Source organism: Phyllobates terribilis, unplaced genomic scaffold (genome assembly GCF_046119375.1).
Source record: "Phyllobates terribilis strain yellow unplaced genomic scaffold, ASM4611937v1 Scaffold_2__4_contigs__length_985480577, whole genome shotgun sequence".
NCBI lineage: Eukaryota > Metazoa > Chordata > Amphibia > Anura > Dendrobatidae > Phyllobates > Phyllobates terribilis.
The window spans coordinates 441991701-442135879 of record NW_027362762.1 but is presented as its reverse complement, the minus strand read 5'-3'; the positions used below and the strand labels follow the sequence as shown (position 1 = coordinate 442135879).

The following is a 144179-nucleotide window of genomic DNA, read 5'->3' as shown; positions in this document are numbered from 1 at the left end:
CAAGCTTCTTCGGGGGCCTGTCTGGGCTGGGGGCATGTAAGTTTAAATACCTAGATGACCAATGCGGGGAGGTTGAAAAGATGATGTCATCCTGTATGGGACTAATGACGCATGGGTTGGAGTGCCAGGCATTCATCATAAAAGGGAATTCCGGAGCCGAGGTCACATGCTCGGTGACGATCTCATCCCACTCAACCGGGTAGTGGAGAGGTGTGACCGGCAATCAAAGCCGTGGCTGCTGGATCGCGATGTGCCCACAACCTGCGAATGCGCACACCACATGTCAGAACTAGTGTTGAGCGAGCACTAAAATGCTCGGGCGCTCGAAGCTCAGGTCGAGCTCGCCGTGATACTCGGGTGCTCGACCCGAGCAACGAGCCCAATGTTAGTCTATGGGAGACTCGAGAATTTTTGCGGTGGCACCCCCGGCAGTCTTTTAAAAGCCTAACAAGTGCCCAAAACGATAGTGACAGTGCTCAAATGACATGGGGACAGCATGGGGATCGCCCCAGGAAGCATTTCTGACCCCCAGGTCACTGCTGTCAACAACGTGGTCAGAGGTATTAAGCCACTTTTACGGGCTCACAATAAAACGTTCAAAAACGAAAGTGAAACTTTTTTCCTGTGAAATATGTTACGGAACATCCTTTCCAGGGAAAAGACTTGTGTATAAGTTAAAATAAATGACCAAAAGCAAAAATACTCCTCCACACCTTCGGCTATGTTCACAAGTAGCATTTTTTATGCGTTTTTGCACTTTTGTATTGCTTTCAACTATGACAAATGCATTCACCGGGAAATGTCATTTTAACATTTTACAACCTTATCTGGCCATGTGCTGTGTGACACATGCATAAAGTGCTGAAAAGACATGGGAACAGCATGGGGAAGACCCCTGGAAGCATCTCTGACTCCCAGGTCACTGTCGAAAAGTGTGCCCATCATAAGTGATCCTTGCCGCATCAAAAGATGCAGACTTGCAACTATCCCCATGCAAGTTCTAGTCCCAGGGCAGTGTTCAATTGTACCTCCCCCATTCCTTGCAATGCAAGCGCAAGTATGCAGCCTGCTACCCACCCACCCCCAGGCTGCAATACCATACTGCTTGCTTGCTTGAACTTGAAATTGGACCTTTTAGGCATGTGGAGGAGGAATCTGGCCACCACGTCATGGCTGTGTTGGCGGCCTGGAATCCATACTCAGTCCCCAGCCGCCCGGCGGCCGGGTGTCCACACACGGTCCCCAGCCGCCTGGGGGCAGCCGGGTGTCCATAAACGGTCCCCAGCCGCCCCTATTTCTCCTTGGAACATCCCCCCACACACTTTTCTTAGCCCGGCCTGCTTTAGGCAGCATTGGACGAGCCCACCAGAGAACCAGACTCCTCTGGTGGGCCCTGACTTCTCCATCGGTGGAGTTGAGAGTGCCAAGGTGAGGAGCATGATGATGATGACAGAAGTTAGTATCTGCTATGTTTTCTTTTAATGCAAGTGTAAGTGTGCAGCCTGCCACCCACCCACCCCCAGACTGCATTTCCATACTGCTAGCTTGCACTTGAAATGGGGCCTTTTAGTTTGGAGGAGGCCGAAGCTGGCCACTACCTCATGGCTGCTTCGGCAGCGAGGTATCCGTACTCAGTACCCAGCCGCCCCTATTTGTCCTGGTGTGCCTTATACATAAGATTAAGCGCGTATACCAAAACATTACCTGTGCCCTCCCCAGTGCATTTAGTGGGAAGGCGAGCCTATTCCGCTGTAGTGTGTGCATGCCAAACCCCTGTTCATGGTACATGCGAAGATGCCTCCCACCTTGCACCTGTCGTTGCAGACTTGCAACTATCCCCATTCAAGTCCTTGTCCCAGGGCAGTGTTCAATTGTACCTCTCCCATTCCTTGCAATGCAAGCGCAAGTATGCAGCCTGCCACCCGCCCACCCCCAGGCTGCAATACCATACTGCTTGCTTGCTTGCACTTTAAATTGGGCCTTTTAGGCATATGGAGGCGGAATCTGACCACCACGCCATGGCTGTGTCGGCGGCCTGGTATCCATACTCAGTCCCCAGCCGCATGGTGGCCGGGTGTCCCCGCTTGCTCCCCAGCCTCCAGGGGGAGGCCGGGTGTCCATACTCGGTCCCCAGCCACCCCTATTTGTCCCGGTAACCTTTCCCACACTTTTCTTAGCCTGGCCTGCTTTAGGGCAGCATTGGCCAAGCCCACCGGACTATCAGACTCCTCTGGTGGGCCCTGGCTTCTCCATCAGGGGAGTTGAGAGTGCCAAGGTGAGGAGCATGATGAGGATGATAGAAGTTAGCATCTGCTTTGTTTTGTTGTAATGCAAGCGCATGTATGTAGTAGTGGCTAGGCCTGAGGTGGTCAGCGTTTTGGCGCATATCCTACCTCCTCCGAGGATTGCTGGATGTTTTCCTGCTACTATCCAAGTTCTATGACTCCCGTTAAAACAAAGCTTCAGGTGATAAATGATGGATGAGGTAGTGGCAAAGGAGAAAGAGCAGGAGGAACAGGGACCATTCACATCAATATCAGGCCAGTCAACCAGATATGTCTTGTAGGATATGTTTCTGTAACAAAAGGAGCGGTTCGGCTACACAGTTATAGGGCATACAGTGAGTGCAATGCATACCAAAAATTTCGAGGCACTCCAATGCCCCTTGGAAATGACATGGAGGTCAGAGGGCGTTAACTAAACCTTTTTTTCCATTTATAGCAACTGGGTCTCCTGTGTACTGTTGGCCTAAGCAGTGAATGGAAGGCTTTCTAAAAATTATGAGGAACTGCAATGCCCCTTACAAGAGCCATGTGTGGCACCCCAGGGGTCTGGTCACCACAGTAATAGAGATATTACGTCGTAGAGCAAGTGGGAGGTTTCCTGGTCAGGATCCCTTAAAAATGCAACATCCTCCTGCCCCAGTCCTGGGAGGGGAGAATTCTGCCCTTATAAACTGGATCTGGGGCGGGGTTGAGTGAGTCAGAGAACAGAGAACAGTCAGAGTCAGAGTGAGAGCAAGGGAAAGTAACAGCAAGGAGCTCTGTAGGAGCTAGGAGCTAAAGACCAGGGGCTGGAAGCTGAGCAGAGCTCGCCCTGGCAGAAGACAATAGGAACCGGACACAGGAGTCCGAGGCTGTGAGGACTTATATATCCAGCAGCAGAAACCAGCCGGCAGGGGATTTCAGGTCCTCTGGCCATAGAAGCCCGGAGGCTCAGTCACAAGCAAGGGACCAGCACCGCCGTCGTGGAGCGGAGGCTAACAGAAGGCCCCAAGTCACCAGCCATATGGGTGAGCACTACACGGTACACTCAGGGACTTAGGCTACTTCTACCCGCTTACAGCAAGGTAGCCAGGAAGAGTGCAGACAGACGGGGAGGCCTACAACTCCACCTGGCCAGGGGAACTCCTGCTTGCTCACAGACTGACCAGGCCTCTTATGCTAGCCATACTCCCGGGAGGGTCTACCTTATAATCATCAGTAAAGACCCTGAACTGCACTGCAAAGACTCTGAGTCGTTCCTGCTGCGCTCGTGCACCATCACCCCCATCATCCACACTCATTGCCCTGAGGCTATACTCCTCCCGTGGGGAGTTATCCCATTCTCTGCTGCGCACACAACACCAGCCTCAGCGGTCTGCCTCGCAGCGGTGGTACTCCCTGACCGCAATCCACGGGTGGCGCAGTCGGACAATTAACCTCAAAACCTAAGAAAGACTGCCACTGGTTTGACCAGCCTCAGCCACGGGACCGGGTCACCGCCACGGAGACTACAGACCCCAGAGACCCGGCACCGGGTATCCCACACACGTGTACACACGGCCCAGGGGGCGCGTCACATGCAGTACAGGATATTACAAACATAAGTCCCATTATTGGGGAGTGGGTGTCCCATAGTATTTGCTTATGCCTTGCAAGCAAAAGCTGCCAAAAATTAGGACGGAGCAACTTGCAATGCCCCTTACAAGAGCCATGCAGTACAGCGTATTACAAACATAAGTCCCATTATTGGGGAGTGGGTCTCCCATAGTATTTGCTTATGCCTTGCAAGCAAAAGCTGCCAAAAATTAGGACGGAGCAACTTGCAATGCCCCTTACAAGAGCCATGCAGTACAGCATATTACAAACATAAGTCCCATTATTGGGGAGTCGGTCTCACATAGTATTTGCTTATGCTTTCCAAGCAAAAGCTGCCAAAAATTAGGACGGAGCAACTTGCAATGCCCCTTACAAGAGCCATGCAGTACAGCATATTACAAACATAAGTCCCATTATTGGGGAGTGGGTGTCCCATAGTATTTGCTTATGCCTTGCAAGCAAAAGCTGCCAAAAATAAGGACGGAGGAACTTGCAATGCTGGCACCCTGGTGGTATAGTGGTGGTGGAGGCTGAGGATAAGGAGAAGAAGATAAAACAGCCGAAACGAGGAAGCGTATACCCATGTGTGGGTGTGAAGCGGTGCATGTGAATACACCTCCCGAAATAACACACTGGATTTGACTTTATGTTACTCTGCTGTCATTTGGTGGTGATGAGAAGTCTGGCCCAATCCAGCCCTTGTTCATTTTGATAAGGGTCAGCTTGTCAGCATTGTCAGTTGACAGGCGAGTGCGCTTATCAGTTATAATTCCCCCAGCGGCACTAAAAACAGGTGTACAGAGCGAGTTCATTCCAAGTGTCCAGCTTGGATACCCAATAATTAAAAGGCACAGAGGAATCACGGAGGACGCTGGTACGGTCAGCAAGGTACTCCCTCACCATCTTTTGAAACTTTCCACTCCTTGTGAGAGTACCCCGCGCCTCAGGGCCTGTAAGCTGGGCGGGTGTCAGAAAACTGTCCCAGAACGTTGACAGTGTTCCCCTGCCTCTGCTGGATTGGAGTTGCATCTCTCTCGCCTGTACGCCTTGGTTGGGCAACGAACTGTGACCTCTGCCGCTAGCGAGTCCAGATGGGAATTTTTTTAAGAGTTCTGCAGCAAAGGCCTTCTGGTACTGCCCCATTTTTGTAGACCTCTCCACCTCAGGAATAAGAGAGTGAAAGTTCTCCTTGTAGTGGGGGTCTACAAGTGTCACCAACCAGTAATGACTGTCACCCAACATTTTGACAACGCGAGGGTCACGGTTAAGGCAGCGTAACATAAAGTCAGCCATGCGTGCCAGACTGGTAACGGGCAAGATTTCCGTGTCCTCACCAAGATGACGACTGACCATGCTCTCCTCCTCCTCCTCCTCCTCTTCCTCCTCCCCCCTGTCCTCAGGCCACCCACGCTGAACCGACGGTATAACACTTGTACAGGTACTACCTTCTACAACGCATGATAGCAGCTCCTGTTCTTCCTCCTCCTCCTCACCCTCATTGTCCCCCAATGCACGTTGGGATCAGATGAGGCTGGGCTGTGTGTAATCGCCCGCTACGGCTTCTTGATCCATCTCATCATACTCTGGCTGCAATGCCTCCTCTTTAATTCTCTGCAGAGAGCGTTGCAAAAGACAGACAAGTGGGATGCTGACACTAATGATGGCGTCATCGCCACTCACCATCTTGGTGGCTTCCTCAAAGTTTGTCAGGATGATACATATGTCAGACATCCAGGTCCACTACTGAGGTCTTATGTGTGGAGTCTGACCTGAATATCGACGGCCTTGTTGCAGCTGGTACTCCACAACTGCTCTCTTCTGCTCACAAATCCTTTGCAACATGTGGAGGGTAGAGTTCCAACGTGTGGGGACATCACACACCAGTCGGTGTGCCGGAAGCTGCAAACGCTGCTGCAACACAGCAGAAGCTGTAGCCGACTTGCGAAAATGAGCTGACAGGCGGCGTTCTTTCACGAGCAGATCTGGCAACTCGGGGTACGATTTAAGAAACCGCTGAACCACGAGGTTAAGCACATGAGCCAGGCATGGTACGTGTGTGATCTCACCTCGCCTCAGAGCCGCCACCAGGTTACGGCCATTGTCACACACAACCATGCCAGGATGTAGGTTCAGCGATCTCAACCACAGATCTGCCTGCTCTTTCACAGCTGTCCACAACTTACAAGCAGTGTGAGGTTTATCACCTAAGCTTATGAGTTTCAGCACAGCCTGTTGCCGCTTGGCGGAGGCAGTACTGCAATGCTTCCAGCTTGTGACTGATGTGGTGATATCTGAGATGGAGGCTGAACATGAGGAGGAGGAGGAGGAGGAGGATGCGCAGGAGCTGTACACTGTGGGGGCAACTCTGACTGACATAGGGCCCACAATCCTCGGTGTGGGGAGGATGTGTTCCGTCCCAAGGTCCGACTGGGTCCCGGCTTTCACTATGTTTACCCAGTGTGCCAGTGTGCCGTCAGAGAGATGTACCGTCCCTGGCCACAAGCACTTGTCCACATGTCCGTTGTCAGGTGGACTCTCCCAGTAACTGCGTTGTTGAGGACACGGCAGATGCTTTGGGACACGTGCTTGTGTAGTGCGGGGATGGCACACCGGGCAAAATAGTGTCGGCTGGGGACCGAGTACCGAGGGACGGCCACCGCCATAAGATTGCGGAAGGATTCCGTCTCCACCAGCCTAAAAGGCAGCATTTCCAACGCAAGCAGTCGTGAAATGTGCGAATTTAGGACTGTGGCCTGTGGGGCGTTAGCTGCGAATTTCCGCTTTCGTTCAAAGGTCTGGGATATGGACAATTGAACGCTGCGGTGGGACGTGGACGTGGAAGTTGATGCTGTTTCTTGAGAAACTGCCATAACAAGTGAAGACTGAGAGGAGGGGGCATCTTTACATGCAGTATGGACAGGGGATTGCCTTGCACACACAACAGGGGGTTCTATTGCACGCACAACAGTGGAAGAAGCAGTGGTGACACCCGCTGACACTGGTCGTGGACCCTGGGTTTCGCCCCACAAAGTCGGGTGCTTTGCTGCCATGTGCCTGATCATGCTGGTGGTGGTCAGGCTGGTAGTTTTGTCACCCCTGCTGATGCTGGCATGGCAGATGGAACATATAGCCTTTTTGGGGTTTTCAGCAGAGTCTTTAAAAAAATTCCAGACTCTGGAAGACCTACCGCTTGTTCTGGCAACGTCCCTCGTGTTGGTGTTACGGGGAACGGTTGCCTGCCTTCTGTCTGCGGCCACCACACTGCTTCTTCCTGCCTGTTGGGGTACTCTGCCTCCCTCCCCCAGTGTGCTGCTGGCCTCACTCTGCATGTCCTCCTTCCACGTTGGGTCAGTTACTAGATCATCCACCACCTCCTCCTCTTCCACTTGTGCACCACGATCCTCCTCCTCACTTCCTGGCAATTGTGTCTCGTCATCGTCCACCCCTTGTGACAGATTGCCAACGTCGACTTCCTGTGGCCGTGGCTGTTCAAATATTTGGGCATCGCAACATGGGATCTCCTCTTCCACCACTTCAAGCGTATCAGGCGAGGGGCCCAAATATGGAAATGGACCAGTGAACAGCTCTTCAGAGTGTCCAAGTGTGGGATCACTTGCTGTCTTACGACACTCGGCATGGTGGGAGGAAGGAGCATCAGGGTGAGGAGGAGTATGCGGTCGAGACTCACGGCTACTAAGAGTTGACCGTGTGGAAGACAGACCGGAGGTGGTGGTGCCCAGGTAACTGGAAGTATTATCTGCTATCCAATTAATAACCTGTTCACACTGATCAGTTCTCAATACTGGTGTTGTTCTGTGCTTCCCTAGTAATTCGGTCAAGAAGTGGGAGCGAGAAGATGTGGCTGTTGGTTGTGGCACATTTTCACCTTGGCCACGGCCCCGTCCTCTGCACGAACCATCACCAGAAAGTTCACTTCCACGTCCCTTGCCACGCGCCTTGCCCATTGTAAATGAAGTAAAATAGCTTACACTTGCACTATCAATGGTAAAAGGGTAATAAAGAGTAGATTAGAACCGTGGAAGAGGAAAACCACAGTTATTGTTTACTGGGGTATACCACACTTTTTTAAATAGAGATATTTGCGGCTGAACAGTGAGCGACACACTCAAACTGCTTTTTTTTTAGATACCAAAGGCCCAAAACTGGATAGTACAGCGATTTGACCCGTGGAACTGCGAAACCACACTGGGATGTCGGGCCTACACAAGACTATTTTCAACAGATATATTTTTGTGTCACAACAGTCAGGAGACACTACTGTTTTTCTTTACGGAAAAAACTACCAAAAGCTGAATAATAGAGATTTTTTACCGTGGGATGGCAAAACCACAGTTATTGTTTACTGGGGTATACCACATTTTTTTTAAATAGAGATATTTGCGGCTGAACAGTGAGCGACACTCTCAAACTTCTTTCTTTTTAGATACCAAAGGCCCAAAACTGGATAGTACAGCGATTTGACCCGTGGAACTGCGAAACCACACTGGGATGTCGGGCCTACACAAGATTATTTTCAACAGATATATTTTTGAGTCACAACACTCAGGAAACACTACTGTTTTTCTTTACGGAAAAAACTACCAAAAGCTGAATAATAGAGATTTTTTACTGAGCGATGGCAAAACCACAGTTATTGTTTACTGGGGTATACCACACTTTTTTAAATAGAGATATTTGCGGCTGAACAGTGAGCGACACACTCAAAGTGCTTTTGTTTTAGATACCAAAGCCCCCAAAACTGGATAGTACAGCGATTTGACCCGTGGAACTGCGAAACCACACTGGGATGTTGGGCCTACACAAGACTATTTTCAACAGATATATTTTTGTGTCACAACAGTCAGGAGACACTACTGTTTTTCTTTACGGAAAAAACTACCAAAAGCTGAATAATAGAGATTTTTTACCGTGGGATGGCAAAACCACACTTATTGTTTACTGGGGTATACCACATTTTTTTAAATAGAGATATTTGCGGCTGAACAGTGAGCGACACTCTCAAACTGCTTTCTTTTTAGATACCAAAGGCCCAAAACTGGATAGTACAGCGATTTGACCCGTGAAACTGCGAAACCACACTGGGATGTCGGGCCTACACAAGACTATTTTCAACAGATATATTTTTGTGTCACAACAGTCAGGAGACACTACTGTTTTTCTTTACGGAAAATATACCAAAACCTGAAAAATAGAGATTTTTTACCGTGGGATGGCAAAACCACAGTTATTGTTTACTGGGGTATACCACATTATTTTAAATAGAGATATTTGCGGCTGAACAGTGAGCGACACTCTCAAACTGCTTTCTTTTTAGATACCAAAGGCCCAAAACTGGATAGTACAGCGATTTGACCCGTGGAACTGCGAAACCACACTGGGATGTCGGGCCTACACAAGATTATTTTCAACAGATATATTTTTGAGTCACAACACTCAGGAAACACTACTGTTTTTCTTTACGGAAAAAACTACCAAAAGCTGAATAATAGAGATTTTCTACTGAGCGATGGCAAAACCACAGTTATTGTTTACTGGGGTATACCACACTTTTTTAAATAGAGATATTTGCGGCTGAACAGTGAGCGACACACTCAAAGTGCTTTTGTTTTAGATACCAAAGGCCCAAAACTGGATAGTACAGCGATTTGACCCGTGGAACTGCGGAACCACACTGGGATGTCGGGCCTACACAAGACTATTTTCAACAGATATATTTTTGTGTCACAACAGTCAGGAGACACTACTGTTTTTCTTTACGGAAAAAACTACCAAAAGCTGAATAATAGAGATTTTTTACCGTGGGATGGCAAAACCACACTTATTGTTTACTGGGGTATACCACATTTTTTTAAATAGAGATATTTGCGGCTGAACAGTGAGCGACACTCTCAAACTGCTTTCTTTTTAGATACCAAAGGCCCAAAACTGGATAGTACAGCGATTTGACCCGTGAAACTGTGAAACCACACTGGGATGTCGGGCCTACACAAGACTATTTTCAACAGATATATTTTTGTGTCACAACAGTCAGGAGACACTACTGTTTTTCTTTACGGAAAATATACCAAAACCTGAAAAATAGAGATTTTTTACCGTGGGATGGCAAAACCACAGTTATTGTTTACTGGGGTATACCACATTATTTTAAATAGAGATATTTGCGGCTGAACAGTGAGCGACACTCTCAAACTGCTTTCTTTTTAGATACCAAAGGCCCAAAACTGGATAGTACAGCGATTTGACCCGTGGAACTGCGAAACCACACTGGGATGTCGGGCCTACACAAGATTATTTTCAACAGATATATTTTTGAGTCACAACACTCAGGAAACACTACTGTTTTTCTTTACGGAAAAAACTACCAAAAGCTGAATAATAGAGATTTTCCACTGAGCGATGGCAAAACCACAGTTATTGCTTACTGGGGTATACCACACTTTTTTAAATAGAGATATTTGCGGCTGAACAGTGAGCGACACACTCAAAGTGCTTTTGTTTTAGATACCAAAGGCCCAAAACTGGATAGTACAGCGATTTGACCCGTGGAACTGCGGAACCACACTGGGATGTCGGGCCTACACAAGACTATTTTCAACAGATATATTTTTGTGTCACAACAGTCAGGAGACACTACTGTTTTTCTTTACGGAAAAAACTACCAAAAGCTGAATAATAGAGATTTTTTACCGTGGGATGGCAAAACCACACTTATTGTTTACTGGGGTATACCACATTTTTTTAAATAGAGATATTTGCGGCTGAACAGTGAGCGACACTCTCAAACTGCTTTCTTTTTAGATACCAAAGGCCCAAAACTGGATAGTACAGCGATTTGACCCGTGAAACTGCGAAACCACACTGGGATGTCGGGCCTACACAAGACTATTTTCAACAGATATATTTTTGTGTCACAACAGTCAGGAGACACTACTGTTTTTCTTTACGGAAAATATACCAAAACCTGAAAAATAGAGATTTTTTACCGTGGGATGGCAAAACCACAGTTATTGTTTACTGGGGTATACCACATTATTTTAAATAGAGATATTTGCGGCTGAACAGTGAGCGACACTCTCAAACTGCTTTCTTTTTAGATACCAAAGGCCCAAAACTGGATAGTACAGCGATTTGACCCGTGGAACTGCGAAACCACACTGGGATGTCGGGCCTACACAAGATTATTTTCAACAGATATATTTTTGAGTCACAACACTCAGGAAACACTACTGTTTTTCTTTACGGAAAAAACTACCAAAAGCTGAATAATAGAGATTTTCTACTGAGCGATGGCAAAACCACAGTTATTGCTTACTGGGGTATACCACACTTTTTTAAATAGAGATATTTGCGGCTGAACAGTGAGCGACACACTCAAAGTGCTTTTGTTTTAGATACCAAAGGCCCAAAACTGGATAGTACAGCGATTTGACCCGTGGAACTGCGGAACCACACTGGGATGTCGGGCCTACACAAGACTATTTTCAACAGATATATTTTTGTGTCACAACAGTCAGGAGACACTACTGTTTTTCTTTACGGAAAAAACTACCAAAAGCTGAATAATAGAGATTTTTTACCGTGGGATGGCAAAACCACACTTATTGTTTACTGGGGTATACCACATTTTTTTTAAATAGAGATATTTGCGGCTGAACAGTGAGCGACACTCTCAAACTGCTTTCTTTTTAGATACCAAAGGTCCAAAACTGGATAGTACAGCGATTTGACCCGTGGAACTGCGAAACCACACTGGGATGTCGGGCCTACACAAGACTATTTTCAACAGATATATTTTTGTGTCACAACATTCAGGAGACACTACTGTTTTTCTTTACGGAAAATATACCAAAACCTGAATAATAGAGATTTTTTACCGTGGGATGGCAAAACCACAGTTATTGTTTACTGGGGTATACCACACTTTTTTAAATAGAGACATTTGCGGCTGAACAGTGAGCGACACACTCAAACTGCTTTTTTTTAGATACCAAAGGCCCAAAACTGGATAGTACAGCAATTTGACCCGTGGAACTGCGAAACCACACTGGGATGTCGGGCCTACACAAGACTATTTTCAACAGATATATTTTTGTGTCACAACAGTCAGGAGACACTACTGTTTTTCTTTACGGAAAAAACTACCAAAAGCTGAATAATAGAGATTTTTTACCGTGGGATGCAAAACCACTGTTATTGTTTACTGGGGTATACCACATTTTTTTAAATAGAGATATTTGCGGCTGAACAGTGAGCGACACACTCAAACTGCTTTCTTTTTAGATACCAAAGGCCCAAAACTGGATAGTACAGCGTTTTGACCCGTGGAACTGCGAAACCACACTGGGATGTCGGGCCTACACAAGACTATTTTCAACAGATATATTTTTGTGTCACAACAGTCAGGAGACACTACTGTTTTTCTTTACGGAAAATATACCAAAACCTGAATAATAGAGATTTTTTACCGTGGGATGGCAAAACCACAGTTATTGTTTACTGGGGTATACCACACTTTTTTAAATAGAGATATTTGCAGCTGAACAGTGAGCGACACACTCAAACTGCTTTTTTTTTAGATACCAAAGGCCCAAAACTGGATAGTACAGCGATTTGACCCGTGGAACTGCGAAACCACACTGGGATGTCGGGCCTACACAAGACTATTTTCAACAGATATATTTTTGTGTCCCAACAATCAGGAGACACTACTGTTTTTCTTTACGGAAAAAACTACCAAAAGCTGAATAATAGAGATTTTTTACCGTGGGATGGCAAAACCACAGTTATTGTTTACTGGGGTATACCATATTTTTTTAAATAGAGATATTTGCGGCTGAACAGTGAGCGACACTCTCAAACTGCTTTCTTTTTAGATACCAAAGGCCCAAAACTGGATAGTACAGCGATTTGACCCGTGGAACTGCGAAACCACACTGGGATGTCGGGCCATCACAAGATTATTTTCAACAGATATATTTTTGAGTCACAACACTCAGGAAACACTACTGTTTTTCTTTACGGAAAAAACTACCAAAAGCTGAATAATAGAGATTTTTTACTGAGCGATGGCAAAACCACAGTTATTGTTTACTGGGGTATACCACACTTTTTTAAATAGAGATATTTGCGGCTGAACAGTGAGCGACACACTCAAAGTGCTTTTGTTTTAGATACCAAAGGCCCAAAACTGGATAGTACAGCGATTTGACCCGTGGAACTGCGAAACCACACTGGGATGTCGGGCCTACACAAGACTATTTTCAACAGATATATTTTTGTGTCACAACAGTCAGGAGACACTACTGTTTTTCTTTACGGAAAAAACTACCAAAAGCTGAATAATAGAGATTTTTTACCGTGGGATGGCAAAACCACACTTATTGTTTACTGGGGTATACCACATTTTTTTAAATAGAGATATTTGCGGCTGAACAGTGAGCGACACTCTCAAACTGCTTTCTTTTTAGATACCAAAGGCCCAAAACTGGATAGAACAGCGATTTGACCCGTGGAACTGCGAAACCACACTGGGATGTCGGGCCTACACAAGACTATTTTCAACAGATATATTTTTGTGTCACAACAGTCAGGAGACACTACTGTTTTTCTTTATGGAAAATATACCAAAACCTGAATAATAGAGATTTTTTACCGTGGGATGGCAAAACCACAATTATTGTTTACTGGGGTATACCACACTTTTTTAAATAGAGATATTTGCGGCTGAACAGTGAGCGACACACTCAAACTGCTTTTTTTTAGATACCAAAGGCCCAAAACTGGATAGTACAGCAATTTGACCCGTGGAACTGCGAAACCACACTGGGATGTCGGGCCTACACAAGACTATTTTCAACAGATATATTTTTGTGTCACAACAGTCAGGAGACACTACTGTTTTTCTTTACGGAAAAAACTACCAAAAGCTGAATAATAGAGATTTTTTACCGTGGGATGGCAAAACCACAGTTATTGTTTACTGGGGTATACCACATTTTTTAAATAGAGATATTTGCAGCTGAACAGTGAGCGACACACTCAAACTGCTTTCTTTTTAGATACCAAAGGCCCAAAACTGGATAGTACAGCGATTTGACCCGTGGAACTGCGAAACCACACTGGGATGTCGGGCCTACACAAGACTATTTTCAACAGATATATTTTTGTGTCACAACAGTCAGGAGACACTACTGTTTTTCTTTACGGAAAATATACCAAAACCTGAATAATAGAGATTTTTTACCGTGGGATGGCAAAACCACAGTTATTGTTTACTGGGGTATACCACACTTTTTTAAATAGAGATATTTGCGGCTGAACAGTGAGCGACACACTCAAACTGCTTTTTTTTAGATACCAAAGGCCCAAAACTGGATAGTACAGCGATTTGACCCGTGGAACTGCGAAACCACACTGGGATGTCTGGCCTACACAAGACTATTTTCAACAGATATATTTTTGTGTCCCAACAATCAGGAGACACTACTGTTTTTCTTTACGGAAAAAACTACCAAAAGCTGAATAATAGAGATTTTTTACCGTGGGATGGCAAAACCACAGTTATTGTTTACTGGGGTATACCACATTTTTTTAAATAGAGATATTTGCGGCTGAACAGTGAGCGACACACTCAAACTGCTTTCTTTTTAGATACCGAAGGCCCAAAACTGGATAGTACAGCGATTTGACCCGTGGAACTGCGAAACCACACTGGGATGTCGGGCCTACACAAGACTATTTTCAACAGATGTATTTTTGTGTCACAACAGTCAGGAGACACTACTGTTTTTCTTTACGGAAAAAACTACCAAAAGCTGAATAATAGAGATTTTTTACCGTGGGATGGCAAAACCACAGTTATTGTTTACTGGGGTATACCACACTTTTTTAAATAGAGATATTTGCGGATGAACAGTGAGCGACACACTCAAACTGCTTTTTTTTTAGATACCAAAGGCCCAAAACTGGATAGTACAACGATTTGACCAGTGGAACTGCGAAACCACACTGGGATGTCGGGCCTACACAAGACTATTTTCAACAGATATATTTGTGTGTCACAACAGTCAGGAGACACTACTGTTTTTCTTTACGGAAAATATACCAAAACCTGAATAATAGAGATTTTTTACCGTGGGATGGCAAAACCACAGTTATTGTTTACTGGGGTATACCACACTTTTTTAAATAGAGATATTTGCGGCTGAACAGTGAGCGACACACTCAAGCTGCTTTTTTTTTAGATACCAAAGGCCCAAAACTGGATAGTACAGCGATTTGACCCGTGGAACTGCGAAACCACACTGGGATGTCGGGCCTACACAAGACTATTTTCAACAGATATATTTTTGCGTCACAACAGTCAGGAGACACTACTGTTTTTCTTTACGGAAAATATACCAAAACCTGAATAATAGAGATTTTTTACCGTGGGATGGCAAAACCACAGTTATTGTTTACTGGGGTATACCACATTTTTTAAATAGAGATATTTGCGGCTGAACAGTGAGCGACACACTCAAACTGCTTTTTTTTAGATACCAAAGGCCCAAAACTGGATAGTACAGTGATTTGACCCGTGGAACTGCGAAACCACACTGGGATGTCGGGCCTACACAAGGCTATTTTCAACAGATATATTTTTGTGTCACAACAGTCAGGAGACACTACTGTTTTTCTTTACGGAAAATATACCAAAACCTGAATAATAGAGATTTTTTACCTTGGGATGGCAAAACCACAGTTATTGTTTACTGGGGTATACCACACTTTTTTAAATAGAGATATTTGCGGATGAACAGTGAGCGACACACTCAAACTGCTTTTTTTTTAGATACCAAAGGCCCAAAACTGGATAGTACAGCGATTTGACCAGTGGAACTGCGAAACCACACTGGGATGTCGGGCCTACACAAGACTATTTTCAACAGATATATTTGTGTGTCACAACAGTCAGGAGACACTACTGTTTTTCTTTACGGAAAATATACCAAAACCTGAATAATAGAGATTTTTTACCGTGGGATGGCAAAACCACAGTTATTGTTTACTGGGGTATACCACACTTTTTTAAATAGAGATATTTGCGGCTGAACAGTGAGCGACACACTCAAGCTGCTTTTTTTTTAGATACCAAAGGCCCAAAACTGGATAGTACAGCGATTTGACCCGTGGAACTGCGAAACCACACTGAGATGTCGGGCCTACACAAGACTATTTTCAACAGATATATTTTTGCGTCACAACAGTCAGGAGACACTACTGTTTTTCTTTACGGAAAATATACCAAAACCTGAATAATAGAGATTTTTTACCGTGGGATGGCAAAACCACAGTTATTGTTTACTGGGGTATACCACATTTTTTAAATAGAGATATTTGCGGCTGAACAGTGAGCGACACACTCAAACTGCTTTTTTTTAGATACCAAAGGCCCAAAACTGGATAGTACAGCGATTTGACCCGTGGAACTGCGAAACCACACTGGGATGTCGGGCCTACACAAGGCTATTTTCAACAGATATATTTTTGTGTCACAACAGTCAGGAGACACTACTGTTTTTCTTTACGGAAAATATACCAAAACCTGAATAATAGAGATTTTTTACCTTGGGATGGCAAAACCACAGTTATTGTTTACTGGGGTATACCACACTTTTTTAAATATATAGATTTGCAGCTGAACAGTGAGCGACACACTCAAACTGTTTTTTTTTTTTAGATCCAAATGGCCCAAAATGGATAATACAGAGGTTTGAACCGTGGAAGTGCAAAACAACACTTCTGTTTCTCTAGCCTACACCAGACTATTTTCAACAGTTATATTTGTTTCTGAAAAATCAGAGACACGCTTTTTTTTTGGGGGGGGAACACACCAAAAGGTTAATAAGACGGGTATTTGTACAGTGTGAAGGAGGAAAAAAAAGGAGGATTTAGATGAAAAAAAAAGGATTTTTCCTGGCCCCCGACACCTGGTGCTAAGTCCAGCAATTTCAGCAACAGGAGCACACAGGACTGTAATGCAGCGCTTGCTGGTATAACCACTGTGTCTCCTATACAGCCTGCCTGCCTGGTATCTGGGATGGATTTTAGACCTGAAAAGGACTATTTGTTTGTTCTGGCAGCCTTTACAGACCCTACACTAACTATTTTGCAGTTTATATCTCTTCCTAAATCAGCAGCGCTGTCCCTACACTGTCTAATCCGGAGCGACTGTGTCCAAGATGGCGGCGCCCGGTTTTAAATACTCGAGGTGACGCTGTGCGGACAGCCAATCACTGTAATGCCCAGAACCAACATGGCTGCAGCATTACAGTGACTGGCTGGCAATCCCTGCATGTTCATTGACTCTGTAAAGAGCGCCAAACATGCAGGGCGGAGACCCGAGCTCCCGCCCGAGTAACCCGGAAATGCTCGATGCTCGCCGAACATCCCGAGTAGCGTGATGCTCGGGCGAGTACCGAGCAGTGTCGAGCATGTTCGCTCAACACTAGTCAGAACAAGTTAATAAAGTGTCTAAGCTGTATTGCCTAAATGTCTGCTCCCAGGGCTGAATGATCGTGACCATATACCGCTTCATAACTACTGTGCTAGCATATTACGGATGTGGGGGGAGTATAAATGGGATATAATAGGAAGCTAGTGTACAATGTGATGGCAGATATCCCATAGATGTCAAGGGAAGCTTGATGATTATGAAATATGGGTGCGAGGTGTAAAGTGACTGTATTGGGATAAAGGTTAGATGTAGGGAAGTGAATATGGTACGGAGGGTATGAATGCAATGCGAAAGGGAACACCGCTGCAAGGTGACAGGAAGTATCCTAAGGACTGTAAAAGAAACCAGATGCATGATAATAATACGTAGGTGTGGGGTGTAATGTGACTATATGAAAGTGGTAGATTGAGGTGATAGTGGGATTGTGAAGAGGGTAATGTGAAAAATAATCATGTATAATATGGTAGTAGATATCCAGTCTATAGCAAGGGAAATCTGATACATGGAAATAATACCTGAATATAAAGTGTGGAACGGCTGTATTGGGATAGATAATATCATAATAGAAAATAAAAATAGACGGTGCATTAATTGGCAGCAACAAACCAAATATGAAATACAAAGCAAACGAATCTGATTAACAAAGTTATTGCTATTAATAGAGTCCTCAGAAGGGGACCATCCGGTCTAACCTCATCCCTTAACCACCTGCCATAAAGTCCACGGTCAGCAGCCCAATGTTCGCAACAATAAGTCCACGTCTGACCATCCGAAGGCTGCTGGAGAAGCGACCCTCCTACAGATCCACGACCAGCAACATCCAGGTAAGTAAAAGTTTATAGTTCAAAAAATAGCTTTATCTAGAAAACCTCGTTGATATTAAAATATTAGCAATATTCATCTGTGGTCATAACAGAGGAGGATAATGTATGGAAGTATTCTTCCCAATGCATTATGGATCCTGATGGAAATAGGAGAGTTGACTTCATCTGTGGCTTGCTTGATGAATGTTCACACAAAGCGTTTTGCTGAGGTGGCAGCCGCTCAGTCCAAGATCCACACAACAAAGCAAAAAGGAACTGGCTCCAATCCGCAATAGGTCAGATAGATATAAATACTAGTGATAAAAATAAAAACAATTAAAGTCAGAGAATAAAAACAAATAATAACGTTGATGCTGGGCCCCCTGTGACTGGCATGCTTCAGGACCAATCTACTCTACATGACTTGTAAACTACAAGAAGGCCCCGAACCCAAAACTGTCATTTAAGCCTTGTGGTACTAATGATCCCAGTCTGTATATCCATTGACATTCTCGTTTGGTGAGATTTTTCCCCAGATCTCCTCCTCTGAAACCTACTGGGACGATATCTATTCCCTCAATTTTTAACAAGTGTGGGTTACATCTGTGAAATTTCTTCAAATGTTTTGGAATTGTTTTAAGGGTAGAATCATCAGTTGTAGATTTGGCTTTTTCAATATCGACACAATGTTCTCTGGTTCTGATCTTCAACTCTCTGCTTTTGAGGCCCACGTAAATTTTATTGCAGTGACACTTTGCCTGATAGATCACCCCTTAAGTGGAACAAGTGATATGGTGGCGAATATCATAAGATTCTGACCCGTCAACATTTTTGAAACTTTTTGTTATAATCAAATTTGCACAAGCCTTACAGAGGCCATAAGGGAAGAAAACATTTTTTTGATTGGCCTCTCTTTGAAATGCCCACTTGGGATCATAATGGCTATGTGTTAGGATTTCACTTAGATTACAGGCACGTTTCCCTACTATTGAAGGGGTTGATGGTAGAATCTGCTTTAAAATAGGGTCTTTGAATAAGATGTTCCAATGTCTCTTGATTAAGTCCCTAATATCATCCCAGTGACTATGAAAGTTGGTAATTAAACGTACCTGGTCATTGGTGGAACTTTGATTCTGGGGCAAATGACTACTCCTAAATAAAAGCTAATTCCTCTGTGTTGTTTTGGCATGTTGTAAACCTCGTTTGATACTTCTGTGACTGTATCCCCTTTATTTGAAACATTCTGATAATCCTCTGGACTATTGTTCAAATTTTCTGAGCATAATCTCTTGACTCGTAAAAATTGACCCACTTGTATGCCATTGATGGTGGTACGAGGATGTGCCGAGGTTGCATGCAGCAACGCATTTGTGGCTGTGGGTTTACGAAACACAGATGTTGATATATGTCCATCAGGGGAATTCTGCTGTCCTGCCATATTTGTAGGTTAACTTAATGTTGTAGTTGTTATTATTCAATTGGTCCATTAGCATCTTTAATTCATCAACTGGTGCCTCCCATATAAACAGAATATCATCTATATAGCGGATCCAGTTGTGAATTTTGTTGATACCAATGATGGACTCCTCTTGAAAAATCTTGTGTTGTTCCCAGAAACCTAACAAAAGGTTGGCATACGAGGGGGCACACGATGCCCCCATAGCAGTTCCTTGTAATTGCAAAAAAATGTTTTGATTTAATGTAAATACATTATGAGTTAATGCGAACCCCAACAAGACAAGGATCAATTCAGCCATTGGTTTCTTCTTTTTGCTGAATTAAAGGAACCACCTAACTGATCTAGGGCCGTCAAAATGTCTGATGGACGTGTATAACGCCTCAACGTCAGCCATTATGATAAATATGTTTGTGGTTAAATGGAGTTTATCAAGGCAAGCTAGAGCAGTGGTAGTATCCTTGATATAAGAGGGCAATTCTGTAACCAGTGGCTTTAGAAAATAATCCACTATTTTACGGATAGTTTCACATAGTCTCTCATTGCCAGAAACTACACTGCTCAAATAAAGGGAACACTTAAACAACAGAATATAACTCCAAGTAAATCAAACTTCTGTGAAATCAAACTGTCCACTTAGGAAGCAACACTGATTGACAATCAATTTCACATGCTGCCGTGCAAATGGAATAGACAATAGATGGAAATTATTGGCAATTATCAAGACACACTCAATAAATGAGTGGTTCTGCAGGTGGGGACCACAGACCTCATCTCAGTACCAATGCTTTCTGGCTGATGTTTTGGTCACTTTTGAATGCTGGTTGTGCTTTCATACTCGTGGTAGCATGAGACAGACTCTACAACCCACAGAAGTTGCTCAGGTAGTGCAGCTCATCCAGGATGGCACATCAATGTGAGCTGTGGCAAGAAGGTTTGCTGTGTCTGTCAGCGTAGCGTCCAGAGGCTGGAGCTGCTACCAGGAGACAGGCCAGTACACCAGAAGATTTAGAGGGGGCCGTAGGAGGGCAACAACCCAGCAGCAGGACCGCTACCTCCGCCTTTGTGCAAGGAGGAACAGGAGGAGCACTGCCAGAGCCCTGCAAAATGACCTCTAGCAGGCCACAAATGTGCATGTGTCTGCACAAACGGTTAAAAACAGACTCCATGAGGGTGGTATGAGGGCCTGACGTTCACAGATGGGGGTTGTGCTCACAGCCCAACACCGTGCCGGACGCTTGGCATTTTCCACAGAACACCAGGATTGGCAAAGTCGCCACTGGCGCCCTGTGCTCTTCACAGATGAAAACAGGCTCACACTGAGCACATGTGACAGACGTGACATTGTCTGGAGACGCCGTGGAGAGCGATCTGCTGCCTGCAACATCCTTCAGCATGACCGGTTTGGCAGTGGCTCAGTAATGGTGTGGGGTGGCATTTCTTTGGAGGGACGCACAGTCCTCCATGTGCTCGCCAGAGGTAGCCTGACTGCCATTAGGTACCGAGATGAGATCCTCAGACCTCTTGTGAGACCATATGCTGGTGCGGTTGGCCCTGGGTTCCTCCTAATGCAGGACAATGCCAGACCTCATGTGGCAGGAGTGTGTCAGCAGTTCCTGCAAGATGAAGGCATCGAAGCTATGGACTGGCCCGCCCGTTCCCCAGACCTGAATCCGATTGAGCACATCTGGGACATCATGTCTCGCTCCATCCACCGACGTCACATTGCATCACAGACTGCCCAGGAGTTGGCGGATGATTTAGTCCAGGTCTGGGAGGAGATCCCACAGGAGACCATCCGCAACCTCATCAGGAGCATGCCCAGGCGTTGTAGGGAGGTCATACAGGCACATGGAGGCCACACACAATACTGAGCCTCATTTTGACTTGTTTTAAGGACATTACATCAAAGTTGGATCAGCCTGTAGTGTGTTTCTCCTCTTTAATTTTGGGGGTGACTCCAAATCCAGGCCTCCATTGGTTAATAAATTTGATTTCCATTGATGATTTTTGTGTGATTTTGTTGTCAGCACATTCAACTTTGTACAGAACAAAGTGTTCAATGAGAATATTTCGTTCATTCAGATCTAGGATGTGTTATTTGAGTGTTCCCTTTATTTTTTTGAGCAGTATATTGGTCTCCCAGGTGGATCCAATGCATTCTTGTGGATTTTTGGAATGAGGTAAAATGTGGCCAACCTGAGTTGCATGTTTTTGTAAAGATCAAGAAGTCTTTTGAGTATGACGTGGTTTTCAAAGGCCTTGGAGAGTATGTCCAGAAGTTCAGTGTGGAATTTTGATGTTGGATTATAATAATAATAATCTTTATTTTTATATAGCGCTAACATATTCCGCAGTGCTTTACATACATTATCGTCTCTGTCCCCATCGGGGCTCACAATCTAGATTCCCTATCAGTATGTCTTTTTGGAGTGTGGGAGGAAACCGGAGAAACCAGAGGAAACCCACACAAACACGGGGAGAACATACAAACTCCTTGCAGATGTTGTCCTTGGTGGGATTTGAACCCAGTACTGCAAGGCTGCAGTGCTAACCACTGCGCCACTGTGCCGCCCATATTGAACTCTAATTGTTTGTAACAAGTGGTGTCATTTAGCTATTTATTGGCTTGATTCTCATACATGGAATTTGGCCCCACCACAATGTTACTGATATTCTTTTCCCATTTTTCAAAGTCTTTTTCAAGGCCCTACAAAGTCTCTTGAAATGTTTTTTGTAAATATTCAATTTCATCTTCAATATTTTTTAATGTCATCACATTTTTTCCAATGATAATTTGAATGAATTCAAATGAACACGTGTTAGCTGCTTTAATCCATCTTTGTATGAGGACCTCATCCTCCAGATTAAATGTAGGGAAGGTTTGGATCCTTAGGCCCCCTGGTTCAATTTTTTGTTCTAAGTAGTTTTGCAATGAAATTTTCGTCCACCACACTTTCGTTTTTTTGTAGAGTAGGTTTTTATATTTTTTTTAAATCTCATGGCTTGAGACAGAAGCATGACTGTATTAACACCTTTCCTGAAAATGTCAGTGGCTTTAGCCAACCAAGAATTCTCTCTGGCTTTAAAATACATGAAGGAGGACTATTGTTTAAACAACAGTGAGAATTATAATATCAAAAAAATTCATCCTTTGAAAAGTTGTATACGTAATTTTAGCACTTCAAGATAAGCATATACATACAGAAACGTACCAGGTGACAGGTTTCGCCTGATAAAACTCGAAGTGACACAAGATGAAATATAAAAGCATATATTTTATTGACAAAATAGTAAAAAACATTAAAAAACAGGAATAAGGTGTTAATAATGTAATGAAACAATGGAGCTCACAAATAATAGTAACTGCACTGGAGGTAAATGTCATATGGAGGGTTATGCTCGTCTGTTTTGTTAAAACTCAAATAGCAGATGAATACAGTGCTTTATTCTATCTCAGGGAGCCATTTTTTTGAGCTATATTGCAAAATGCTGAGGCAGTATAAATCTGCCTAACAGTTGGCAACCTAGAAATTAGACCCCAAGTTAATATGGATATATAATGTCTGTTCTCAGGGCTGAATGATCGTGACCATATACCGCTTCATAACTATTGTGCTAGCATACTACGGATGTGGTGGGGGTATAAATGCCATCACATTGTACACTAGCTTCCTATTATATCCCATTTATACCCCCACCACATCCGTAGTATGGTATATGGTCATGATCATTCAGCCCTGGGAACAGACAATTTGAACAACAGTCCAGAGAATTATCGGAACGTTTGAAAGAAAGGGGATACAGTCACAGAAGTATCAAACGAGAGTACCAACGTGCCAAAACAACTCAGAGGAACTCACTTTTATTTAGGAGTCATTTACCCCAGAATCAAAGTTCCACCAATGACCAGGTACGTTTAATTACCAGCTTTCATAGTCACTGGGATGATTTTTAGGGACATAATCAAGAGACATTGGAACATCTTATTCACTTATCCTATTTTAAAGCAGAGTCTACCATCAACCCCTTCAACAGTAGCGAAACGTGCCCGTAATCGATGTGAAATCCTAACACATAGCCATTATGATCCCAAGTAAGCATTTCAAAGAGAGGCCAATCAAAAAATGGTTTCTTCCCTTATGGCCTCTGTAAGGCTTGTGCAAATTTGATTATAACAAAAAGTTTCAAAAATTTTGACGGGTCACAATCTTATGATATTCACCACCATATCACTTGTTCCACAACGGGGTGATCTATCAGGCAAAGTGTCCCTGCAATAAAATTTACGTGGGCCTCACTAGCAGAGAGTTGAAGATCAGAACCAGAGAACATTGTCTCAATATTGAAAAAGCCAAATCTACAACTAATGATTCTACCCTTAAAACAATTCCAAAACATTTCAAGAAATTTCACAAATGTAACCCGCACTTGTTAAAAATTGAGGGAATACATATCGTCCCAGTAGGTTTCAAAGGAGGAGATCTGGGGAAAAATCTCGCCAAACGAGAAAGTCAATGGATATACAGACTGGAATCATTAGTACCACAAGGCTTAAATGACAGTTTTGGGTTCGGGGCCTTCTTGTAGTTTACAAGTCATGTAGAGTAGATCGGTCCTGAAGCATGCAAGTCGAAGGGGGTCCTGCATCAACGTTATTATTTGTTTTTATTCTCTGATTTTAATTGTTTTTATTTTTATCACTAGTATTTATATCTATCTGACCTATTGCGGATTGGAGCCCGTTCCTTTTTGCTTTGTTGTGTGGATCTTGGACTGAGCGGCTGCCACCTCAGCAAAACGCTTCATGTGAACATTCATCAAGCAAGCCATAGATGAAGTCAACTCTCCTATTTCCATCAGGATCCATAATGCATTGGGAAGAATACTTCCATACATTATCCTCCTCTGTTATGACCACAGATGAAGATTGCTAATATTTTTATATCAACGAGGTTTTCTAGATAAAGCTATTTTTTGAACTATAAACTTTTACTTACCTGGATGTTGCTGGTCGTGGATTTGTTGGAGGGTCGCTTCTCCAGCAGCCTTCGGATGGTCGGACGTGGACTTATTGTTGCGGCCATTGGGCTGCTGACCGTGGACTTTATGGCAGGTGGTAAGGGATGAGGTTAGACCGGATGGTCCCCTTCTGAGGACTCTATTAATAGCAATAACTTTGTTAATCAGATTCATTTGCTTTGTATTTCACATTCGGTTTGTTGCTGCCAATTAATGCACCTTCTATTTTTATTTTCTATTATGATATTATCTATCCCAATACAGCCGTTCCACACTTTATATTCACGTATTATTTCCATGTATCAGATTGCCCTTGCTATAGACTGGATATCTACTACCATATTATACATGATTATTTTTCACATTACCCTCTTCACAATCCCACTATCACCTCAATCTACCACTTTCATATAGTCACATTACACCCCACACCTACGTATTATTATCATGCATCTGGTTTCTTTTACAGTCCTTAGGATACTTCCTGTCACCTTGCAGCGGTGTTCCCTTTCACATTGCATTCATACCCTCTGTACCATATTCACATCCCTCCATCTAACCTTTATCCCAATATAGTCACTTTACACCTCGCACACATATCTCATTATCATCAGGCTCCCCTTTACATCTATGGGATATATGCCATCACATTGTACACTAGCTTCCTATTATATCTCATTTATACCCCCCCCCCCCCCACATCCATAGTATGCTACCACAGTAGTTATGAAGCGGTATATGGTCACGATTATTCAGCCCTGGGAACAGACATTTAGGTAGTACAGCTTAGACACTTTATTGACATGTTCTGGCATGTGGCGTGGGCATGTGCGGGTTGCGGACACATCGCGATCCGGCAGCCACGGCTTTGATTGCCGGTCACACCTCTCCACTACCCAGTTGGGTGGGATGAGAGCGTCACCGAGCATGTGACTGTGGCTCCGGAATCCCCTTTCATAATGAATGCCTGACACTCCATCCCATGCGCCATTAATGCCATACAGGATGACATCATCTTTTCAACCTCCCCCCATGATTTTATATTTCATCTTGTGTCACTTCTAGTTTTATTAGGCGAAACCTGTCACCTGGTAAGTTTCTGTATGTATGTGTAGCTAACATGCATATTCCCTGTATAGAAAGGGTGATGGCCTGACAGCAACAATAATTTAATGGTCCGTGTCAGGGAATTACTATGCCAAATATCACAGAGACCACCCACTGTGATCTTTGGAGCAAACAGTTCTCTGCTGCCCCCTATCGTCTGGACAATTACACGATTGGCCGACGATCAACCGAGGGGACCGCAGGCTGTTCTCACTAATTAGTTATTGGAAATATAACGGTGAGTGTATGGCACATACACATCCGAATTCCAACGCATGGAGCATGTGTATATACCGCCATACGATCACTGCTAACTCCACGATAACCCAAGAAAAACTATTAGCTGCTACCACCAATACTTTTTTTTTTAAACACAGACCAATTGGACGGCTTCTTTCTGGTAGCGTATATGGCTTCGGGGCGAGGCACGAATACAGAACAGAAGAAACAGAACTATTAAATTTTATATTTAATCCAAAGGGAGGCAGTGTTTATGAAAAAATATACAAAAGATTTTACAAAGGGGACAAAACAATACAGCATATACAGTTGTGGCACCCCAGGGGTCTGGTTTCCACAGTAACAGCAATGTTATGTCTGAGAGCAGGTGGGAGGTCTCTTGGTCAGGAATCCTATGCATGCCACACCTCCTGCCCAGTCCTGGGAGGGGAAGGATTTTCCCCTATATAAACCTGGGGCTGAGGCAGGGTTAGGGAGTTCAGAGGGAGAGTTCAGCCAGGAGGGCTGACAGGGAGCTGTGGCTCCGGCTGGGCCCAGCTCCTGGGCCATGCCAGAAGTAGAGACAGAGAAGAGAAGCAGCTATGGGAAGAAACAACAGGAGCTCTGTGGGAGCAGTGTTACAAGGAGTCAGGGGCTGGCAGCTGCAGAGCTCGCCCTGACTGAGAAGATTTCTTACCGGACCCGGAGTCCGAGGCTGTGGGGACTAACTCCTACCCAGCAGCAGAATCCGTCAGGCAGGGGATTTCAGGTCCTCTGGCCAAGAAACCCGAAGGCACGGTCACACACATGGGACCAGCACCGCCGTCGTGGAGCGGAAGCTACTAGAAGGCCCCGAGTCACCGGCCATACGGGTGAGCACCACACGGTACACTCAGGGACGTGGGCTACTTATACTCGCTTCTAGCAAGGTAGCCAGAAGAGTATCGTTAGTTTGGGAGGCCTACAACTCCGCCTGGCCAGGGGAGATCCCATCTGCTCAAGGACTGACCAGGCCCCAACCGCTAGCCAGTACTCCGGGAGGGTCTATCTTTGTCACCAGTAAAGACCCTGAACTACACCGCATCGTCTCTGAGTGGTTCCTGCTACCCCCCATCATCCACGTCGGCTGCCCTGAGGCCATACCCCTCCCGTTGGGGGTTATACCATCCACGCTGCACCATCCTTCCACCGGCCTCAGCGGTCTGCCCTGCAGCGGCAGCTCCATAGCTGCATTCAACGGGTGGCGTAGTCGTCCATCATCTACCGCTGATACAGCGCCACTTAGTCTGACTCCCTGGGCACGGACCGGATCACCGCCACGAGACTACAACCCTCAAGAGATCCGGCTCCGGGTAAGCTCCCGCGTGCGCAACGCAGCGCGACACAGGCCCAGGGGCGCATCAACTTTTGGCGTAGTCGGCAGGATCTCGTGCCTGCAACCACCGGGTACTGCGTACCTGAAAAAGACTGTTCAAACTTACCAGTGGTGAAGATTCCCGCCATCCGGCGCCATCTTCTGTCTTCTTCCCGCCATCCGCGAAGTTTTCCCGCCATCCGGCGCCATCTTCTGCCTTCTTCCCGCCATCCGTGGAGTTTTCCCGCCGTTGGACGCCATCTTGAAGACGCCGCGCAGGAAGAAGAGAGGCGTGGACTCCGAAAGCGCGCGAGAACTGAAGCCCCGCCTCACGTCCGGACGTTGCGTAAGGTCCTGGAAGGAGCCCAGCAGACGCCGACGTCACAGGAGCGCGACGGAAGGTCCTCAACCCTGACGATCCACTGCGGAGCCGCGGCCTACGGAAGAGGATCATCGCAAGGTAGGCCACGGTCCACTAGGGGGGAGGAAGATGTCGGATACGGAGGAGAGCTTCACTGCCTCAACCCCCGCCAGCGCCACCGCTGTTGCGGTCATGCCTTTCACCATGCCCTATATCCCGGGGGCAGCCTGGCTACCCCAGTACTCAGGGGAGTCACATACCCTGCATGACTTTAGAGAAAAGCTGGATAGCCTCTTCCAGGTGTACCCCCTCACAGAGGAGCAAAAAGTGAGCATCCTGGTGGCCCAATTAACCGGGGCAGCCCAAAGGGGGGTAAAGTCCTGGCCACCTGGGAGGAGGACTGTCGCAGAGATACTAACCCAGCTAACCGAGGAGGAGCTGCAGTACTACCAATACGAGGAAAGCCAAGAGGACCCGGACGGGTCTGAGGACTACCCTCAGGAGGGAGCACAAAGAGGACATAGCTACTGAAGGGAAGTAGCGTGAATAAAGAGCTGTAAATAGTTACCCGTAAGGGTACAAGGACTGCTGCTAATTAAAATATGGTCCCCGTTGGGATTAGTGAATTGTTCCCCATGTGCCCCTATCTTAAACCAGGCTGAGGACTGTGAGCAGCCATTCCTTATCCCCACTGGCCGAGGACTGAGAGCGGCCATATCCTGTAAATAATTATGTGTTTCTAGTAATTTATGGGAGTCCTTGGTGGATTTACCGGGAATCCTTTGTACAGTTAGTGGAGCGTAACCCAGGATGGACTAAAAGACTGTTAAGGACTCGGGGCAGGACAGACCCCTACCTGGTTACGTCTCCCTGTTTTGGTGAAATGGACACCTTTGTTTTCTTCAAAACTGCACCCGGTTGCGGACACGCCGTAACCATCTTTATGTGTTTTTCTTATTGTATTATTATTGTTTATACCTTGTTATGTTTTTCTAAAAATATGTTTAGTCCCGGAGTACTAAATTTCACTAGGGGGGAATGTGGCACCCCAGGGGTCTGGTTTCCACAGTAACAGCAATGTTATGTCTGAGAGCAGGTGGGAGGTCTCTTGGTCAGGAATCCTATGCATGCCACACCTCCTGCCCAGTCCTGGGAGGGGAAGGATTTTCCCCTATATAAACCTGGGGCTGAGGCAGGGTTAGGGAGTTCAGAGGGAGAGTTCAGCCAGGAGGGCTGACAGGGAGCTGTGGCTCCGGCTGGGCCCAGCTCCTGGGCCATGCCAGAAGTAGAGACAGAGAAGAGAAGCAGCTATGGGAAGAAACAACAGGAGCTCTGTGGGAGCAGTGTTACAAGGAGTCAGGGGCTGGCAGCTGCAGAGCTCGCCCTGACTGAGAAGATTTCTTACCGGACCCGGAGTCCGAGGCTGTGGGGACTAACTCCTACCCAGCAGCAGAATCCGTCAGGCAGGGGATTTCAGGTCCTCTGGCCAAGAAACCCGAAGGCATGGTCACACGCATGGGACCAGCACCGCCGTCGTGGAGCGGAAGCTACTAGAAGGCCCCGAGTCACCGGCCATACGGGTGAGCACCACACAGTACACTCAGGGACGTGGGCTACTTATACTCGCTTCTAGCAAGGTAGCCAGAAGAGTATCGTTAGTTTGGGAGGCCTACAACTCCGCCTGGCCAGGGGAGATCCCATCTGCTCAAGGACTGACCAGGCCCCAACCGCTAGCCAGTACTCCGGGAGGGTCTATCTTTGTCACCAGTAAAGACCCTGAACTACACCGCATCGTCTCTGAGTGGTTCCTGCTACCCCCCATCATCCACGTCGGCTGCCCTGAGGCCATACCCCTCCCGTTGGGGGTTATACCATCCACGCTGCACCATCCTTCCACCGGCCTCAGCGGTCTGCCCTGCAGCGGCAGCTCCATAGCTGCATTCAACGGGTGGCGTAGTCGTCCATCATCTACCGCTGATACAGCGCCACTTAGTCTGACTCCCTGGGCACGGACCGGATCACCGCCACGAGACTACAACCCTCAAGAGATCCGGCTCCGGGTAAGCTCTCGCGTGCGCAACGCAGCGCGACACAGGCCCAGGGGCGCGTCACAGTCACAGAAAATAAAAGGAATTAACACAAGAACTTACTATACCGATCGCAGAGACGATTCAGTTTAGCTGATGGAGAGCACTTCGATTGGCTATTACGTGGCCTGCTTACACGAAAAATGTATCTCTCAGCATGAACCCAGATCATAATTCAGCTTGATCTTTTATCAGCCCCCTGATCCACAGCCACACTCTGCCCCGTGATGACCTCACATGGGCCGTGTTGTGGGCTGGTCTCAGCCCTTCGTGATTTTATGAAATCCCCAACTTATGAGATAACTCCTCTCCAGATGGTTTTAGAAGTTGGAGTCTGATGCCATATTTTCCATTGGGATTTTATCTTTCCTTTGATATCAAACATGACCCAGCTGCCGTCAGTTATCTTTTCACTGTTGATTTACGACTCATCGGCAGGGCTCACAGATATGAAAAATATGCATGCTGTTCCCCAATTAGCCCTGTTGCTAAAAATATATGTCTCATCACAATCGGATTTATAGAAATTCCCCTATTCTATATTTTCTTTCGGTGCCTCTGCGTCCAGCAGATGAACCACATCTCTCACAGAGACAAAAAGGGGTCCAGTGTAGATGTAAAATATTTCCCCTGAACTGACAATGTATTTCCTGCGGACAAAAGGTCTCTTCCACTTCGGTGTCTATGCATCAACACAAGTCTATATGGCTGTCCAACTCTCTGAAAGGACTTCTGTCTCAATTACCTGTCAATTGTATCACTCTTTAATGTTAATTAACCTGGTTAATTAACTTTCTCCCTGTATCAGTCTATTATACAATCCTACATCTGGGTTGTCGGCTCAGATTGCAAATTACAGTGGGAAGAAGGAGGGAGTGAGTGACTGCAGAGATTTTTAATATTTTCTATGACAGTCCTCATAAACAATCCAGCCAACCAAAGAGCAATTTGTTTGTTTATTGCCTGATTGGCTATTTGATTACAAGTATGAGCTGATGATCATGAGCATGTGTTTTTATGATTACTTGATGCCAATTATTAGCCAGTGTAAAAAAGCCTTAAAGGGGTTGCCCGGCCTTAGACTACAAGTCTGCAGCTGGGACCACCACCGCAAATGTGATTTACATACATGTGGTCACGTGCCAACTAGATGGGCACAGCCTCGCTCAATGCAAGTGTTTTGAGCAAGGCCAGATACAGTTTTGTCAGAATGTGGATGGAAATATGTAAATCTCCCACGTGTGGTCACATGACCTATCAGCACTGGCACCAGAGACTGCTCACAGCGTGCAATGTGAGATATCACATGTCTGCAGTCACATAGCGTAACTGACTGCAGATTTGTAGTTTAAGACTAGACAACCCCTTTAAGTGAACTGATACTCGAATCTTTACCATTCTCTTTTACCCAAGTGTAATTATTTGCTGTGCAATGGTGCCATCAACCAGTTGAGAGCCAAAATTATACATATTAGCTATAAAATATATATTGACACATCTATTGGTAAGTACATAGAAAGGAAGCATAGGCATTGTGCAATGTTGCTGTATCTGCCAACTTTGTGCCCATCTTAAGCCAGGAGTAGGTAATATATCCATTACTAACATTAGTTGCTATAGCACACTGCTAGTCGCATGGACGTGTTTACTTAAGAGAACAAAGAACATTTTGTTTCTGGAATGTTGTATACTGAAATACTGATTATCTTTCATAATTTTCCCATAGGTGACAGTGGAAGAGATTATGCTTGTATATAAAGTGACTGATAATATTTCAAAGGTATTCCCCAAAACAAAAAATAAATGGATGGTCCAAATACCTAAATACAAGCCCAAGCTTTATTGAAAAAATATGATAAAAGCACATAAAATATCCAAAAGAAAAAGTATAGAAATGAAAAAAAAATAGAACCAGCCCATATGAAAAGAGAATAAACTCAAAAAGTAGCAGTTCATATATGTAAAAAAAATCATTGATATAAAGACCAAACCTCCACAGTATCTTCAAATATAGATAATACACAAAATGTATAAGTAATGCAAAGAGCAAATGCTCAGCACTAAGTAATAAGATGCTGAAGAGAAGCAGGGGCTGAGTGCTAAATAACACTGCTGTAAAATACAGCAAGGAAATAAGATTGGAAAGAAACCAGAACCATCCAAACACCCCTAGCTGAAATGGTCAAAGGGATGCAAGATCCACCTCACCTGATACACGTTTCTTATCTATGCTTCATCAGTGGATAGAAGCGCAGCGTGCGTTGGGTGATCCCTCGTTCTTCAGTATTTGGACAGATTATGATTTTATCTCTATTGATATATTTTTGACTTCTGAAATTTTTATTTGCTATTATGTTTTTTTCAATAAAGATAGTGTCTGTCCGTGAGTGTTTGGATCTTTCAGTATTTTTTGGTTATTAACTTTGGTTCATTGACAGGGACTTCTATAAGTGTTTTTTGTTTAATGTATTTGATATATTTTATTGAAAATCCCCTTAACCACTTCGCACCAGAGCCTGTTTTTGCCTTCGTGACCAGGCCAATTTTTTCAATTCTGACCACTGTCACTTTATGAAGTAATTACTTTGGAACGCTTCAACGGATTCCCCTGATTCTGAGATTGTTTTTTCGTGACTTATTGTAATTCATGATAGTGGTAAAAAGTTCTTCGATATCACTTGCGTTTATTTGTAAAAAAATTGGAAATTTGGCGAAAATTTTGAAAATTTCGCAATTTTCAAACTGTGAATTTTCATGCCCTTAAATCAGAGAGATATGTCACACAAAATAGTTGATAAATAACATTTCCCACATGTCTACTTTACATCAGCACAATTTTGGAACCAAAATTTTTTTTGGTTAGGAAGCTATAAGGGTTAAAAGTTGACCTGCGATTTCTCATTTTTCCAACAAAATTTACAAAAACATTTTTTTAGGGACCACATCTTATTTGAAGTGACTTTGAGGGTCCTTTATGACAGAAAATACCCAAAAGTGACACCATTCTAAAAACTGCACCCCTCAAGGTGCTCAAAACCACATTCAAGAAGTTTATTAACCCTTCAGGTGTTTCACGGGAATTTTTGGAATGTGGAAGAAAACAATGAACATTTAACTTTTTTTCACAAAAATGTTACTTTAGACCCAATTTTTTTACTTTCACAAGGGTAACAGGAAAAAATGGAATACACAATTTGTAGTGCAATTTCTCATGAGCGCGCTGATACCCCATATGTGAGGGAAAACCACTGTTTGGGCGCATTGCAGGGTTCGGAAGGGAAGGAGCCATTAGACTTTTTGAATGTAAAATTTGTTTGAATAATTAGCAGACGCCATGTTGCGTTTGGAGAGCTCCTGATGTGCCTAAACAGTAGAAACCCCCCACAAGTGACACCATCTTGGAAACTAGACCCCTTAGGGAACTTATCTAGATGTGTGGTGAGCACCTTGAACCCCAAGGTGCTTCACAGAAGTTTATAATATTGAGCTGTAAAAATAAAATTTTCACATTTTTCCCACAAAAACGTTTTTCATCCCTTAATTTTGCATTATCATAAGGGTAATAGGATAAATTACACCATGAAATTTGTTGTGCAATTTCTCCTGAACACGCCGATACCCCATATGTGGAGGCAACCACTGTTTGGGCGCACGGCAGGGTTTGGAAGGGAAGGCGCGCCATTTGACTTTTTGAATGTAAAATTTGCTTGAATAAATAGCGGACGCGATGTTGCATTTGGGGAGTCCCTGATGTGCCTAAACAGTGCAAACCCCCCACAAGTGACACTATTTTGGAAACTAGACCCCTTAGGGAACTTATCTAGATGTGTGGTGAGAACCTTGCACCCCCAGGTGCTTCACAGAAGTTTATAATATTGAGCCATAAAAATAAAATTTTCACATTTTTCCCACAAAAAATGTTTTTCCTCCCCTAATTTTGCATTATCATAAGGGTAACAGGAGACATTGCACCAGGAAATTTGCTGGGCAATTTCTCCTGAGTATGCCGATACCCAATATGTGGGGGAAAAACACTATTTGGGCACACTGCAAGGTTTGGAAGGGAAGGAGCGCCATTTGACTTTTTGAATGTAAAATTTGTTTGAATAATTAGCGGACGCCATGTCGCATTTGGGGAGCCCCTAATGTGCCTAAACAGTGGAAACCCCCCACAAGTGCCACCATTTTGGAAACTAGACCCCTTAGAGAACTTATCTAGATGTGGGGAAAAACCACTGCTTTGGTGTACGGCAGGGTTCGGAAGAGAAAGGAGTGCTATGTTGGCTGGGATAGGTTGCAGACACCATGTCACATTTGAAGAGTCGCTGACATGCCGAAACAGCAGAAACCCCCACAAGTGACCCCATTTTGTAAACTACACCTCTCAAGGAATTCTTCTAGGGAAGTAGTGAGTATTTTTTAATTTTTAAATTTATACCATTGGGCCGTGAAAAAAACATAATTATATTTTTACCACAAAAAAATGTTTTACCCTCAGATTTTACATTTTCACACAGGGCAATGTGTAAAAATGGTGCCGAAATGTGTCACACAATTTCTTCTAAAAGTGGCAATACCCCATATGTGGCGGTATCGTACCGCTTAGCCATACGGCGAGATCTGGGAGGGACGGAGCGCTATTTGACAATTGGAGAACAAATTATTGTAGAATAGGCATTTGGATTTGGGAGCACAAAATTTTCTGAATTTCTTTTGGGGGGCAAGGGCCATTTCGCTTTTCCAGAGCCTTTCTGCTACCAGTAACTTGGAATATTTTTAACAGATGACGGACCTGAGTGGGGACTAACTTTTATTGAGGACTGAGTTGAAGCTTTTATTGGGAACATTTTATGTAACATTTATCTGGAGCTCTAGGCTGAGCACTTACATCGGGGTTTCCATCTAAATTTCCAAGTGATGTAATTCAGATGAAACCCCTGCGGGATCCATTCACTGTAATGAGGCAGCAGAGTTACTCTGGACTCTGTCTGGCCTCTGTTTAGCGGTGTCCTTTTTTTCAGAAGTGCACAAAACTGTGGCCAACCGCACTTTTATGCACGCTTAAAACAAATGACACCGTGGGATCACAGGCCAGATGGCATCCACAGTAGCCTATATCTGCCTCATTACAGGGAATCTTCCGTCATGGGTTCCGTCTGAATCACGTATTTCAGAGATTTACATGGAAACTCTGGTGTAAGTGCTCAGAGCAGAGCGTAGGATAAATGTGAGCAGAGCCTTACTGCGATCTTTGGGAGACATAATAAACAAATCAGTAGCAGGTGAAGAATTGGTTTTATTTATTTTTTACGCCGTTCCTCGTGCGGTATAAATGATGAGATTACTTTATTCTTCGGGTCGGTGTGATTACAGAGATACCAGATTTATATCGGGTTTTTATGATTGACAGCTGTCACACACTAAGAGACGCTTTTTTTTGCAAAATCTAGTTTTTGCATCGCCATATTTTGAGAGCTATAATTTTTCCATATTTCGGCCAACAGAGTCATGTGATGGCTTGTTTTTTGCGGGATGAGTTGATGTTTTTATTGGCACCATTTTTGGGTACGTGACTTTTTTGATCGCTTTCTATTCCGCTTTTTGGGAGGTAAAATTAACAAAAACCAACAATTCAGGAATTGTTTTTTGAGGGGTTTTTTTTATGCCGTTCTGTGTGTGGTAAAAGTGATAAGGCAGCATTATTCTTCTAGTCAGTATGTGTACAGCGATACTACACTTACTGTATATATTTTTTATGTTTTGGCTCTTTTACACAATAAAACAATTTTATAGAAAAAATATTTTTTTTGCATCGCCTTATTCTGAGAGCTATAACTTTTTTATTTTTCGGCTGATGGAGCTGTATGGCAGCTTTTTTTTTGCGGAACAGGATAACGTTTTCAGCGGTACCATTTTTATTTCCATTTTGCTTTTTGATCGCATTTTTTCCACTTTTTGTTTGGCGATATGATGAAAAAGCAATTTTTTGATCCGTTTTTTATTTATTTTTATTACGATGTGCACAGAAGGAGTTAATTAGTGTGACAGTTTTATAGATCGGGTTGTTTCGGACGCGGCGATACCAAATATGTGTACTTTTTTTGTTTTTGCATAAATATACGGATTTATTGGTTTAATATTTTATTTATTTATTTTTATTTATTTTGTGATTTTTTTTTAACAGTTTGAAAACCTTTTTTAGACTTTTTTTAACATTTTTACTTAGTCCCTGTATGGGACACTAATTTTTATTTTTCTAATCACTGATCTCATGCAATGTAATAGACATCTATTACATTGCATGACATCTTTGCTGACTGTTTCACAGTCAGTGTCTCCTGCCAGGCTTCAGCTGCAGGCTAAGCCTAGCAGGACACCATATATGGCAGATCTGGAGGCGGTCATGTGACCTCCAGCTGCCATAACAACGGCAGGTCCTGGAAGATATCAGGGGGCCGTCTGAGAGGTAAGTGGACGACCCCCTCTCCTCTCATTATCTTCTATATGCCGCGATCACTATAGATCGCGGCATATAGAAGATAGCAAAGGGTTAACATCATTGGGACCTGATCCAATCAGGTCCCGATGATGTTCCCTGTCAGAGCTATCGCTCTGCACCGGAACCACAGCACTTGCAGGACCCTGGGAGTCCTGAGCGCTGCGGGACCACCCACCGTTTTTAAACGTCGGCGCTGCACAGAGCCCAGGCAGCGCCGACGTTTATGTACAGTGGGCGGTCCTGAACCGGTTAAAAGGACTTAAAACCTTAGATGAACGCTTATACCAGCCTGCCAGTCATTGCCAATTATGTGCAACACAAAAATGCAATACAAAAGTGTGCATTTATCAACACAGCAAATATAGACAAAACAAGATTTATGTTTAGTGCACCTTTAAGGACTAAAATGATGCATACACAAATGGAGTTCACATGTCTGAGCAGCGTTATACTTTTATTACAGGGATGTATACTATTTTTGAGTCCCAGCTTTCACATTTAGACAAGTTGGGCAAGCAGCTAAAACATTAAATGTGCTATTTTGCCATAGATCGTAACTGTTTATTTTCCCTATCTACTGGTGTTTGACTGTTGGGTGTATTTGCTCCTGATAAACAAAATGTGGTTAAAGCTACCCTGTCTAGCAATTCATGCTGTCCAAACTGTATGCAGCATGAATTGCAGTCTGGCTGCACACTTGCACTCACATATTAATCTATGAACCGTCTGTGACATGCCGAAGTAGCGCTGTTGCATTAAAAGCATCCAGAAACTAGAGGGGTTAACACAGTCACAGGAGAAGGGGGAGGGTTTTAGCAGAGCCCCAGGGGGATTGTGGGGAAGTTGTTTACTGTCTGGCTGGAGCCGAAGAGAAAGGTGGTGTGTGTGTTCTGTATCTCACAGAAGTGCCCCTGCAAGTGAAAAGGATTCAAGTCAGGAGTGAAGCTAAGCACAGGTCAGGTAGAGTTCCTGAACTAGCAGTGCAGAGTATTGTCAGGCAGAAAGAAGGACTGGAAGAAATGGTGTCACAGGGATCATCTCTGTCAGCAAACTCTCCCGCCCTCCTCCATCTCACTGTGCTGTAAAGAATGCTGTGTTCATTAATGTGCCTTAGCATTAGAACTGTGCTGTCCTGTACTACTGGGAAGACTGTGAACTGCTGTGCTGCTAAGGAAACTGTACTGTTTGTCACTGGAGACTGTTGCTCATAAAACTTAACTTGCACTGGCTGTGCTGCTTCTTATTAAATGCTACTGTTCTACTGTTTATGAGGACTCTTGTCAAGTGTGTCTGGTCAGCAAGTGAAACAATCTACGTGTCTGTGCCTGAGGGTCAATACCCCTGTGTGCCTGAGAGAAGCTGCAGCACATGGTCTATGGTCGCCCTGAGTAACGGTTCCCCCAGGATTCCAAAGAATTCATGTAACCTGTCTCGCCCCTATCTGAACCTAGCGGCATGCGTGAAACACGTCCAGCGTTTCAAAGAAAGTGTACTCTGAAGATCCAGCTGGGGACAATAGGCCGGAGACAAGACTACTAAAGTGTCGTCCCTGGCCGTCTCCTGCTAGCTAGGTGAGCAACAGTTCTCTCCCTTGCGTGTACATAGCAAGAGATCTATGATTCTCCTCTAGCAGTACTGGGAATAGCCGGCCAGGGGTGATGTCGACTGCAAATATACTTTGAATAGTATATTTTCTCTAGAGCGATTCATAGAATAATATATATGTCTTAAAATCATGCAGCTAGGCTGCAATTGATCCTCCCTGTGGTTTGAACAGGATGACTCTACTGACAGGTTCCCTATCTAACTATTGGATGCTGACTGCAAATAGTCTCCTCTTTAGTCGTGCCCAGAAGGTAGTGAGGTTAAGGAGACTAAATTACAGTCTATATTCATTCCATATTTGCTTTGATATTTAAACTTATCCTGGTTCTTAATTATTTTTGTGCCAAGTTTTAATGAAATCAAGCTGCATCATTTTTAACATCATAGTTTACTCTATCCAGTTGACAGTCCATAGATTGTATAAAGCAGCGGAGATTGATTAGATGTTAGCCCTATGAAAATGGCTACATACGGGTCTAAAAAATACAAAGGGAAGGCCTAATGCTTGCTAAACATATTGGTTAAACATTTACTAAGGCAAGGTTCATATCTTGGCCTAACAAACTACTATGCTTCAAAAGAAGAGAAGCCTAAGCTTGCCTCTTCATTGTCATCTAAATCTCTGCCTTGAGATAACAAACAGTTGTTTCTACATACTAGTCACTTGACATTACTTTGGTCTCCCCATCAGTTCAGACCTCTCTTTAAGGGAAATGATTAAGTAACATTTTGAACATACCATTCAAAAGCAAATATGTACTGAAAGTGTCCACAGATTGACAGGAATGTACAAATAGCCATTCATGACTCATAAATCATGGTTCAATATTAGATTACCTTTCCTTATGTGTCATCAATCCATACAGATTTCACTTTATTAAAAGGTTATTCCCATCACTCAAGTTATCATCTATCCACAGGTGACAACTAGCTAATCACTGGAGGTTAGACCACTGGGACACCCACCTTTCCAGCATGAGTGCCACCACTCCATTAATGGTCTATGGGACTGGAGGAGATAGCAGAGCACTCCACTAAGTTATTTCCAGAAACTCTATTCACTGTCTATGGAACTGCTGGAGACTGTCTATGGAACTGTCTAGGGAACTGCTGGAGATACCCCAGTAATTCCATACACAGAATGGAGCAGTGGTATTCATAAGCTTCCAATGGTCCATTCTAACCATTTCGTTGGCCACGCATGACGTCACATGCGTGTCACACCATAACTATGTAGTTGCAGGCCGGTTAATCAAAGATCAGTCGCGGATGTCGTCAGGTAAGAGATGGCTCTCAGGGTTGGAGTCCAGCGGCCACGACCAACATTGTTGCTTCTATTATTAGCAAATTTTAGTAATTCAGGTGTAAAATATTATGACATGTAGATAATATATTGCAAGTCTCATTTCTAGTATGTCTTAACCTAAAATAGACAAATTCATAGCTATCCATAGAAGGCCATATGTTTAGCAGAAGGCTTATAACACACAGAGATTCTGCCAGATGCTCTTTAAAAATCCAAAAGGAGGATGTAAAGCCGTAATTAATTGGTAAAGATAATAAATTGCTGGCTTATTGAGAATATCTGACAACATATACTACTGTCTGCAATTCAAGTCTGTATTGTGTATTGCAAAATATATTTTGTCCGTTAGATTACCAAAAGAATCTATTGATCCAAAGGACACCCCAAGTAAGAAAGAAACAAAAATACTGTGAAAATACTTCCATGGAATAAATCAAATATCAAATCCATGGCCCAAAGACCTAGAAGACCCCAAGGTTACCTACCACAACACAAATGATGGCCCCTGATTTGTGCTCCAGTTTCACACCAATATTGAAGTTTGTCAGGTTTTATAAGTCAAATGTGGCATCAAGTTTTAGCAGACAGAATAGTAGGTATGAAAACTATACATTTAAATAAATACCTTGCAAAACTTTGCATAATCTGGTACAATCTGTTCCATAAGAGACCAGTAGTAAAATGTGATAACCTAATTCTTATTTAACGATATTGCACTTGAGCCTATAAGCTTCAGGATAATCCTGTGTATACACATATAAGTGTTTTGAAAGAGTCAGGAAGGATTTTTTCCCCTTTTAGGCAATTAGCATCTGCCTCATGTGCAGTAGTGATGGAGGTGATGGTCTGCCCCCTGGTACTTAAAAGGGTTAAATGTACGGTCTTGAAGTTAGAACCCACTGAGGCTGCAGTCTGGCCTGGGTAGGGTTAACTGTAACAGCCGGCCCAGTGGAGGGAGGGGAACTGAGTGCTAGTATCAAGTATAAGAAGTGAGTCAGTCAGTGTTGTGCAGTATAGTAATGGAGAGTAGGCTCCAGTTAAAGGCTGCTAGGGACAACGTGGGCCTAGAATCCCGGGCAGTGTATCGCCAGAGAACCCCTCCACATGAGTCCCCTTTGCCGGCCTGGGAACCTCAAGGTAGACATCGGTGCCTGGGGGCACATTCTGTCTGCGAGGCTGCAGAAGAAGTCAGGACTCAAACTCTCAGAGGTGGAGTGAGATGGGATCCAGATATACTGTCAATGGTGAGGAAGAATCCCTAGGTATAGAGAAGAAAGCAGCAGGGATGCTTCACCTAGATCGGGAACCAGGGCTGAAGTTGTATCTGGAACCTGTGGGAAAGATGAAAACCAGTTGGGCCTTATCCTTTATACCTGCCTGTAAATACTGTAAATACTGCCAGTTACCAAGCAAAGTTCTGGTAGTTTTTATGAACCCTGTGTCCTCTGAATTGATTGCTGCCCTGGTTCCAGAAGAAGGATTCCTGGAGTCAGAAGAGACCTGCAGGCCAGAAGTAAGTGGAAGACACCATATACACACCAGCACACCAGGATGGGGACATACAGTGGGTACGGAAAGTATTCAGACCCCTTTCAATTTTTTACTCTTTGTTTCATTGCAGCCATTTGGTAAATTCTAAAAAGTTCATTTTTTTTCTCATTAAAGTATACTCTGCACCCAATCTTGACTGAAAAAAAAACAGAAATGTAGAAATTTTTGCAAATTTATTAAAAAAGAAAAACTGAAATATCACATGATCATAAGTATTCAGACCCTTTGCTCAGACACTCATATTTAAGTCACATACTATCCATTTCCTTGTGATCCTCCTTGAGATGGTTCTACTCTTTCATTGGAGTCCAGCTGTGTTTAAATAAACTGATAGGACTTGATTTGGAAAGGCACACACCTGTCTATATAAGACCTCACAGCTCACAGTGCATGTCAGACCAAATGAGAATCCAGAGCTCAAAGGAACTGCCCAAGGAGCTCAGAGACAGAATTGATGCAAGGCACAGATCTGGCCAAGGTTACAAAAGAATATCTGCATTACTAAAGGTTCCTAAGCGCACAGTGGCCTCCATAATCCTTAAATGAAAGAAGTTTGGGACCACCAGAAGTCTTCCTAGACCTGGCCATCCAGCCAAACTGAGCAATCGTGGGAGAAGAGCCTTGGTGAGAGAGGTAAAGAAGAACCCCAAGATCACTGTGGCTGAGCTCCAGAGATGCAGTAGGGACATGGGAGAAAGTTCCACAAAGTCAACTATCACTGCAGCCCTCTACCAGTCGGGCCTTTATGGCAGAGTGGCCCGACGGAAGCCTCTCCTCAGTGCAAGACATGTGAAAGCCCTCATAGAGTTTGCTCAAAAACACATGAAAGACTACTAGACTATGAGAAATAAGATTCTCTGGTCTGATGAGACGAAGATAGAACTTTTTGGTGATAATTCTAAGTGGTATGTGTGGAGAAAACCAGGCACTGCTCATCACCTGCCCAATACAATCCCAACAGTGAAACATGGTGGTGGCAGCATCATGCTATGGGGGTGTGTTTCAGCTGCAGGGACAGGACGACTGGTTGCAATTGAAGGAAATATGAATGCGGCCAAGTACAGAGATATCCTGGATGAAAACCTCTTCCAGAGTGCTCTGGACCTCAGACTTGGCCGAAGGTTCACCTTCCAACAACACAATGACCCTAAGCACACAGCTAAAATAACAAAGGAGTGGCTTCAGAACAACTCTGTGACCATTCTTGACTGGCCCAGCCAGAGCGCTGACCTAAACCCAATTGAGCATCTCTGGAGAGACCTGAAAATGGCTGTCCACTAACGATCACCATCCAACCCGACTGAACTGGAGAGGATCTGTCAGGAAGAATGGCAGAGGATCCCCAAATCCAGATGTGAAAAACTTGTTGCATCATTCCCAAGAAGACTCATGGCTGTACTAGCTCAAAAGGGTGCTTCTACTCAATACTGAGAAAATGGTCTGAATATTTATGACCATGTAATATTTCAGTTTTTATTTTTTAATAAATTTGCAAAAATTTCTACATTTCTGTTTTTTTTTTCAGTCAAGATGGAGTGCACAGTGTACTTTAATGAGAAAAAAATGAACTTTATAGAATTTACCAAATGGCTGCAATGAAACAAAGAGTGAAAAATTGAAAGGGGTCTGAATACTTTCCGTACCCACTGTACTTTGCCTGTAGGGTGCCGAAGCGAGCAGGGGCTACAGCTTGCCCACGACTACCTCGCTTGGGCACCTTACACATGCATGGGGTTTTTGCCTTCCTCTGGATCAACATGTTAGGTAATAGGTTGAACTTGTTGGACTTTATCTTCTTTCAACCTTAAAACTATGAAACTATACATACACGCCATCAATAATATTAAAAAAAAAAAAAATCTGTCACCAGGATTTTGCTACCCATCGGAGAGTAGCATGATGTAGGGGCAGAGACCCTAATTCCAGTGATGTATCACATACTTAACTGGGTGCTGCTTTTATTAACTTTTATCTGCTGCAGATCTACCAGTTCTCTGAATGCTAATCTCTGTATAACCCCATTCACAACACTGATTGGAAGCTTACTGTGTACACTGTGCATAGGCAGAAAATTGCCAATCAGTGGTGAGGGCAGGGTTATACAGAGCACACGGCAGCAGGTTTACCAGTCTTATAGAAATAATCTCCTGCAGCTAAAACAGTGATTTTCTGAAAACTATACTAATCAGCCTAGTAAGTGAGAAATCACTGGAATCAGGGTCTTTGTCCCTACATTATGCTGTTCTCAGATTAGGTAGCAAAAACCTGGTGACAGATTCTATTTAATAAAATGATTTGTAGATTACAACAGTTCACTTCATGCAGCTTTCCAGAAATTTAACTTACTATACCTGTTAAACATTGGTGCCACCTAAAAACTGTGGTTAGAAGTGACAATCTACACTAGTGATAACTAGTATGCTATTAAATAGTAGCATTTAAAAAGCGTAGCTTGGAGGGTCATTGGATTTAAAGAGTCACCATTGACTGTCAGGGCATCTAAATACCATAATTAATACCATAATGATACTTAGTCAAAGGGTAGCAATATACTGAACACTCCCAATTTTTGAATCAGAAGGTTGGACTCAATTGCTCCTTTATCAGAAAGGTGCCTTTGAAAAAAGGTAGATGAACATGGTCTATCTTTCCAGTGTGACTGAAGAGGAAGTTTTCAGCTGGGAACAAGCTTGAGTTGAGGGTTTTTATTAGGAAATGTCAACAGCAAAGAAAGCGTAAAGTAATAAATAAAAACATTTTTCGAAAAAAGACTGTCACCTTAATTTTATTGTGCATTTTATGCAGATGGTCAATTGGAAATGGTCTACCTACAATACAGGGGTTTGGGGGAATTTATTATTAATTACAAACTATTACACATCAAGAATTTTGGCAGCCAAGCCAAGATAAGTCTTGCATCCACTTCCCAGAAGCAGTGACTTTAAGTCTGTCTTGGTCAAAGGTCCAGTAGTTTTCACCTCCGAAAAAGTAGATTGAACCATTTGGATGGTATAGTGCCGCATTAGTGTTGTGAGGGACGCCTTTCCAGTCTTGAAGACTTCGTGGGTAATATGGCTCCACTGTCAGTGATTTTTCATTAAAAACATAGTACTTGTCCCCTTTGAAAATGACCAAATGTCCAAGTGGATGAAAATATAGAGCCGTGTCAGGATGGCGGGGGAGTCCCTGATCACTGCACTTACGAGGAAAGCCGGCCTCTAGTCTAGAACCTTTATATCTCCAACATCTACCACCTGGAAAACAAGGCAAATAAAATCATAGACGTAAATTAATATATGCCCATAATGTACAGTGATAGGTACTCCTATTACTATTTAACACTGGTACGTAGAATTATTAATGCTTGAATTCTTACTGTTTACAAAGAAGCTACCAGACACATGAAGAAGGGACCAGACACATTTAGGAAGAAATTGCATCACATATGTGTATACTATTACAGTATTACAGTATATACAGTGGTGCTGGAAAGTTTATGAACCCTGGAAGAATTTTCCATATTTCTGCATAAATTTGACCTAAAACTACATCAGATTTTCAAAAAAAAAAGTCGTAAAAATAGATAAAGTAAACCAAATAAACAGAAGAGTAAAAAATATCAGACTTTGCATTGTTTGATTAATGAAAATTATTCATTATCAGATATCTGTGAGTGGCAAAATAATGTGAACCTTTGCTTTTAGTATCTGGTGTGAAGCATTGTGCAGCAATAACCACATCTACATTTTCTGGTAATTGTTGATTAGTCCTGTGCATCAGTTTAGAGAAATTTTAACACATCCTTCCCTACAAAACAGCTTCAATTGTTATGTTGGTGAGTTTTTTCCATTCGGTTCCTTTCACATTATTTCTACAGGATTAAGGGTCAAGACTTTGACTTAACCATTTCAAAACTTTTTAACTTTATCGACTTGAATGCTTCCAGTTGTTTCTTGCTGTTTGACCCCCTTGCTCTTGACATTCAATTCACTGACAAATTTTCTGACATTTTTTTTTACAATTTGCTATGAATTCAGAATTCATTGTTCTATCAAGCAGTCCTGGCCCAGATGCAGCAAAACAGACTAAATCAATGGTATTATCACCACCATGCTTCACAGATGGTATGAAGTTTTTATGCTGTAATGCAGTGGTTTTCTTTCTCCAAACATAATACTTCTCATTTAAACCAAAAGGCTCCATTTCAGTCTCTTCCATACACAAAACATTGTACTGCTGACAAACAGTTTTTTTTGGGGTTTTTTTTTAGAACAGTGTCTTTCTCCTTGCAATATTGCCATGCACACTATTGTTGTTCAGTGTTTTCCTGATGATGGACTCATGGATATTAACATTAATTAATGTGAGAAGGGCCCTTAGTTGCTTACAAGTTACCTTGGGTACCTTTGTGAGCAGGTGGACTATTATACGCCTTCCTTTGAAGTGATCTTTGTTGGTCAACCACTCCTAGGAATGGTAATAATGGTCTTGAATTTGCTACATTTGTCTATAATCTGTCTGACTGTGGATTGTTGTCCAAACTCTTTAGAGATGATTTTGTAACCTTTGTCAGCCCAATGAGCCTAATCGAAAACTCTCCTTCCAAGATGATAAATCTCCATTGTCATGCCATGATACATGTCCACAAATGTGTTGTGAAGACTATGATACATCGCTGTTCTCTAAATAAACAAGTTGCTTACTCACACCCGATTGTCATCTTGTAGATTAAAAACATCAGACTATAATTTCACCTTCAAATTTCTTCTAATCCTAAAATTTCACATACTTGCCATTCCCAGATATGTGATATTTTTTTTTATTGAGGAAAATGATGCAATATGACAAAGTCTTATATTCTTTACTCATTTCTTTGATTTGGTTGTCTTCATTACTTTTAGGACTTTTGTGAAAAAAAAATCTGCTGTAGTTTTAAAAATGTATGCAGAAATATGGAAAATTCTGGAAGGTAAAACTTTCAAGCACCACTGAAAATGGCTTTGAAATCCATGTACCTATAATATACAATCTGCTTATTTAGCAGTTCAGAAAACATGCAGTAAATTGAGCTAATTTCATGCTAGAGGCAATAGTTATTAATTCCTGGTGACCACAACAAAGACCTCCTATTCTCAGGACAAGTAGAGTTGCTAATTAGGATTGGTTCCCATGGCACTTTCATGTTTTGCTTACTAGTGTCAGTACCCTTTGGTCTGTGCGTGGCCTGTGCCTTGTGTGTATAAGTCCTAGGCAGCGACTGCTTGAGTGATTTTACCTCTATGTATCTGGTCTGCTTGTTCTGCGGAAGGTGGGGAAGTTAAGTAATCAATCCAAACTGGATTACGTACTCACTAATTCACTAGAGGTGCACTCAGATTTAGCATTACTGTCCTAAAATGTATCCGTTCACAAGGCAGATGGTGCACATGTTCCACCGTTATCAAAGTGGCTCAGGTGGCATGAAAAACAAGGCATTTTGGACGCACTTCTCTCCTTGATGCGCCCTTCTGACTGGAATACTGTGCACATCAGAGTATAATAATAGGATTTCATTTTAGCCATGACACCTATACTTGAAAATTGTTATAATCGCTGACATTGGCACATATCTAAAATTCATTATAAATTTTTCTTGTGCTATATATTTCACTTTTTTTTTTTTTAGAGGGTGCAGGGGGGCAATTTGTAATACAATTGAGTGTTTTGTGCTTGAAGGGATTGTCCACTACCAGATAACGCTTAACAGCTTCTTAAAGGGAATCTGTCAGCAGGTTTTTGCTATGTAAGCATGCTGTAGGGGTTTCAGCAATGCCTCTCTTATCCACTTTTGTGGTTTTGTTTGCTTGCAGTGATTGTTTTAGCACCAGGAGCTTATCATTGCTGGGACACAGCAGCATGTGCCTCCTGGTCTGACACGCCCCCTCTAGTGATAAGCATCTCACTGTCTATGGACATTGTATATACAAAGCGTGGTGTGGGCGGGGCCAGCTTCCTCAGCTCTGCTGCATTGCTAAATCTAAAAACTCTGATTGAGTCTGAATCACTGCACCCAGTAATCTAAGTGATACATTGTTGGATTCAGCGTTTGTTTTCTTACATCAGGCTGCTCTCAGATGAGGTAGCAAAAACATGCTGGGAGATTCCCTTTAAAAAACACTGGCAGGTGATCGTTGCAGCCAATAGGCTCTGCGGCATTCATGTGACATTGTTTATGTCATGTCAACGCCAAGAGACACAGCACAGAAAGAGGGAAAGCAGCTACAGTCAGGGAGGTAAATACACTGCTCAACAAAATAAAGGGAACACTTAAACAACAGAATTTAACTCCAAGTAGATCAAACTTCTGTGAAATCAAACTGTCCACTTAGGAAGCAACACTGATTGACAATCAATTTCACATGCTGTTGTGCAAATGGAATAGACAATAGATGGAAATTATTGGCAACTATTGAGACACACTCAATAAACGAGTGGTTCTGCAGGTGGGGACCACAGACCACATCTCAGTACCAATGCTTTCTGGCTGATGTTTTGGTCACTTTTGAATGTTGGTTGTGCTTTCACACTCGTGGTAGCATGAGACGGACTCTACAACCCACAGAATTTGCTCAGGTAGTGCAGCTCATCCAGGATAGCACATCAATGCGAGCTGTGGCAAGAAGGTTTGCTGTGTCTGTCAGCGTAGTGTCCAGAGGCTGAAGGCGCTACCAGGAGACAGGCCAGTACACCAGGAGACCTGGAGGGGGCCGTAGGAGGGCAACAACCCAGCAGCAGGACCGCTACCTCCGCCTTTGTGCAAGGAGGAACAGGAGGAGCAAAATGACCTCCAGCAGGCCACAAATGTGCATTTGTCTGCACAAACGGTTAGAAACTGATTCCATGAGGGTGGTATGCGGGCCCGACGTCCACAGATGGGGGTTGTGCTCACAGCCCAACACCGTGCAGGACGCTTGGCATTTGCCACAGAACACCAGGATTGGCAAAGTCGCCACTGGCGCCCTGTGCTCTTCACAGATGAAAGCAGGTTCACACTTAGCACATGTGACAGACGTGACAGAGTCTGGAGACGCTGTGGAGAGCGATCTGCTGCCTGCAACATTCTTCAGCATGACCGGTTTGGCAGTGGCTCAGTAATGGTGTGGGGTGGCAGTTCTTTGGAGGGCCGCACAGCCAGAGGTAGCCTGACTGCCATTAGGTACCGAGATGAGATCCTCAGACCCCTTGTGAGACCATATGCTGGTGCGGTTGGCCCTGGGTTCCTCCTAATGCAGGACAATGCCAGACCTCATGTGGCTGGAGTGTGTCAGCAGTTCCTGCAAGATGAAGGCATTGAAGCTATGGATTGGCCTGCTCGTTCCCCAGACCTGAATCCGATTGAGCACATCTGGGACATCATGTCTCGCTCCATCCACCAATGTGACATTGCACCACAGACTGTCCAGGAGTTGGCGGATGCTTTAGTCCAGGTCTGGGAGGAGATCCCACAGGAGACCATCCGCAACCTCATCAGGAGCATGCCCAGGCATTGTAGGGAGGTCATACAGGCACGTGGAGGCCACACACAATACTGAGCCTCATTTTGACTTGTTTTAAGGACATTACATCAAAGTTGGATCAGCCTGTAGTGTGTTTTTCCACTTTAATTTTAGGGGTGACTCCAAATCCAGGCCTCCATTGGTTAATAAATTTGATTTCCATTGATGATTTCTGTGTGATTTTGTTGTCAGCACATTCAACTTTGTACAGAACAAAGTATTCAATGAGAATATTTCATTCATTCAGATCTAGGATGTGTTATTTGAGTGTTCCCTTTATTTTTTTGAGCAGTGTATGTTGTTTTGTATGCTGCACAGCTGATCTGATGAGAATGGGAAGCCCAGTAGTGGAATGCATAAATCGCTATAAAAAAATTCCAATGTTAAGATTATTACAAGTTTTTTTAACCTTTGAAGAAGTAGAATTTTCCATCTGATCCTGACACGGCTGCAGCTTCAATAAATGCAGGCAACTTTTTCCACCTCTGTTGTGTAAGCTGTGGCTCTGAGACATTCCCATCTGGGGACATCGTCCAATAACTACGACCTTTGAAGATGTACAATGTTTGCTTCAAATCTGTGCAAAATATTATATGAACATGATTATGAAGTAGAAAAAACTTAAATTTATATAGAATATTTGTATTTCTTATCAGTCACAATACTTTAAACCTATCTGTTTATAGCACCAGCATTACACAGAATACACGATCATGTTCCATACAGTAAAAATGCATGTCGTACCAAAAGTACAATTCACTGCTCCAATAATATAATATGGCAGCTTTAATTTAAAAGGTCTTATTTCATATGATTGTAATAAATATGTATCCGTACATAAGCAAATTAAATAAACAGAATTTCTAAAATGTACTTGTTTAGAATGGGAACTGGGTTATACTGCAACAAAGCCGAACCAATAAATGAAATGTTTCCAGTCAAGCAGCAATACAACCAGGGAATATAGTGCTGAATTAGATGGTAAACTGGAAAAGCAGGAGGAAAATACTGTGGTTGCTGTATGTAAAAGGTTCATGGGGTATATGGGATTGTATGGATTTATGAATAAAAATGTTTATTTTTTTTTTACTGTAACCCATAAGGTTACATTAATACATTGATGCTGATTGCTTCAATTAATAAATAGAAATTAAGTAGAAATTCACATTAACCTTATGACTTTCTCTACTATTTAACGCTTACCCCAAGTTATGGCATCAAACATAGATTGGCAGTAATAACCCTTCCTTTTAGCTCTTGCTTCATTATTGTCTGCACTCCAGTCTTCAAACATGGAAAAATCTTTCCCAGGGCGTTGCACAAGTTTACCACTGGAGGGAGCTCCTGTTTAAAATAAAACAATCAACATACGCTGCAAGTCGACAGACATCATGGCATCACCTCCATATGGCTCGTTTAATATCACAACCATGGTTGTTATGAAGTGTGGGAAGGCTTTCAAATCATGAAAAACACACCCAGACTGTTATTTCTCCTTAATTATATTCTTCTGGCATACTGCAAATCCAACAAACTATTACATGGTATGTCTTCAGGGTGGAGTGCGCTTTATACCACTAACACTTGGCATTGAGCATACTAACATCAGGCTATTCCTCTGCTAATTGGACTTGGAAGCTCAACCATAACGCTTTCTACAATTCTTCTAGTAGGTACGGTTGATATTTTTTGCACGTCAGTCCTCATTAGTCCCATTCTATGAAATTATGTAGTCTGAGAGAATACATGGGTTAATGATTGTAGTGGACAGTTTCCCTAATTACAAGTGGTGTGCACATAGTCTTGGCTACCACATTTACATTACTGAAGGTTTGTTTCTTCATTAAAGGGGATGTTCATTTTTATGAGCCCAGTGCAGTGAAAGAGAAAAAAAAAAGTCCTATACTCGCCTTCTGGAGATAGGGACTGTTGGCAACACAGTACAGAGTGCAGAAGTGCACCATCGGTCCAGGAGGTGAATATAGGCATTTTATTTTTCTTGCTTCACTCTAGGACAATTAAGATAATCTTTTATGGCAGCGGACAACCCCTTTAAAGGGAATCTGTCATCAGGTTTTTGCTACCTCATCTGAGGGCAGTATGGTGTAGGCGAAGAGATCATGATTCCATTGATGTATCACTTAGTTTACTGGGTGTAGCCACTCTGACACAATCAGAGTTCTTAGATTTAGAATGCAGCAGAGCTGAGAGAGCTAACCCCGCCCACACCAGGCTTTCTATAGACAGTGAGCTGCTTATTACATTAGGGGGAGGAGTCGGATGAGTGCCCACGGGCCACCTAGTCACAGCAATGATAATCACCCGGAGATCAAACCTGCAGTGTAAGTAAACAGCAGCACACAGCCTGACATGTCACACATCCTTGAATTCAGTGTTTTAACATACAGATTACATAGCAAAAACCTGCTGGCAGATTCCCTTTAATAATGCTCACAGCCTTTTCTACAATACCTCAGTATGCCTCTGGTGCAGAGGCATAAAGAGATTTTTTTCTAAGAAATCTGAAAGAAAAAAACAGGATTTTTGTTTGTTTCGTTTTATGAAGTTTGCTGCTGTTTTTAATACAATAATGCCTGATCAATAGAAATAGCAAAGTGGACAGAGGAGAAGGGCAATTCGGCTCTGAAACAAAAACCTAGACTACAAAAGTTCTCTATAAAAAACATAGCTACTGGGTGGGGTAAAGCTTAGGTGGTAAGACAATGAGAGCTTTCATTCAGAGTACAGAGAGATGATTATTAATTAGACATTAGGCATCCTTCTCCTCAAAGAGAGAGACAAGCTATTCTGTTTCACTGATCCCTTTTCATATCGTTTCTAACATTTGCATCTTTTTTTGGCAAAAAGACATTCCCATTTTATTATTAATAATATTATATCAATACTTACATCCTAGACATTATTTTATTACTTAGTATTCATGTTGTAATATTATGTTTGCTGCAATCTTTTATTACATAGTTTACATTCTGTCGTCATATTTTATTGTACCAATATATGTATATATCAGCAACTATCAGTAACTATCAGCACTGTGTCTCAGTGGTTAGCACTGTTGCTGGGGTCCTGGGTTCAAATCCTGCCAACAGGGCCAGCGTCACCACCCGGGCTATGGGGACCGTGAGTAGCAAGCGCTGGCACCGGGCCCCCCCAGCATACTTTAAACTGTTTGAAATACTTATCTCTCCTCGTTTCCCCCTGCTCCGGTGTCATAAGCGTCTTCTGACTCTGTGATATCTTAGGGAATAATTTTTATGTATGCAGCATATTCTGCATGGAGCATTATATGGGGCCCATGGGGCCCATTATTCTGCATGGAGCATTATATGGGGTCCATTATTCTGCATGGAACATTATATGGGGCCCATTATTATGTATGGAGCATTATATGTGGTCCATTATTTTGTATAGAGCATTATATGTGGCCCATTATTCTGTATGGAGCATTATATGGGGTCCATTATTCTGTATGGAGCATTATATGGGGGTCCTTTATTCTGTATGGAGCATTATATGGGGGTCCTTTATTCTGTATGGAGCATTATATGGGATCCTTTATTCTGTATGGAGCATTATATGAGGCCCATTATTCTGTATGGAGCAATATATGGGGCCCATTATTCTGTATGGAGCAATATATGGGGCCCATTATTCTGTGTGGAGCATTATATGGGGTCCATTATTCTGTATGGGGAAATATATGGGGCCCATTATTCTGTATGGAGCAATATATGGGGCCCATTATTCTGTATGGAGCATTATATGGGATCCTTTATTCTGTATGGAGCATTGTATGAGGCCCATTATTCTGTATGGAGCAATATATGGGGCCCATTATTCTGTATGGAGCAATATATGGGGCCCATTATTCTGTGTGGAGCATTATATGGGGTCCATTATTCTGTATGGGGAAATATATGGGGCCCATTATTCTGTATGGAGCAATATATGGGGTCCATTATTCTGTATGGAGAATTATATGGGGTCCACTATTCTGTATGGAGCATTATATGGGGCCAATTATTCTGTATGGAGCATTATATGGGGTCCATTATTCTGTATGGAGCATTATATGGGGGTCCTTTATTCTGTATGGAGCATTATATGGGGTCCTTTATTATGTATAGTGCATTATATGAGGCCCATTATTCTGTATGGAGCAATATATGAGGCCCTTTATTCTGTATTGAGCATTATATGTGGCCTTTTATTCTGTATGGAGCATTATATGGGGTCCATTATTCTGTATGGAGCAATAAATGGGGCACATTATACTGTATAGAGAAATATATAGGGCTCATTATACTGTATTGAGTAATATATGGGGCTCATTATACTGTATGGAGCAATATATGGGGTCCATTATACTGTATGCAGGATATGTGGTGCCTGTAATACTATATGGAGTACTATGTGGTGCCCATAATTCTGTATAGAGGACTATGTGTTGTCTATAATACTGTATGGAGGACTATACTGTCAGGTCTAAAATGATAACGTTTGACTGAAGTTGATTGGGTGAAAACACATGACCAGCAGGGTTATCCAGCACCCATACATGTAGAAATGCCTGCAAATGCTCATTTGATGACTGATCGAATCTTTTATGTAGGCCTAAAAGTCATCGCTGTCAGTAGAACTCCCAGTATGGCTATGTGCCTATGATGCAGAAATGCTCAGGATTTTTTCCTGAGCGTTTCTGCATCTCCCTGGCAGAAAAAAATGCATGCGGATTGTACATGCGGATTGTACATGCGTTTTTCTGCCAGGGACAAGCGGATGTGAAGCGTTCTTCACTTGCATTTCCGCATGCGGGTTGACAAGCGCTTTCCAAGCGATTTTAGCATCACTTGGAAAGTGCTTGTCAACTTGGTCACACTATATAAATCCATGCAAACAGCATGGATTTATATAGTGTGACCCCAAAGAATGGTTAAAAATAAAAAAAGAAATGTATACTTACCCTCCGATGGCCCCCGGTGTCCTGCTTCACTCCGTTCTCCCTTGCCGGCAGCGGTGGATTGAAGGACCTGCCGACGTCAGCGTCGCGTGACCCGTCACATGACTCTGACGTCAGCGCAGGTCCTTCATTCCATCGCAAAGTGCCGGGAAGCAAGGAGGAGCGCACCGCGGGCCGCCGGAAGGTAAATATATATTTATTTTTTATTTTATTCTTTTTTTACAGATTTTTTAATGGTACCTGGGTGTGGATGAGACTCTCCTCTCCTCCACACCCGGGTACCATCCGCACATTAGAACGCGCCAATTACGCAAGTACAGATGCAGTCTTGCGGAATTGGCGCGTTCTAATGCAAGTTAATGGCGGCGAAAACGCAGCACTTCCGCAAAATAATTGGTAGTGCTGCGTTTTTTTCCGCAATGATAATCCGCAGCGGAAATTTCCGCAGCATGTGCACAGCACATGCGGATTATCATTGGGGTACATGGCAGGCCTTCTACCAAGCGTTTTTTAAGCGTTTCTGCAGCGTTTTTGCCGCTGCGGAAACGCTTCAAAAACGCATCGTGGGCACACAGCCTATAAGTTGTGAGATGTGCAGCCTACAATATGCAAACTGTGTGGGGACCAAATGATCATGTTAGCAATAGGCATCCCCATAGAGATTGCAATGACCCATGTGAAAGGACTTTTAATAAAGCACCAATTGACAACTGCCCATGTAAAAAGCCATTTAGATGCATTCAGGAACATAATAATATCTGTTACAGGCAACTTGTTCATAATAAACAATGAGGATTTACCATAGAGCATTTGGATAGCCAATATATCATCAAAATTCAGGACATATTCTTTGCCTAATTTCTTGTAATATGGAGACATAAGGGCATTTTTGAAGGGTGAGTGTTGGAGTCCCAGTGTGTGTCCAATTTCATGAGCCAAAACAACAAACAGATTCCTGCCCTTTCCATTCAATGACCAATGCTCAGCACTGTCAAAGTGAGCTTCTCCTCGTCTTGGAAAGAAGGCATGTGCCAAAGCGCCACCTGTTAGAATAACATGGAACCTGTTATTTAATGTTATGAAGCCATAAGGGAATTGAACACTTCTAAAATAAAGGTTAAAACAAAACATTTTAGAAGTCGGTCTATTGGAAACCATGACAGATTATGTATATTAAATAAATGTTAATAACGTACCTGTCTATTCTAGACTATTTATAAGAAGATAAACATTTGTATCATTAAAAGGGGTGTTCTCAAATTCTTAAATTGCTTTAATTAGTTAGTGTGAGGAGCTGCCCACTTACTAAAGACTATGATACTTTTCCAGCAACGGACCACCATTTTTGTCAATATTATTATTGTGTTTTATTAGTGATTTACTTGTTATGTTTTATATAGTTCTGCTAACTTGTCAGTATGTGCACTAGATTCACTTGTAAAATGTCCAGCATTCCACTAATCTGTATCTCAGGAGTATCTAACCATTGTTCCAGCAGCCAATAATCTCATTATGTGTGTGTGTAGATTGTAGACACAGTGGAGCCGTCACCACAGGGGGACTTACATGCAGTCTCAGATGAAGGCTTCTAGAATATTTTTCATTGTTTTAGCTAACAGTGAATGTTTAAGGGGGAAGGCGTGATCATTTCTGACCTGGGAGGGGACTGATGCCAGTGGAAGAAAGGAGAGACATGTTTTAGTAAATGTTGTGTGGAAAGTTTGAAGGAAGAGGATCGAGACCGTGAACCTGGAAGGATGGATAAACATGTTACCATTATGGATTATGTCGGTTGGATTTAAACTTTCTTAAAAGGACTGTTGATACTGGATACCTGTGCTTTCATTGTTTTATCTGCCGTCTAGATCATGGACTGTGGCTACAGACTATATTGGCTGGATATATGAAATCTGTGAGCCAACCAAAAGCTGGGAGACAGTGAGTATGGCCTTATACAAAGCCAGTAGAACTTCTGAACGCAGATTGGGAACTTGAGGACTGAGAGAACTGTATTTTGGCCATTTACCTGGAATTGCTTTATTACCATGGCTGTGATCAATAAAATATTGTTGCATCGTTAACCTGCCTAGGTGATTACTTACAACCCGCAACCTCAGATCTTTACAGTTAGACAGCATGGAAATAAGCAAGTTTGCAATTGACTTGCTTTTTCTATCTGCTGTCATACTCTGCAATAAGAGCTTTTATCATTTATAGTGTGCAGCTGGTTTCCATGAAGCCTGACTTCTAGTGCCTGCCCAAAAGTCAGCAGTAATTACATTCCAGGAGAGGGGTTAACTCTTAACATCCTAGTTTGCTATCTCCTCCCAATAATTTTTATACAGCAGTTAGCTGCCTCGCTGCCCCCCTTCTCTCATCTTCTGAAGGGATACAGTTATAAATCACCAGTCCCCAGCTTTCACTACAGTACTCCTAATCACAGCTCTCTGCTCTTGCTGTCCTGAGCCTTGTGCTTGTTCAATTGCCCTGTTATCTCTACGTGTAAATACAAGGATAAAAGTGAAGACACAGAACCACTGATAGCTAAATGTGTTATAGCAGGACTAGTGCTGGGCTTTACAGTTCTACTATTAATACAGCTCTATTCAGAGTTGTCACTCAAGAAGACAACTTGAGAATACCCCTTTAATTGATATTCAAGCTTTTGAGCTTCTATTCCATAAAATACATATATTGTATATTAGAGCAATATACACTGCTCAAAAAAATAAAGGGAACACTTAAACAACAGAATATAACTCCAAGTAAATCAAACTTCTGTGAAATCAAACCGTCCACTTAGGAAGCAACACTGATTGACAATCAATTTCACATGCTGTTGTGCAAATGGAATAGATAATAGATGGAAATTATTGGCAATTATCAAGACACACTCAATAAAAGAGTGGTTCGGCACGTGGTGACCACAGACCACATCTCAATACCAATGCTTTCTGGCTGATGTTTTGGTCACTTTTGAGTGTTGGTTGTGCTTTCACACTCGTGGTAGCATGAGACGGACTCTACAACCCACAGAAGTTGCTCAGGTAGTGCAGCTCATCCAGGATGGCACATCAATGCGAGCTGTGGCAAGAAGGTTTGCTATGTCTGCCAGAGTAGTGTCTAGAGGCTGGAGGCGCTACCAGGAGACAGGCCAGTACACCAGGAGATGTGGAGAGGGCCGTAGGAGGGCAACAACCCAGCAGCAGGACCGCTACCTCCGCCTTTGTGCAAGGAGGAACAGTAGGAGCACTGCCAGAGCCCTGAAAAATGACCTCCAGCAGGCCACAAATGTGCATGCGTCTGCACAAACGGTTAGTAACCGACTCCATGAGGGTGGTATGAGGGCCCGATGTCCACAGATGGGGGTTGTGCTCACAGCCCAACACCGTGCAGGATGCTTGGCATTTGCCACAGAACACCAGGATTGGCAATGTCGCCGCTGGCGCCCTGTGCTCTTCACAGATGAAAGCAGGTTCACACTGAGTACATGTGACAGACGTGACAGAGTCTGGAGACGCCGTGGAGAGCGATCTGCTGCCTGCAACATCCTTCAGCATGACCGGTTTGGCAGTGGATCAGTAATGGCGTGGGGTGGCATTTCTTTGGAGGGTCGCACAGCCCTCCATGTGCTCACCAGAGGTAGCCTGACTGCCATTAGGTACCGAGATGAGATCCTCAGACCCCTTGTGAGACCATATGCTGGTGCGGTTGGCCCTGGGTTCCTCCTAATGCAGGACAACGCCAGACCTCATGTGGCTGGAGTGTGTCAGCAGTTCCTGCAAGATGAAGGCATTGAAGCTATGGACTGGCCCGCCCATTCCCCAGACCTGAATCCGATTGAGCACATCTGGGACATCATGTCTCGCACCACAGACTGTCCAGGAGTTGGCGGATGCTTTAGTCCAGGTCTGGGAGGAGGAGATCCCACAGGAGATCATCCACAACCTCATCATGAGTATGCCCAGGCATTGTAGGGAGGTCATATAGGCACGGGGAGGCCACACACAATACTGAGCCTCATTTTGACTTGTTTTAAGGACATTACATCAAAGTTGGATCAGCCTGTAGTGTGTTTTTCAACTTTACTTTTGGGGGTGACTCCTAATCCAGGCCTCCATTGGTTAATAAATTTGATTTCCATTGATGATTTTTGTGTGATTTTGTTGACAGCACAATCAAGTTTGTACAGAACAAAGTATTCAATGAGAATATTTCATTCATTCAGATCTAGGATGAGTTATTTTTTAGAGTATTCCCTTTATTTTTTTGAGCAGTGTATTTTTTAATCAAAGTTTACAAGGAGGAATAGAATACCACCTGGTCCATCAAATGCATGTCTGGCGCCATCATTGTGCTCTCCATCAAAGAATGCCAGGCGAATATCTGCAGAATCTCCTGTGGCTTCTGAGAATGCCAAGGAAGAGACATTACCCCATAACTGAAATGCTGCTTTAACAGCCTGTCTTACTTGATGCTGGGACAAATACCAAGGCCAGTTCAGAATCTGATAGGTCAGATGACGTTTATACCATTTACCTGTATGACAGAAAGAAATATGAGTGGTAAACATATGAATGGGTGTGAAGCAGACTTACATCGATAGGTTTCAAAGGTTGCAGACTACTAAATATCCCCCATTAAACATATCAAATGCAGGTTAGCAATCCAAAAATACAATTTGATCTGAAAAATATTTCCTAAACTCATAATCTTGCCCTAAAGAAAATAAACGCTGCTTAGACTATGCAGAGAATCAGCATCATGGTCCTATCTTATCTATGTCTGGTATTAGCATTTGCACTACAAACTAAATCCAGTTTATAAGACGGCTACAAATATGTAATATTTAAAGTGGACCAGCCATACTGTCACCTACAATAGCTTTATAAAGTGTTAGGAAACGGAGTAATAACACTTTATAATATATATACACAATGTTAGATAAAGCAGCACAAGAGAAATTAAGACTGTAATGATTTGTGCGACAAATGCAACATAACAAGCATTATACGCAATGTATTTTGCTTTATGGTTGGTGATTTTTTTTCCTGAGTAAGACATTTCTTTACTGTTTTTTAAATTATTTTTTTCATTAATTTTAAAACACCAGAAAATTACTTAAGGGAAATTCATCAAAACTGATGTTTTTATGCCAGTGATGATCCAGACTGTGGGAATAAAATACGCTAAATTCATCAAGAGGCATGCTCATCTTTCAGTTGCCTGTGCGCCAGAGTCAGAAAATGTATTTAGTTACAGATTGGAGTACATTTATGATATAATATATGCCATGTTTGTAGCATAAAATATAGTAAATATACAGTAAATGTGTCACACTGTGCTAAACTACGCTCCTCCCTCTAAGCACTGCCCACTTTTTTAAAAGTTTGCAGAAGAAGCCAATCAGTAGCCTCAAAGTCACATACTGCTGGCATTATGGTTTCCATCGCTGAGCAGTGATGCTTAGAACAGGTATAGTAGCGTGTACTTTTTAATAAACTTAGCGTATTTCTTTGGTATTATTGCCTCAACCCCCTGATGACGCCAAGTAGGTGAAACATATCGGGAGTGCTATGAACTGTTCTGCTTCAGTTAGCAAGTGAGACTGTTTGTAATTTTCCCCTAATACGGAGCATCTGCCTTATGGGGTTTTTACCTTCCTCTGTAAAACATGCTAGGTTATAAATTGAACTGAGTGGACTTAAAGCGCACCTGTCAACAGGATTGTGCTTAGTAAACCGCATACACTGTCCGGTGGGCGCCGTTATACTGAGTAAAATGATACCTATGTTGATGAAATCCGTCCAATGGTTCTTTTACAATCTTTATTTCCATTTCTGACATAATGATATGCATGTGCCCTGGTAATCTCATTATGTATTCATGTATGCCTATCTCTGCCTTGTGACAGGTCACTGTGCTTTCATCTCTCGGCAAACGTGAGATGTTACAGCGCATGAGCTGGCTGCGGCCATTTTGGGGGGGAATGTAAATTTCACTTTGTGACACAAATTACACAGTCAGTATGTAAAATAGTAGGCAGGTCACTGAAAGCACAGGGACCTGTCAGAAGGCACAGATAGGAATACATGAATACATAATGAGAGCACCAGACCACATTATGTCCGAAATGAAAGTAAAGATTATAAAAGAATCACTGGACGGATTTCATCAACAAAGGTATCATTTTACTCAGTGTAATGCCGCCCACCTGACAGTGTATGTGGTTTACTAAGCACAATCCTGCTGACAGGTGCGCTTTAAGTCTATTTTCAACCTTAAAAAGTATGAAACTACTACTTTAATAACAGAAATATTTAGCTTCTCATGTGGAAAAACAGTTGCAGAACCTTTGTGTGATCTACAGAAAAAAAAATTGTTAAGCCCTCAAGCAGTCAAATGTTAGTTTTGCAAAATGATTCATGTTTGGTCACATCAACTGAAGATCCTGTCTTATTTGGTTGACACGTGTTCATTGAAAGATGAAGTATGACATGCTTTGACATGAGCCTCAGTAATAATGTCATTCCTATGATTCAGCATGCAGTGTTTGAGCACATACCTCTAGTAGCTACAACCATTCTATTTCCTTTTTATTACAAATCAAATATAGACAAACACTCAAACAAGTTCTACCTGGGATTATACGTGTGTAGGATTTGACAAGTGAGTAAAATATTCAAACTGTTTTAAAACAGAAAACTGATGACTGACAATTAACAATTGTCGGAAATGTTCTAGCACATCTGAATTCAGAGCCATATTTAACATGTACAGATCTTTTCAGAGTTAGGTTATTCACATGTTTAGGTAGTTCTGAAAGTTTAATAATACTAACCAAGCAATCAGCAAAAAAGTACCGTAATACACAAAAATGTCACATATGTACTCTTACAGTCAAAAGTATGTGGACACCCTCCTACTTATGGAGTTCATTTGTTTCAGCCACAACCATTGCCAACAGATACATACAAGCTAGCACACAGCCATGCAAATCAACACAGAGAAACAATGGTGGCAGTATGGGCATGCCTAGTCATGTGGCACTGTAAGAGGATATCTCCTTAGGCACTAATCAGTTTGGGAAATTTTTGATCTGCCTTGGTCATCTGTTAGTGCCATCATTAAGATGTGGAAGTGTCTAGGAGTTAACCACATCTAAAGCAAATTCTTAGAAAGTGGCTACCAAATACGGACTTGGATGTTGTGTAAAAGTCCCTCCATATTCTGTTACACAGACATTAGCAAGAACTGTGCTTCAAGAAATTATTTTTTATGGCCGAGCATCTGCTCACCTGCCAAAGATCACCATGTAAAATACCAAGAGTCAGATGGAGTGGTGTAAAGGATGCCTCTGGAGTAGTGGAAACATATTTTCTAGAGTGATTAGATATATTTCGCTATGAACAAACCTAGCTTTGGAGAAGCTCCAGAGAATGGTAACTACTAACTACCTTAATAGTATGAGGCTTTTGTTCTAAGAACCCGATATCGAATGAAGGGCAATGTTAAAAGCATATTGTACAATTATCTAAAATTGTCCTTCTGCCAACAGGTTGGAGAAGGCCCTTTTCTGTTTCGGTGTGACTGTGCTCCTGTGTACAAATCAACATCCATAAAGTCATGGTTTGTAACATTTTGGTGCATGATCTCACAAATGCCATTTTGACGGAATAGGCACAGATTAGTACAGACACACTCAAAGTGTTGTGGAAAAAATCTCCCAGAAGAGCGAAAGGTGTGATAACCACAAAACTATGTTAACGCCCATTGTTTTGGAATGGAAGGTCCGAAAATTTCATATAGTTGTGATGGTCATGTGTCCACATACTCAATGTCTACTTGAATATAACCCTTTCTATATTGCCAAAAGTAGATGAGTAGCACTGTTGTGTTATAATTACAGTTGGACATAAATTAAGCTTCTCATATTGTGAAGAGCATCATAATAAGAGTCATGGTGTGAAATGGGCACATAGTAACATGGTCAAAAAGAAAAACAAACCCTCCCATTGCTTGGGGCTCCCATTGATCCCAAGAATAGGACTTTGCTGAGCCTCGTTTAAATGGAATGGTGGTCAAGCATGCACACATTCGCTTTATTCATGGTATATAGAACTGCTGGAGAAAGCATATCACAGTGCTCTGCTTTTTCCGGAAGTTCCATAAACGATGCTTCAGCAAATGTGTATATGTTCCATCTCTGCTCCATTGTAATGAGGTTCTGGAGAGAAACAGTTCTTTGGATCAGTGGGGCTTCCACTTGTTGGAGCCCCAGATATCACCACGTTATCCCTTAACTTTCTTTTTAAATGCACTGTTATTGTGCATTCAAAATAGGCCTGACCTATGGATGGGTTATAAAAGGCTTTTCCCAAGTTTGAAAGCTAAGAAAATATATAATTATTGTAATTAATTTGAAATGTTCATCATTTAACTTTTTCTATGAAGTACAAACTGCAACATATAAATGCAGTGTAAAATGATTGCATAACTCAAATTCTAGGTCACAAAGCTCTCTTCTAGTCCTCCATTCATTCACATTTTCAATTGCCCTTGTGTCACATGACTTTTGTATTAAAAATGCATGGAATCGATATTTTGTGCCACTCTGGGCCCTAATTTGGTCAATTGCAGGGGCAGACATATATGGTTCCTATTTTACACTTCAAAGCCAATAGGAGAGTAGAGAGTTGTACATGCCAGTATACAAACTATTTCAGCAGCCATGAGCATTATGTTATAATATACGGTATTATAGGATATGTTATACATTCTAAAATATTGCACCACTGAAAAAAAAGAAAACAAGTCAGATAGTCATTTGTTTTTATACATAGGAGATATCACTGATGGGTAATTTATTCTGCCTATATTCACGCCAGGCGAAGAATCAAGACTCAAGGTCCCAGTGAATCACTGAACTAGTCATAACAAGGTGATGAGTAGGAACAACATAAACTCTCACAATAGAGTCTAAATGAATGTACTCATTACAGGACATGTGAATGCTGATTGCTAATGGTTCCTCAGGTAATGCATTTATCACCCATTTATCTTAAGGGTTCATTACTGACCTCTTCCTGCCCTTTTATCATACACTTTGTAATTAGCAGCCAAGGTTGTATGCTCCCCATAGCTATTTTCAGCCCAGTCTTTTTGATGTTCTTCACGCAGGTGTCAGTTTCAGATGGTGTTTGTGATGTTTAGTGATGCACATTAGTAAAGTACTTATGAAAGAACATGATTCAAAGCATGCTGCTCAATTACATAGAATTACCTACAGAAACCATGAAAACAGCCAAAAGTTGTGATTAAATAACAATTATAAAGAAGTAGCATTAAAATTGTGTGTTCTGATGTAAAAAATAGGACTAGGTCCAGGGGCATAGATGGGGAAGGCTGACAGGTGCCCTTGGTACCCTGCGGACACTCCAGGAAGAGACTCTGCCTTAGGCTCAGTATTTAGATCAGGGCTTGTGCAACAAACTGAAAGTTTGGCCCAGGCAAAGTAAAGCTTAGCCAAGTCTCTGACTACGGTCTTGTCATAAGAATGTCACACGGTATGTATCATATACGCAGCACAGTTCTCCTAAATGGCTTGACCCAAGGCATAAAATCTAATGATCAAACCACACTAGACTGAAGTACACAAGAAGCAAAAGAATATGTGCTAGAATAAAAAAAAGTTTGTAACAACAAATTGATCAGCGCTATTCTCAGAACAGCAAATAAATTCAAGACAAGCTTATCACCGATGCATTGGAACCATTTGTGGTGGCGTTACACTTCTATAAAATAGAAATATAGACAAAACTTCAAATAGGAAAAGCAAGTGGCACTTACCAATGTTGTAACAGTTTTATTGTAACTTGTCCATTACATTGTGTAAAGTGCAAGTAAGGCTTAAAAGAAGAATGCCAGGCACCCCTAGTATGCCTGGTGTTCTCACCCCCCCACCAACTTAATTCATCACATTTTGTAAAGTTCATGTACAATAAAGCAGAAGTTGCATGTGGCACTCACCAATGCTGTAACTCTTTTATTGTAACTTGTCCATTACATTGTGTAAAGTGCAGGGGGTAAAGGAAGAAAGCCAGGTGTTTTAGTATGCCTGGTGTTCCCCCCCACCCTCCACCAACTTGAACTTTACAAGATGTAATGAATTACACTGTGTGCAGAATTATTAGGCAAGTTGTATTTTAGAGGATTATTTTAATTATTGATCAACAACTATGTTCTCAATCAACCCAAAAGACTCATAAATATCCAAGCTTAATAATTTTGGAAGTTGGAGAGGTTTTTTTTTAGATTTGGCTATCTTAGGAGAATATCTGTTTATGCAGGTAGCTATTACTGTGCAGAATTATTAGGCAACTTAATAAAAACCAAATATAATCCCATCTCACTTGTTTATTTTCACCAGGTAAACCAATATCAGTGCACAAAATTTAGAAATAAACATTTCTGACATGCAAAAACAAAAAACAAAAAAATTAGTGATCAGTATAGCCAACTTTCTTTATGATGACACTCAACAGCCTTCCATCCATAGATTCTGTCAGTTGCTTGATCTGTTTTCGATCAACATTGCGTGCAGCAGCCACCACAGGATCCCAGACACTGTTCCGAGAGGTGTACTGTTTTCCCTCCCTGTAGATCTCATGTTTTATGATGGACCACAGGTTCTCTATGGGGTTCAGATCAGGTGAACAAGGGGGTCATGTCACTATTTTTTCTTCTTTTAGACCTTTACTGGCCAGCCACGCTGTGGAGTAGTTGAATGCATGTGATGGATCTTTGTCCTGCATGAAAATCATGTTTTTCTTGAACGATACTCACTTCTTCCTTACCACTGTTTGAAAAAGTTGTCTTCCAGAAACTGGCAGTAAGTCTGGGAGTTAAGCTTCATCCTCAACCCGAAAAGGTCCCACAAGTTCATCTTTGATGATACCAGCCCATACCAGTACCCCACCTCCACCTTGCTGGCGTCTGAGTCGGAGTGGAGCTCTCTGCCCTTTATTGGTCCAGCCTCTGGCCCACCCCTCTGGCCCATAAAGAGTCACCCTCATTTCATCAGTCCATAAAACCTTTCAAAAATCAGTTTTAAGATATTTCTTGGCCCATTCATGACGTTTTATCTTATGTTTCTTGTTCAAAGGTGGTCGTTTTTCAGCCTTCCTTACCTTGGCCATGTCCCTGAGTATCGCACACCTTGTGCTTTTTGATACTCCAGTAACATTGCAGCTTTGATATATGGCAAAACTGGTGGCGAATGGCATCTTGGCAGCTTCTCGCTTGATTTTCCTCAATTCATGGGCAGTTATTTTGCGCCTTTTTTGGCCAACACACTTCTTGCGACCCTGCTGGCTATTTGCCATGAAACGCTTGATTGTTCGGTGATCACGCTTCAAAAGTTTGGAAATTTCAAGACTGCTGCATCCCTCTGCAAGACATCTCACAATTTTGGACTTTTCAGAGCCCATCAAATCTATCTTCTGACCCATTTTGCCAAAGGAAAGGAAGTTGCCTAATAATTAAGCACACCTTATATAGGGTGTTGATGTCATTAGACAACACCCCTCCTCATTACAGAGATGCACATCACTAGATTTACTTAATTGGTAGTTGGCTCTCAAGCCTATGCAGCTTGGAGTAGGACAACATGTATAAAAAGTATCGAAGTGATCAAAATACGCATTTGCCTAATAATTCTGCACGTGGTGTATGTACAATAAAGCAGATTTTGCATGTGACACTCACCAATGCTGTAACCCTTTTACTGTAACTTGTCCATTACGCTGTGTAAAGTGCAAGTAAGAGGTAAAAGAAGAAGGCCAGGAGCCCTTAGTATGCCTGGTGTTGTCCCCCCCACCAACTTGAACTTTACAAGATCTAATGAGTGATTTGCAAGAAAGCAGAAGTTGCATGTGGCACTCACCAATGGTGTTTTTCGTATTGGAAGCTTTACATGTGCCAGAGCTAGAAGAGACTACATGTATAGTATTAATAGTTGGCAATTTGTTATTGGTGAACTGGACATCTCATCTGATGAGCCCAGTAAAAAGGGGAGTTGTAATGGCAGGTGGCATCCTATTCACAATAATATGACTATTAGTAATGGAGTCACCCATGGTGATCAATATTTACAGAGTTATACATATAGTATTGTGGTTTTCTTCTATTCCCTGACATTAGCACAATGATCAGTCACTATCACCATCCTGCTGGAAATACCCAACAGCTGTGCCCATGTGAACCAGGATTGCACAGCATTGTGCAGGATCACCCACTATATACATAGAAATTATAATGTCGGAGGGGTTGGACCATGAAGCTCATCCTTTGGGAACATGACATATGAGGTGTACCTTGAATTCTCCTACTTAAAATCTTAGATAATGTTAAAGGGGTATTCCCATCTCCAAGATCCTATCCCAATATTTAGTAGGTGTAATAATAATAATATTAGCAAATACCTCCAATTAGTAATGTAGTATAGTATTTTTGATTCACTATCTCTCTTACCTCATGTGCAGGCATCGCAGGACCTTAGGTATCCATGGTTACGACCACTAGCAACTAGCTGACTAACTGTGACTTTATCAGTGGACGTAACCATGGATACCCAAGGTCCTGCGATGCCTGAACATGAGGAAAGAGACCTAGCGAATCAGAAAAAATATACTACATTTCTAATTAGAGGTATTTGCTAATATTATTATTATTACACCTACTATATATAGGGATAGAATCTTGGAGATGGGAATACCCCTTTAAGGCTAAGTGCCCACGATGCAGAAATGCTGCATATTTTTTCCTCTTCTCCCTGGCAGGAAAAACGCATGCGGATTTTACATGCGTTTTTCCCGCCAGGTACAAGAGTTTGTCAAGCGTTTTTGCAAGCATTTCTGCATGCAGGTTATCAAGCGCTTTTCCAAGCGATTTTAGCATCACTTGGAAAAGTGCTTGACACTTGTTCACACTATATAAATCCATACAACCGGCATGGATTTATATAGTGTGACCAAGTAATAGTTAAAAAAAAAGAATAAAAATGGTAAAAAATAAAAAATAAAGATTATACTCACCTTCCGATGTCCCCCGTCCTCCTCAGCGATGCGTCCGGTCTGTTGTACTGCTCGCGGTGGTGTGAAGGACCTGCGGTGACGCCATTTAGTCATGTGACAGGTCACGCGACCGGACGCATCGCTGAGGAGGCCGGGGGACATCGGAAGGTGAGTATAATCTTTATTTTTTATTTTAAATTCTTTTTTTAACAGGTTCTGGAGGAGAGTCTCCTCTTCTCCAAACCCAGGTACCATCCACACATTGAACCGTGTGATATCCGCATGTGCAGATGCAGTGATGCGGATGTCACGCGGTCCAATGCAAGTCAATGGCGTCGATTACGCTGCGTGTCCGCAAAATTAATGGACATGCTGCGGATTTTTCCGCAATGATAATCCGTAGCGGAAATTTCCACAGCATGTGCACAGCACATGCAGATTATCATTGGGGACCATGGGGCATGAAATTCCGCAGCAAAAACGCTTGAAAAACGCATTGTGGGCATGCAGCCTAACTGTATTCATGTAGTGTTAAAGGTGTTTTTATGGGCACTCAGTGACATATGTATAAGTCAGTGTTACAGCCAGGAAATACTTCCCTGTGAAGTAAGAAGGCTGTCTAGTATTTACCATGTCTCAGGGTTGAATAGACTCAGACAGTGTGCGCAATGATTACACACACAATCATTAGAGCACATTAATCATTAAAACCCCTGTGATCCTCTTCAGACTCCAGATAAAATTCTCAGCATTTTTGAGCCTTCTCTGGGGTGTGGTTCCTTCAGTTCAGGTTAATACAAAAGGCTACATGATGAAAGCAGGCATTTTAAGGGCAACACAGCGCAGTCAGCAGATCTATAGACAAAAAATATTTGAACTTGTTTTAACACATAGATTATATGCAACTGTTCAGGCAAAGAAGCTTGTGTATACATATACTGTATATCTGAATAATGTGTCTGCTGCATCATGGGTATGTACTGCTGCCAGGCCTTTTCACGCTAGCTTCAGTAGTATTGTAGACAAACAAAGTGAAGTCACATTAATAATATTATTATTCTAATACATTATCATGTTGCTGAAATTTACAATAGATTTTTTCAGAATGTCATTATGCACTTGGGCAATCATCCAAGTCTAAGGACAAAAAATGTTATTAAGGCATGAAAGAAATGCATGTAAATATCAATGGTATCAGTGACCGTGAAACAAATAGCGTCATCCCTTCATCATTCCTGATAAAGCACACTGTGCGAAACGTGCGTCGGGAGGGCTGGGCATCTTGACTCCTCTCTACTTTAGTTGGTATTATACCTATGGCCCTGCATTGTTTATACATGAGTTTTATTATGTAGCGCTGTTTGTTTCACTGTTACTGATACCCTTGATATTTACATGCAGTTTTTCATGCCTCTGTAATGTTAGTTTGGAATGTCAGCACATTGCTTATTTTACTATAAACTAATGTTTATTAATTACTGGCTGCCATTCTACATTGCATACTTTGTAATTTTTTGGTCCTGGCTCCTCTCTTAAGTGTTCACTGCACCATTTTATACAATTATGCTATTATTTACATTTGCATGGGAATAGAACCATTTTTGGGGGAATTTGAATTTTGGTCCGTTTTTATTAGTATTTTTTCAATAAAGTATGTAACTTGTTATATTACTGGGTGGTCATGGATTTGTTGGACTATATTGGTGCTACTATTATATAAAGTAGGTTACATGCGTTTTTTTTTTCATTGCGTTTTTACTGCGTTTTTGATTCTGCAGTTTGTGGTATGTCATGATTTAAATAAAGCTGCTTTGTTTTTGAAAAATTTGCTGGTATTTGACTTTGAAAAACTTTATTGATACAGTCATCTGCGAATAACATGCGTTTTTCAGTGCGTTTTCACCGTTTTTTTTACCAGCAGATTTTCCACATCTAATAAATAATAATAATCTGCTCATAGAATTCAGCGTGCTCCCAAGAGAAATTGAAGTTGTAGATTTGAAACATGCACCACAAGTCAATTTCACAGCATAAAAAATAAGCACAGTGGGCGTAAGATTTCTATCTATAAATCCCATCCACATTGCTGTAACTGTAGGACGCTGCGTTTGAAGTCATTTTTGGAACACAGCCTTAGGCCCCCTTCACAGGTCAGTGTCTCCAGTACGTGTGGTGTCATTTTTCACACGTACTGGAGACACTTATACATGCACACCCATTATAATCTATGGGGCTGCACACGTGTGATCCACACATAGACATGTCTGTTTTTTTCTGGCAGTACGGATGGCGATATGTCCCACACACAGATGACATACATCACCAGTTTATTACAAAAAATGTTCAAATGCAGCTCCGACATTACTGCTATTCACAGATGCCAGGGCCGGATTCGGAGAGCGCTCAATTATGTTGGAGCTGTGTGTCAACATTTTTTCTAATAAATTGGGGAACGAGAGACAGTCTCTTGTTTTTATTTCGCTCTTTGTATGTCTTTTAGGTATCCATTTCTGGACTACATCAGACCTGCATGTTTTTTTTTGTTGTTTTTTTATAAATTGGTGAACCAGGGAAAGTGAGAGAGGGAGTGTTAATTAAAATAAACTTTTTTGTGTGTTTTTATTTTTGATTACTGGGTTAGTAATGGGGGTGATTGCCACCGCACCAGAGCAATCGGGAAGAGCCGGCAAAGTGCCAGAATTGGTCCATCTAATGTGATGCGCCACTTTTGGGGCGGCTGCGGGCTGATATTTTTAGGCTGGGAAGAGCCAGAGATCCTTCCAAGACTGATAATATCAGCTCACAGTTGTCTGCTTTATCTTTGCTGGTTATCAAAAATAGGGGGGGCCCCACGTCATTTTCTTCATTTATTTATTAGCTTAATACATGTACATTAAGCTACACACACAAAGCAGTAATTATATATCGCACAGATATCCATCTAGCCATCTACTGTATTTACCTAACATCTATCTATCTCTCTAGTTTTCCATATCTTTAACACCTAAATATCTGTCATTTCTATTCTGCATTGTATTCCGGTATGTGCCACAAGGACGACACACACGTACAGACGAATGGCACACGAAGGACGAAAAAGTACACACGCACACGGATAAGACCGGTAATGGTTTTTCAAATACCGGAAATATCAGGACATGTGAAGGAGGCTGGTCAGTATTTAACATCAGTATTTGTAAGCTAAAACCAGGAGGGGAACAGTCAGAGGAAAAGTATAATAGAAACACGTCACCACTTCTGTATTTATCACCCACTCCTGGTTTTGGCTTACAAATACTGAGGTAAAAAACAGACCAACTACTGAATGTGTGAACGAGGCCTAAAGAAGAGAAAAAGCAAATGCCCACAGAGATGTTGTGATATACACAGAGTCAGGTGATGGGAAAATTTGCAGCTTTATTACCGGGGAACATTACTATGGAAGTAAGGGGCACAGAAGAAAAAAGGAAAACTTTTCCAGAATCAGTGAAGGAGCAGCAATGGCCTCTTTAAGGCCTCGTTCAGACGACCTTGATTTTTCACACACCAACTGTTAATCATCAGTGTTTTGGATCTGAATTTCATCAGTGTTTGGTCAATAAATCAGTTTTCAGCGAAGAAAAACTCATTTGTTAGTCACAGACAGCACACAGACTGCACCAATGCCGTCCATGCTCTGAACCAGATTTTCCTGAATCCATAGACTTGTATGGGTAATTTTGATCTATGACTTGGATCAAAAACAGAAATGTCCCTGTGATTTTTTGTGAAACTCTCGGTCTGCAAAAAAGTGCACATGTGAACAGCTCAGTAAACTGTAATGGGCTTGTACTCCATCCATGAAAAGGGATGCAAAGGCCTCCCAGAGACAGCAGGCACTCTGCGCAGCAATCCCTAGCTTTTTTGTGAAACCACTAGACATCACCTGATAACATCTTTCAGGTTTAAGCTCGACAATTTCAGCTCACATAGCTGCAACGTGTAATTGAATCGAACAGTAACAGATTATTTACAATTTACATCATAACCTGCCTCTCCTAACACTAGTTATTTTCTCTGGAGTTACCTCTACTTAGATTACTAGAACACAATATCCAGTGATGACTATGCCAACTATACTCTTTCCAGTTTCTTCTCATCTCAACCTTTTCTTTTCCAAAAAGTCCATAATGCCAAAACCCCAACCATGGGACCATGGCAGCTAGTTTTGAGGATCGCAAAGGTCCCTCTTACGGCTTTTTGCAGTCACGGGTGTGTCAAGTGTGACAGACAGTCTTTCTGGATCCAGCTGTAGAAGGTCATTGCGCTTGGCTCCACGGGCACCTTCTTGATCTTTTCATCTGTGTAGTCTAGGGATATCCTTCTCCCTCTAGGACCTAGCAGTGACCTCTACCTTCCGCTGCTAATTGACACACCCTTTCTGCATGTTTAAATACCATCAGTCTCTCCAGAGAGTCGCCGGTAATAGCTCTATTTTCCTCTGCCCAGGCTTGAAGCACTAGTAGCCGCGTAGAGTCTTCTTGGAGCGCCCTTCGAGGATAGTTGGCGTTATCTCTCTGGTGTCTTCTCAAGCTAAGTGTATTCTGTTTACCTGTTTGTCTTTAGTTGTAGTGGGGGCTGACTAGTACTCACCCCGTCCCCTCCCTATCCAGGTCCTATCGTTAGGGGCAGTCAGGGATTAGGTTTCCTGCTTGGCTATAGGTGCAGAACCTATTTAGGGAAGATAGGGGACTTAGGGTGTTGTCAGATCTGCCTAGGGGTCTCCACTCCCCCTTTCCCTAGTGTTTGGGCTTCCTCCCCTTCTTCCCATCGTTGTGCACTTAGTCCTTCTCTCACCTTGCGTGACACTTGCCCTGAGTGCCCAGTACTTCTTGCCATACAAAACCTTTTACAGCAAGCTGTAATTCAGTGCGTTTCATTCTATGTTATTCATTGGGGTGCTGCTAGTCGGAGAAATGCTGAATGTAATGGAGACAGAGGTACATTAGGGCCTTTTACTACAGTTTTTTTATCATTTTGTGTTAATGTTATGAGGCTTAAAATACATTTTGAGGATGTTTATCTGATATTTTATCATTACACAAGTGATCTGATACACTTCATTTATCACGATGAACATGTTGCTGTATTTGCAGAGCGTGCAATAGAGTGGAGAAGTAAAGGAAATTGATGTATTAACGTTAGCAGGTCATATTGTACTGCTTATAAATGCTGCAGTAACAAAGTGTGGGGTATACTTGGGGCAGTTGATACATAGAAAATGGGGCTGGCTTAGCTACTGTAAGCAGAACCCCTTAATAAACAGCACTGATTGTCATAGGAAAATGCTGTAATGTGCTGATCTTATATCAGAACTGGGCCTGCCAGGGACAGAGGCCAAATGCTGAAGATTCGGACATCTTTGGCAATAAAAGTAACAAGTTCTATCTATTTAGATTGAGAACAGATGTAAAGACTTTTTTTCTTTCAGCCTTTCATTATGTAAGGTTTTGTCATTTGTAGTATAACATCTGGATGACAGATGAAAAAACAGACAACTAAGATAATTAAAACGCCTCCAGGGAACATGCGTGGTGTGACATTTGACCATTTTTATTCCTCAATACCTGCCCCGACTTGACCTAATTACTAAATCAAGTTGAAAAAATTGTTACAAGCAAGAGCACTTGTTTCAAAATATTATAACTCACTGACAATTTATATAGGAAACCGTTTTTTTGCTGTAGGTAATTAGGGATCAATGAATGCAGAGATAATATTCAAAACAAAATATGTTCCTTCATACAAATAGTGACAGATGGATATTTAACATTATTATATATTATTTATTATTTTAGTATGTTGTCTGAAGATCCACAGTAAATTCACAAGTACCAACAAGTCCAGATTAAGTTTAAAGGGAATCAGTCAGTAGAATCAACCCTCCTAAGTCATCTATATGGCCATGTAGATCATAGAAGCAGAATAAAATGACATCTTGATATCTGTGATCCAATGTCTTATTCCAGAGAAATTCATGTTTTTGTTAATTAATGTGTAAATGAGCTGTTAAAATCTATGGGCCGGACACAAATCTCTCTGAGAATCTACCTCCAGAACTCATTTTAAATGAAATGAGAGTTACCAGTGTGAGACATGTAGATCAGGAGAAGTTCTGGAGACATATAGATCAGGAGAGCAGACTGTCAGTCATTACATGTCTCATACTGGTAATGCCTCATTTCATTTACAACCAGTTCTGGAGGCAGGTTCTCAAGGAGATGTGTGTCCGGCCCATATATATTAAAAAAATGTGAATTTTTCTGGAATAAAACCTCAGATCTCAGAAATTAAGGAATCATTTTATTCGGCTTCCTGTGAGTTACATGCCCATATAGATGGTGTGGCACCCCAGGGGTCTGGTTGCCACAGTAATAGAAATATTATGTCTGAGAGCAAGTGGGAGGTTTCTCTGGTCAGGAGCCCTAAGCATGCAACACGGCCCACCCAGACCTGGGAGGGGAGGAATCTGCCCTTATAAACTGGGTCTGGGGCGGGATTAGTGAGTGAAGTTCCAGACACAGGGAGAGTTACAACAGGAGCTCTGTAGGAGCAGGAGCGAGTGCCAGAGGCTGGAAGCTAGAAAGCTCGCCTTGGCTGAAGACACTAAACCCGGACACGGAGTCCGAGGCTGTGGGGACATCCAGGTCCAGCAACAGAATCCAACCGGCAGGGGATTCCATGTCCTCTGGCCTTAGAAGCCCGGAGGCACGGTCACAATCAAGGGACCAGCACCGCCATCGTGAAGCGGAGGCTAACGGAAGGCCCCAAGTCACCGGCCATACGGGTGAGCACCACACGGTATACTCAGGGACGTGGGCTACTTCTACCCGCATAGAGCAAGATAGCCAGGAAAGAGTGCAGATAGTCGGGGAGGCCTACAACTCCACCTGGCCAGGGGAGATCCTGCTTGCTCACAGACTGACCAGGCCCCTACTGCTAACCAGTACTCCCGTGAGTGTCTGCTTTATACCATCAGTAAAGACCCTGAACTGCACCACACGTCTCTGTGTTTCATTGCCGCACCAGCACCATTACTTCTGGGACGCTCACACCATCACTCCCATCATTCACTCTAGCTGCCCTGAGGCAATACTTCTCCCGTGGGGAGTTATCCCATACTCGGTTGCGCAAACAACATCAGCCTCAGCGGTCTGCAGAGCAGCGGCGGTCCCCCACTGACCGCAATCCACGGGTGGCGTAGTCGGACAATTACAATACCAATAGACTGCCACTGGTTTGACCGCCCTGGGCATGGATCGGGTCACCGCCACGGAGAACCACAACCCCCAGCGATCCGGCTCCGGGTATCCCCCTGCACAGCACAGGCCCAGGGGGCACGTCAACTTTGGCGTAGTCGGCAGGATTTCGTGCCCGTAACCACCGGGTACTGCGTGCCTGAAAAAGACTTTTGAACTTACCTGTGGTGAAGTTTCCCGCCATCTTGGACCGTTTCCCGCCGTCTTTTGCCTTCTTCCCGCCATCCGCATCTGCTTCCCGCCTTCGGACGCCATCTTCGGGACGCCGCGCGGGAAGAAGAGGGGCGTGGACGCCGAAAGCGCGCGAGATCCGAAGCTCCGCCCCACGCTCCGCCCCACGCTCCGATGCTGCGCAAGGTCCTGGAAGGGAGGAAGAGCGACGCTGACGTCATCGGAGCGTGACGCCAGGTCCTCTACCCCGACGATTGACTGCGGAGCCGCGGCCTACGGAAGAAGAGCATCGCAAGGTAGGCCACGGTCCACTAGGGGGGAAGGAGGATGTCGGACACCGAGGGGAGCTCCACCGCCACACCGGCCGCCAGCGCAACCGCTGCAGCGATCATGCCATTCACCATGCCCTATATCCCGGGGGCAACCTGGCTATCCCAGTACTCAGGTGAGTCACATACCCTGAGTGACTTTAGGGAAAGACTTGATAGCCTCTTCCAGGTATACCCCCTCACAGAAGAGCAAAAAGTGAGCATTCTGGTGGCCCAGTTAATCGGGGCAGCCCAAAAGGAGGTAAAGTCCTGGTCACCTGGGAAGAAGAGGACTGTCAGAGATACTAGCCCGGCTGAAAAACACATTTGATACCCGAACCTCAGCCGAAATAAAGCTCAGATTTTACGGGTTCAAGAGTACGAGAGAGTGTTTAGTAAACACCCGCTAGACTTCGGGCGAGTAAAGGGGGTAGAACATCACATCCCCACGGGAGACCATCCTCCCATAAAAGAGAGATACCGACCTGTACCCCCTGCACACTATCAACACGCCAAGGGGATGCTAAAAGACATGAAGGAGGCTGGGGTAATTAGGGACAGCTGTAGCCCCTGGGCAGCTCCACTAGTCTTAGTGAAAAAGAAAGACAACACCATGAGAATGTGTATAGACTACAGGAAGGTCAACCGTATCACATACAAAGATGCGTACCCGTTACCAAGGATAGAAGAGTCCTTAGCTGCATTAAAATCTGCTAACTTCTTCTCTACTTTGGATCTCACTAGCGGGTACTGGCAGGTTCCTGTAGCAGAGGTGGACCGGGAGAACACCGCATTCACCACCCCGATGGGACTCAGCGAATTTAACTGCATGCCGTTCGGGCTCTGCAACGTACCAGGAACCTTCCAACTGTTGATGGAATGCTGTCTGGGACACCGGAACTTCGAGACGGTCCTATTATACCTGGACGATGTAATCGTCTATTCCAAGACCTATGAGGACCATCTGGAACACCTGGCAGAAGTGTTTGAAGCCCTGGCAAACTATGGCCTAAGGGTAAAACCCTCAAAGTGTCATCTTCTGAAGCCAAAGGTACAGTACCTGGGACACGTGGTGAGTGCTGACGGAGTAGCCCCCGACCCTGACAAGATCACCGTGATTAAGGACTGGCCAAGACCATCCAGCATAAAGGAAGTGCGGCAGTTCCTCGGGTTGGTAGGCTACTACCGAAGATTCATTCCCGGTTTTACCAAGAAGGCAGCTCCTATGCAGGACCTCCTGATAGGCCAGTCCAGGAAGGCCAAAAAACAGAAGCCACCCTTCAAATGGGAAAAGCTGGAAGAGGAGTCCTTCCGCCAGCTGAAGATGGCCCTCACGGGGGATGAAATCCTGGCGTACCCTGATTACAGCCAGCCCTTTATCCTCTACACGGACGCAAGCAACATCGGGCTAGGAGCTGTACTGTCCCAGATCCAGCAGGGGAGAGAACGGGTAATTGCTTACGCCAGCCGAAAACTGCGACCCACGGAAAGAAACCCTGAGAATTACAGCTCGTTCAAGCTAGAGTTCCTGGCAGTGGTGTGGGCAGTAACCGAACGTTTCAAGCATTACCTTGCCTCTTCCAGGTTCACCGTGTACACGGACAACAACCCGTTGACACACCTGGACACTGCAAGACTGGGTGCCCTGGGGCAGAGATGGATGGCCCGCCTGTCCAATTTTGAGTTCACGATCAAATACCGGGCAGGATGCTCCAATACCAACGCAGACGCCCTGTCCAGGATGCCAAACCTACCGGACGAAGGGGAGGATCCTGAAGAATTGGAAGAGATCGAACTCCCTGCGTTTCACCGTCATGGGATTACCCAGTATTCCCACCGTGTGAGGGGCCAGCGATCCGCTACGTTCAACCCCTTACCCCACTACAACTGGGCGGAGACGCAAGACAGTGACCCCGCAGTCTGTCTGGTGAAGGAAATGCTGACCCAGGCCGACGCCTGCCTGGACCCAGACGCTCCGGAAGAGACCAAGCAACTGTGGACGGAAAAGAGCAGACTGTTTCTCTATAAGGAGAAGTTGTGCCGCAGAATGGTCAATTCCCGGACACACGAACTGATCTGGCAGGTGGTGGTGCCGAGACGGGAAGCAGCTATGGTGCTGGAGGCCTACCACAATGGGGCAGGGCACTTCGGATGGAAGAAGCTGGAGTTCCTGCTGCGTGAACGGTTCTACTGGATAGGCATGAGAGGAGCCATTGAGAGGTGGTGTAGAGACTGTGGCCCGTGCAATCTAAGAAGAAGGGACCGTGCCAGCCAGAGGACTCCCCTGCAGCCCATCATCACCAGGCAGCCGCTGGAACTGGTCGCTCTGGACCATGTTAAACTGGCTCCAAGCAGAAGCGGGTATGTCTACGCCCTAACCATCGTGGATCACTACTCCAGATTCCTAGTGGTGGTCCCCGTCAAAGACTTAACAGCACAAACGGCAGCTAGAGCCTTCCAGCTGCACTTCTGCCGCCCACACGGGTACCCGGACCAAGTGCTGATGGACCAAGGACCAGCCTTCGAAGCGGAGGTCTTCCAGGAGTTCTGCAACCTGTATGGCTGCAAGAAGATAAGAACAACGCCCTATCACCCCCAAACCAATGGACTCTGCGAGAAGATGAACCAGGTGGTGATAGATCTGCTAAAAACATTGCCCCTGGAAGAACGCAGTCTGTGGCCTGAGAAACTGCCCGATCTGGTGGACCTGTATAACCACATCCCGGTAGGTTCCACCAACTGTACCCCGGCTTACCTAATGCGAGCAAGACCTGGTAAGCTGCCTGTTGACCTGGATATGGGAGTCCTGACACCCGAGGACACCTCACCAGAGGCAGACTGGGATACAGAACGGCAGCAGCAGTACCGGAAAGTACAGGAGAGCGTCGAGCGAAGTCTCTCTCAATCAAGAGAAAGGCAGGAGAGGACTTATAACCAACATGCTCCCGCTGTTCCCCTGGTACCTGGAGAGCAGGTCTTGAAAAGAAAAAGGAGGCTCCATAAGTTGGACGATCAGTGGGAAAAGTACCCGTACACCGTGCTGCCCTCAAGCCACAATAATCCAAAGGTGTACATCATCAGCAAGGATGGAGGAGAGACCACAGCCACTGTCTCCAGAGACCACCTGAAAAAGTGCCCCGAGAAGTTGCAAAGCACGGATGAAGATCAGGAAGATCCTCAACCCGTAGAGGAAAAGGAGGAAATGATCAGCACCGTACTCGGAGACTTTCCCCGGTCCTGGAAACAAGTAAACAATGCTATCGTGGTGCCCGTCCTCACCTTTCTCCAGCCAGCCCCTCAAGTGCCTACAGAAGACCAGGTAGAGCTGGAAGAGCAGCCGGCCCAGGAGGCAGAAGAGTCCACACCAGAAGCACAGGAGGATCAACCCTCTGCTAGTAGTGAGCCTGCCGTGCTACTAGTGAGCCAAAGAGTGCGCAGACAGCTGCCCAGCTTGCCCATAACACCTCCTACACCCTGTAGTGCAGGACCAGTTAGTGAGCTCCGTAGGTCCACTAGAGTCACTAGAGGTCAGATGCCCGCTCGCTGGAAAATATAAGTAATGCACTGTGAATTTATCTGTTTAACTGTTTATGGTTTATGTTTGTTGCCTGTTATTAATTATGTTTCTCAGTTACCCTGCAGATTTCTTTGGACTAACAGGTTATGGACACTGGATAACCGGAACAATTCTTGTAGATAGTTGTACATTGTGCCTCTTGCGAAGACGGCCGCGGAAAAGAAAACCTGTCTGGCGTGGCCTCCTTGTGGTCCAAAGTAGCTAGCTTCAGCCTTGCAGCCACGCCCAGGGCCAACGCAAGGGGTTTGCTTTGGACAGGTCCCCTACTTCGCTTAAAGCTTCACCTTGGGTGACATGGACGCCCTCTTGTTTCACAAACTTCACCTTGGGTGATATGGACACCCGGTTGCGGACACGCCGTGACCTTTAAAGAACTAAAGCTTCTTGTAAATATGTTATTGTATTATCGTTTATACCCTTGTATTTATGTTTCTTTAAAAAAATGTGTTTAGTCCCGGAGTACTAAAATTTACTAGGGGGGAATGTGGCACCCCAGGGGTCTGGTTGCCACAGTAATAGAACTATTATGTCTGAGAGCAAGTGGGAGGTTTCTCTGGTCAGGAGCCCTAAGCATGCAAAACGGCCCACCCAGACCTGGCAGGGGAGGAATCTGCCCTTATAAACTGGGTCTGGGGCGGGATTAGTGAGTGAAGTTCCAGACACAGGGAGAGTTACAACAGGAGCTCTGTAGGAGCAGGAGCGAGTGCCAGAGGCTGGAAGCTAGAAAGGTCGCCTTGGCTGAAGACACTAAACCCGGACACGGAGTCCGAGGCTGTGGGGACATCCAGGTCCAGCAGCAGAATCCAACCGGCAGGGGATTCCATGTCCTCTGGCCTTAGAAGCCCGGAGGCACGGTCACAAGCAAGGGACCAGCACCGCCATCGTGAAGTGGAGGCTAACGGAAGGCCCCAAGTCACCGGCCATACGGGTGAGCACCACACGGTATACTCAGGGACGTGGGCTACTTCTACCCGCATAGAGCAAGGTAGCCAGGAAAGAGTGCAGATAGTCGGGGAGGCCTACAACTCCACCTGGCCAGGGGAGATCCTGCTTGCTCACAGACTGACCAGGCCCCTACTGCTAACCAGTACTCCCGGGAGGGTCTGCTTTATACCATCAGTAAAGACCCTGAACTGCACCACACGTCTCTGTGTTTCATCGCCGCACCAGCACCATTACTTCTGGGACGCTCACACCATCACTCCCATCATTCACTCTAGCTGCCCTGAGGCAATACTTCTCCCGTGGGGAGATATCCCATACTCGGTTGCGCAAACAACATGAGCCTCAGCGGTCTGCAGCGCAGCGGCGGTCCCTCACTGACCGCAATCCACGGGTGGCGTAGTCGGACAATTACAATACCAATAGACTGCCACTGGTTTGACCGCCCTGGGCACGGACCGAGTCACCGCCACGGAGAACTACAACCCCCAGCGATCCGGCTCCGGGTATCCCCCTGCACAGCACAGGCCCAGGGGGCGGGTCAATGGCTTAGGAGGGATGATCTCACTAACAGATTCCCTTTAAATTAAAAAAAATCCACTATGCTCATCTCCCTTGGTGCTTTCATGGTGAAGCTTTCCTGGTTCCCCACCTCCAGCATTGGTGTGTTGTATAGACACATGATTGCTGCAGCGGTCACTTGTAACATAATGTCATCACTGAAGACTGGATATACATAGACCAGTGAAGGAGGCAAAGTGTTGCCATAGAAGCAACACAAAAGTTAAGTATAGCCTCATTTTTCAGACTAATCTGCTGTTTTGTTGTACAAAATCATAAGAAAAATCTGCAGATTTCATGCAGCTTTTTTGAATTTGCAGCTGGAGTTTTCCACATCAAATCTAGTACATGTAGATATACCATAAGAGACAATAAGAAGCAGGCTGAAGAGGCTCAATTCACAATGTTTAAAATATCTGTTAACAAGTTTAGATATTAATATTATATCCAGATTGTAAAATGTAAAGAAAACTAAGCATGCAACAAAAAAAAACCACAAATGGCAGATATGTCTGCACTATATGAATGTGGATGAAGAACAGAGTATAATGTGGAAAATGTCTCCAATGTATCTAATATCTGAGAAAACTTTATGCAGATCCTTATTGGAATGGGAGACCAATTACTCGGCACACTGGAATGTGATGTAGGCTTCTCCAGGGAGGTCAAGATGTCACCATGTCTAAAAGAAAGATTTTCTGCTTCTCATTTTACATGGGCACATAAGTCACATAGGAAAAAGAGGAATTGTTGAAACTGGCAAAAAGTCACTGGAGATAAAAATGCAAGGTTTGTTATCTGGTCCAATAAGGTCATTTAATAATTTAGCAACAAAAATGTATAATTGATGGAGAAAGGTTGAACTTGATGGACCTAGGTCTTTTTTCATCCTATGTAACTGTGTAATGAGAAGTAACTTCAGGGTTTTAACAACTGTGTGGATAGCCTATTTTACTACTATAATTATTTCCGAATTTTGGGTTTCTGCAATAGATATTATAAGCATAAGGTTGGCATCTAAATACGGTCACATCCGGCTTCTCTCAATTTTCTTTTAATGAGAGAAGCTAGATGAGGCTAGTAATATGGTCACATGAGCGCCCACTCATTCGGGGCATACAGGGGAATCGGCATGGCTTCATTTCAGCCAGGAAAACGCCTTTGGTTTGAGGACCAGACAAGGATCTATAGCGCTCTTTGTTCAGGTGAGCACATCTTGTATCTGCTATTTTTCTTGTATAGTATTTGTACTTTATATGTGTAGTTTTGAATGTGTTTGTTAACCCTAAACAGAATCCAGCATTTCCATGTAATATGTGCTTTATTTTACAGTAAACTGTTTTTTAAATAATCTGTTCCCTTATTCATAGAATCTGAGGCTCATGTCCAACTTACTTTTCATGGTATAGCGTTTCTGGCGGTGACTTGTTTTAAATGGACCATCATGCAACCATTTCTTTTTGCTAACATCCTTCACACCACATCTTGGCAGATGCATCTGAAGAACTGTGGCGTCATTCAAGTCTCCATTGACTGGGAGATGGGCAGCCCACTGGAAATCTCTGAAAAACAATTTAAAGGAGAATCAGGCACCTATGTAGTCATTATTTTCCATCCAAAATTAACGGTTTCCACTGACCAAGTACACTCCTCAACATTGAAATTGCAACATGAAGAAGGAAAAGATGGAATTATAGAAATCACGGGATCGATAGACACGATAATGATATAGTAATGATGAAAACATGTAAACAAAATTGTGAAGAATATTGAAGATATAATCCCATACACCTTGGCTATGGGCAATGCCAGCTCGACGCCTCCAATCCCAGAGACGGCGAGAGTTTTCCCAGGTATCAAATCCTGGGGCAACACCAATTCAGGCCGCACAAGAGTCATCTCAGCGCTGGTGTCTCACAGTCTTATGGCCCTGGCGTGGCCTATGGTGGCGGTCTGAAGGTTGTCAAGGGACCTCCCACCACCCCCACTCACACACAAAACAGTGGACGGTTTCGGGGACGGGGACAGGCCCTTCTGTCGCTGGGGACACATGGCTTTGAAGTGGCCCGGCTGTCTGCAAAGGTGACCCAGTCGAGGTTCCTCTACTGGCATGGAGAGGAAAGCATGGCTAGGTGGCCCCTTGGACCTTGGGGCAGGGACAGCAGGCACCACGTTAGTCTTACTCCCTCTCCAGCCGGCAAGTTTCTTGGCTTCTGGAGTCCTGTTGTTGGAGTACTCGTCAGCAAGTGTCACTTTTGCAGAGGCCCCCTTTGGCTTCCGGTCACAGAGGTACTGTTAGAGGACCTCCAGGCAGTTCCACAGAAACTGCTCAGTCGCGATGAGCTCCTTCAGCTGCTGGACGGTGGTGAGCTTCAGTCCCGTGGTCCATTGATCAATAGCTCTCAGTAGGGCCCACATGTGACCAACCGGAGCTTCTTCCTGTACGTCTCATAGGTCAAGTTGTACTGCCGGACCAGAGCCTGCTTGAAGTCCTCATAGCTCAGGGTGGTCTCACTGGGCAGGTACCCAAAGATTTCCTGCTCCTTATATCTTTTGTACCACCACTATTGTGTTTGCATCTCTGACCATTATGTATGTATAACCCTTATGTATATAGTGTATTGTCTAGTGTGCCCTTAAGGCGATTAAATATATCATTTAACATTGGGCTGCTCTTTTTTCTCGATCCAATAACTCTCACGTTCAATGTTCGTTCCAACGAACACGCTATCGGGGCTGGTTCCTGGCCCGATATAATCCCCCCTGTCCGCTAGTGGGAATTATATTTAATAGGAACTGGTGGCAGCTCTACCAGGATGACAAGGTTCTGCTTCACTGGGGCTAGTGAAGAGGTCTCTCAGCCTGTCAGGGGTATGAGTGAGTATAGTGTCATGTCAGTGACTGAGTGGGCCATCTCTTCTCACTCCTGATACCTTCCTGTACCCGTGTGGACAGGGGGTGTCTTTGTAGAACTGTATCAATCTGACCTTACGTGTCCTCGAGGGGGTGCGGAACGTCACGTTGGTGCAAAGGGCAGATCCATATCACGTGTTCTGTCTGACATAATTGTGACGTCAGGCAGGTGGCGAGGTGTGAATCCTTAACAAGTGGTGGCAGCGGTGGGATTCTGCGGGATCTCTCTGGTGCCATTCATCACAAAAAAGTTCAAATTGTTTGTTTATTCAGTATTGAGTATGAGAACCACACACAGGAAAGCATACACTTACACACCTTGGCATGCTAACAATGTGGTTATTAATGGCTATCTGTTCTACCACACTGAATGCACTTGGGAACACTAATCATCAATATGCTGCCGGTCCCTTTGCAATTGCTGACCAATGACGTCCTAGATGTGCTTGATGGGAGACATCTAAGGAGAGGTTGCAGATCACTGTAACATGAGCAATTTGCAGCTTAGCATTGTCGAGTTGAAAAATGGATCCTGGGACACTTTGGAGAAATGGCCGTACCACTGGCTCCATGACCAAATCAATGTAACACCTTGCTGTTAATACACCTGAAATGAAGACTAGAATGGTCTGACTACCATACATTATGCCTCCCCACACCATAATCCCAGGAGTAGGACTGGTGTGACATTCCCACGTGAAAGCCTCTTCATAGCATTGCCCACAGGGTCTCTAGACTTATCTCCGGCTATTATTGCATCCAAGATAAAAACAGGACTCATCACTGAAGAGGATAGACCTCCTTCCCAGCCTCCATTGAAATTTGCCCTGCACCATGATAGCCTTTGAGAGTGTAACATTTGTAGCTGGACTTCCGGTTCGAAGCCCAAATGCCTTCTGATGGTATGTGTAGCCATTTTTCAACATGATAACGCTAGGGTGCATATTGATTATACTAATGTGTGGCCTAAAATGTGTTACCATGACCTGCAGCATCTACAGACTGGTCTCTCATCAAGCACATCTGGGACGTCATTGGTCGGCAACTGCAAAGGGAGCTGCCAGCAGAAGATCTTGATGTTTTGTGTGCCCAAGTGCACTCACAGTGGCAGAGCATACCTCAAACAGCCATTAACCCCTTCACGAAATGCGCCGTACATGTACTGCGCATGCCGTGTCCCACCCTGTAGCGTAGGCTCCGGCGCTGAGCCCGCACTTTTCCGGGCACATGTCAGCTGATCTATACAGCTGACATGCGCCCGCAACAGCCGTGGGTGGAATCGCGATCCCCCCGTGGCTGTTAACCAGTTAAATGATACTGCAACAAGAACAAAGGAGGTATGACAGGGAAAGGAGGTAAGACAGGGAACACTAGTTATATATCAACATGATTTTATTGTTAATCAAGACTGGACAAACATACAAAGTTAAAAACATTTAAAAAAGCACAACGCTTGAATACAACAGTGAACCACATCAGAATGTAGTAGTGGTCAAGACCTCTAGAAATGTCACCAATAAGCACAATTATATATCCATATAAACCCCTCTCCCATCTAAGCACTAATAATTAAGGTATCAATACAAGCAACACACAAAAACACACACACACACATATATTATATATAATATATATATATATATATATGTGTATGTATGTATGTATGTATGTATATATATATATATACATATATATACATACACAGTACAGACCAAAAGTTTGGACACACCTTCTCATTTAAAGATTTTTCTGTATTTTCATGACTATGAAAATTGTACATTCACACTGAAGGCATCAAAACTATGAATTAACACATGTGGAATTATATACTTAACTAAAAAGTGTGAAACAACTGAAAATATGTCTTATATTCTAGGTTCTTCAAAGTTGCCAACTTTTGCTTTGATGACTGCTTTGCACACTCTTGGCATTCTCTTGATGAGCTTCAAGAGGTAGTCACCGGAAATGGTCTTCCAACAATCTTGAAGGAGTTCCCAGAGATGCTTAGCACTTGTTGGCCCTTTTGCCTTCACTCTGCGGTCGATTGGTTTCAGGTCTGGTGACTGTGGAGGCCAGGTCATCTGGCGTAGCACCCCATCACTCTCTCTCTTGGTCAAATAGCCCTTACACAGCCTGGAGGTGTGTTTGGGGTCATTGTCCTGTTGAAAAATAAATGATGGTCCAACTAAACGCAAACCGGATGGAATAGCATGCCGCTGCTAGATGCTGTGGTAGCCATGCTGGTTCAGTATGCCTTCAATTTTGAATAAATCCCTAACAGTGTCACCAGCAAAGCACCCCCACACCATCACACCTCCTCCATGCTTCACGGTGGGAACCAGGCATGTAGAGTCCATCCGTTCACCTTTTCTGCGTCGCACAAAGACACGGTGGTTGAAACCAAAGATCTCAAATTTGGACTCATCAGACCAAAGCACAGATTTCCACTGGTCTAATGTCTATTCCTTGTGTTCTTTAGCCCAAACAAGTCTCTTTCTGCTTGTTGCCTGTCCTTAGCAGTGGTTTCCTAGCAGCTATTTTACCATGAAGGCCTGCTGCACAAAGTCTCCTCTTAACAGTTGTTGTAGAGATGTGTCTGCTGCTAGAACTCTGTGGCATTGACCTGGTCTCTAATCTGAGCTGCTATTAACCTGTGATTTCTGAGTCTGGTGACTCGGATAAACTTATCCTCAGAAGCAAAGGTGACTCTTGGTCTTCCTTTCCTGGGGTGGTCCTCATGTGAGCCAGTTTCTTTGTAGCGCTTGATGGTTTTTGCAACTGCACTTGGGGACACATTCAAAGTTTGCCCAATTTTTCAGACTGACTGACCTTCATTTCTTAAAGTAATGATGGCCACTCGTTTTTCTTTACTTAGAATTTGTATTATGGCAAGAAAAAAGCAGCTAACAGTCTATTCAGTAGGACTATCAGCTGTGTATCCACCTGAATTCTGCACAACACAACTGATGGTCCCAACCCCATTTATAAGGCAAGAAATTCCACTTACTAAACCTGACAGGGCACACCTGCGAAGTGAAAACCATTTCCAGTGACTACCTCTTGAAGCTCATCAAGAGAATACCAAGAGTGTGCCAAGCAGTCATCAAGGTAAAAGGTGGCTACTTTGAAGAACCTAGAATATAAGACATATTTTCAGTTGTTTCACACTTTTTTGTTAAGTATATAATTCCACATGTGTTAATTCATAGATTCAGTGTGAATGTATAATTTTCAAAGTCATGAAAATACAGAAAAATCTTTAAATGAGAAGGTGTGTCCAAACTTTTGGTCTGTACTGTATATATATAGAAGGTGCTGTAGGCACTATTCACAAAAAAATGCATAAGATACCAAAAAGAGATGGGAGGGAGAAGGTTGTTCCTATACCAACATTATGGGATCCTCAGATAAACCCTGTAGTCTAAAGGTGACGGTGTCCCAATGTACACCAGAGAGGCCAGGAAGACCGCAACCCCACGCGTATCGCCACTACCACGGTGGCTTCATCAGGGCAGAAGTGGTCCCCCACCAGTTTAACCAGTTAAATGCCGCTGTCAATCTCTGACAGCGGCATTTAACTTGCGCTTTGTTAGCCCCGCCCATTGGTGACCCCGTCACGTGATCGCGGGTCACCGATGGGTTCACATGACAACCCGGGGTCTGGATGAGACCCCTGTGGTTTTCATAGCCGATCTGCTATGAGCACCACCCAGTGGTCAGCGTTCATAGCAGATGAGCACTTTTGCTGAAGCCCTGCTATGTGTAACAGACGCAATCAGACAATCTCAGCTTCAAGTCTCCTATGGAGACTATTAAAGCAACTAAAAAGTAGAAAAAAATGTTTTTAAAATTATTAAAGAAATAAAAAAATATAAAAAGTTTAAATCACCCCCCTTTCGCCCCATTCAAAATAAAACAATAAAAAAAAATCTAATATACACATATTTGGTATCGCCGCGTCCAGAATCGCGCAATCAATATAAAAAAGGAATTAATCAGATCGGTAAACGGCGTAATGAAAAAAAAATTCTAAACGCCAGAATTACTTTTTTTGGTCGCCGCAACATTGCAATAAAATGCAATAACAGGCAATCAAAAGATCGTATCTACACCAAAATGGTATCAATAAAAGCGTCAGCTCGGCGCGCAAAAAATAAGCTCACATCCGGCCCCAGATCCTGAAAAATAGAGACGCTATGGGTCTCGGAAAATGGCGCCTTTTTTTATTTATTTTTTTAACAAACTTTGGATTTTTTTTCACGACTCAAATAAAAAAAGACCTATACATGTTTGGTGTCTACGAACTCGTAATAACCTGGAGAATCATAATGGCAGGTAAGTTTTAGCATCCAGTGAACATGGTAAAAAAACAAAAAAAACAACAACTGTGGTATTGCACTTTTTTTGCAATTTCACAGCACTCTGAATATTTTTTTTCCGTTTTTCTGTACACGATATGGTAAAACCAATGGTGGCGTACAAAAGTACAACTCGTCCCGCAAAAAACAAGCCCTCACATGGCCATATTGACTGAAAAATAAAAAGTCTATGGCTCTGGGAACAAGGGGAGAAAAAAATTAAAAAGCAAAAATAGAAAAGGGCTGCAGCGTGAAGGGGTTAATAACCTCATTGATAATATGCCAAGGAGAGTGTGTGCATTTCAACATATCACACTAATACTCAATGCTAAATAAATTGAAATGTTTCGAAAATTTTGTTTCCATTTTTTATCATTTGTATATTATTAACATGTCTATCGATCCTGTGATTTCCATAATTCCACAACTTTTCCTTCTTCGTGTTGCAATTTCAATGTTGAAAACTCAATAGTTTGTTAAGCAGAACAGCAAAGTGGCGAATAAAAACTGGATATTAATTAATCTACAGAGGAGGAATGGGCCCAAATTCCGACCAACTATTGTGAGAAGCTTGTGGAAGGATATCCCAAACGTTTGACTCAAGTTATTCAGTTTAAGGGCAATGGTACCAAATACTAATAAAATGTATGCAAACTTTTGACTTTGGCAGTAAGTAATAAAAATGCCTTAAAACATTCTCTCTCTCTCATTATTCTGGCATTTGGCAAATATAAAAAAATATGGTAATCCTAATTGACCTAAAACGGGAAAGATTTATTCTGATTTCATGTCAGATATTGAGAAAAACATGCATATGTGTCTTTTTTATATAGTGTATGGGGAAAAAATATATTTTTGTACCGTGTTAGCCAGTAGATAGAAAAATGTTTGGATTTGAGAGTCCTCAGTGGTTGATACCTTTTAATGGCTAACTGAAAAGATGGTAACAAGTTGCACGCGTTCGAGACTACTCAGATCTCTCCATCAGGCTAGTATAAAGCAAAATCTGAAGAGTCACATATTTATACACAATAGGGCACAGAAATAATGCAATAGATGAGACAGGTGATGGAAAGCAGAGCTATTACTGTGGGAGAGATAAACAGTTCTGGCTATAAGTATTTTAGCAGTTAAAAGAATAGATCTACCTGTAGCCAAGCATTTTTGTTCCCCTGATCACAGCATCAAAGACATGAAATTACTGGTATTAAAAGGTTACTTCAAATCTCAAAGAGAAAGAAGAATCTCAGAATATAAACTGATGGTGACCTTTAACACTTTCAGAGCAGGAATGAATGTGTCGCATGGATTTATGTCATTCTACATCAACTAAGGAATGTGCTCCTCAGACTTGTGAGGCCATCACAACACTGGACCTAGTCACAGGACAATAAAACCTTCACACTCCTTATCTATTAACTGCTAAAATATTTATAGCCAGAACTGTTTATCTCTTCCATAATAACTCTGCTTTTCATCACCTGTCTTACCTATTGCATTTTTTGTGTGTCTTATTGTGTATAAATATGTCACTCTTCAGATTTTGTGGTATACTATGCCTGATGAAGAGACCCGAGTAGTCTCGAAAGCTTGCAATTTGTTACCATCTTTTCAGTTAGCCATTAAAAGGTATCAACCACTGAGGACTCTCAAATCTAAATATTTTTCTATATAGTGTATGTAAACTTATATATATATATATATATATATATATATATATATATATGAATGAGAGAGAGAGAGAGATATATAGAAATATAGAGATACATATACATAGATACATGTAGATATAAATATCTATATATAAATATACACACACACATGTACCCTGTGCAAGGTTCTGTTTTTTCTTCTTTTGTCTTTTTCTACCCTTCTACAAAGAACAATTACTTTTTTAGTTTTCCATCCACATAGCTGTTTGAGTGCCTTTTTTGCAGGGCGAGTTGTACTTTTGAGTGACACCATCCATTTTATCATTTGATGTAATGGAAAGTGGTATAAAAATTCCAAGAGCAGCGAAATTGCGGAAAAAAGCGCATTTCCACAATTATTTTTTGGGGTTTCTTTTTACAGCATTCATTGTAATGTAATAATGACAAGGCAATATGATTCTCAAGGGCTGTACAATTACAGGAAAACCAAAATTTCACTTTTTTTTTTAAGTAGTGAATAAAAAGTAAAAAAACTTTGCCTGTGTTCCATTTTCCAAGACCTTTAACGATTTTAATTTTTGGGGCTGTGTGAGGGCTTTTGCTTTGCTTTTCTTAGCTGACATTTTTATTGATACCATTTTAAAGTACAGTGTTTTGATCACCTTTTATTGCTTTTTGCAGTGTAGAGGTGGCAAAAAAAAACCCGCTATTCTAATTTTTTCTCAGTTTACTGATTGCATTAATTCATTTTATATTTTGATAGATAAGGCTTCTACAGATGTAGCAATAACAGATATATCTGTTTTTTTTGTTTTTTTCACTTCTTTCATTTTAAATCGGGGAAAAAAGGCATAATTCGAATTTATATGGCGCTATAATAATAAATAATAATACATAATAATTTAAATGGCGCTATAATATTTTATAATAATAATAATTTATATGCTTTTTTAATTAATTTTTTTTTTTCATATTTCTAAAAACTTTTTTTTTAATTTTTTTTACTTTTTATTCCTTTCTATAGACCCAGGGGATTTGATCCTGTCAGCGTCTGACTGCTTCCATATAACACAATACTGCTGTGTACAGCATAAATCATAGTCTCCTATGAACGGCAGCCATGGGTTGGCCTCCACAGTAGTGCCATTAAGACCGGTATGGGAGTGTTCAGCAGATCCCTGGCCATCATGGCAATCTATCAACTCGTTGCAGGGGGGCATTGATGGGCGGTTAATACACCGTGCCCCCTGGGTCTCGCACTGTAAATGCTGTCATGCATTCACAGCTGTTAGGCCATGTTCACACGTTCAGTATTTAGTGAATTTTTTACAAGTCTTTGTAAGCAAAGACCAGGAGGGGGTGATAAATACAGAAGTGGTGACGTGTTTTTATTGTACTTTTCCTCTGATTGTTCCACTCCTGGTTTTGGTTTACAAAGACTGATGTAAAATACTGACCAAATACTGAACATGTGAAATTGGCCTTAGAGACAGATGATGGCTGAATAAGAAAGCCATCATCTGCCGGTAAAGATACTGGCTCAATTCTTGGGCCCGAATCATATGACGTAATAGTACACCATATGTCGACTCCCTGTCTTTGATCCAAGGGTTAAAGGTAGATAATGGCTGAATAACACAGCCATCATTTGCTGGAAAAGATGCAGGCAGTTTCTGGGCCTGGATTCAATAAAGGTATTTGATATTGAACGTATCAGTATATCCAATGTCAGTAAGGGTTTAATGTGCGCATTACATGACTTTTTGCTCTAAAATGGCATAAAAAAAGTAGAAGGAAAATAAAATGCATTTTTACTTTTGCGCCAGATTCATGAAACCATCGGCACCATTTTCAAGGAAAACATCAACTTTTTTTAAAAAAATCCACAAATGATGAATCAGGCCCTTAGTGCTTCCTGTAACACCTCTACCAGTTTGTGCGAACATAAACCTGACTATATACTGAACCTTATTATGGGAGTAAAGCCACGTAATAATCATAGTACATTCCAGAACTGGGAACAGATATATTACCGCATCAAGTTTTATTTGAAATCCGTACACCACTCTACATCTGCAGTCCCGGACAATTTTAAGATCTACCTACAGCTGAGCCCCTTCGCTTGTACAGAGCTGCTCAATGAATGCCCTTTATTGTGTCAGATTTAAGGCAGCTGTTGTGTTCTCTGTGTACAAATCAAAGTATTCTGCTCATAAAATTCATACCAGCCTACCAGCAGTACATACCCAATGTGCAAAATACTAAACAGATCCATTGTCGCAGCAGGAAGTCATCAGTAAAAAAAATGTAAGTGATCAGTAAAAGAAAATATGTGATAATTGAAGTATTTGGTTTATTTGGAAATAAATGGCTGCATGTAATGACTTCTAGCTGGAAATTCTCTGGACACACTGTCTAGATCTGGTACATACTTTTAAAACACCAATCAGGATAGTTTATAGGTAACTTTTCCAAAATTAAGAAAAACAAAGGGAGGGTAAATTTAATGATGGAGAGCCTGAGGTCAATGTACCGAAGTTACCACATGCAAGTAAAGAAGAACTTGACATAAAATTGGAAGAAATAGTAAAGCATAAGACATGTACATCGTAGATGCAAAGCCTATTACATTATTATAGATGCCAACCTAGAAGAGCTGAACATATTCTTCCAGCTCCATTGAGGACATGTCGGAAAAATGTGACCACTGCAGCCAATCACAGACTTGAGACTTAAAGCGGTTAAAAGAAGTGACCTGACCAATCGTCTGGCATCTTCCACTTGAATATTAATAAAGAACTCCATGGAGTGTCCAAAAAGACAGACAGAAGATGCCTGATTTATTTTGTAATTTTTAAAAAAAAGCCACAAAATACGCTGGCGTTTCCTGAAGCGGGTTGTGTTTAAAAGGCATTGTGTGCACACTCAGTAGGGGTATGTAGACGTGACAGCTTTTAGAGTTTTCCCTGCAAAAGACATTTCAGAAAAATGCCAGCAATGATTTTCCCAAAACATCTTCTTTGGCGCTTCCTTAGTCGTTTTATCGGCAGCTGGAGTCTTTTACTTTAAACTGCATGTATTCCTAGGAATCAGATTCCAAGTGGTATCCACCAGAAGAATAGTCAGGTCACTTCTTTGTTCACTACAATTCATTTTTACATTGCAGTGTGTATGTGCATTATGAAGTCTTTTTAGCGCTTTTTCAGATGGGTTCAGAATCGGTCTGAAAAAGGCGTCATGTGCAGGGGCGGAACTACCGCCCGTGCAGCCGGTTCATTGAACGGGGGCCCCGAGGGAGAGGGGGCCCCTCCAGCCTCCAGCAGGGCCGCCATCAGGGCATGTCTGCCCTGACTCCAGTGTGGGGCCCAGCCGGTAGGGGCCCCCTTGGAGCCCTGTTGGGGGCCCCCTCTTGTGAGTCTCTCTCCTCATGGGGCCCCCGGCCCCATGCTAAGCGCCGGGTCCGGGACATCTCAGCGCTGCGCTGCGCTCCTGCGGCAGCGCCTTCATGATTCCCCTGACTTCCGGTCATGTGACATGGCCGGAAGTCAGGAGAACCTGGTGTCAGCGATTTGGACGAGCGCCAGGATTCTGCAGGGATCGCATGGGGGTAAGTATAACAAGTTTTGTTTTTTTCAAAATACAATTTACTAGGAGTGGGGGGAATGGGATGTGTGTGTGTGTGTGTGAGATAAGAGATGCACATGGGGGGGGGGAGATGATAAAAGATGCACATGGGGTGGGGGGAGATGATAAAAGATGCACATGGGGGGGAGATGATAAAAGATGCACATGGGGTGGGGGGAGATGATAAAAGATGCACATGGGGTGGGGGGGATGAGAGAGGTGCACATGTGGGGGGAGGGGGATGAGAGAGGTGCACGTGGGGGGAGGGGGATGAGAGAGGTGCACGTGGGGGGAGGGGGATGAGAGAGGTGCACGTGGGGGGGGGGATGATAAAAGATGCACATGGGGTGGGGGGGATGAGAGAGGTGCACATGGGGGGGATAAGAGATGCACATGGGGGGGAGATAAGAGATGCACATGGGGGGGATAAGAGATGCACATGGGGGGGAGATAAGAGATGCACATGGGGGGGAGATAAGAGATGCACATGGGGGGGAGATAAGAGATGCACATGGGGGGAGAGATAAGAGATGCACATGGGGGGGAGATAAGAGATGCACATGGGGGAGGGGGATAAGAGATGCACATGGGGGAGGGGGATAAGAGATGCACATGGGGGAGGGGGATAAGAGATGCACATGGGGGGGAGATAAGAGATGCACATGGGGGGGATGAGAGAGGTGCACATGTGGGGGAGGGGGATGAGAGATGCACATGGGGGGGATGAGAGAGGGGCACATGTGGGGGAGGGGGATGAGAGAGGGGCACATGTGGGGGAGGGGGATGAGAGAGGGGCACATGGGGGGGTGGTGAGAGCTGCACATGGGGGGGATGAGAGAGGGGCACATGTGGGGGAGGGGGATGAGAGAGGGGCACATGTGGGGGAGGGGGGTGAGAGAGGGGCACATGTGGGGGAGGGGGATGAGAGAGGGGCACATGTGGGGGAGGGGGATGAGAGAGGGGCACATGTGGGGGAGGGGGATGAGAGAGGGGCACATGTGGGGGAGGGGGATGAGAGATGTGCACATGGGGGGGTGGTGAGAGCTGCACATGGGGGGGATGAGAGAGGGGCACATGTGGGGGAGGGGGATGAGAGAGGGACACATGGGGGGGTGGTGAGAGCTGCTCATGGGGGGGGGTGAGAGCTGCACATGGGGGAATTGGGAGAAAATGAGCTGCACATGGGGGAATTAGGAGTAGGGGGATAATGAGCTGCACATAATGAATGTGGGGTGGGGGAGAGTAAATGATAAATGACGATGGGGTGGGGAGAGCACGGACATGATATAATGAATTGGGGCAGGGGGTGCATGTAAATAATGAATGCGGGGAGCAGGAAGTATAGAGTAGAGGTTCTAATTAAATTATATATTAAGTGCCTATTTACAGTTAATGGGGGCACCGTGGTGGATTACAATTTATATTTGGAATGGTAGGTTGCATAATAACTAACCATATATTGATGGTGGATGCACGTCTGTATTCAGCTGCGTAATGTAGAAGTTGGGGAATGTGCTCTAGATAACTGTGTTATTTTATGCAGAGACGAGTCCTGGCTGGAAGACGTGATGGCGGTCTGTGCTGGATGAAGGAGAAAAGCGTAGCTGAAGGACTTCACCTAGAGACGTCACCAGTGAGTCAGTGCATTACATGTACACTTACACTATATACTATGTACCGGGCTCCTGTGTATAATGTCACTGGTGATCACAGTATTACCTGTACACTATATACAGAGCTCCTGTGTATAATGTCACTGGTGATCACTGTATTACCTGTACACTGACACTATATACAGAGCTCCTGTGTATAATGTCACTGGTGATCACTGTATTACCTGTACACTGACAATATATACAGAGCTCCTGTGTATAATGTCACTGGTGATCCCTGTATTACCTGTACACTATATACAGAGCTCCTGTGTATAATGTCACTGGTGATCCCTGTATTACCTGTACACTATATACAGAGCTCCTGTGTATAATGTCACTGGTGATCACTGTATTACCTGTACACTGACACTATATACAGAGCTCCTGTGTATAATGTCACTGGTGATCACTAGATTACCTGGACACTTACATTATACATACCATGTATAGAGCTCCCGTGTATTATGACACTTATGGTAATATTAGTAATGTGGTGGTAATATTAGTAATGTGGTGGTAATATGTGGTCTGGTCATGGTGTGGCAGTTTTTCTCCCTTCTGTGTGGTATTATTCGGTCACTATGTTGTGGTAATATGTGGTCTGGTGATGGTGTGGCGGTATTCCCTGTATGTGGTATTATTGGTCATTTAAAAAAAAAATGTATATGACACATTCCCTTAAAGAAAACTAAATAAAAATATATCTAAAAAGAGTATTGGATATTTTAAGAAAATTTTAATAGGTTAGAGTAGGGCCCGGCCAGAAGAGTCTACCTTATCGTGGTGGCGGCTTTAAAAATCTTTTGGCCAAAACAAAAGCTGTTGGCTATGTATGTGGCACCGTCACATGGCCGAACGTCAGGAGAGCCTGGTGGCAGCGACGTGGACGAGCGCCAGGATTCTGCAGGGATCGCATGGGGGTAAGTATAACAAGTTTTATTTTTCTTAAATACAATTAATTAACTAGGAGTGGGGGGAATGGGAGATGCACATGGGGGGGGTGAGAGATGCACGGGGGGGGGGGTGAGAGATGCATCGGGGGGGTGAGCTGCACATGGGGGGGATGAGAGCTGCACATGGGGGGGTTATGTTTACATAACTTTGTTGCCTTATGAAGCGCAGGGGGGGGCCCCCAAAAATTTCTTGCACAGGGGCCCACTACAGTCTGTGTCCGCCCCTGGTCATGTGCATATACCCTAAGAGACACAATAAAAATGCAAGGACAAGGTTTCCATGAGACTCCTGCTGGAATGTGAGAAAAGAGTAGGAGTGATTGCCAGGAATCAAAAGTAGATGAAAAATTGCATCACTGGGAAGGTTGACATATAATATTGTATAGTGTAGCGGAGAACACACTGAGAAATACAGATATGGAAGGAATGAGGAAACAGATAGAAGCTCTGTCCAGAAATGGTGTGGGAGTATTTTCTGCATTTTCTTTACATTAAAGGCTTCCCGTGAACAACATTCATGGCTTTATGTGCCGCAAATATAATGAAAAACGTAATGTAGAATGGTTATGAATGAACTGTAATAAATCCTCTCATTATCAGTATTATTATAATAATGTTGTAAAGAATTTAATGAATGGTCCGTTAGTCTAGCCATATTGTATTAAGGCCAGCGGCGTTCACAGAACAATGTTTCGAACCAATGTGATAACCAGGACAAATGGACCACATGTTTACAGCATGGTTATAACCTAACCCTGTATTCTGCACCAAAAAAAGAGACCAGACCTTTAAAGAGTAGTGATAGATAGATTTGCAGCCTAAATCAATGCTTGGATCGGTGCAATGTTCCATAGGATTACAAGCACTGGTGGACCCGACAGAAGAGGGTCCTTCTGCAAGAACAATATATGGGCCTATTGCAGCCCAATAATTCATCAGAATGCACAATTCCACCTGCTTTGGAGGTGTAGATGGACTCCCTTATCTCTTTGGCTCCTGAGCGGCCGCTTAAGTTGCACTAATGAAATGTTCGCCCCTGATTACAAGGGATTTCGTGAATAAAAAATGTTATATTCTATGGGCTTGGGGAGGTTAAAAAATAGCAACATTTGCTGCATTCACTCAACTTCTTTTCTTCCAGTCTCTGTTGACAGGTTGCAGCATTGATGTCATGACTATACCACACGTGACAGCTGCAGCCAATCAATAAGCTCAATGGTCTCATGTCATCTACATCGACATGACCACCAAGCCCAGTGATTGGCTGCAGCTTTTATGTGCATTGCAGAAAAAAGAGAGGGGTCGCTCACTGGTTTATTCGGGTGCTCTGAAGAAAAAAGTAATCTCAAATGCAAAAAGAACTTCGGCACTCCATACATGAAAATATAAGAAATATTGTATCTGGACTAATGTCACTTTGAAAAATGAAGGTTTTTTGCGCATAATTTGGCCAATTTATGTGTGCCCATCAACCACGACAAGGTCACCTTCGTATGATGGGAAACTACGCTACACTACCACTGGATATGCCACTCTTGGGCTGTAAGCCTGTATGGACAATATGTCTCTGCTTGGGCTTTTAACCTACAATGTATGGGCTGGTAGAGCTAGTTAAAACCACCTGTGACTGAATGGGAGGGACACATGGTCAGAAAAAAGGCTGTCAAACTTCTAATAGTGTGAACACGTACCTGCTGCAATGCTCCAGGAGCGGGATCCCAAAAATGATTAATAGAAAAAAAGAGAGGGGTCGCTCACTGGTCTATTCGGGTGCTCTGAAGAAAAAAGTAATCTCAATTGCAAAAAGAACTTCGGCACTCCATACATGAAAATATAAGAAATATTGTATCTGGACTAATGTCACTTTGAAAAATGAAGGTTTTTTGCGCATAATTTGGCCAATTTATGTGTGCCCATCAACCACGACAAGGTCACCTTCGTATGATGGGAAACTACGCTACACTACCACTGGATATGCCACTCTTGGGCTGTAAGCCTGTATGGACAATATGTCTCTGCTTGGGCTTTTAACCTACAATGTATGGGCTGGTAGAGCTAGTTAAAACCACCTGTGACTGAATGGGAGGGACACATGGTCAGAAAAAAGGCTGTCAAACTTCTAATAATGTCTAATTGGCCAAATTATGCGCAAAAAACCTTCATTTTTCAAAGTGACATTAGTCCAGATACAATATTTCTTATATTTTCATGTATGGAGTGCCGAAGTTCTTTTTGCAATTGAGATTACTTTTTTCTTCAGAGCACCCGAATAGACCAGTGAGCGACCCCTCTCTTTTTTCTATTAATCATTTTTGGGATCCCGCTCCTGGAGCATTGCAGCAGGTACGTGTTCACACTATTAGAAGTTTGACAGCCTTTTTTCTGACCATGTGTCCCTCCCATTCAGTCACAGGTGGTTTTAACTAGCTCTACCAGCCCATACATTGTAGGTTAAAAGCCCAAGCAGAGACATATTGTCCATACAGGCTTACAGCCCAAGAGTGGCATATCCAGTGGTAGTGTAGCGTAGTTTCCCATCATACGAAGGTGACCTTGTCGTGGTTGATGGGCACACATAAATTGGCCAAATTATGCGCAAAAAACCTTCATTTTTCAAAGTGACATTAGTCCAGATACAATATTTCTTATATTTTCATGTATGGAGTGCCGAAGTTCTTTTTGCAATTTATGTGCATTGCAGTCATGATGTCACCGCTGTAGCCTGTCAACATAGACTGGCGTCAGCGGTGGTGAGGAATCTTTTGCCATTTTTAACCTCCCCAAACCCGGAGAATAAAAAATCTAATCACTAAATACCCCTGTAACAAGTGAAAAAAATTTTTCTAGAACTTATAGTGACCGATATCAATTCTATCAACATGTTCATTAAAAAGGTTCTACATGCCCACCACCATGTACACATCACGCTTTAAATTACCTCACTGCTGCTGCGATCTGCGCCATGCTATAGTCCTTTTCATCTTCAAGGTAACCATATTTCAGAAGAAATGCCTAGACAAAATAAGAAGAATTGTATTAGGATCCACACAACATAAGCTTATCTGTATATAGATAAAAAGGTTGTTACTTTGGTAAGTATATAATTATTTGCTTAGATTCATACATATTTTATTATAATCAGATCAATATTTAATGAGCTTTGTGCCTTCTACATTGGATTATGTGCCATGTAATGCAAATGATAAGAATGTTAGGAGCCACCAAAGATAATAAAACCACAAGGCCGGAGGACAGGAACAATTATACAGGAAATGGATCGAAATGGTATTAGGAGGTATAGTATTCCTCATAATATGTACCTGCCGCAACCCTGTGATAAAAGCTAAGGGAAGGAGGTTCTTGACCATCACGAATAGAGAGACAAACCGTAGCAGCTGAAGAATCTTCTTATTTAAAGAGAAAAGGTAGCACATGAGGAAACTTTCTGCAAAAGCAATAATTACAGTGGGAAAACCTCATAGGGTATGTGTGTAAGGGTGTGACAGAGACTGTCGTATACCTGCCCCAGAAGACAACAATTGTAGTGTGAATATTGACTTGGGTCTTAGTGTGTTTTATTGTATGATGTGAAATGTGTAAAATGTAATGTAAAATGCATAGTGTTATAGGTAATGAAGCTGCTGTGTGGGTACTGTATTGGTAATGCCTAAGGTAACCTGGCACACTCAGCTCAAGGGTAGGGAAAGTATAGAACATAGTTTAGTGCTTAGTTAGTGATAGCTAGGAACATTAGGATATATAAGTCAGTGGTGGGCCTTATTAGTGTACAGTAATAGGAATAGTACAGGATGCAGGTAAATGTTAGGGACCAAAGAACTATCATTTGACATTTGAATTAAATGAAACGCTATGGCAGGAGACCTAGAAGGACTGCACTGCTGACACAGAGACATAAAAAGCTAAATTGCAGTTTGCCAAAATGTATGCGAGTAAGCCAAAATCCTTCTGGGAAAGCATCTTGTGGATAGATGAGACCAAGATAGAGTTTTTTGGTAAAGCACATCATTCCGCTGTTTACCGAAAATGGAATGAGGCCTACAAAGAAAAGAACACAGTGCCTACAGTCAAATATGGTGGAGGTTCAAAGATATTTTGCTGCATTTGACACTGGGTGCCTTGACTGAGTGCAAGACATGATGAAATCTGAAGATTACCAAAAGATTTTGGGTCGCAATGTAGTGGTCAGTGTCAGAAAGCTGGGTTTGCGTTTACACAAATTACTATAACGCACATGCTTTGGCGCTTTTTGGCCTTTCCCCGCGCATGCGCAGAACAGTACTTTGCTCTGCCCTCGGCAGGGCAAAGAGAAGTGCGCCAGCGCAGGAGCACGAAGGGGAACACTGTGTGGATGACATATGACGCATCATTCACATGAAGCAAAGAAGATCTTTTGCCGTTACCAGACACAAGGGCCTTTTCTATAGAAAGTAATTGATCCAACATACAGATCCTTGTGAATTTAATCCTTGTGTACCTTTTTGTGGCTAATTGTGTCATTTGTAGTAATGTCACCCACGATAACCTCCTCACTTCAACAGATTAAGACAATAAACAAAAGAATTTCACACTTCTCTGCATTGTTTAATTATGTCTAATGCCAATTACAACAGAAATGGCTAAATGTCACTAGCCACTCTGCAGGATATTCAGAGACAGAGGGAAATGAGGATTTTCCTGTGAAATGAATGGGGAGCCAAGAAATCGTTCTATGTGGCTTTTGTTTTGTTTTTGTCTATGCAAGAAATAAAACAAAGAGCATGATTTCCTCCGCAGGATGCCAGGAAAGCCCCATATGTTTGTGGTATGTTTATAATACACTCCGTTTATAATATAGGTTTTACGATTTCCTGGTGTTAGTCTCAGTATAACTTGTGGCACAACATCAATGTGTACATTATTCTGGCATCATTTTCTAGACATGTGAAATGTTCATGTACATTCAATAATGGAATGATATGTAGCAAGTGCACAACTTCACTAGAGAACATTACTAGCATGCCAAACCAGATTTGGCAGATATAGTGTAATCAGTCATGTTATAGATGGCTATATCCCCTGAAGTACCAAAACAGTAGAAAACCCCACAAGTGACCCCATTTTGGAAACTAGACCCATCAAGAAATTAATCTAGGGGTGTGTTGAGCTTGTTGAACACGTAGGTGCTTCACAGAACTTTTTAAAATGTGGATGTGAAAATGAAAATTATATTTTCTCTGCTAAAAAATGTTGTTTTAGACCCAAATCTGTAATTTTTACAATGAATAGAAAAAAAAACGGACCCCATAATTTGTTATGCAATTATTCCTGAACGCGATGATACCCTATATGTGGTAAAAAAAACAAAAAAAAACTGCTGTTTGGGCACATGGCAGGGCTCAGAAAGGCAAGAGCACTATTTGAGTTTTCGAGCATAAATTTGTCTGGAATACATTGCGAATGCCATGTCGCATTTGCAGAGCCCCTGACATACCAAAACAGTAAAAAACCCACAAGTGACCCCATTTTAGAAACTAGACCCCTCAAGGAATTCATCTATTGATTTACTGAGCATTTTTAATCTACATGTGATTCACAAAAATTTATAACATTTAAATGTGAAAACAAAAAAGTACATTTTTTCCACTAAAATACTGTTTTAGCAACAAATTTATAATTAACATGAATAGTAATAGGAGAAAGTGACCCCCATAATTTGTTATGCAATTTCCTCTGAACGTGACTTTACCCCATATGTGGTTGTACACTATTGTTTGAGCACACGGCAGGGATCCGATGGGAAGGAGCACTATTTGGCTTGTAGATTCTGTTTGAACATATTGTGGGCTCCATTAGCCGAGACCCTGAGGTTCCAAATCAGCAGAAACCCCAATGACCCCATATTGGAAACTTCACTGCTTAGGGATTTCATCTAGGGGTGTAATGAGTATTTTGAACCCACAGGTGCATCACAGAATTTTAAAACATTGGCATGTGGAAATAAAACATTTTAGTGGTAAAAATATATATTTTTTATTTGCTGCAAATTTGTCAGTTACACAAGGGTTAATAGGTGAAACTGATGATGCCCTATATGTCGTTGGAAACTATTTGGCCACATGTCAGGGCTGAGAAGGAAGGAGCACTGTTTGGCTTTTGGAGCACAGATTTTGCTAAAAATAGTTTGTGGACAACATTTGCGGAGCCCCTAAGGTGGCAGAATAGCAAAAAAAAAAAAAGTGACCCCATTGTAGAAATTGCACCTCTCAATGAATTCATCTACAGCTGCAGTGACTATTTTGTAACATCCACGCTGTGCTTTATTCTGGAAAATTGCAAATCTGTCAGTTTAGTTCCCATACATTGTGCCCCCATACAGTGTTGTGCCCCCATATATTGTGTCTAGATTGAGCTTATAGAGACATGCACCCCGTAAATTGTTAAATGAGCTTTCCCAGCTACAATAATGCCAAACATGTGGCTGCTTACTGCAGTTCAGGCACAGTGGGGCTCAGAAGGGGGGTATTTGGGAGCTCATAATTCCTTGGAATGTATTTATTTAAGGGGGGCGGAAGCCGTTGCTTTTCCAGAGTCTTTGTTCTATCAGCATCGTTAGAACCCCTATATTTCCAGTGACAGATGATGGACCTGTGTAGGGCCTGGTTTTGTGTGGGATAAATTATTGGTAACATTTTGGGGTTCATAATATTTTTCTATTTCTTCCAGAATAAGCCTGGGATCACATTCTTGTGTTCTATGCAGAGCACATTTACATTGGGTTTTCCGTGTAAATTCCACAAAAATGCGATTCATACGAAACCCCCGATGGAACTACCCACCATAATTAGGCATATGGTGGCACTTTGGAGTCCGTTTGGCATCTGTTCCGGTGGTTTCCATATATTTAGGCGTGCACAGAACTGTGGTCGTCCACACTTGTGAGATAAAAACACTCTTAATGGCAATCTGTCACCGCCAGGGAGTTATCAGACCTCTAATAAGGGCATATGTGGCACCCCAGGGGTCTGGTTGCCACAGTGCTAGAAATATCACGTCTGAGAGCAAGTGGGAGGTTCCCTGGTCAGGAGCCCTTGAACATGCAACACCTCCTGTCCCAGACCAGATAGGGGAGGAACCTGCCCTATATAAACTGGATCTGGGGCGGGGTTAGAGCAGAAAGCAGAGGGAGAGTGAAGAACAAGCAGACACAGGGAAAGCAACAGCTAGGAGCTCTGTAGGAGCAGGAGCTGAGTGCCAGAGACTGGAAGCTGATATTGCTCGTCCTGGCTGAAGACACTACGACCGGACGACGGAGTCCGAGGCTGTGGGGACTTATATATCCAGCAGCAGAAACCAGCCGGCAGGGGATTTCAGGTCCTCTGGCCATAGGAAGCCCGGAGGCTCAGTCACACACACAAGGGACCGGTACTGCCATCGAGGAGCGGAAGCTACCAGAGGGTCCAAGTCACCAGCCATACGCGTGAGCACCACACGGTATACTCAGGGACGTGGGCTACTTCCACTCGCTTACAGCACGGTAGCCAGGAAGAGTGCAGATAGACGGGGAGGCCTACAACTCCACCTGGCCAGGGGAACTCCTGTTTGTTCACAGACTGACCAGGCCCCTTTTGCTAGCCAATACTCCCGGGAGGGTCTGCCTTATCATCATCAGTAAAGATCCTGAACTGCACTGCAAAGAAAGAGCCGAAAAACAGAGCATTCCCTGATTCCCAGGAACGACTCAGAGTCTGCAAAGACTCTGAGTCGTTCCTGCTTCACCCGTGCACCATCACTCCCATCATCCACACTCACTGCCCTGAGGCTATACTCCTCCCGTGGGGAGTTGTCCCATCCTCTGCTGCGCACACCACACCAGCCTCAGTGGTCTGCCTCGCAGCGGCTGTACACCCTGACCGCAATCCACGGGTGGCGTAGTCGGACATTAAATCATAAAAACCCTATAAAAGACGGCCACTGGTCTGACCACCCTGAGCCACGGGACTGGGTCACCGCCACGGAGACTACAGCCCCCAGAGACCCGGCTCCAGGTAACCCACACACGTGCATACACGGCCCAGGGGGCGGGTCAACTGTTGGCGTAGTCGGCAGGATTGTGACCAACCCACCACAAACGGGTATTGTGTGCCTGAAAAAGACTTTGCACTTACCTGAGTGAAGTTTCCCGCCATCCGGAGCCGTTTCCCGCCATCTTCAGTCGTCTCCCGCCATCTTCAGTCGTTTCCCGCCATCTTCAGCCGTTTTCCCGCCATCGGATGCCATCTTCAGGACGCCGCGCGGGAAGAAGAGGGGCGTGGACGTCCAAACCGCGCGAGACCTGAAGCCCCGCCCTACGCACCGACGCTGCGCAAGGTCCTGGAAGGAGAGAGAGCGGCGCTGACGTCACCAGGACGCGACGCAAGGTCCTCGCCCGGAGCAGCGCCAGCGGAGCCGCAGCCTACAGAGGAAGAGCAACAAAAGGTAGGCCACGGTTAACTAGGGGGGCGGAAGATACCAGGAATGGAGGGAGCTCCCACCGCCAGTGCGGCCGCTGCCGCAGTAATGCCATTTACAATGCCTTACATCCCTGGAGCGGCCTGGTTGCCCCAATACTCAGGGGAGTCGCATACCCTAAGCGACTTTAAAGAGAAACTGTACAGCCTATTTAAAGTGTACCCCCTGACGGAGGGACAAAAAGTGAGCATATTGGTAGGCCAGCTAACCGGCGCAGCCCAACGTGAAGTAAAGTCCTGGTCAGTCAGGGACAAGGAGACTGTGAAGGAGATCTTAGCCCGTCTGAAGGACACTTTTGATACCCGTACCTCAGCAGAGATCAAAATGAGATTTTATGGGTGCAAGCAGCGGGCCCAAGACAGTATAAGAGACTATGCTTTGATTTTGCAGGAGGCCCTGGGGGCCATTAAACAGGCAGACCCTGACAGTGTGCGGAATGAAGATGAACTGTTGACTGAGCAATTCATTGAGGGTCTGCTGTCCAACGCCCACCGAACCCAGTTACGTGCAATGGCCTTGCAGAACCCTGGGTTAGACTTTGCAAAGTTCAATGACAGGGCCATCCGGGTGCTCCGAGAACCGGCACCGGGTAGCGCTGTAACCCACCGGTGCCCTGCTATTACCTATCACCAGGAGGCGGCGCCCTTGTCTGCAGAGCCGGTGGGAGCTGGTGCGCAGGCTTTGAATAAAGACCCGGCTGCAGACCTGCACCATCAGGTCCAAGAACTGACCAAAAGCGTTGCTGCATTAACCAGGACTGTGCAGTCGTTACAGGTATCCTCTCCAGGAAGGATCAAGCTGGCCACCAGTCCGGAGGACGTCCCGTGGCACCGACAGAGGAGGATCCCATCGTCCAGAGGCAGACCCAGCGACAGATACAACGAGGACGGACAACCCATCTGCCGCCGCAGCAATCAACCTGGACATATGGCAAGGTACTGTCATTTAAACGGGCACAACGTGGGGCAGAGGGCCAATCCCCAGGCATAAGATCATCAGGCCCATCGAACTGGCGTGATAAATACGTAGGGGGACGTCCAGTCTTGCCTGTGGTACTGGATGGCATTCCTATGAGTGCCCTACTAGACACCGGGTCACAGGTAACTACCATCCCTTATGTGCTCTTTAAGCGGTACTGGAATGACTCGGACATAACCCGCTACCCAGATGACGACCTGAGTATCATCGCCAGCAAAGGTCAGCCCGTGCCGCAGGTGGGATTCAAAGAGGTGACCATTAAAATCGGTAAGGTCGAACTGGCGGCACAAGGACTGATTATTGTGGACATTGATCGTCGTGAAAGTCACCCTAAAATAACCTTGGGTACTAACGTTATTGAGAATTGCCTTTCAGAAGTAATTGCCATTTTACAGCAGGTTGCCATGAACGCCAGCTCCGGCCAGCAGCGGGTCCTACAAAAGGAGATCCGGGCACTGATGAAACGGCAACAGGTAGAACTGTTGGGTGGTGAGATTGGTAGCATTAGGATGAGTGACCCGTTCCCTATCGCCATGCCCCCAAAGAGTGACATGATGATCTGGTGTCGGGCAGCTATTGGTCTGAGGGGTAGAGGCTACCAAGCTATGGTAGAACCCGTTTACTCAGACAGTAGGCCCACCATTTTGACGGCACGGGGGGTGGTAGATATCCGCCATGGGAGGGTACCGGTCCGCATCCTAAACATTGGGGAAAGAGAAGTATACTTGCCCTGGTATGCCACGCTAGCCAAATTGTTCACCATAAACCAAAATTCTGTAAAGGCCGTAGAACCCTTGCCTCCATCTCAACCAGAGGAAGGTAATGGCTCTAAGAAACAAATGGAGGACTGGTGTCAGCAGCTGCATTTGGGTACTGACTCCACTCCCTCACACCAAAAACAGGGAGTCTACCGGGTGGTTCAAGAGTACGAAAGAGTCTTTAGTAAACACCCGCTAGACTTCGGGCGAGTAAAGGGGGTAGAGCATCACATCCCCACAGGAGACCATCCACTCATAAAGGAAAGATACCGACCTGTACCCCCTGCACACTATCAGCATGCAAAGGGGATGTTGCGAGACATGAAGGAGGCTGGGGTAATCAGGGACAGCTGTAGCCCGTGGGCAGCTCCACTGTTTCTAGTAAAAAAGGACAACACAATGAGAATGTGCGTAGACTACAGAAAGGTCAACCATATCACACACAAAGATGCGTACCCGTTACCTAGGATAGAAGAATCTTTAGCTGCATTAAAATCTGCTAACTTCTTCTCCACTTTGGATCTTACTAGCGGGTACTGGCAGGTTCCTGTAGCAGAGGCGGACAAGGAGAATACTGCGTTCACCACCCCGATGGGTCTCAGCGAATTCAACTGTATGCCGTTCGGGCTCTGCAACGCACCAGGAACCTTCCGGCGGTTGATGGAATGCTGTCTGGGACACCGGAATTTCGAGACGGTCCTGTTATACCTGGACGATGTCATCGTTTATTCCAAAACCTACGAGGACCATCTGAAACACCTGGTAGAGGTGTTTGACGCCCTGGCAAGCTACGGCCTAAAGGTGAAACCCTCCAAGTGTCATCTGCTGAAACTAAAGGTACAGTACCTGGGACACGTGGTGAGTGCCGACGGAGTGGCTCCCGACCCCGATAAGATCACCGTGATTAAGGACTGGCCAAGACCCTCCAACATAAAGGAAGTGCGGCAGTTCCTCGGGTTGGTAGGCTACTACCAAAGATTCATTCCCGGTTTCACCAAAATGGCAGCTCCTATGCAGGACCTCCTGATAGGTCAATCCAGGAAGGCCAAAAACCAGAAGCCACCCTTCAGGTGGGAAAAGCTGGAAGAGGAGTCCTTCCGCCAGCTGAAGATGGCCCTCACGGGGGATGAAATCCTGGCGTACCCTGACTACAGCCAGCCCTTTATCCTCCACACGGACGCGAGCAACATCGGGCTAGGAGCCGTACTGTCCCAGATCCAGCAGGGGAGAGATCGGGTAATCGCTTACGCCAGCCGAAAACTACGGCCCACAGAGAGAAACCCTGAGAATTATAGCTCATTCAAGCTAGAGTTCCTGGCAGTGGTGTGGGCAGTGACGAAACGTTTCAAGCATTACCTTGCCTCCTCCAAGTTCACCGTGTACACGGACAACAACCCGTTGACACATCTGGACACTGCAAAACTTGGTGCCCTGGAGCAGAGATGGATGGCCCGCCTGTCCAACTATGAATTCACCATCAAATACCGGGCGGGACGCTCAAATGCCAAAGCAGACGCCCTGTCCAGGATGCCGAACTTACCGGACGGAGGGGAAGATCCAGAGGAACTGGAAGAGATCGAACTCCCTGCATTCCACCATCATGGGATTACCCAGTATTCCCACCATGTAAGGGACATGCACTCTGCTACGTTCAATCCCTTACCCCACTACAGCTGGGCAGAGACTCAAGACAGTGACCCCGCAGTCAGTCTGGTGAAGGAAATGCTGACACAGGCTGATGCCCGCCTTGACCCAGACGCCCCAGAGGAGACCAAACAGCTGTGGAGGGAGAAGAGTAAACTGTTTCTCTACAAGGGGAAGCTGTGCCGGAGAACTGTCAACTCCCGGACACATGAGCTGACCTGGCAAGTAGTGGTCCCGAGACGGGACGCGGCTATGGTCCTGGAGGCATACCACGACGGAGCAGGGCACTTCGGATGGAAGAAGCTGGAGTTCCTGTTGCGTGACCGGTTCTTTTGGGTAGACATGAGAGGAGCCATTGATAGATAGTGCAGAGACTGCGGCCCGTGCAACCTGAGGAGGAAGGACCATGCCAGCCAGAAGACCCCCCTGCAGCCCATCATCATGAAGCAACGAATAGAACTGGTAGCCCTGGAACATGTGAAGCTGGCTCCGAGTAGGTCCAAGTACGTCTACGCCCTCACCATCGTAGACCACTACTCCCGGTTCCTGGTGGTGGTCCCTGTCAAGGACTTAACGGCTCAAACAGCAGCTAGAGCCTTCCAGCATCACTTCTGCCGTCCACACGGGTATCCGGAGCAAGTGTTGACTGACCAAGGTCCAGCCTTCGAAGCGGAGGTCTTCCAGGAGTTCTGCAACTTGTATGGCTGCAAGAAGATAAGGACAACGCCTTACCACCCCCAAACCAACGGGCTGTGTGAGAAAATGAACAATATCATCATTGATCTCCTCAAGACGTTGCCCCTGGAAGAACGCAGCCTGTGGCCGGAGAAGCTGCCACACCTGCTTGACTTGTACAACCATATGCCGGTGAATGCTACAAATTGCACCCCGGCTTACCTGATGCGCGCAAGACCAGGTAAGCTGCCAATTGACCTGGAGATGGGAGTCCTGACACCCGAGGACACCTCACCAAAAGCGGACTGGGACACGGAACGGCAGCAGCAGTACCGGAAAGTACAGGAGACCATGGAGCGAAGTCTGTCTCAAGCAAGAGGAAGGCAAGAGAGGACTTATAACCAACATGCTCCCGCTGTTCCCCTGGCACCTTGAGGGCAGGTCTTGAAGAGACAGAGACGGCTCCACAAGTTGGATGACCAGTGGGAGAAGGACCCGTACACCGTACTGCCCTCAAGCCATGAGAACCCAAAAGTATGTGTCATCAGTAAGGATGGAGGAGAGACCAAAGCCACTGTCTCCAGAGACCACCTGAAGAAGTGTCCCGAGCAGCTACAAGGCGCTGAAGAAGACCAGGATATCCTTCAACCCGCAGAGGAAAAGGAAGAAATGATCAGTACCGTACTCGGAGACTTTCCCCGGTCCTGGACTCAAATCAACAACGCAGTCGTGGTACCCGTCCTCACCTTTCTCCAGCCAGCCCCTCAAGGGCCTACAGAAGAACAGGGAGTGTCGGGACAGCAGCCAGCCCAGGAGGCAGAAGGATCCATACAAGCAGCCCAGGAGAATCAACCCTCTGCTAGAGGTGCCCCTAGTAAGCCAAAGAGTACGCAGGAAGCTGCCAGGCCTACCCGCAACACCTCCTACACCCTGTAGTGCAGAGCCAGATAGTGGGTTACGTAGGTCCACCAGGAGTACTAGAGGACAGATGCCCGCTCGCTGGAGAATCTAATGCCAAGTATATATCTACCTGTACATACGTAAAAGTTGAAAATGTTTGATGTTTTTGTTACCTGGTTATTAATTATGTCTTTCTAGTTTTCCTAGTTCATGGACTAACAGGTTATGGACGATGAATAACCGAAACTACCTTGTAAATAGTTGCACTTGGTGCCTCTTGCGAAGAAGGCCACGGAAGAAAAACCTATCTGGCGTGGCCCCGTGTGGTCTAAAGTAGTTCGCTTCGCCTTGCAGCCACGCCCAGGGCCAACGTTTGGGGTTTGCTTTGGACAGGTCCCCTACTCTGTTCTAAGACTTCACCTTGGGTGATATGGACACCCGGTTACGGAAATGCCGTGACCATCAAGACAAAATGTACTTTTTCCTGTTATTGTTTATACCCTGTTATATTATGTTTCAAAAATGTGTTTAGTCCTGGAGTACTAAAATTCACTAGGGGGGAATGTGGCACCCCAGGGGTCTGGTTGCCACAGTGATAGAAATATCACGTCTGAGAGCAAGTGGGAGGTTCCCTGGTCAGGAGCCCTTGAACATGCAACACCTCCTGTCCCAGACCAGATAGGGGAGGAACCTGCCCTATATAAACTGGATCTGGGGCGGGGTTAGAGCAGAAAGCAGAGGGAGAGTGAAGAACAAGCAGACACAGGGAAAGCAACAGCTAGGAGCTCTGTAGGAGCAGGAGCTGAGTGCCAGAGGCTAGAAGCTGATATTGCTCGTCCTGGCTGAAGACACTACGACCGGACGACGGAGTCCGAGGCTGTGGGGACTTATATATCCAGCAGCAGAAACCAGCCGGCAGGGGATTTCAGGTCCTCTGGCCATAGGAAGCCCGGAGGCTCAGTCACACACACAAGGGACCGGTACCGCCATCGAGGAGCGGAAGCTACCAGAGGGTCCAAGTCACCAGCCATACGCGTGAGCACCACACGGTATACTCAGGGACGTGGGCTACTTCCACTCGCTTACAGCAAGGTAGCCAGGAAGAGTGCAGATAGACGGGGAGGCCTACAACTCCACCTGGCCAGGGGAACTCCTGTTTGTTCACAGACTGACCAGGCCCCTTATGCTAGCCAGTACTCCAGGGAGGGTCTGCCTTATCATCATCAGTAAAGACCCTGAACTGCACTGCAAAGACTCTGAGTCGTTCCTGCTTCACCCGTGCACCATCACTCCCATCATCCACACTCACTGCCCTGAGGCTATACTCCTCCCGTGGGGAGTTGTCCCATCCTCTGCTGCGCACACCACACCAGCCTCAGCAGTCTGCCTCGCAGCGGCTGTACACCCTGACCGCAATCCACGGGTGGCGTAGTCGGACATTAAATCATAAAAACCTTATAAAAGACGGCCACTGGTCTGATCACCCTGAGCCACGGGACTGGGTCACCGCCACGGAGACTACAACCCCCAGAGACCCGGCTCCGGGTAACCCACACACGTGCATACATGGCCCAGGGGGCGCGTCACATACAGATGATAGAAATGTAAATCTATACATACCTGTATGGCCCATAGTAGAGGTCTAATTGCAGAGAAATGTCTTTCTATAAAATTCGTTTTGATATGCTTGGTGCCCGGGGGGCGTCAAGAAATCCCCGCCTATCTGCTTAATTTCCATTTTCCTCCCCTCTCCTGCACATCACAGGCCCTGTGACGTGCACTCTTCTCGTTCACAACCCGCGCATGCGCAAAGCGCCTCTAACGTCAGGCGCGCTTTTTTCGCTCCCGGCCCCATTTTTCCCTGCAGTGGTCTAGTGCCATTTTTTTGTGTGTCAGGCTGTAAGACCCTGCTCATATCAGGATTTTACAGGCCACCGTACCCTAAGGTCATCAGATGACCTCAGGGTATCATGGCAACAATCAGCACAATCGGATAGATACTGCCAAAGTGCTGGCAAGGCAGGCATTTGCAGAGGAAAAGTAATATTATGTGGAAGCCATTGTCACTTAAAGCAGGCAGTCCATGTAATACCATGATGGCTCAAGTCTCCCGCTTCTGGCTGATAGAGGGGGTCCAGAAGTGGCAAACTTATGCTTTAAGATGTTCATATGTCCTTAAAGGGAACCTGTCACCATGAAAATGCAGACTAATCTGCAGGCCCCGTGTTATAGAGCAGGGGGAGCTGAGCAGATTGATAAATAGTTTTGTGGGAAAAGCTTCAGTATAACCCCTGTTTTAATCATTTAAATCTCTGCTCTTTCAAGGATTTTTTTCCAGTGGTCGGTCCTATCAGTGACTGACAGCTAAGTGTGCATACAGAGAAAGCTGTCAGTCACTGATAGGACAGCCCACTGGACTGAAAAGCCCAGAATGAGCAGAAGTTTAAGTGATGAAAACACAGGTTATACTGAATCTTGTTCCAAAAAACTATACTGTATATCAATCTACTCACCTCCCATTGCTCTATTCCTGCAGATTGTTCTGCATGTTCATGGTGATAGGTTTCCTTTAAAAGTAGTGTTGAGCGAGCATGCTCGACACTGCTTGGTACTCGCCCGAGCATCTCACTACTCGGGATGTTCGGCGAGCATCGAGCATTTTCGGGTTACTCGGGCGGGAGCTCGGGTCTCCGCCCTGCATGTTTGGCGCTCTTTACAGAGCCAATGAACATGCAGGAATTGCCAGTCAGTCACTGTAATGCCGCAGCCATGTTGGTTGTCGGCATTACAGTGATTTGGCTGGCCGCACAGCGTAACCTCGAGTATTTAAAACCGGGCGCCGTCATCTTGGACACAGTCGATCCGGATCAGACAGTGTAGGGAGAGTGCTGCTGAGCTAGGGAGAGATTTATACTGCGAAATAGGTAGTGTAGGGTCTCTAAAGCCTGCCAAATCAAACAAACAGTCCTTCTGAGGACTAATATCCATCCCAGATATCAAGCAGCCAGGCAGGCAGGCTGTATAGGAGACGCAGTGGTTATACCAACAAACACTGCATTACAGTCCTGTGTGCTGCTGCTGCTCAAATTGCTAGACTTAGCCCCATGTCTCAGGGGCCAGGAAAAATCCTTTTTTCTTCATCTAAATCCTCTTTTTTTTTCTCAGTCAGACTGTACAAATACCCGTCTTATTAATCTTTTGGTATTTTTTCCCCAAAAAATTGAGTGTGTCTGTGAGTGTTCAGACACAAATCTATCTGTTTAAATGAGTCTGGTTTCGGCCAGATAACTAGAACTGTGTTTTTGCAGTTCCACGGTTCAAATCTTTGTATTATCCACTTTTTTGCCTTTTTTCCATAAAAAAAAAACAGTTTGAGTGTCTCGCTGACTGTTCAGAGACAAATATATCTTTTTAAAAAAGTCTGGTATATGCCAGGAAATTAGAACTGTGGTTTTCCTCTTCCACGGTTCAAATCTGGGTGTAATCCACCTTTTTGCCTTTTTTACATTAAAAAAGAAACAGTTTGAGTGTCTCGCTGACTGTTCAGACACAAATATATCTGTTTAAAAGATTCTGGTGTAGGCCAGAGAACTAGAACTGTGGTTTTCCTCTTCCACGGTTTTAATCTCCTTTTTATTACCCTTTTGCCATTGATAGTGCGAGTGTAAGCTATTTTACTTAATTTACAATGGGCAAGGAACATGGCAAGGGACATGGAACTGGACGTTCGGGTGATGGTGCGTGCAGAGGACGGGGCCGTGGCCAAGGTGAAAATGTGCCACAACCAACAGCGACATCTTCTCGCTCCCAGTTCTTGACCGAATTACTAGGGAAGCACACAACAACACCAGTATTGCGAACTGATCAGTGTGAACAGGTTATTAATTGGATAGCAGATAATACTTCCAGTCACCTGGGCACCACCACCTCCGGTCTCTCTTCCACACGGTCAAGTCTTAGTAGCCGTAAGTCTCAACCGCATACTCCTCCTCACCCTGATTCCTCCCACCATGCCGAGTGTCATCAGACAGCAACTGATCCCACAGTTGGACACTCTGAAGAGCTGTTCACTGGTCCATTTCCATATTTGGGCCCCTCGCCTGCTCCGCTTGAAGTGGTGGAAGAGGAGATCCCATGTAGCGATGGCCAAATATTTGAACAGTCACGGCCACAGGAAGGGGACGCTGGCAATTTGTCACAAGAGGTGGACGATGATGAGACACAATTGCCACGAAGTGAGGAGGAGGACCGTGGTGCGGAAGTGAAAGAGGAGGAGGTGGTGGATGATCTAGTAACTGACCCAACGTGGCAGGAGGACACGCAGAGCGAGACCAGCAGCACACAGGGGGAAGGAGACAGAGTATGCCAACAGGCAGGAAGAAGCAGTGTGGTGGCCGCAGACAGAAGGCGGGCAACCGTTCCCCGTAACACCAACACGAGGGATGTTGCCAGTACAACCGGTAGGTCTTCCAGAGTCAGGAATTTTTTTAAAGACTCTGCTGATAATCCCAAAAAGGCCATTTGTACCACCTGCCAGGTCAGCATCAGCAGGGGTGACAAAACTACCAGCCTGACCACCACCAGCATGATCAGGCACATGTCAGCAAAGCACCCGACTTTGTGGGGCGAACCCCAGGGTCCACGACCAGTGTCAGCGTGTTTCACTACTGCTTCTTCCGCTGTTGTGCGTGTAAGAGAACCCCCTGTTGTGCGTGCAAGGCAATCCCCTGTCCATACTGCATGCAAAGATGCCCCCTCCTCTCAGTCTTCACTTGTTATGGCAGTTTCTCAAGAAACAGCATCAACGTCCACGTCCCACCGCAGCGTCCATATCCCAGAGCTTTGAACGAAAGCAGAAATTCGCAGCCAACGCCCCACAGGCCACAGTCCTAAATTCGCACATTTCACGACTGCTTGCGTTGGAAATGCTGCCTTTTAGGCTGGTGGAGACGGAATCCTTCCGCAACCTTATGGCGGTGGCCGTCCCTCGGTACTCGGTCCCCAGCCGACACTATTTTGCCCGGTGTGCCATCACCGCACTACACAAGCATGTGTCCCAAAACATCTGCAGTGCCCTCAACAACACAGTTACTGGGAGAGTCCACCTGACAACGGACACGCGGACAAGTGCTTGTGGCCAGGGACGGTACATCTCCCTGACGGCACACTGGGTAAACATAGTGGAAGCCGGGACCCAGTCGGACCTTGGGATGGAACACATCCTCCCCACACCGAGGATTGCGGGCCCTATGTCAGTCAGATTTGCCCCCACAGTGTACAGCTCCTGCGCATCATCCTCCTCCTCCTCCTCCTCATGTTCAGCCTCCATCTCAGATATCACCACATCAGTTACAAGCTGGAAGCACTGCAGTACTGCCTCAGCCAAGCGGCAACAGGCTGTGCTGAAACTCATAAGCTTAGGTGATATACCTCACACTGCTTGTGAGTTGTGGACAGCTGTGAAAGAGCAGGCAGATCTGTGGCTGAGACCGCTGAGCCTACATCCAGGCATGGTCGTGTGTGACAATTGCCGTAACCTGGTGGCGGCTCTGAGGCGTGGCGAGATTACACATGTACCATGCCTGGCTCATGTGCTTAACCTCGTGGTTCAGCGGTTTCTTAAATCATACCCCGAGTTGCCAGATCTGCTCGTCAAAGTACGCCGCCTGTCAGCTCATTTTCGGAAGTCGGCTACAGCTTCCGCCACCCTTGCTGTGTTGCAGCAGCGTTTGCACCTTCCGGCACACCGACTGGTGTGTGATGTCCCCACACGTTGGCACTCTACCCACCACATGTTGCAAAGGATTTGTGAGCAGAAGAGAGCAGTTGTGGAGTACCAGCATCAACAAGGCCGTCCACACATAAGACCTCAGGAGTGGACCTGGATGTCTGACATATGTACCATCCTGACAAAATTTGAGGAGTCTACCAAGATGGTGAGTGGCGATGACGCCATCATTAGCGTCAGCATCCCACTTGTCTGTCTTTTGCAACGCTCTCTGCCGAGAATTAAAGAGGAGGCATTGCAGCCAGAGTATGATGAAATGGATCAAGAAGCCGTAGCGGGCGATTACACACAGCCCAGCCTCATTTCATCCCAAAGTGCATTGGGGGACAATGAGGGAGAGGAGGAGGAGGAAGAAGAAAAAGAACTGGCATCATGCGCTGTAGACGGTAGTACCTGTACAACTATCATACCGTCGGTTCAGCGTGGGTGGCCTGTGGACAGGGGGGAGGAGGAGGAGGAGGAGGAGATCATGGTCAGTCGTCATCTTGGTGAGGACATGGAAGTCTTGCCCGTTACCAGTCTGGCACGCATGGCTGACTTTATGTTACGCTGCCTTAACCGTGACCCTCGCGTTGTCAAAATGTTGGGTGACAGTCATTACTGGTTGGTGACACTTTTAGACCCCCGCTACCAGGATAACTTTCACTCTCTTATTCCTGAGGTGGAGAGGTCTACAAAAATGGGGCAGTACCAGAAGGCCCTTGCTGCAGAACTATTAAAAAAATTCCCATCTGAACACGCTAGCGGCAGAGGTCACAGTTCGTTGCCCAACCAAGGCGTACAGGCGAGAGAGACGCAACTCCAATCCAGCAGAGGCAGGGGAACACTGTCAACATTCTGGGACAGTTTTCTGAGACCCGCCCAGCTTACAGGCCCTGAGGCGCGGGGTACTCTCACAAGGAGTGGAAAGTTTCAAAAGATGGTGAGGGAGTACCTTGCCGACCGTACCAGCGTTCTCCATGATTCCTCTGTGCCTTTTAATTATTGGGTATCCAAGCTGGACACTGGGAATGAACTCGCTCTGTACGCCTTGGAGGTCCTGGCCTGCCCTGCCGCTAGCGTGTTATCGGAGCGTGTTTTTAGTGCCGCTGGGGGAATTATAACTGATAAGCGCACTCTCCTGTTAACTGACAATGCTGACAAGCTGACCCTTATCAAAATGAACAAGGGCTGGATTGGGCCAGACTTCTCATCACCACCAAATGACAGCAGAGTAACAAAGTCAAATCCACTGTGTTATTTCGGGAGGAGTATTCCCATGCACCGCTTCACACCCACACATGGTTATACGCTTCCTCATTTCGGCTGTTTTTTGCTTTTCTCCTTATCCTCAGCCTCCACCACCACTATACCACCAGGGTGACCGTGGTCCGTGTTGCCAGCATTGCAAGTTCCTCCGTCCTAATTTTTGGCAGCTTTTGCTTGGAAGACATAGGCAAAGACTATGGGAGACCCACTCCCCAATAATGGGAATAATGTTTTTAATATGCTGTACTGCATGGCTCTTGTAAGGGGCATTGCAAGTTCCTCCGTCCTAATTTTTGGCAGCTTTTGCTTCGAAGGCATAGGCAAAGACTATGGGAGACCCACTCCCCAATAATGGGAATAATGTTTTTAATATGCTGTACTGCATGGCTCTTGTAAGGGGCATTAAAATCATCTTGTTAAGCTACTGTGACCTCCATGTCTCTTCCAAGGGTCATTGATATTGTCTTTTTATTCCACTGGGACCTCCACGTCTCTTCCAAGGGGCATTAAAACCGTCTTGTTAAACCACTCTGAACTCCACGTCTCTTCCAAGGGGCATTAAAATCGTCTTGTTAAGCTACTGTGACCTCCACGTCTCTTCCAAGGGTCATTGATATTGTCTTTTTACTCCACTGGGACCTCCACCACTCTTCCAAGGGGCATTGATATTGTCTTTTCATTCCACTGCGACCTCCACCACTCTTCCAAGGGGCATTGATATTGTCTTTTTATTCCACTGTAACCTCCACCACTCTTCCAAGGGGCATTGATATTGTCTTTTTATTCCACTGGGACCTCCACGTCTCTTCCAAGGGGCATTAAAACCGTCTTGTTAAACCACTCTGAACTCCACGTCTCTTCCAAGGGGCATTAAAACCGTCTTGTTAAACCACTCTGAATTCCACAGCTCTTCCAAGGGGCATTGAAATGTTGTTTTTAATTACCTCTAACCTCCATGACTCTTCCAATGGGCATTGCATTTCCTCCTAATTTTAGTCAGCTTTTGCTTTTCAATGCATAGGTGAACACTAAGGGAGACCCACTCTACCTTCTGAACTTTGTGTTGAAGCCTGATTGACCCAGGACCCGCAATCCTCTATGTCTGGAAGACGTGTTGCATCCCAGTGTCCAACTGTGTCCCTGCTTCCACAATATTAACCCAGTGTGAAGGCGTCAGTGAGATGGACCATCCCTGGCCACATTCACTTGTCCACGTGTTTGTGGTTAGGCTGTCCTTCCCACTAAATGCACTGGGGAGGGCACAGGTAATGTTTTGGTATGCGCGCCTGTGTATAAGGCGCACCGGGACAAATAGGGGCGGCTGGGGACCGTTTATGGACACCCGGCTGCCCCAAGGCGGCTGGGGACCGTGTGCGGGCACCCGCCCGCGGGGCGGCTGGAGACCAAGTATGGACACTCGGCCGCCCCTGGCGGCTGGGGACCAAGCGTGGACACCCGGCCGCCGGGCAGCTGGGGACTGAGTATGGATACCAGGCCGCCGACGCAGCCATGACGTGGTGGCCAGATTCCGCCTCAACATGCCTAAAAGGCCCAATTTCAAGTGACAGCAAGCAAGCAGTATGGTATTGCAGCCTGGGGGTGGGTGGGTGGCAGGCTGCATACTTGCGCTTGCATTGCAAGGAATAGGGGAGGTACAATTGAACACTGCCCTGGGACAAGGACTTGAACGGGGATAGTTGCAAGTCTGCAACGACAGGTGCAGGGCGGGAGGCATCTTCGCATGTGCAGAATAGGCTGTCCTTCACACTAAATGCACTGGGGAGGGCACAGGTAATGTTTTGGTATGCGCGCTTGTTATATAAGGCGCACCGGTACAAATAGGGGCGGCTGGGGACCGAGTGTGGACACCCGGCCGCCGGGCGGCTGGGGACTGAGTATGGATACCAGGCCGCCAACGCAGCCATGACATGGTGGCCGGCGACTGCCTCCACAAGCTTAAAAGGCCTCATTTCAAGTGCAAGCAAGCTAGCAGTATGGTATTGCAGCCTGGGGGTGGGTGGCAGGCTGCACACTTACTCTTGCATTCCAAGAAAACAAAGCAGATGCTAACTTCTATCATCATCATCATGCTCCTAACCTTGGCACTCTCAACTCCCCTGATGGAGAAGCCAGGGCCCACCGGAGGAGTCTCTGGTTGTCTGCTGGGCTCGTCCAATGCTGCCCTAAAGCAGGCCAGGCTAAGAAAAGTGTGGGGAAGGTTCCCGGGACAAATAGTGGCGGCTGGGGACTGAGTATGGAGACCTCGCCGCCGACGCAGCCATGAGGTAGTGGCCAGCTTCGGCCTCCTCCAAACTAAAAGGCCCCATTTCAAGTGCAAGCTAGCAGTATAGTATTGCAGCCTGCGGGTGGGTGGTTGGCTGCATATTTGCGCTTGCATTGCAAGGAATGGGGGAGGTACAATTGAACACTGCCCTGGGACAAGGACTTGCACGGGGATAGTTGCAAGTCTGCATCTTCTGATGCGGCAAGGATCACTTCTGATGGGCACACTTTTAAGCAGTGACCTGGGTGTCAGAGATGCTTCCAGGGGTCTTCCCCATGTTGTTCCCATGTCTTTTCAGCACTGTATGCATGTGTCACACAGCACATAGCCAGATAAGGTTGAAAATGTTAAAATGACATTTCCCGGTGAATGCATTTGTCACGGTTGAAAGCAATACAAAAGTGCAAAAATGCATAAAAAATGCTACTTGTGAACATAGCCCAAGGTGTGGAGGAGTATTTTTGTTTTTGGTTATTTATTTTACCTTATACACAAGTGTTTACCCTGGAAAGGATGTTCCTTAACATATTTCACAGGAAAACAGTTTCAGTTTAGTTTTTGATCGTTTTGTGAGCCTGTAAAAGTGGGTTAATACCTCTGACCACGTTGTTGACCGCAGTGACCTGGGGGCTAGAAATGCTTCCTGGAGCGGTCCCTATGCTGTCCCCATGTCATTTGAGCACTGTCACTATCGTTTTGGGCACTTTTTAGGCTTTCTACAGACTGCCGGGGTGCCGCCGCAAAAATGCTCGGGTCACCCATAGACTAACATTGGGCTCGTTGCTCGGGTCGAGCACCCGAGTATCACGGTGAGCTCGGCCTGAGCTTCGAGCACCCGAGCATTTTAGTGCTCGATCAACACTATTTAAAAGGGTTAAGGACACGGGTTGACTTCTTCACACCCCTTTAAATGAATGTGAAAAACAAGAATTTCTGTCAGCTATAAATCATGTAAAAACAAATAAACCGGTAGTCTGGGAAGCTAGTACTGATGACCAATACTCAGTGTAAGTAATTAATATGAGATCTGTGTGGAACAGACACCCGACACACCGAACAATCAGCCATTAACAGCTCCAGTGGAGACCGGATGTAAACATTTTTCAGTGTGTTGTGGCTACTACCAAAGAGTGCACATCAGCCCCTATTCAAGAGAATAGGCGCTCCACCGAGAATAAGAGCTCTACCGGCAGAGCCAAGAACAGCTGATAAATGCCAAAATATGGTAGAAATTTGCATAATCTTATGCATAAAATAGTGTGGTATATGTTCTATAAACATGGAAGGCTATGTATGATGGATGTTACTGACGCGCCCCCTGGGCCTGTGTTGTGTACGGAATACCCGGAGCCGGATCGCTGGGGGTTGTAGTCTCCGTGGCGTTGACCCAGTCCGTTCCCAGGGTGGTCAATTCAGTGGCAGTCTTAGTGTAATAACAAGTGTCCGACTACGCCACCCATGGATTGCGGTCAGTGGGGACCGCCGCTGCACTGCAGACCGCTGAGGCTGATGCTGTATGCGCAGCCAAGTATGGGATAACTCCCCACGGGAGAAGTATTGCCTCAGGGCAGCTAATGTGGATGATGAGAGTTATGGTGTGAGCGTCCCAGTACTGATGGTGCTGGTGCGGCGATGAAACACAGAGACGTGTGGTTGCAGTTTCCAATGCTTTACTCACAGTTCTTTACTGGTCCTAGCCACCTCGGTACCGGCGGTGACTGCCCAAGCCGTGCTGCGTCCACCAGGCAAGGGGCTCGACCAACTCCCAGGCAATTCCAGAGCGTGGCACAGGGCTCCCTTCTCTTCGTGTCCGTCCCCACCAGTGACCCACCTTTGTCCAGCTTCCTCGGGCCTTCTCTTGGTGAAACCTATCTCCGGTTTCCCTGACCCTATGTGGTATGCCTTCCTGAAGGATGTAGTGAGGGGTCACACCAAGTTGTGGTCACAACCTCCGGTCTTTGGCTGAGGAATTTATTGCCTCCACCAATTTGGGTTCCGGTACCCTGTTCTGCCAACCCGTCACCCACAATCTCCTGGGCCTATGGGGTTCCTTCTGTCCTCGTGTCTCTGGGCCTTTCTCCGTGTTCCTGTTCCTTTCTTACTTTCCTTTCTGTTTCTGTTCCTTCCTTCTGGCTCTGGCCTTCACCCTAGGCCTGCCTCGTGGAGCTGGGCCCAGACTGAGCCACAGCTCCCTGTCAGCCCTCTCTGGCTGAACTCCTTCTCTCTCTGAACTGGACCCTGTCCTAAGATGGTGCCCACCTTATATACCTCCCTCTATGTGTGAGCCCAGGTGACTAGCAACCAATGAGCCCCTACCTATGCCCAGAGACCCACCCTTATCTGCTCCTACACCACTGGGCTTTCCTTCCCCTCCCCACTCCAGACAGGGACAGATGCTGTCGTGCCTGCACTCCTGTCTCGTGGGAGCACCGTTGAACTGTCCCTCGGAAATGGGGTGTGTGTGGTGCATGCAGCTACTGAGTCCTGGTCCACACTCCATCCTTACCCGGGAGTGGAATATCACACCTCTGGTTTGAGGTGCAATACCCCTGTAGCAGCCGAGCCCTCGGGGTGCTACATTACCACAGTGGATCAGAGTGGTGTAAAACAGTGTATAAACTGACTCTCTGTCACTGCTTTATATGGTCTCATCATCTCTTTGGTAAAGTGAGTGTCTGGAAAATATCACTTGTCCCTTGTTTTGATCTTCTTGTAAAGTAATTATAAAGTCATCAACAGTGAAATTGTGCTAGTTTGGCAGGCCACCAACCAACATCTGATAAAATAATGAAATTCCCGCAAGTTGCAGAACAGAAATGCATCAGTCGTTTTGCTTTAATCTAATCTGCATGAAAAGCCTATAGGGCTGGTCACTGTATATAATCCTGACCAATGTGTGGGAAATGAAAATAAATCTATCTTTTTTATGTCCTGTGTATACAATGATTAGCAGTTTATTCACACTCAGGTTAGCCAAGTGATCTCTTCTGACAACACCATTACTTACGTCCATGAGATAGCCACAGCTGGAGGCTAGTGACGAGGCCAATCCATCAGTCAAAACACAGCATATATACCATAGACTCTAGGACACTTGGAAGTGTATATGTATTACCAAACTCCAGCAATCCAACAACCAAAATTGCATAAAATATTTTGCTTTATCTCAGAAATACAGACACGCTATTGTGTATGCACTGCTCACTTTTGGTCCTGTCAGTGTCTCTATTGGGTTCCATTCATGTCTTAACCATACAGATGGATTTGTGTTGAGTTTCCTCATGTTGTGTTACTTTTAAAGCTCTTCTAAATAAAAATTGAGGTCCCAGATGCTGCAGAATCCTGAATGTAAGCCCAGTTATTGAAGACATGAAAGGCTTCCTGCTGCATAAGCTCTATACAATGAGAGGACACATTAGAACTGAGGAGCACTGAAGCTCAGCAGGTTGTCAGTCTGCTCAGCAGAAACATCCAAAGAAAAGTTCCCACAAGAACTTTAGCCAGTCATTTCTTTAGTAATGTTACTCTCGGGAGTGCTTTTATAGCATTTATTATTTACCAAATTTTGGAGATAGTGAATATATAAAAAAAAGAGCAGAGTTGTAGCTCTTTGGCATTGTATGGCAATACGAAGTACAGTAGGTACTGTGTGGTAAAATTATACCGTTTGTCACTATGTACCACTGCATCATTGGATTGCAGTATTTTTCTTGGACTATAAACTATAGTTGTGCTATTGTTGGGGGCCTTGTTTGTCTCAAAGTACAGTTACTGGTTGCAGCCATATCCAAAAAATAACTTTCATTATCATCATTTCGCATACTCGGACATATGACCACCCGCGCCCAGTGCCAGCTCCATAGAATCCAGCAGACCTGAATAGCAAACCCGGACAACCACTTTAAGGCATCCATACATGTAGTATTAGTATCCCACAAAGTGGCCATTCCTATGGGATACCAGATATATAGTGTGTTTCATATAAATGCTGTGTTTTTTATGTGTAAACTGTGCATTTTAAATACATTGTAAGACCTGCTGACAGGCAGCACAAAAAGGGTTAATCTTCCTCTCACAGGCTTGATCATGTGACCCAGCTCTGTTTAATATGCAGAAGCTTCTGGAACAAACGCCTCTGGGCAGTCAGCCAATGACTGCAGCTCTAATAGTCACATGGGAGTGGGAGGAGCTAAATCCTGTGAGGTAGTTAAGGGTTGAAGTGGCAGTTGGTGGTCAGACATTTGGAGAAGAGGAAGCCATTTTGTAGGTAAAGGAGTTACCTACCTCCCCCCTGACTGCTGTGCTTAAAAAAGGGACAGACACAATAAGGGGAACTGATAGTCTTCATATTAGGAAGATTACAATTGCACCTCTAGGAGGAAGAATTACCTCAGGGCAGGAACAGAGCACAGCGCTGAGGGAGAAATATTCAGAGTTGATGAAACCAGAGGTTACCAAGATCTGCCTGTCTGCAGGTACACAGCAGTCTTCAACCCTGAGTGTAATCCTGTACCTCAGCTCCTTACTGTTTGTGAATAAGAATTTGCCCCATTATCCTCAGTAAAGAGACTTCTGTTTAAGTTCTTAAGGCTTCTTTATGACTGGGGCTCGGGTGCACAGACTACTACCACCATCATCACCCTCTACCTGGAGGCATTTACTGGAAAAACATATTGTGGAGTTTCATGTGGGTGTATTATTTGAGAAGAGAGGACTCTTCTGCTGACAGAAAACTGGCCACAGCGAGATACATCGTATACTGCCAGGAGTACAGCACCCTGCCCTACACCACATGAGATTACCACATACACAGAGTATCTTCAGCCAAACTTGCTGAGATCAAAAAGTCTAATGTGCATGAGAACACCCGACTCTCCCCTGACAGATGATGTTGGGCGAGCTAAGGATATGTCCATTTTCGGACTGATAATCCTCTAGTTCTCTAATAGATAAACTGTAGTTAGAGATTTTTGGCAGAGGCTCTCTGACAGAGAAGACAAGGGCATTTAGCAGCACGAGTGCTCCTGTGTATGGGAGAGCTGGGCGAGCTAGCTGTCGGCCAAAGGATCAGCTCAACCACCGTTCGGTCAACAGCCATCTAAAGAATATAGGGGGCCTTAGAGTTTATTTGCAAAAATTTATGGTTTGAACAATTTAAAATGGTATGTTATTTATAGAAAGACAACCTCCACCCTGGAACTGAAAGATGACTAATTTTCACATATGTCAGTCTACCTGTGCTTCCATTTGCCTCTAAGGGTATGTTCCCAAGTTCAGGACCCGCTGCGGCCCCGACGCTGCAGAACTTCCGCACCTATTATGCAAATTAGTGGACACGCATTTTACATTTTTTTACACATGCAGATTTTCCTTATCTAAGCAAGCCTATGGGGAAAATCCGCATGCGTACCCACAAGAGAAATTGACATGCTACGGATCTGAAAGATGTTACACATGTCAGTTTCCATGGGTGATCCACAGGAATCCCATCCACTATGCTGTAGCATCTGGCCACTGCGTTTTGGACGCTGCATAAACACGCAGCATCAAAACCGCAGCAAATCCTGAACGTGGGAACGCACCCTTATGCTCAGATCAGCATTCCTTTCCTGTTGCTTCCAAGATGGCTGCCGCCATGGACATGGGGATGGCAGTGGTACATCTTAATTGCTCCTCAGCTGCATTTTCTATTCTATAGCATATAAAGCCAAGATAGTATGGTTTAGACTTCCCACTGTGCTTAATATGTCGCTGCGAATCTGAGAGGATGAGGCAGCAAGAGGAAAATGGAGAGTGCAGGTAGGGTGTGGGGTTGCTTAAAAGGGAACCTGTCACCAGAAAACATGCTATTAACCTGCAGATATGGGGTTAATCTGCAGGTTAATAACATTATTAACCTGCCCAGTGCCCGCACTTACCTGAACGCTGCAGGGAGAAAATGAATTTATTCCCCCGGCAGGGTTCCGATTTCAGTCACGGGGCAGAGCCGATGCGGGCTCATTCACACCTCTGATTATAGACAGCGGCAGCTGTAACCGCACCCCCGGCCCTGACTGACAGCCGGCGCTAATGCAGAGCTAGTGAGTCAGAGCTGGGGGCGCGGTTACAGCCACCGCTCTCTATACTCAGAGCCATGACTGAACCTGCTCGGGTGTCACCCCCGTGACTGAAACCGGAACGCTGCCGGGTGGAATAAAGTTCATTTTCTCCCCGCAGCTTTCGGTAAGTGCAGGCAGATGAATAATGCCATTAACCTGCAGATTAACAGCATTTTTTCTGGTGACAGCAGGTTCCCTTTAAGCCCTTCCATACTCTAGGCCACTTGGAGATGTTGCTTTAACCCCTTAGTGATGGAGCCAATTTTAACCAAATTTTACAATTCTGACCACTGTCACTTTATGTGGTAATAACTCTGGAACGCTTCAACAGATCCCACTGATTCTGAGAATGTTTTTTCGTGACATATTGTACTTCATGTTAGTGGTAAAATTTGTTCGATATAACTTGCGTTTCTTTGTGAAAAAAACAGCAATTTGGCGAAAATTTCACAATTTTCAAACTTTTAATTTTTAGGCCCTTAAACCAGTGTTACGTCAACACAAAATAGTTAATAAATTACATTTTCCACATGTCTACTTTACGTAAGCACAATTTTTGAAACATATTTTTTTGTTAGGAAGTTAGAAGAGTTAAAAGTTGACTAGAGATTTCTAATTTTTCCAACAAAATCATTTTTTGTTTTTTTTTAGGGACCACATCACATTTGAAGTGACTTTGGGGGGCTTGTAAGACAGAAAATACCCAAAAGTGACACCATTCTGAAAACTGCACCCCTCAAGGTTTATTATCCCTTTAGGTACTTCCCAGGAACTGAAGCAATGTGATAGGAAAAAAATTAACATTTAACTTTTTTTCTCAAAAATTTTACTTTAGACCCAATTTTTTTATTTTCACAAGCGTAACAAGAGAAAATAGACCACAAAATTTGTTGTGCAATTTCTCTTGAGCATGCCGGTACCCCATATGTGGGGGAAAACCACTGTTTGGGCACACGGCAAGGCTCAGAAGGGAAGGAGCACCGTTTGACTTTTTGAATGCAAAATTGTCTGGAATCGAGAGCGGATGCCATGTCGCATTTGGAGAGCCCCTGATGTGCCTAAACAGTGGAAATCCCCAAAACTGACCCCATTTTGGAAACTACACCCCTCAAGGATTTTATCCAGGGGAATAGTGAGCATTTTGAACCCACAGGTATGACACAGAATTTGATAACATTAGTCATATTGAAAACGTTGTCATTACTGTTGAGTGCAAGTGCTTGCTACTTAAGTTTGCATCGGGTGCTAGGGTATACAGAGAGTATCACAGGTGCTCAAGTAACACGCTCGAGTCCCCTCCCTGCATGTTTCACAGCTGTTAAACACCCCCAAAAAAACATGTGGGGATTGCTCGTGTATGGCAGGCAATCCCCGCATGTTTTTTTTTGTCAGTCTAACAGCCCCAAAACATGTGAAGCTGGGACTCGAGCATGTCGCTCGAGGACCCGTGATACTCGGTGCATACCCGAGCACCCGATGCAAACTTGAGTAGCGAGCACCTGCGCTCAACACCAGGGGAGGAGTCCTGAGGAGATAATTTGCATATTCCCACTGCATTTTGGGGTAAGTGAAGAGTCTCCGCGAGCTCAAAGAACACTGGATTTTGGCTGTTGGAGCTGAAAAGAGGACATCGGTAAACCATGGGAGGAGTCCTGAGGAGCTAATTTGCATATTCCCACTGCATTTTGGGGTAAGTGAAGAGTCTCCGCGAGCTCAAAGAACACTGGATTTTGGCTGTTGGAGCTGAAAAGAGGACATCAGTAAACCAGGGGAGGAGTCCTGAGGAGATAATTTGCATATTCCCACTGCATTTTGGGGTAAGTGAACAGTCTCTGCAAGCTCAAAGAACACTGGATTTTGGCTGTTGGAGCTGAAAAGAGGACATCAGTAAACCAGGGGAGGAGTCCTGAGGAGATAATTTGCATATTCCCACTGCATTTTGGGGTAAGTGAAGAGTCTCCGCGAGCTCAAAGAACACAGGGGAGGAGTCCTGAGGAGATAATTTGCATATTCCCACTGCATTTTGGGGTAAGTGAAGAGTCTCCGCGAGCTCAAAGAACACTGGATTTTGGCTGTCGGAGCTGAAAAGAGAACATCGGTAAACCGCGCGCATTTTGAAGCTTTTTTTTTAAGCTTTTTTCACTGTTTTCAGAACATTAACAATAAGAACATGGAAGAGTCCAGGAGCCATTTGGTGAGCTGCATATCCTGCTACATGTTCACAGACTTGCCAGTGGAAAAGCCAGACTTCACATGCCAGAAATGCAAGCTTGTGTCCCTGTTGGAGGAAAAGTTGCGAAATCTAGAAGAGAGGTTAACTACCTTGAAAATCATTAAGGAAGGTGAAGAGTTCTTAGACAGAGCAGAATTATCTCTTCATGATTCAGAAAGAGAAGAAATTCGAACTGCACCTGACGAAACAGAGGAATGGAAGCATGTGACCCACAGAAGCAGGAGGATCGAGAGGCAGTCAGCACCCATACTGCTCAGGAACCAGTACCAGGCTCTCACACAGGAGAACCATGAAGAAATACAGCAAGATAAGACTTTGCCAGCAATGAATAACCTTGTAAGCCCTCAGAATCCTCCTGGATGGAGAAAGAAGAATGTTGTGAAGAAAAAACGGAGAGTGGTGGTCATGGGGGATTCCCTGTTAAGAGGAACAGAGGCCGCTATCTGCAGACCAGACATAACCTCAAGAGAAATGTGCTGTCTTCCAGGAGCAAAAATTAAAGATGTGTCTGACAGGATATCAAGACTCTTCAGACCTACAGATCACTACCCATTCCTGCTAATACATGTGGGGACAAATGACACCGCAAGAAAGGACCTGGAAACCATCTGCAGTGACTTTGAAGACTTAGGCAAGAAAGTGAAAGAATTGGGAGCGCAGGTGGTCTTCTCATCCATCCTCCCAGTGGATGGCCATGGAACAATGAGGTGGAATAAGATTCTACAGGTGAACAACTGGCTACGTCGATGGTGCCGTCAACAAGGATTTGGATTTCTGGATCACGGAATGAATTACCTATACGATGGACTACTTGGTAGAGATGGGGTGCACCTTTCGAAGACTGGAAAACATGTATTTGGAAGTCGCCTTGCTACACTCATCAGAAGAGCTTTAAACTAGAACAATGTGGGAAGGGAAGCAAAAGGCCAGAAAAAGCCATACAGCTGACAAATACTATTGAGATCTCTGCTACTGGAAGTGGAAAAGAAGAACAAAGACAAAAAAATCTAAATAATAAAAATATGGGAGGAAGAGAAACCAATCACAAACTAAAATGTTTTTATACAAATGCACAAAGCATGGGCAACAAACAAGGAGAATTGGAACTACTAATGCAGGAAAAGGAATATGATGTCATTGGAATCACTGAAACTTGGTGGGACGATGCACATGATTGGAATAAAAGGCTAAAAGGATACAACTTATTTGCAAGAAACAGACTTGATAAACGAGGAGGAGGTGTTGCATTGTATGTTAGAAAAGCGTATATCTGCACAGAGATTGAAGCTTCAGAGACTGGGAGTTCTGTGGAAACTGTTTGGGTAAGAATACAAGGAGAGAACAACGGAAAGGACACCATTGTAGGCATTTACTACAGGCCACCTGGGCAAGCTGAAGATATGGATGAACTCTTTATGTATCAAATGACCAAGTTCTCCAAAAAATATGACGTAGTGGTCATGGGAGATTTCAACTATCCAGACATTTGTTGGGAATCTCTCTCAAGTAAAACTAACAGGTCAAGCAAATTCTTATCCTCTCTTGCTGACAACTTTATCTTCCAAAAGGTAGGGGAGAAAACAAGGGGATCTGCTACTTTGGATCTAATCCTTATAAACAGGGAGGAAATGGTTGAGGAGGTAAAGGTGGCTGGGACCCTAGGAGGCAGCGATCATGCTATTATAGAATTTTGGATAACTAGAGGAGGAAGACATGTGAAGACTCAAACTTCAAGGTTAGATTTTAGAAAGGCAGATTTTAAGAGACTCAGAAATAGAATAGGAGGGATCCAATGGCTGGATGTCCTTAAGGACAAAAATGTCCAGGAAGGATGGGAAATTTTTAAAAATGAGATTCTCAAAGCACAATCGTTAACAATCCCGAAAAGTAGGAAGAATGGGAAGCATTTAAGGAAACCAGGATGGATGAACACAGAACTTAAACACATGCTAAAAAGAAAGAAAGAAATGTTTATTAAATGGAAAGAGGGAGGCATATCTAAAGAAGATTATAATGCAGTCTGCAGATCCTGTAGGGCACGTATCAGGTTAGCTAAAGCTGACAATGAATTAAGGCTTGCAAGAGATGTCAAAAGCAATAAAAAAGGATTTTGGGGGTATGTCAAAAGTAAAAGAAAAGTCAAAGATGCTATAGGATTTTTACAGGATGAAAATGGAGAAATGGTAAGAGAGGATGTTGAGAAGGCCGAACTTTTTAATTCCTATTTTGCATCTGTTTTCTCTCAGAAAGAAAATGTAACATCAACTGATCTTCACTGTCCTTTTAAAGGAATAGAGGAATCCAAGTTATCAGTAAACAGAAAGATTGTGAGGGAATATTTAGCTAACATAAATGAGTTCAAGTCTCCAGGTCCAGATGAATTACACCCCAGAGTACTGAAGGAGATTGTAGAAGAAATTTTAGAACCACTCTCCATAATCTTTGAAAATTCTTGGAGAACAGGAGAAGTCCCAGAAGACTGGAGAAGAGCAAATGTTGTTCCTATCTTCAAAAAGGGGAAGAAGGTGGACCCAGGGAACTATAGGCCGGTGAGTCTGACTTCTATACCAGGAAAGATCTTTGAACAAATTATTAAACAACATGTATGTAAGTACATGGATAAGAATGAAGTGATTAACCAGAGTCAGCATGGGTTTGTAACTAACAAGTCATGTCAGACTAACTTAATTTCCTTCTATGACAGAATCACTGACTGGGTGGATCAGGGAAATGCTGTAGATATAGTATATCTTGACTTCAGCAAAGCATTTGACAAAGTATCTCACATCATCCTTATTGAAAAAATGACCAAGTATGCAATGGACCAGGCAACTGTTAGGTGGATTCATAACTGGCTTAGTGATCGGACTCAAAGGGTGGTTGTAAATGGCTTCACATCCAGCTGGATGAATGTCTCAAGTGGGGTACCACAGGGCTCCGTCCTGGGACCTGTATTGTTCAACATCTTTATCAATGATTTAGATGAAGGAATTGAGGGTAAACTGATTAAATTTGCTGATGACACAAAGCTAGGAGGGATAGCTAATACTAGAGAAGAGAGAGAGAGGATTCAAAAAGACCTAAATAAACTGGAGCAGTGGGCAGCAACCAACAGAATGGTTTTTAACAGGGAAAAATGCAAAGTACTACATCTGGGCAATAAAAATGAAAAAAGCATATACAGAATGGGAGGAATAGAGCTAAGCAACAGTACATGTGAAAAAGACTTAGGTATACTAATAGATCATAGACTGAACATGAGTCAACAGTGTGATGCAGCAGCAAAAAAGGCAAATACAATTCTGGGATGTATTAACAGAAGCATACAGTCTAGATCACGTGAAGTCATTATCGGTCTTTACTCCTCTTTGGTCAGACCTCATCTGGAATACTGTGTACAGTTTTGGGCACCACATTTTAAAAAAGACATCGACAAACTGGAGCAAGTTCAGAGAAGAGCGACCAGAATGGTGACTGGTCTGCAAACCATGTCCTATGAGGAACGGTTGCAGGATTTGGGAATGTTTAGCTTGCAAAAAAGAAGACTGAGAGGAGACTTAATAGCTGTCTACAAATATGTCAAGGGCTGTCACATTGTAGAAGGATCATCTTTATTCTCATTTGCACAAGGAAAGACTAGAAGCAATGGGATGAAACTAAATGGGAGGAGACACAGATTAGATATTAGAAAAAACTTTTTGACAGTTAGGGTGATTAATGAGTGGAACAGGCTGCCACGAGAGGTGGTGAGTTCCCCTTCAATGGACGTCTTCAAACAGAGGCTGGACAGACATCTGTCTGAGATGATCTAGTGAATCCTGCTTTGAGCAGGGGGTTGGACCAGATGACCCAGGAGGTCCCTTCCAACTCTACCATTCTATGATTCTATGATTCTATGAACACTAGTTGTCATATCGACATCTTTTTTTTCTTTTTTTACTTTTGAGAACCCTAACTCCAACCTCAACTCCAACCCTAACACAATCCTAACTCCAACCCTAACACAACCCTAACCCAGCCCTAAACCCAACCCTAATAGCAAAGAATGGGAAAAAAATGTATTTTATCATTTTTATCTAACCAAGGGGATGACAAAGGGTTTTTGATTTACTAATTTTTGGCTTTTGATTACTGTGATAGGGTCTATCAGAGTGATCAAAAGGAACCAATAGGAAAAATTCCCTATTGCTGCCAGGTGCCGGCCGTCAGAGATCGACGGGCGCACTGCGCATGCCCCTGCCATTTTTTTTTTCAGGAATATGATGGGGATGGAGGAGGGACCGGCAATGGAGAAGGAGAGACTGAGGGATGGAGCAGGTACCGGGGAGGCTTGGGGGATATCATTCCTCTCTCCTCTGACATGTATATCATGTAAGAAGAGAGAGAAATGATTTTAATAGCGGGTAGAGGTTTTTTTTTTTCGTGATTGGGGACCGGAAAATCTGGCCCTGATCATGTTCTCAAGTGTCTCAGCTACCCCTGGTAGCTTAGACCCTGGAGATTTTCCGACGCTGAGGGGCACTATACCCTTATTCCCGATTGCTGTTTTAAAACAGCAATGAGGAAATAAGGCCCCTTAATGGCCGCCGTTTTAATGGGCATCAGCGGTCATTAAGGGGTTAAAGGACTTTCCCAGCAATTTTTTTGCTGTTGTTAGCAATCACTAATGTGTGTGTAGTTCAAGATTTTAGATATCCCAAAGGAGTAATTTAAACCATTGTGACCAAAAACAACAACCTTCATAGACCAATCATTAACTACAAGTCCAACTACCCACAACCATTATAAAATGTTTAGCTTCTTAAAGGGATTGTCCGACAGCAAAATCATTTTTTTTGCAGGCTCGGATTGATTGAAAATATTAAATGGAGGCATACTCACTTTCCATCGGAGTTGTGTGCTGGCATCGTAAGTGGCGTCTGCCCGGTCGAAAAGTCAGAGCACTGCTGCAGCCTGTAATTGGCTGTATTTATCCGGTGACTACAAGAGTGTATCCTCTGGCTGTTCCTCTGTGCTGTGACTTCTGAATGGGGCAGACACCACTTCTGGAGCCAGCATAGAACTCTAGAGGGGCCTGAACTTGGAGCCGCAGGCACGCTGGAAAGTAAGTATGCTTCCTTTTATCATTTTTAATCAATCCATGCTCCCTACCCCACAAAAAAATTAAATAAATTAAAAAACATATTTTCTTGTTGTCAAACAAGTTATTCAATCACTAGATCACCAGCAATTTTAGGTATTACTCCTATGCCATTTTATTCTCTGAAGGCAATCACTGCTAATTTATGGCTTAGTGTGGAGGATGGCGCCTCGAACTGAGACTTGTCTTTCGAGTAATTAGTCAGCTTTGTGTTAGTGGACACTTATTAGCTTAAAATGTTTGCAGTAAAAGGTCATAGGCAATCTCTTACGTGGGTTGGAATGTCCCAAAACAAGCCAAAAATTCTGTAATATGTGCGATGATAAATTAAACTGTATTTACTTTTAGCCATCATTGATTTAAAAAGCAGACGATGATCATTTGCCTTCGGTGATTCCATAATGGACATTTGCACTGCAGGTTTTGCTGTGAAAATATTACAAATTTTGTACATTACAGTATATCAAATCTACAAGAAAAATGTGCTGGTAAAATCCACTGAATTTGTGCTGCGGATTCCCTTTGTGTGGAGGAGATTTGGACAAACTTGATCCACAATGTTTGAAGTGTAAAGTGCAGGGGATTTTTTTTCTCTAAAAAATCCAGACAAAATATCATCTGTGTATCGAACCCGTGTGGCTGATCCCTCAGTCATTGATTCAGTTGCACAGAACAGTTGCAGTGAAAAATGAAGTTAACCATTTCATAAAAGAGCTGGCATGCTTAGAATTTACTCATTGAAAAGAGTAATACATAATTTTTATTTTTTTAATTATGTGCAAATTGAAGCAGTTAAGTTATAATGTAACATCTGACATTTTATGATGTACAGTACAGAAAAGCTTAAAAAATGATGAATGGGAACTTGCTAACAGAGCCACATGCAAACTTATGATATCATCTTCTATAAATGGAGCCTGCATAAATCATGTTAATTATGTTTTCACAGAACACCAAACTCATCTATTATCTTTGGCTGCCGTTCTAGAAAACAAGGCCGTACCCCTTATGTAAATCATCCTCCCCATGATATCTGTAATATGTGTGACAGAAAATTGGCAGAATAGACAACTCTGAGAAGTGAATACCATATCATTTCGAAAATCGGAATGCTTTTCTTATCTAGGTTTATACTGAAGTTACTTTTCCAGCTGAACCAGCGGTAAAGTTTTGCAGTTATACATGGAAGCTGAAGTCTCATACTGAGCATCTGTATTTGAAGTTCTTGCATCTTATAGAAAAGGATCTTTGAACTGAAGTTCCTTCTTTGGAGGTTTTAATTTTTAAGGCACTTAAAGAAGCACTCCTCCCATCCAAAAATTGTATTGTCTTAATATATTGCAATCATCATATTATATTGCACTGTGTACAGTACTTACAATTGCTCATTTTGTCCTTCTTCCCAGCTAATTATTTTCTTTTCCATTAGGTACATGACATCACATGATTAAAAACTGACTAGCTGAATCCTTCTAAGTTCTATGAAGAAACAGGAGATCAATTTTCCCTGTATGAGTCATAAGTCACTGAAAAAACCTCTGGTAGCGGCTGGGGGAGCTGGGTCAGGAGGTGAAGAGGGGAATGATAAAAAGAGGGAAAATAGGCTTCCTGTTTCTGCATAGAGCAGAGTAAAGCGAAGAATTAGCTGGGTAGAAAGGCAAAATGAGCAATTGTAAGTACACAGTGCTATATAATAGCAATTAAGAGGATAAAAACTTTGATGGGAGCGCTTCTTTAACAAGTTATTGCTTTTTGAATAATTCACTAATGTGCATATTTTAAAAAAAATTAAGTTTAAGCAAAATAAGAGCCTGGATTGTTTATACAGTGACAAAGGGGTTGTTGGGTTGACAACCCTCCCTCCACAGAATGCAGTCTGCCATTCGAGTTGCATGCATTCTACTGATGAAAAACATTATTTAGAAGCAACTGCGCTGCTATACTGAATCACTGTGTAAAGGAGTCTTTGGGGTAATAGGCAGCTATTCTCTGCAGTGTGCAGAACACCAGGAATTGCTCTCTTATACTTGCACTAATGCTTGCCTCTAGCCCCTTAATCTCATCAGAGGCGCACAATGATGGCAGGGTTCTTGCTAGAAAATTGCATTGTCTTTATTATTGAAAAGCTTTTATGAGAGTATAGAACTTCAGCAGGGCCCAGTTGTATTTCTTGAAAAATATAATATCACAGTTTATTGGTACTGGTTTCCGTGATGGGACGTTTATCCAGGGAACTAGTCTGTTTACTGTATGTGGAGTCGGGAAGGAATTTTCCTCTTATATGGGGCAGTTAGCATCTGCCTCATGAGGCTTTTGCCTTCCACTAGCTCAATACGTTAAAAGGATGATCTAATATCTATGTAGCCCTTTATAAATACCTATATTTAAGCCCTAACCACTTTTGTAATTAGCTTTATTATTAAATTCCCTATACTGCCATTTCCTAAATGTGATTTATTACTTTACTTCCTGTGACGTTTCGTTTGAGAGCAGTCTCTCACAGGACGTCAAAGGAGGCTGGGGCTGCACTCAATTCTCCGCAGCATCTATCATCTGAAACAGAACTTAATTAGGAGGCGCCGCTGCAGTCACTTACCACAGTTACTGTCACTGTAATCTCATGATGGTATCCTGGTCCAGTAAAGGTGATCAAGAAGTGACCACATCTTCAGTCAAAGCCACAGTCATTGCTTCTAACACCCTTCTTTCCCTCATCTTTCCCTGAAATTAATCGTCATTTCCCTGATGACGATTTGCTTGAGGGCAGTGACAGAAGCTGTGGGGCAGCGCTGTTATCACTTATCTTGCTTCTAGCACCATCTTCAAACCTATTGTCATCAGGGGGCAGCGCTGGCATCACTTACACAGCTTCTATCACCACCCCCTGATGACGATTAATTTTAGGGAAAGAGATTGCGGTGTTAGAAGTAGTGACTGTGACGACAACAGCCTCGACTTAAGATGTGGTCACTTGCTGAACCATGATGTCATCAGGGGAAGACGGTGACAGTATCTGTTGTAGACGACCGCAGCGTCGCCTCATAATGATGTCCTGTTTCAGGAGGGGTGATAGATGTTGCAAAGAAGTGAGTGCAGCCACAGCCTAATGTGATGTTCCATTTGAGATTCTTCTCAAACAAAATGTCACATGAAGTAAAGTAAATAGCAGGATAGGGAGAAGTGTAGGGAATTTAATAATAAAGCTAATTACAAAAGTGTTTAGAGCTTAGAGTTAGGTATTTATAAAGGACTTTATCGGTATCAGACAACAGACATCAGATGTTGTCGGTTGACAGATAGACTTGTGTTTTATATCAAGCTTAAGAACTATGAAACATTTACACTTATAAATACTTTAGCTGTAAAACTAACGAAGGTATTGCATGAAATACTTTAGAATGCTGGTGATAAGTATAAATTATTTAACCAATCTTTTTAAACAGATTAGTCTTAAAATTCTATTCCATGCTTTCACGATCCAGTAAAGCATTTCTCTGACTGCTTGTTCCCGACCATTGGCTGTGAAAAAAATGTTCACTGGTCAAGAGGCAAAAAAGAAAATCCTCGTTTGTAACATCTTTTATGCAGAAATCAAAATGATTGTTTTTCTGCAGCACAATACTTTGTGTAAGCTGTGATGTGCTGCCTAATTAAACCATTTGCAATGAACATTTCCAGTAACAATCATTCAGCCACATTGAGTGCCAATGATTGCGCCATGTAAATGGAGCGCTGATCAAATTGCTATATCATTGATTCATTGATGGGCAAATGTTCCAGGTATAAAATGTGCCTGTCTAAAAGGTTAGTGACAAAAAGAGAGAGGTTTTCATCAGTGTTGTGGATCAGGTTTTCTTCTGTATTTGCTCACTGTTTCAGTGTTTACCATCATTGCTTCATCAATGATTTTCTCATATGCAAAAAAAAGCAAAAACTTCCTACCCATTGCAATGTTCAAAATAGACAGCACACAGATTCTATCTGTGTGCAGTCGATGATTTTCATAGACCCATAAACTTATATGGGGGATTTTGATCCATGACTGATCAAAAACTGACATGTTGCCACAAATAAAACTAAACGCGGACATGTGAATAGCACCATAGAACACATAACTATTATAATCTGTGAAAAACACTAGAGAGAGAGCTATATGTAGGGTACGGCTCTGTATAGACCCATTATGGACTTAAAAAGGAGTCAATAAAGAACCATTATCCCTCACTTGTGCAGTGGGGTTGTAATAGAAGGCTATCACCCAATCCCTCATCCCAGGGAGCAGGTTCATTTTTGTTTAGAGTCGCCTCCAGGAATGCTCCCTGTTGACCCCTTTTTCAGCATCTTTAGTCAGGAGAAAAAAGTGGGCTCCAGAGATGCGGACTCTGCCGATCAAAAATATAGTATTAATGGTGTTGCCTTGTGCTTCATGGTGGCTCACGACAACATCACACCTGCTTTCTATGGACTGATGAGGATGAAAAGAGAAGTCTGTGAAGTCAGGCATTGTTGCTGGACTTGAGAGCCTGGCTCACAATCTCCATTCTAGTTCATCCAGTTCATCCCAAACATCATTAAAACAGCAGTTTTAAACATACAGACGCTGAATCATAATTTGAGATTTATTAAAGTCACTTGTGGTACTTGTTGACGTTTTTGGAGACAATCATCACACGCGGTTCATGAATTTGGCCCAAAATTGAAAAGTATTTTTTTCTTTAACCAGTTTCGTGACTTTTTAGCACCAAAAGTCATAGATACTTTAAAAAGTTGCAAAAATATGCCAAATTGAGAACACCTCCAGAATCCTTACCCCAGAAGGTAACTAGAGTAAGGGGTGCCAAAAAAATTGATATTTGGATAAAGTCTCAATTTATGAATCTGTCTAAAACATCAAAATAAGCAAAGTTGTTGAGGAAAAATAAAAAAGACTTAAAAAAGAAACAACTTAAAAAGTGGTGCAAAACGTATAGAGAATAAGACACAAATACTAAATCCAATAAAAAGGAGCAAATTACTCCTGAAAACTGGAGAAACAGCAGAGATTAACTGGCCCACAGACTAGTATATTTTAAAACAACCAGATAAATTAAGGTAGGTCATATTCCACATTTAGGCTAGACAATGTGGCTATTTGTCATTAAAGTCACAAAATCATGCACTGCCATTTGCATCTAATAATGTGGCAGTGGAGATATCTAGCACTTGGATTTTTGCTGATTGTCGGGTTGCATCAAGATGACACTCACTACCAAGAGTTGCAATGTAGTTTAGCCTTAACGGTACGGCGCAAGCAAGGACAAAAATAGTACATGATGCTTCATAGTCTTACCTCTGCATTTCGTACAGCATCCTCAGTACCTGAATCAACGCCAGAGCAAACACTAATGAGAAGTAGAGCGCAAATTCCCGCTATCATTCTTAATTGGGTCATCCACCAGCGTCAATCGATTAATTAAACCATCACACAAACATGTATCCACCCTTCAAAGATGACTTTTGCCAGCCGATCTCCAGAAATTATTTACGCCCATCACTTATTCTTTATGGAAATATAGACCCATTTCTTTAAGTGGCCATTGTATGGGCATCTTTCCATCCTAAGTAGTTCCTAGCTATCATCTCATATCTACCAAAGGCACAATGGTCAGCATAATCCTGCAGTCATCTGTTCCATAGGGAGATAAGGAGTAGTCCAGCCAGCTGTGATACACATGCAGTTGTGCATGAGAGTTCTCTGTTCTGGGATATGCAGTCACACAATCTTACTGATTACATGGATCCAGGCACCTCCCCAGGCAGGAGGAGTCCATGTGAAAGCAGCATTGCTAATCAACAGCAGGCTGGGAACAGTCACAGGAAACTCACTTGTTTCTGCACTGCTCATAGTGTGAATCATTTTAAAAATTCTTAACCCTTTTCTCACCTCCAAATGTGTTTTTTTTTTCTTTTTCTTTGCAAAGTTGCATTTTAACCAGAAAAACTGTACTTTTTTATTTGGTGTCTATTCCAGTGATTGTGTACACTCCATACATCTGGGTCACATTTAAGCATAATCATGAAGTCATTTCAAAATAAAGAAAAAGTTGAATATAAGATAATTGGGAGCAGATTTTGCAGTCAGACAGCACATTAACCAAAAATACATACATCTGAAATGGGTATCCTTCACACATAGCGTTAAAGGATGTAGTTTAGTTGAGTTCTATAGGAATTTACACAGCTTGCGCAGTCAGAAAATTCAAAGTGGATGGCAGGAAAGTTGAAGGCTTATTAAGTGCAGCGTATGCCTCATATGCAGAATAATGCCACCAATATTACCCATTGCAATGCAAAATTTTCGATTGTTTTGCTCTTAAATTCCTTTAAAGACAAAGGCCCAAATTCATTACAGTAATTTCACCAGAATTCTGGCATGAATTGCTTTGAAAAGTCGCAACATTTGTAAAGGAGTTGAGAAGTTGCCCACACACACACCTTGAAGATCGTATGGTTATATAATGCATTGTCATGGTTTAAATGTTGTTTTATCTGGTTTGTGTTCTGTAACAGTGGGTTATCTGCAAACAAGGTTAACTATTGGGACCAGCCCAAGCCCAAGATGGGAGGAGTTACGTGGGCATAAGGGAATGCAGTTTCCTGTTCTTAGGCAGAACACACACAAATGTGTGTGTGTGTGCCAAGAAGGGAGGCCATATTGAATAGTATGTTCTGAAGGAAATAAGAACTAAGTCGCATCAGGATTTCTGAACTCAGGCAAGAGTACCCAAAGCAAGGACTCAGCAGAAGGAAAAATTCCTTATCTCTCAGGCAAGCAGGTCTAAAGCAAACAATTATCTTTACTAGATAAGAAACTATAGTGTAGCCAGGCCTGAAGGTCATAATTGAGAATATGGCCTGGCTGGGACACGAGTTCTGCTATGGAGAACTGAAGATGCAATAGTACCACAAAGGAGTCGTACCACCACACCTCAGCCAGTGAGGTCCTCACAAATCAACTTGAAATCAATAATAGCTGTGAGGGGCCGGGCTATAGCAACACACCTCGACCCGTACTGTCTTCACAGGGAAATATGGAGGTTCCCATAATGGTTTGCTGGACTCATTGAACAGAAGTGACGTACTACCACGGGTAACCATAAAGTTCCTGTCTTTGGATTGTGCAGAAGAAGCATTCTTAGGCTATGTGCCCACGATGCAGAAATGCTGCATATTTTTTACGCTTCTCCCTGGCAGGAAAAACGCATGCGTTTTTTACATGCAGTTTTCCTGCCAGGTAGAAGCGTTTGTCAAGAGTCTTTGCATGCATTTCTGCATGCGGGTTATCAAGCGCTTTTCCAAGCGATTTTAGCATCACTTGGAAAAGTGCTTGACAACTTGGTCGCACTATATATATCCATGCAAACGGCATGGATTTATAGTAGTGTGACCAAGTTAGTTAAAAAAAAAAGAATAAGAATGATAAAAAATAAAAAAATAAAGTTTATACTCACCTTCCGATGTCCTCCCGGTGTCATCTCCGCTGCGTCCGGTGTGTTGGGCGGCTCGCGCTGTTGTGAAGGACTTGCGGTGACGTCATTGAGCCATGTGATGGGTCACATGACTCAGTGACGTCATGGCAGGTCCTTCACAACACCGCAAGCATTGCAAGAGACCGGACGGAGCAGACAAAACACCGGGAGGACATCGGAAGGTGAGTATAAACTTTATTTTTTATTTTAAATTTTTTTTTTACAGTTTCTATGGTACCCAGGTCTGGATGAGAGTCTCCTCTCCTCCAGACTTGGGTACCATCTGCACATAGAAACGCATAATATCCGTGTGTACAAATGTACTGACACGGATATTACGCGTTTCAATGCAAGTCAATGGCGGCGATTACGTTGTGTGTCCGCAAAATTAATGGACATGCTGCGGATTTTTGAGCGCAGCATAAATGCTGCGGAAAAATCGGCAGCATGGGGATTGAAATTGCAGATTGGGGACCATGGGGGACGGATCACCAAGCGTTTCACAAGCGTTTACGCTGCGGAAACTCCGCAGCATATACACTTGTAAAACGCTACGTGGGCACATACCCTTAAAGTGTTGCACCTGCAATCTGATATATACGTCTCATCAAATTATAATGAAAAGTTTATTTTTATTTTTGAACTCTGATCTCCCTCATTCATCTTCATTCTATCTGGTCCTAGCCTGCCATGTCAAGCGGCAGCATGCGTTTTGCCAAGATAACAGCAGCACACACACCCAGCCACCCAGCGTTGATGATGCAAGCCCAGGCCAGGGCTGCTGCCCCGCCGGTTACATATTCAAGCCAGTTTCTCCCAACTCCACCAAAATTGATTGGAACTGGGGTGGGACGGAGGAGACGTGACACAGGAACGGAGGGGGCATGACACCATAGCTCATCTGATTCATGATGAGCTGTGGGGTATCTTACGCCAGAAATCTTACTTCAATCGACGACTGAAGTAAGATTTGTGGTGCGGTGCACGCCATTTCTCAGGTGCTCCTGATTCATTAAGAGGCGTGCGTCTCGTAATGAATCGGGAGCATCTGGCTCCAACACTTTCCCTCATTAAGACAGGCGTCGTTGCTGATTTTGATGAATCGGAACAAAGATTATGTTCACGCAGGGCAAAATTGCTGCAGAAATCTCTCATAGCAATTCTTTCAGAAACCACAGTTGAAAATCTGCAAGAATTCTTAAAAACAAAACAAAAAAAAAACCAACAACCTACTATAATCAAATACTTTGCCGATTCAGTGTATGCCTTGTCTGGTCATATGCCGATCTATGCATAACCAACTATAGCAAGAGGCTAAATTATGCTAGGTGCACACTGCATCTGTGCTCTTAGCCTTCATTATGTGTCCAGCACTTTTCCTGATGTACACTGTAATGTTGCCATAGACGACCATACATCAGATGGATGCCAAAAGTGTGTTCCTTCAGCTTCTGTCTGGCCGGTATGCGCCAGCACAGTATTTATTTAACTGTATAGGAAGACATAGCAGTGTGCTTTCCGATACAGAGGACCACTGCAAAAAAACGTATATTATACAGTATATACAGTATTTCTTTACCATGGGTCCCTATGGTGGACGGATGCCTCTATCCTGACTGGGCCCACTGTCAGGCGCATACCTCCAGAGGGGATCAGGCAAAGGGGCGCCAGAGGAGGTAAGTATACATTTTTTTTCTTATTTTTTTTTCCCAGTTATTGCGGAATTTGGTGTGGACCAAAGTTAATCAACAGCAAAATTAGGAACAAATGGGGTTCATTACAGATTTTGACTTCCCTGGTAAATTGGTAACCAGTCTGCAACATAAACTAACATGGTATAGATTTACATAGTCACTGCAATTTATATTTTTTTTTTTATAAATCAACATAGAAACTTTGTACTGTGCTATTACTGAAATATCCTGCTTTTCCCCCACTTAGCATCAATTTTTTATCTCATACAGTCACAAGATCTGCGTAATGATGCATTCACAGACCCGTGTTCCACAGTCCAAGAAAGGACCGCGATGCACGGGCTTTCCATTGGTCATCTGACCAGAACTTAATGGCCTCCTTGACACATATAAATATTGTCAAATTTGGGTCAAGAGAACTAGGTACCGCCCATGCAATATGGTCCATCCTTGGAGCATGACACATGGATGTGTGAACGTGGCCTAAATCTGTATACAAATATACAAATCAGTCTTTAATGAAGGATCAAACTACACCTGCTGCCTATAGAACTGTATGGAAATGGCAGAAGCTGGAGGGTGAAAAGGGCAGTACATGCAAACAAGAAACTGCTGAGGTGTCTACAGTCATGGCCAAAAGTATTGAGAATGAGACAAATAGTAATTTTTCCAAAGTTTACTGCTTAATTTTTTGTAATGGCAATTTGCATATACTCCTGAATGTCAAAGAGTGATCAGCTTAACAGCAATTACTGTACTTGCAAAGTCAATATTTGCCCAGAAAATGAACTTTAACCCCCAAAACACATTTCAACATCATTGCAGTCCTGCCTTAAAAGGAGCAGCTAACATCGTTTTAGTGATTGATCCATTAACACAGGTGTGGGTGTTGATGAGGACAGGGCTGGCGATCAATCAGTCATGATTAAGTAAGAATGACATCACTGGACACTTTAAAAGGAGGCTGGTTCTTGGTATCATTGTTTCTCTTCAGTTAACCATGGTTATCTCTAAAGAAACACATGCAGCCATCATTGCACTGCACAAAAATGGCCTAACAGGGAAGAGTATCGCAGCTACAAAGATTGCACCTCAGTCAACAATCTATCGCATCATCAAGAACTTCAAGGAGAGAGCTTCCATTGTTGTCAAAAAGGCTCCAGGGCGGGATCGGACTACCAGCAGTGCCGAGCTTGCTCAGGAATGGCAGCAGGCTGGTGTGAGTGCATCTGCACGCACTGTGAGGCGGAGACTCTTTGAGCAAGGGCTGGTTTCAAGGAGGGCAGCAAAGAAGCCACTTCTCTCCAGAAAAAACATCAGGGACCGACTGATATTCTGCAAAAGGTACAGGGAGTGGACTGCTGAGGACTGGGGCAAAGTCATTTTCTCTGATGAATCCCCTTTTCGATTGTTTGGGACATCTGGAAAACAACTTATTCGGAGAAGAGGTGAGCGCTACCACCAGTCTTGTCTCATGCCAACTGTAAAGCATCCTGAAACCATTCATGTGTGGGGTTGCTTCTCAGCCAAGGGAATCGGCTCACTCACAGTCTTGCCTAAAAACACAGCCATGAATAAAGATTGGTACCAGAATGTCCTCCAAGAGCAACTTCTCCCAACCGTCCAAGAGCAGTTTGGCGCCCAACAATGCCTTTTCCAGCATGATGGAGCACCTTGCCATAAAGCAAAGGTGATAACTAAATGGCTCATGGAACAAAACATAGAGATTTTGGGTCCATGGCCTGGAAACTCCCCAGATCTTAATCCCATTGAGAACTTGTGGTCAATCATCAAGAGACGGGTGGACAAACAAAAACCAACAAATTCTGGCAAAATGCAAGCATTGATTATGCAAGAATGGACTGCTATCAGTCAGGATTTGGTCCAAACGTTGATTGAGAGCATGCCAGGGAGAATTACAGAGGTCTTGAAGAAGAAGGGGCAACACTGCAAATATTGACTTGCAGCATTAACTCATTCTAACTGTCAATATAACCTATTGGTACTCATAATATGATTGCAATTATATTTCTGTATGTGATATAAACATCAGACAAACACTAATAAAAACCAGAGGCCAGCAGATCATGTGAAAATATAATTTTGGTGTCATTCTCAATACTTTTGGCCATGACTGTAGTGCACAGGGAAAAGCTGACTAAAATGTAGGATATGGGTTCATTCAGACATCAGTGATTTTCCTTGGATGCAAAAAATGGTCACAATTTCATCAGTGATTTTGATCAGAGTGTCATTGGAGTTTTGTCAGAATATACGTTTTTACCATTAGTTTAGTTACATCAGTTTTTCTGGGATGAAAAAAATTAACGAATGGCGGTTTCCCCATTTCCATCAGTCTGTGAAAACAAATAGCACATGCATGGCATGTTGGGTGTATGGAAGCAGCAAGAGCTGCTGCCTCCTAGGAAACCTACTCAGTTCAGCTTTGCAGCCCAGAGGCTGAGTTTTCCCTGTTGCTGTCACTAATATACCCTCCCCAGTTACAAGGAAAATCACATTAAAAAAGTATTTAAATGCTGAAATGCTCCCCATAGGTCTATTATGACCTTATGGGGGACATCGGTGGAATAAATGAAAAATAAATAAGAAACAGGAAAAAAAAAATCAAAGCAAAGGCCAATCCAAATTATTAGATATTATTAGCCCCGGGGGGAAAAACATGTCCAGTATAGAAAAGTAAATTGTTTTTGGAAAGGGGGACAAATTTTAAAATGTATTTCAGTGGGCCTTTGTGGTCATAAAACAAAATTAAAAATGTGAAAAACAAAACAAGAATTTCATTATTTTTCCACCGATACCAATATATATATTTTAAAAAAAGAAAAGAAAAAAAAAATTAGGCCCAACGTATCACAAAAAAGTATGCAAAGATTATTTGAATATCCAAATGAGAAAAAATGTTACAGCTCTCTATACCGCATTTAGGGAAGAAAAAAAAAACACAAAAATGTGCCTGTAAGGAAGATGGGGAAAAAGGCATAGTATTGCACTGGTTAAACAGGACCTTTCACTGGATTTTTTAAAATTGAAACTGAGCATCTCCTCCAATTGGTGGCAATTCACTGATTCTGAAACAGTTTTTTGTTTTCTTTTGTGCTCTTCCATTTCAAAGTTATGCCCCTTGATAATAAAGATGCTGATTTTCCCTTCAACAACTGGACGTGTACCACAGAACTTCTCTGTGGGCATTTGCTTTTTCTCCTCTGCTGGCCAAACAAAACATGAAAGAACCCACAGACATTCTGTGGTATACACCTGGTTGTTGTAGGGAAGATTTGAACTATTAATACGGGGGGGGGGGGCACAATTTGGAATGGAGGGGTACAGGAGAAAACTGGTCCAGAATCAGTGTAGCAGCACCAGTTGGAGTGACACTGTTAAATTTAAAAAATCCAGTGAATGGTCCTCCAATAGGGAGTATTAGGCTTTTGGGTAGGGTTAAATTTAGCAATTGGTGCACATATCATGAAAACATCAAATTGATGATAGGGAATGAACAAATTGCTCACGGCTATTTCACAACCACACTTAACAGCAAGGATAAGTGCACACGTTAAGTATTTGCTGCACAAATTTCTACATCTCTTGGCAGTAAAAATGCAGGGTAAAATATGTGCCCTTTCATTGTGTTTTTTACATGCGTTTTTGTTACAGATTTTTCCCCACTCATTAGTATGGGTAAAATCTGCAGCAAAAACACTGAAAGAATTGACATGCTGCATATTTAACCCCTTAACGCCCAATGACGCACATAGCACGTCATGAGGGGGTGTTAGTTACCGCACAATGACGTGCTATGCCCGTCATGACTTTAAACTGTCAATGTGTGTAAACACGCAGTGACAGTTTCGTGCCGACAGCTGTCACTGACAGCTGAGCGGCACGCGAAGTGGTGCGGGGACCCATGCTGTTGGTCCCCGCACTCAGGGCATTGTGATCACTCCTGCCCGATAACTTAAGGAGCTCATCTCTGCTAGTGGCCAAGTTCCTGCACTAACAACCAGGTACTGTGCCAGCACCACCCCTGGCTGTTTAACCCCCTAAATGCTGCAATCGAGAGTGATCGCAACATTTAGGAGGCAGGCAGAGGGAGAAAGCTTCCTCTGCCTTCAGATCCGGGCCCCCCCGCGAAGTCATCATGAGGGCATGGTCATTGCCATGGTGACCCATGGTCACCAAGCTACGGAGAGCTGCTTAAACCATGCTCAGGACATGGTCTAAGAAGCTTTCTGTACAGTTATAATGCATTGCAAACCATTCCAGCAAAATCTGAACTCCAATATGGCACTCTTTTCTTTATGAACTTTGCACTGTGCCTCAAAAGTAATTTTTGACCACATATGGCGAATTTG

The 144179-nt window shown here is 44.0% G+C and overlaps 1 protein-coding gene across 2 annotated transcripts; it reads right to left on the bottom strand.

The window, feature by feature from the left end:
• Positions 1 to 43518: 43518 nt before the first annotated feature.
• On the bottom strand, positions 43519 to 136403 carry MMP28 (matrix metallopeptidase 28). Of its 2 annotated transcripts, XM_073670562.1 has the most exons (8): positions 135934 to 136402; positions 97289 to 97362; positions 80591 to 80757; positions 57586 to 57804; positions 54066 to 54308; positions 49488 to 49628; positions 48694 to 48861; positions 43519 to 44003 (listed from the first exon to the last, which is right to left on the bottom strand). In XM_073670562.1, exons 1-8 carry the CDS (start codon positions 136033 to 136035, stop codon positions 43630 to 43632), a joined length of 1488 nt encoding a protein of 495 aa, XP_073526663.1. In that variant the 5' UTR covers positions 136036 to 136402; the 3' UTR covers positions 43519 to 43629. The 2 variants fall into 2 exon arrangements, with proteins under 2 accessions (XP_073526663.1, XP_073526664.1); XM_073670563.1 differs by lacking the exon at positions 57586 to 57804 and having other exon boundaries at positions 135934 to 136403.
• Positions 136404 to 144179: the final 7776 nt, after the last annotated feature.

Bases quoted from the DNA above. Each gene is read 5' to 3' on its own strand.
- MMP28 (XM_073670562.1), bottom strand. From the start codon at position 136,035: ATGACCCAATTAAGAATGATAGCGGGAATTTGCGCTCTACTTCTCATT. The intron at 97,363-135,933 runs GTAAGACTATGA...TATTTTGTCTAG, and splicing joins ATGCTGTACGAAATGCAGAG to GCATTTCTTCTGAAATATGG. The intron at 80,758-97,288 runs GTAATTTAAAGC...ATTGTTTTTCAG, and splicing joins CAGATCGCAGCAGCAGTGAG to AGATTTCCAGTGGGCTGCCC.